Raw genomic sequence first — 144,179 nt, 5'->3', positions numbered from 1 at the left:
AGACCATATTCTAAGTGAAGTAACTCAGGAATGGAAAACCAAACATTTTATGTTCTCACTCATAAGTGGGAGCTAAGCTATGAGGATGCCAAGGCATAAGATGATACAATGGACTTTGGGGACTTGGGGGAAAGTGTGGAGGGGGATGAGGGATAAAAGACTACAAATTGGGTACAGTGTATACTGCTCTGGTGATGGGTGCACCAAAATCTCACAAATCACCGCTAAAGAACTTACTGTTCTTTAGCGACACTCCTGTTCCCCAAATACCTATGGAAAGTTTTTTAAAAAGCAATTTGCTTTATCTGCTTTTTCTTGGGAGATGAAACTTCTGACCAAGCGGTGCTGGATTATCTCACTTAGCTGAGGCTGTTAGGTTTAGTGATGAGCCGGGCAGAGTCTGGGAATGAGTGTGAGCTTTGGACACAGATGGTTTCAAATCCCTGTCTTTTTATTTTGGAGCTCTGTTAAGCTTGGCCACACATTTCCTCACCTATGAAATAAGGAATATAGAGCTCACTTATAGAGCATTACTAAAGATTTGATGTTAATGGGTCAAGTCCTTGATGCTCAACAAATATTAGTTATTTTCCTTAAATGTTGATTTAAAAACTGAAATGGACTGAATTTTCAGGATAGTGTGAGGATATAATTACTTGTAATTACTTCTAAATTCCTATAAGTTCTTTTTCTGTTTTTCGTTTTTGTTTTTGTTTTAATGGAATCTCGCTCTGTCATCCAGGCTGGAGTGCAGTGGCGCAATCTCGGCCCACTGCAAGCTCCACCTACCGGGTTCATGCCATTCTCCTGCCTCAGCCACCCCATCAGCTAGGACTACAGGCCCCCACCACCATGCCCAGCTAAATTTTTTGTAATTTTAGTAGAGAGGGGTTTCACCATGTTAGCCAGGATGGTTTCGATCTCCTAACCTCGTGATCCACCACCATCGGCCTCCCAAAGTGCTGGAATTACAGACGTGAGCCACCATGCCTGGCCTTGTTTTTTTTTTAAGGATGTATATTCCCTTGCTCCAGGTCTATTTTTTACAGTAACTCCTAATTGTAAGGATGATGGAAAGCTGGTTGTAAGGCAGATTAGCAGGACTGCCTCACCACAGAGTGTGGGACCTAAGTGAGGGACTAGGGAAGACCAGACAGGAAGGAGGGCTCTGCTAAAAATAAAACAAAAAGACTCTTGTGGCTCTTCCTTCCTTTCGATGGGTATTATTAGATTAACCCATAGAGCACAGAGAGAAAGAAAGAAAGGGACTGGTCATTTCTCTAAACTCAGGGTGTGAGCTCCACAGTCCTTTCTGCAGAAGGGGAAGCCCCTGAGACCGTTCCTCTGCCAGGCCACCTTGCCCATTAGCAGATGTGCACAGTTACGTTACCCCAGTGTCAACAAAGCACACCTTCCAGTCTGTGCATAAAGGTGGGACAGGCCCAGAGCTTAGTAGAAGGTGGAGGATGTGAGGAAGGTTATGGGCTATTTCAAGTTTCTTACAGACTTAGTGTCTCTTACATTGTGCTGTAAACACAGGAGCTAGAATGGACCCCTGCCTGGAGTTCACTTCTGACTAGAAGACCTGTGCTGTCATAGACCTTGGCCAACTTCTGTTTCATTAAACACAATGAAGGCTGCCCCACACCTCTGTCTCTAGAGAGAAGCTAAGTGAGGCAATTCTGCTGGGCCATGAGACTTCCTGTGTGCCTGCTGGTATGCCCAAATGCCACTACACGTGACTTTGGTCTCTTTGGATTAAACGATATAATGAAGAGCTAACATTTTATTCTGTGTTGCCTGTGGACCAGGTAGTAGACTAACATTTTCATATTATTTCTACAATTTGGTCCTCAGAGCAACCTATCCTTGGTGTTTTTATTCTCAGCTTGAGGATCGAAACGCTGATGCTTGGGTTATCTCCTTGCCTAAAATCACAGCACGAGTACGCAGTGAAGTTGGGATTTGAACCTGGATTTTCTTGTGCTTTAGACAGCTATGTGGGGGCCTCATAGTTCTGAGCCCAGATGTTTCAGTAGTTTATTTGGTCTAGGCTTTCTTGATATAGTGAAAAAAATTACAAAACAAAATTTAAGGAAAAGTTATAAAATAAAACAATTGGTCCCAGGAGGCTATAACCCAATTTCACCAAGATATTCTAATTAAAGAAATCATTTAAATTTGCCTCCTTCTTCCTCATTTTATAACCCATGTGGTAAATTATCCCAACTCTTGATGGTTCAGATATCCCAGAAGATATTTTCTCCATGAATTGTTCAGGGTTCAGATTTCCTCATTGCAGATCTCTGTTTATTTTTACTATACGCCAAATGTTTTTATTTTCTGCCAAACTGTTCTTCCCTGGAATGCTGTACTCTGTAACCAGGGAGAGACCCAGGGCAAGGCTGGGAGCGGCCGGGAGACAAAAAGGACAGCAGCTTTACATAATGTCCCCCCTGTCACTTCAAACCTCCTCCACCACAGTTTCCACTGGGACTGGTTCTGCTTGCAGATTCATGCTAGAGATATGAATAATAGAAGCGAACAAATGAAACAGAGGAACTTAAAAACCCATCCCCCTTTACTTAGATAATAGCCACCCTGAAACCCCTTTTTTTTTTTTTTTTTTTTTTTTTTTTTGCTAAAGTGCAGTGGCGCGACCTTGGCTCACCACAACCTCTGCCTCCCGGGTTCAAGCGATTCTCCTGCCTCAGTCTCCTGAGTAGCTGAGATCACAGGCGTACACCACCACACCCAGCTAATTTTTGTATTTTTAGTAGAGACAGGATTTCACCATGTTGGCCAGGCTGGTCTCAAACTCCTGACCTCAAGTAAGCCATCTGCCTTGGCCTCCCAAAGTGCTGGAATTACAGGCATGAGCCACCACACCCAGCCTGAAACCCCATTTTCGAGTATGCACCCACTAAGTCAAGACAGAGGATCCCCTTTAGCATGAGACTGAGACAATGGGGTGAGGCAGAAGCCAAAATGTTCTCCTTCTCTTCCATCACCCAAATCCATTCAATGACCAAGACCATGTCATTCTAACCCATTCCCTCTGCCTCATCCCAGGCCCTCATCATCTCGCATCTGACTATTGCACCTGTCTCCTTACCTGCTCGGCCCATTTCATCCTTCATACCACCACACAGGAGTAGTGGCTTCAAGACTGATCTCATCTAGCACCCGCCTCACCTCACTCCCGTCTCTTCCAATCCTCAATGGCAAACATCAGCTCAATAAAATATCAGTAACGTCACCTGCCTTCTTACGAAGCCCCTCCAGCTAGTGTGGCATTAAGAAGGTTTACTCTCTCCTACTTCCTCCCTCTCCTCCCATTGTGCAGGGAAATACTTGGAGTTTCCCAAACTCCCCACGCCTCCCATTCCTGGGTCACCTTGCTGAGTCCTCTCCAAGTCTCTTGCCCCTTTTTCTCCTCTTTGGGATAGCCCACTTCAGCGTCAATGTCACCATGTCATGGAAGTCCACTCCAGCTGCCGCAGGTAGAGTGAGTTCTTTCCTCAAGGTTCCCACTGCCTTTGGCATTGCCTCCCTATAATTGAGCCAGCCCAGGTGCCTTCCGGATGGGGCAAACCTTATCCACCTTGGGCTCTCACCAGCAGGGTCTCAACAGAAGTTTGCTGGATAAATGAAGAAATGCTGAACCAATAGTAGTAGTTCATTTCTATCAAGTAGCTATTTAGCCAGAAATTTCCAAAATGGCCATACAGGGCATCAGCATGATAGAGAGCAGGCTGGTGATTTAGCTGAACTTGAATTTGGTCCCAGCTGTCCATGGGGGTCTTAAACTTCTAGATGCCAGTTTCGTCCTCTGTAAAATGTGGATAGTAATAGTACCACAGCATAGTGGTGACAGGGAGATTAGAAAAGATAGTTATTAGGCTGAGTGTGGTGGTTCACACCTGTAATCCCAGCACTTTGGGAGGTCGAGGCAGGAGGATTGCTTGAGCCCAGGAGTTTAAAACCAGCCTGGTCAACACAGCAAAACCCTGTATCTACAAAAGAAAAAAAAAATAGCCAGGCCTGGTGGCTCATGCCTCTAGTCCCAGCTACTCAGGAGGCTGAGGCAGGAGGATTGCTTGAGCCCAGGAATTCGATGCTGCAGTGAGCCATGATTGCACTACTGCACTCCAGCCTGGGAGACAGAGTGAGACCTCGTCTCAAAAAACAAAACAAAACAAAATAGTTATTAAAAAATCTTTATCACAGTACCAGGCACAATGAAAGTGCCCCAGAATGCCGACTTTTTTAAAAAGCGCCTGGATCCACTGATCTCTAGGTTTATTATGCTGTTCTTCCTGAATCTCTCACAAATCAAAATCCAATTTCATAAGTGCTTTCTCTCTTCAATGATAAGGAGCCAGATGTCTGCTTCCTCGCTAGAAGGGTACTGGGAGAGAGACTTCACTTGATCTGGTCCAGAGGGGCTGGCAGATGGCAACCACAGTGCGGTGGGCCTGGAATCTGAAGACCTGGAAAACCCATGGTTTACCACGGAAACCATGACAGGACCTCACGTTAACACCCAGCCTTCCCTTTCCTCCCCGGGCCTCCCAAGCCCCCTCGCAGTGAAAGGACAGAGGCCACCACGCTGGCAGCTGGAAGCCCACTCTGTGGTTTGACCTTTATTGTCCTCCCACATACTGCAGAGTGGGCTGCGCTGCTATTACTCACGGGCCGCCTCGCTCACAGCACCGAGGGCTGGGGAAATCACAGGCACTGGCAGCTTCTGACGTCCCAGAGGAGCCTTGATTAACATCAACTGCAGACCAAAGCATTTCCCATCCACACCTTCCCTTCTCTTCTGAACACAGGGATCTCTCCTGTAATTGCTTTTGAGAAGAAAAGGACTTCATGGCAGCCTCTCTTTTCTCCCCAACAACCACACCTTTTAAGAAACTATTGTCGCGATCCTACTTTGAAGGCATTCAAAAAGTTTTCTAATAGCTGCAGACGTGGCAAAGATTTCTTTTTAGCAAAGGCTTTAATACTGCATGTCTGCTGCAGAGTGACACGTGACCAGTTTACAGCATTGGAATCTTATTGATTTACCTCCATCACCTCTTCTGGAAATAAGCTTCTTACACAGCTCTTTGCCTCCCAGGCGCTGCCCCAGAAGGGAGCACTTTTAGAAGTCAGTAGTAGTGGACAGATATGGTGGCTCACGCCTGTAATCCCAACACTTTGGGAGGCCGAGGTAGGTGGATCACTTGAGGCCGGGAGTTCGAGACCAGTTGGCCAACATGGTGAAACCATCTCTCTACCAAAAATACAAAAAAATTAGCCAGGTGTGGTGGTGCACACCTGTAGTCCCAGTTACTCAGGAGGCTGAGGTGGAAAGATCACTTGAACACAGGAGGTGGAGGTTGCAGTGAGCCAAGATCACACCACTGTGCTCCAGCCTGGGTGACAGAGCAAGACTCTGTCTCAAAAATAAGTAAATAAAAAGAAGTCAGTGGTAGTTCCATGGGTGAGACAGGGCCTCATATGACATGAGCAGGATGCACTGACTGCTTAACTTGGTTCACAAAGCAAGAAACAGGTATTACAAATCAATCTTTCAGCATGGGGTGGACATGGAGGTGGCAGGAAAGGATGAAATTTTATTATCAACAAGTCTGTTGAATTGAACTCTGTGTTGGATGCTATGCTACTTTACTGAGGGGCTTTCAATCTCATTGGAAGAAGATGACTCATGCACAGAACACACATAGCCATTTATCCCATTAACTTCTTTGGAACAGCAGTTCAAGTCCCAATAGATGAATTCATTAAGAAAGTCTTGGGCATTAAGACTGGGAAAAGCAATATACCTCATTCCCATTTTAAAGATTCACACAGCACAGCAGCCTTCTGGAGGGTCTGGGAAATCCTGCCAAACAGAAAGTGTTTAATTTTGTACAGCAGTCAGAATAGGATAGGTCATGCTCTAACAAACAACTCAAAAACCTCCATGGCTTAGGACCACAAAAGTTTATTTCTTGCTTGCGCTAACACATCGTGGATCAGCTGCAACTCTGCTCCACGTTACCTTCATCCCAGGACCCCAGCTGATGGAACAGGCTCTGTTGAAGAGAGAAGAGATGTAGTAAAACATTCCCAGGCTCTTAAAGCTTGAATTGCAGGCGATATGTGCCTTATGCCAGGCACAAACAGAGCAGAGAGAGTATTGCACCTGGATGCAAGCAGCCCCACAGGACAGAGCTGGGGTGACAGAGCAGGACTCCCATCACCCAGGAAGGGCCTGGCAACAAGCCCAGACCCAGAGCAGCAGTTCCTTTAGGAAGTGGCAAGTAGGTGCTGTGGGTCAGAAACAAAACAAAACTAAACAAAACAAAAAAATCTACACCCCTTCAAAGTAGACTGGAGAAGGCAGGTGAAATGGATCCAGTTTGAATCTAGAGGCATAGAAAGTTGACTAAGTCAGCGAGGAAGCTGCTGTTTCGTAGAGGGTTTCCAAAAGGTTCTCTGCCTGGGTTTAGGGAGTCCTTAGGCATGGCAGGTAAGAACATTTGGGTGTGTGTCTGCAGGGGCTGGAAGACTCCAATTTCAACCAGGAGTATGGGGTGTGGTTTTGTGCCCATAGCAAGCAATAAATTCTCCCATCTTCTGAGACAGGCCTATACAAACCAAGAGTCTATGACCGCTCTGCACCCCAGGGGGACGTTTTATAGTTTACATATTTATCACAAAGGAAGACAGGAAATCATCATGATACACCAACCCCAAATAAGTCTGACAGAGCAGGGTCTCTGTTTGCAGAAAGCCAAAGAAGTGATTCTATATAAAGGCAGCTTTGTCTTCCCCCAGGCTGGATATCAGCATGCCTGAGATTAATTCACTGACAGCATGACCAGATGGCCCTGGAGAATCGAGGATACCTGGCTCACCTCCACAGGAATCCTATGCGTTTCCATTCAGATGGTGTTAAGGTTATTCTTGTGAACTATAAAGAGGCTGGGATAGCCAGGCCTGCCTTATCAGAAGATTTTATGACTTATTCTCTTCTGATTAAAAAGTAGTTAACAAGCTAAAATTAGAAGAAAACTTCCTTAAATTGACAAAGGATCTCTGACAGAAATCTACTATACTTAATATAGTAGATAATATGCATAATCTGTTTAAATATTTCATACTTAAAAGTGAAACATTAGCATCATTCCTATTAAACAAGAAGAGTGCTCATTAGTTAATGTCATATTAGCAATAACAAAAATAAAATTTAGTTACTGAATTTTCTACTGAAATTCAGTTAATGAAAGAATTAAGAAGCGTGTGTGTTGGGAACCTCCCAATATCCATTTTCCCTTTCTTTCACAGTAACAGAATTCTGAGCCAGGCAAATGACCATCCAGAGTAAGAACCACATTTCCCAGAGTCTCTTGCAGTTAGGCCAGTAGCCATGTGACTGAGCCTGACCAACAGGATGAAAGAGGAAGTATCATGTGACAGGTTCTGGGACTTTCCCGAAGGGTCACTTCTTTCGATGGAAGAAAAGCTTCATTGGCTTTCTTCCATCCTGCTTCCTGGAACTGGATACTGCCATCTCAGATCTAAGGATGAGGCCACACTCTGGATGGGAGAGTGGTGAGTTGGACGGACTATGAGGACTACCCAGAACAGAGTTGCCATACTAGCCTGAGACTGCTCGTCTCTGGGCATTTTGAGACAGAAATAAACATCTATCTTGTTTAGGCCACTATTATCTGGAGGATCTGTTATTCAGAGTTGAAACAAATCCTAACTGATATGAGGAATAAAGATAAGACAATATTTATCACTTATCTAGACCATTTATCTTAAAGGTCAGCAAACTACAGCCCAGAGGACAAATCCCACCAGCCATGTGTTTTTTGTAAGTTTGTTTACACGTTGTCTATGTCCACTTTTGTGCTACAGTGGAAGAGTTCAGAGGTTGTGCAAGCCCAAAATATTTACTATGTAGTCCTTTACAGAAAAAGTTTGTCAACTCCTGATCTAGAAAATATAGAGAATCAACTAAACAAAAAGTTGTCTGAGCAAATACAAGTAATCCTAGTTCTACTGGGTGGACTAGGGGTGGGGGATAAAATTGAGTTGCATAATCTGTTCTGTCCATGCCATCTAAAAGGATAATTGATCTAAATACAGCTCCAATCTCCAAAAATCAATTGAGCCTCTGAATCCCACTCAACGTAAGCTGTGTGTAAGAGATCCTGTAATTATTTAAGTTAAATCTGCAGTCTCTTTTTAGGGCAATGATATCATTTGTGAAAAAGGCAAAGAAGTGATTTGGGAAGAACACTAGATTTGGAGTCAAAAGACCTGGGTCTGTCTGAGCTCTATTGTTTATTAGTTTTTAGATTTTAACAAAGTCCTTCTTGGAGCCTTGGTTTCCTCATGAGAACACCTCCTTGACAGGTTGGGGCTGGAATTCAATAAGACATGTGTAAAACCCCCCTTGCAAACATGATGGACAAATGGATATTCTTTCACAGGGCTTATATATGAAATTGTTCCAAGTTTACATTATGGTGTTTGAAAGCTGCTTTACAGAAAAGCCAGCAGGATTCAAAGCATGTTCATAGACTCAAAAGATTTCAACGTTTACACAATAACATTATGACCAGAAAACAACCAAATGTCAAGCAGACTTAAAGTTCAAGGATGAAATGATAAGAACATAGAAAAGGGGTGAGGTGAGGACGACACAAGAAAGGACGCAAGGGGAAAAAGCAAAGGAGATAGGAAGGAGAAAGCCACTGTTCCTGGGTCTAAGATGGGAATGCTAGAGGGAGCGAGGGACATAGGGGCTGGGGTAGCCAATGGCTTTAATGCGAGAAGGAAATAGTGGTTCCTAGTGGTTCCTCATCCTCATAAGCTCTTTCCCAGCTGAGGTTCTTTACATGTGCTGCTTTTTTCCTTTCTCTGGAAACATTCTTCTTGCCTCAGCCAATCTCTACCCTCACTCCCACCAACACCACCATTCCTCCCCCACATCGTCAGGTTTCAGCCTAATTGTCACCTTTGCCAAGAAGTCTTTCTGCCATCTAAGATCTAACGTCTCTTGAGAAAATGAAGGAGTGAATGGCAGGACGAAGTCACACAAGCAAATGGAGAGGCTAGATATATCTAGAATGCTAAATGTTGGGTATTTTAGCACCTATTACTAGGATCAATCATGCCTTTACTTTTCAACAAGGTGGCAAGTATGCCCATAAATAATGAAGAATTGAAATGTCCTTAGATTTAAATATGTGTAAAGTCTGATACAATATTCTCATCTCCTCAGAGATTTGGTCCTCAATAAGCTCCAATGAAGGCAAAGACTTTGTTGATTCTCTGTCACGTCTTTGACACAGCACAGTGCCTGACACATAGTGGATGCTCATCAAATATTGACAGGACAAAAGGAAGAGGACCAATCTTAGCAAAACTTCATAGCACATTGGCGGCACCCCTGAGGCTTTTGTTACTGCTATAGGAACTTTGCTTGTCAAATCACAGAAGAGATGTTGCCAAAATTGTGTGGCTGGTGATATTGTTAGACCCAGATAGACCCACAGTCAGACACTGTGTTCCCTATCATATTACTTAACTACTATGTTGTGTAAGCAGAGTAAAGCATAGCTCTGCGTCAATACTGAAAATATAACTAACTTTCTACAAATTACTTTGAACCCATCAGAGGATCACAGTGTACTCACAGATTAATTCAAACTGTTCTTAGTACTAAATTTTTGTTTTGCCATATCTGAAATTTAGAGATCATTTTGTTTACATTTTCTTCATTGGATTGCTTTTGTTTTTATTTTCCTGTAAATAGAAGGGAAAAAAAGACAAAAGAAAAACAGAGTGGTATGTATAGTGCTACTCCACATCCAACAACAAAAGCCAAAGTCGCCTTTCAGAAAAACATGAGTCACTTCTAGAGAACATATAAATGCTACTCCACCAGAATATGTCTCATCAAAAAATTGCCCTTACTGTATTTGTTTCCATTTTTACTCTCTGTCTCTCCCTTCCCCTTCCATATCCCTTGGAGATTTTGTCTACTGGATAGTTAACTAGTGATTCTTTGCAAATTGGAACATCTCTAGGAGTGCTGAAGTTTCAAATGTACGTTTCTCCCTCGCAGAACCCTGATTTGGTTCAGGTGTCCACCCTCCCTCTCAGCCTGTTTCTGAGGGGAAGATTGAAACACCCTCAGCTCGATTAGGGTGGACTTGATTGATCTAAGGGTAATTCCCTCCCCCTTACAATCAACTGGCCTGGGAAAAACATGCGACTCCACTCTGGCCAATGAGATGCCAGGAAAGGTTTCCTGGAGGCTTCTGGGAAATATAAACAGCTCTGTAGGAATAGTTCCATATAACAGCAGTATGGGAGACTCCTGTAGAAAATAGCCCTTTTAAAAAAATGAATTCAGACTCTAAATCACATTAGGAAATGGACTACCAACACGGGCAAATAGCAAACACAATAAATGGGAATATTTGCATTTCAGAACTAAAAATAAAATAATCTGGCCAGGCATGGTGGCTCACACCTGTAATCCCAGAACTTCAGGAGTCTGAGGCAGGAGGATCCCTTGAGCCCAAGAGGTGAAGGCTGCAGTAAGCCATAATTTTGCCACTGCACTCCAGCCCAAAAACCAGAGCAGACTCTGTCTCAAAAAATAAAATAAGAAAAATAAAACAATCTGAAAAGATCCTAAATATATCTAAAATATGTAATGTAAAGATGTACATAGCATAAAGAACGAGCATGGGAGAGAAAAAGAGAGATTAACCTCCAAATAAAAAAATATGTATATATACAAAAAGCCTCAATAGGTGGGTTTAATAGTTGAAGAGAAGAATAGTGAATTAGCCTAGAGAACTAGGAAAAATCATCTAGAATGTAGTTCAGAAAGATAAAATGTAACATATGAAAGTTACAAGGGTGGCCAGGCACGGTAACTCACGCCTACAACCCCAGCACTTTGGGAGGCCGAGAGGGGCCGGATCACCAGGTCAGGAGTTAGAGACAAGCCTGGCCAATATGGTGAAACTCCATCTGTACTAAAAATAAAAATAAAATAAAATAAAAAAATTAGCCGGGCATGGTGGCACACGCCTGTAGTCCCAGCTACTCGGGAGGCTGAGGCAGAAGAATCACTTGAACCCAGGAGGCGAAGGTTGCAATAAGCCAAGATTGTGCCACTGCACTCCAGCCTGGGTGACAGAGTGAGACTCCATCTCAGAAAAAAAAAAGAAAGAAAAGAAAAAAGAAAGTTACAAGGGTAGAGTGAGAAAAGTCAACATGTGTCTAATTAGAGTTCTAGAATAAGTGCATAAAATAGAAAGTTAGAAAGGCTATATTCAAGTGATAATATCTGAAAACTTTTCCAGAAGAGAGGAAAAACATCACTTTTCAAATTGTATAAGTAGACTGAAACCAGGACAGTATAAATAAAAGCTCCAAGGCACATGGTAATAAACCTGCAGAATATCAAAAGTAAAGAGAAAAAACCTGGATATTATCTAATAAGAAAACAAAACAGAGAGCTAAAATGAATAATAACTAACCTGACAGTAGATTTCCAAGAAGCCATAACAGATACCAGGAGCCATGAATAATATCTTTTAAATACTCAGGGAAAAACAGTTTTCATCAGAGAAATCTAAATTCCAGCTAAATTATTATTCTAAGTTAAAAGCTAAACAAAGACAATTTCTGACAACGAAAACTGAGGGTTGAATGCCCACAGACTCTTGGTGGGAAAAAAAAAATTATTATTTTGTACCTTGGCAAGAAGGAAGTTGAATCCAAAGGGAAAAATGAGGATCCAAAAAGACAATAGTAACCAAAGAAATCAATCAAATGCACTGATCAGTCTACATAGTTGACTGGTACAGATCATAATTACAGCTAGTTAGAGATTGCTTAAAAATCAGGATGGAGGCCAGATACAGTGGCTCACATCTGTAATGCCAGGATTTTGGGAGACTGAGACGGGTGGATTGCTTGGGGCCAAGAGCTCAAGATCAGCCTTGGCAACATGGCGAAACCCAGTCTCTACAAAAAAATATAAAAATTGGCCAGGCATGGTAGCACGCACCTGTAGTCCCAGCTACTCAAGAAGCTGAGGTGGGAGAATCACTCAAGCCCAGGAGGTCAAGGTGGCAGCAAGTGGTGTCGTGCCACTGCACTCCAGCCTGGGTGACAGAGTGAGATCTGTCTCGAAAAAAAAAAAAAAAATCAGGATAGTGGAACTGATATAACAGACGATATCATAAAAGATGGAAGAGAAGACTTCGGAAGAAAGTAAACCATTCTTGACTTGTTCAAGAAGAGAGTAGAAATATTAACCATCTCTAGATTTTGTTAGAAAAAAAATAAGGTCGAGTAAGCATTAAGAATTAAGAATTAGTGGATGATTTCTAAAATAGTAAAAGTAGAATGTATGGTTTTACCTTCTAAAAGGAGGCAAAAGAAAATTCTGAAAGCAGGTAAAAGAAAATTTGACCAATTCCACATGAGTGAGGAAGAGAGATAAAAAAAGAAGAAAAGTTTAAAAATGCAGACAAGAGGCAGAAACCAAACTGGTTAGTCTGACAGAGAGAATGTAATGCATAGAATTGCTAACTACCTGGAGAAATGAAAAGGCAAAATGGAAACAGTGAGGGATCGTGGATGTAGCAAAGGCGGGAAGCAGCTGTCACACCTCGGCTAGGAGAACAAAGGAAAGAAGTTGGAATTCGTAACAGTTTCGGGGAGAGCCTTGCAGAGCAAAACCCGTGAGAATCAAGTGATGCTCAGCCCAGTTGGGATCCCAGAGATCAGAGCGGGGTCCCTGTGAGGCTGAGTCCCTGACCTCTGAAGAGGGGAGGGATGCTGGGCAACAGGCACTCACGGCCCTAAGAGAGTGTGATGAGACCAGTTCTGAGAATCTTGGAAAAAACTGAAAACTGATCTCAATTCCTGCTACTGGATGGGACTGCCACTGCCAACCTGAAGACACTGACAGGTGTCTGACCGGAACCGAATGAGAAAAAGCAGAACTAGGACAAACCAGGAAGGAGCAAGTCCCTTCCCCCTCCTCCAGCCTGCAGCGGCCCAATCAGCAGAGCCTCACAGGAGCCAGGCAGCAAGGCGGGCCTTGGTTTGCAACGTCCCAGCCCGGCATCTCAGGGTGGAGGATGGCAGGTTTGGGACTGAGAAACCAAAGCTCCATACCCGGCACAGCCTGCCCTGGGCTTTGCTTCCACACACTCCCCTCTGTGAGCTTTGGAACTCCCAAGACATCCGTGTTTCAACTTAACAAGATGGGGGCCTCTTTCATAAGAAATGGAGGCATTCCCATTCTCTCCCTTGAATGAGGAGATACAACGTCCCAGTCATCAGTGCTGCCATCTCCTGAAAACCGGCCACTGTCCATCTCTGGGGTGGGCGCGTTGTTCCTCAAATTCAGTCACAGCCAATTCAAATAACATGTTACCTAAAGACAAAATTGTAAGTTAATCTCCAACAATACTTGCTCAAAGAAATAAAGAGAGGGAGAAGGGAGAAGACAAAATATGTTCATATGTAAGCACACTCATGCACACACTTATGACGAATGTGAGAGAGTACACGGAGTGGCTTTGGTCCCCCTTTCTCTAACTGATCATGAGGCTGTCGTTGATGTGTACAGCTTCTTTCTGCGCTGGCCATTCTGTTTCCTTTGTCCTCAGCCATGGCTTCAGCTTGTGAGGGTTCTCTACACAGTGACTGGAACCTTCATTCCTAAGGGGTCAGTGACCCTGAATTTTTGTTGTTACTATAGTTTTCCCTTACCATTTATTATTAGACATGGAAGAGCTAAGGGACAGCCCAGAGAGTCCCCTGGGCTCCAGAGAATCTTCCCTTGTCCCACAGCATGGCAACAACCACATTGCCTCTTGGTGGTTGCATGTCCACCCCAGCCAGTGGAGTAATGCCCTTCTTTTCTGTGCAGTTCGGTGGTGTGAGGAGCCCCGAATGGTCAGATAGAAGTCTCGACTGGCAATCAGTGGAACCACCGTTGGTGCCCTGCTGGAAGTATTCCTCCATTGCAAAACAAAATGTCCTAGAAGAGCTCAAATTCAGGACAACAGAAGCCAAATTCTAGAAGTGTGCTACTAAGTGGAATAGTGAGATTTCTGACCCATGAACACTGGGTAAAGGAGATGCACATCCATTAACTGGAGAAGTTGACTTCAACTCACTTTTATTTGTTTTTCTCCCCACCCCTGCCATCATCATTTAATCAGCCTCACCTGGTAAAATCTTGCTAAAAATCCAACTTTTAAAATAATAACTCCCCAGTTTGAGGGACTCTCAGCTGTGGCCTCTCCGAATGTATTCACCTCTTCTGAGGCATCAGAGCCAACCAGTTGCCATCTGTTCTCAGCAGCCAGCCCCACACATCTCTACAGGCAGGACAGCCCGTTGCACATCCACTACTCCTTAGAGTAAAAGAACATGTCCCCAGCAGAACAATGTGGTGCTTTCCATAAGCACGGGAAAACCTGCCTCCTGGTGCTCCCAGCTGCTTCACGATGGAAGATCCCACACATCGTATTGAGTCAGCTCCGTATTGTATTGAGTCAGCTCTGCATCGTTTCATCACCATCCCCAGGTGAAACAAGATACCAGCGCTGAGGGCCCATGTGCTTCTGTATGAAGCATGTCACATGGTGCCGTCTCCCACGGAAAGGCCCTGCTTGGTGCTCTTCCCCTGACCTGGCCCATCACATTCCTCCCGTTTGATGCCACGTTTCAATGACCACTTATGAAGTGTGGATCCCGAACAAGGAGACGTTTCCTCCGTGGTTTCTGGCACTCATGTCACTACTTTATAATCATATTTCACAGCTTATGTTTTTGTCTTCTATCTTGGTGACACTCCATCCTATCTCCTAAAAGAGAAAACATTAACAATTTATTCCTTTTCATTTTCCTTCACAAGGACAAAAAAAATGGCATCTTACTGCGTTGAAGTGTCCTTTTGTCCTGCTGTCTACTGGGTTCATAGAAAAGGCAAAAATTCTGTGTTTGGCTTGTAGTCTATACAGCCACCCAAAATAAATGACACAATCTACTTAGTTGACAGTAACACAAAGAAGAATAACACGAATGAGCATGCAACAACCCAGGCTGTTGCATCCCTCGAGAAGATAAAAATCCTTCATGAAGATCAGAAAACACAGAGGGGAGGTATGCGGGGAGAGACAGAGAAGGGCAGGAGAAGGGTGAAGCGAGAACAAGTATTGAACATCAGGGAACATTTTTTTAAATTTTCAAAATTTTGAAGGATGGGGCCGTCTCTGGAGTTTGAGTTAAAGAACACCTGGCCTCACTTACTGCGTTTTGGCAGTGAGGGAGAGGTGTGTCACTTGCAAAATGTACATTGTGCCAAAACACAGCACCGTGGGAAACAGAAATGTGCCAAGGAGAAGGCTGTGAAGACAGTCATCCTAGCAAAGTCTGGGTCCTTGATGGATTCCAGCTCTCACAAAAAGAAGTTTTGCAGGAAGGATTTAGATTTCTATTTGCTTCCAAAGAACAGTCTGTGATTGCACAGTGTGGGTGACATGTTTAAAGAGAATGAAGTTACACAGTAGTATGATCCATTAGAAAAATGCATGTCATCTTCATTGGTGCCTAAGTAGGGGACACCACTGGCCATTTGCCCTTAATCTTGGCAGTCTAAAGAATCTAAAGTGCCCTGGTGGCGATATGAGAGAGGAAAACAAAATGCAACCTCATTTCTTATTTATTATTTCAAGCAGAAAATTGTTGTTAGAAACATATATATTTAGGACTGACAGTTCAGCCTGCCCCACAGAGTAACTGGGCTTTTTCAAGACAGCCAACAGAATCCCTTCTGCTGGTCTTTGGAGAAGGAGAGAACTGCTACGATGCCCTGCCTCAACCCTTCCTCCGCCGTCCACAGCTCCCCCTGCACCTCCCCCACCCCCACCACCAACCACCAGAAGGCCTCTTGAGGCCCTGGTATTGTCCAAGTTCACTGTCATGCGTTAGGATCACCATGTGCTTCTGGGAGGGTTGAGATGTTTTGAAAACATGCTGAGGTTAAATGATATTTATGGGTCTCTTGTTTATTCCATTTCTCCTTTTCAGCTCAGATCTGCTCATGAAAATAAAGCTGCCTTCCCCTCCTAAATCAAGGGACAGTGAGGGCCACCCCCACTCAACTTCTTAATCCCTGCCAAAGCCACAGTTGTTTTCTGTCCACAATTCTCATATTGAATTGAAGCTAGGAGGTTCCTAGGAAAAAGAGCTGGAGGAGAGTCCAGAAGTTAAGAAATATACTCCTTCTAGGGCTTCTCTTCTTCCTGCATGTTCAGAATTTGTCTTTCCCTGACTTAAAATAATTTTGTTGTGGTACCTTGTGGTGGCTGCTAAGACTGGAAGGGAAACTTACAGGTTTGTCCTTGTGAAAAAGGAATGTCTCAACCCCCCTGCATACCCATGAATTTTTATTCAACCTTCAAACTCCTGATACATTCTGAGCTTTTTGTACATTTTTCTTTTCATTATTAAGTGCCTATGATCTGCCTGGCCTTCTGCTTTTCTTTTGATCTGTTAAATTATACATTTTATTTGTACCTACAACAAAGCTGAGAAGGTAGGGGGAGCGGGAATGTCTTTTTGCTGGCTTTTGATGCTTTCAAAACAAAGTCATAGAGAAAATAGTGGCTACCATTTATTGTTACTGTTTTATTATCAAAACACTTGGCCACGACTTGGCTCTTGCCGGTGACGGGGGCTGAGTGGGAGCCATGCTGAGACATCAGCTCTGTGAAGTAAGCCGTGTCACCTAGCTGGCCCACATCTCAACACAGGTTCCTTCTCCCCTTGGAGACAGGACCTGGTAGAAAGCTGAGGTCATGTGTGCCAGGGAACGCTTTGTCACACCAAGGCCACCTAATGGTTCCTTCACAAGCGCCTCACACTTTCAGATCCAGGTACGTTTGTGGTGTGTCTTCCTTTGCAGATGCTGTCTGGAAACTGAAGAGAAGGCTAATCAAGGACTGATCTGGATAGAAAGGGACACACAAGGACCAAGCGTCTAACTGGGGGCTGTCCAGGTCTCACTGGTGCCTGGCTTCCCTTGGAGCATTTCCATTGCAGTTCACAGTCAATCCAAGAATCAGCGAAATTCTCATTTTCTTTTTTCCAGGTCTTCCAAGAGCTACAGATTCGAACAGAAGCTGCATCTGTCTGGCGTGCAGGTTGTCACCTGTGACAGAGAGGAAAGGCAGGACGGGGACAAAGACCAGGATCTCACGATCAGTCGAGGAAATTCTCTGGTCTTCAGGCTGGCCTCTGACCCTTGTGTCGCCCAGTTTCCGTGAGTGCCAGCAGTTTCAATTTCAGGTTTACAAAGCTAAGATCTTCAGGAAGCTGCTGGTCCTTTCACTAACTCATGACTGTTACAACAAACAGAACGTGACAGTGTCTTCTAGACACTCGACCAAGACGTGTCACTTGCAAAGAATACATTATGCCAAAGCACAGCACCCTTGAAAATAGGAATGTGCCAGGGAGAAGGCTCTGAAGATAGTCATCCTAGCAAAGTCTGGGTCCTTGACAGATTCCAGCTCTCACAAAAAGAAGTTTTGCAGGAAGGATTTAGATTTCCATTTACTTCCATTATTGTTACCAGACGGCTTCATAGCCTATTTTTGTTTTTTCTCATATTTCATACAGATTAGTTTTTAAGGAAAGAATTGTGTTGCGTGCAGAGATATGAAGGGAAGAGAAACAGCTGAATTTTAGTAATTCACTACCAATTCCCGGACTCAAGCTAACTATTAGTTTTATTTCCCTCTAAAGATTGTATTACACAAACAATGGCATTTCTTTTCCTTATAGCACATTTGTTACCACGTAACCCAATAAGTCAGTTTATCATGTAGGAAACTGGACACACAAAAGAGAGCTGCTCTGTCTCCATCTTTCATGAGAAGGTTCAGAGCAACTCTAGGCTCCCGCCAAAAACAGAGTTGAAATGGGGTGTTTATTTCTCTATTACACACCCTGCTTCCCCTTCACAGATCGTAGGGTTCTTCTGTGGGCAAAGGGCTGCTGGGATGATGAGGTGTACACAGCATTATGAGAATGACCTCTTCTTTGCTTTGGGAAGGGTTGCCTGGGTCACCTGTGTCAAAAGAACAAAACTTCCAAAAGTTCAGCATGTGTTCCTTCAATATGGAACACGAAGGTCTTGGAAACATAGCTTGAGTTTGCCTTCAATGTTCTTTCCCATTGACGCTCGTGACCCACACACTGCTGTAGATGTGCTCCACCTTCCTCCCTCGCAGACCAGTTCCCTCCAGCCCACAGCCTGCAATCAGCCCAGAGCCTGGCTCCCAGTAACACCCACAAATACCTGTTGCATTGACTCTTCCTGCTCTTCCGGCCTCTTCTTGAAGACTCTTCATCCCCTCTTGCCATCCATACTCACCTGTGCCCTCCGTTGGCTGGTGGTGCCATCTGATCAAGAGACCCACTGGAACAGGGGGCTGTGTGCCCCCCAGGTCAGTACTGAGAGCCTCTGCTGCCCCCCTGTAAACGCACCTTAGCCTAAAACAGAGATTCTGACTGAGGAATTCCAGACATCTCTGGAGAGACCTCATATATGGAACCTTCTCAGTGTATTTCAGAGTCCAGAGTGCTAACCATTACACCATGGAACCCTCCTTCCTTCTCAGTGTATTTCATCAACTGTGTCCTTTCCAGCCTAAATGGTTTCCCTGACTCAGGCACTCCCAAACTGAGAAGCTTCAGGGGATTTGGAAATAGCCTAGAACCTGAAACCAAGAAGACCAACATTGGAATCCTAAATCTGTCTTTTCCTGAGTATTTTACCCAGGCAAATTTCACTCAGTTTCCTCATCCATTAAGGAAGTAGCTTTATCTGTACTACAGAATTTTGAGGAAGAATAAATGAGCTGCTGTCTCACATAGTTTAGAGAACTAAGAATGAGGCAGCTTAAATAGAAATAACTAACACAGAATTTCTCACACTTAGCAGGTGTGTGATGCAAGTGCTGGCTGCTAACTGGTTTTTTTATTTTGGTTGGGGGAAGGAAGATCCAGGCCAGTGAAGATGGTTTTCACAGCCAAGATGATTGATAAGATTAGAATTACCAAGTTTCTGATCTCAGTCCATCTCTGAGGGGTGACTTGGGAACTCTCCCACAACCTCCCTATTTGCTTCAAATTGTTCTGGCAAACTGCTTAATGGCAAAGTGTGGAGAAGGGCTTTCTATTGGAGAGCAGATGTAAACACCTGCAAAAGCAGGGGCCATGAAGAAGGCTCACTCTGCAGCCCTAAAGAGGCCTAAATGATAACAGAGAAGCTTGCAGCCACACGTAAGAACTGAGAGGTTCACTGAGCATCACAATAAAAAACCAGCTCCGCAAAGTTTGTAGCCACAGATGTAGGGCTTTGGCAGGAAATGGTTGGGGTTGTGTCACCTTCTTTTACTTTCTGAAATATTCTAGAAAAATGGCTTCTATTTTATCCTTGCAGTAGATAACTGTGGTCCTATAAACTTCATAGGATCAGCTCATGGTGTACAAGGTAGGAGCCATCATTAATGTTTGTGACACTCTTTCTTGATAGAGAAACTTTAGAACACTACTAATAATAATGGTCCACAGTTACCCAGAACTCACTCCTTGCCCGTCACTCTTCTGAGCACTTGATATACAATAAGTCACCCACTTCCTTTCTGACACACATGCCCTAGTCACATGTGAGGTGAGAGTCTTTCAAACTGGGCGTCACAAATGGATTTTCTCCTTGCAGAATGGCTTCCTCCAAGTTAGAAAAAATTATTTCTCTTACTAATGTGGGAACTTCCACCCTCTCTAATATCAGATGACCATGAGAACCCCTGGCATCTCCACTCACGCTGGCCCGAGCATGGCTATGCCCTTTGAACTGTCCCTCCCGTTGTAGTCTCTGGGATATCATGCAATCCTGTGACTGCTGTTTTTGGTTCATTCAGATGGGTTCATTTACGATGTCAGCACAGGCCAACCAGCATAGATAACACTTCTTTTCATAAAAAGGAACTTCAGATACTGTGTTTTTAAGAGAATTAAATGAGATAATGCAGGTAAACTTCTGAGCATGGCACCTGCCCCCAGGGAAGAGGTTGGATGGTTTGAGAACTACTAGAGTGCTTGCCTGCAAGGGCTGCCATAACAAGAGATCACAGACTGGGTGGGTTAAATGGCAGAAATGTACATCTCCTGGTTCTGGAGGCTGGAAGTCCAAGATCAAGGTGTCAGCAGGGTTGGTTCCTTCTGAGGCTGTGAGAGAAGAGTTTGTTCCAGGACTCTCTCCTCAGCTGGTAGACGGCTGGTTTCTCCCTGCGTCTTCACCTCCTCTTCCCTGTATGCATATTTGTGCTCAAATTTCTAGTTTTTGTGAGTATATCAGTCATCCTGGATTGCCCACCCTAAAGACCTCACTTTAACCTGATTCCTTCTGTAACGATCCTATCTCCAAGTAAGGCCACAATCTGAGGTACTGGGGACTCCAACACATAAATAAGGTTGGGGGCAGGTGGGCATGCAAATCAACCCACTGCCAAGGGGCTGGTATCACTGCACTGCAGTCAGAGAGTTCGCTGCGGGGACGGGGGGCTGGGGGACGGGCCAAGCAAATAGATAAGACAAACTGAGCCTGAAATCTGGCTGGAGACCAAGTCCTCAAGTGCTCTAAGTGCTGATGAGGACAACGGGGGTGTGAAGAGGATAAGCCCCTCACCCAGTGCTGTCTGAAGTCTACCAGGGAGGTTGGGTGAGGACATCCTAAGACTTGAAGCAACAAAGAAGTCTCAGGGCTGAGCCAGAATCGGGCTGACCCAGCCATGGAGGGGAGGGGCTGCCATGGAGGCCAAGGAAGTGCTCCAGCTCCCTCTGAGTCGGTCAAGTCCCTTCAGGGGCATTAACTCATTGGTGCTCCAGCTTCCTCATGCAGTACCATGCAGACGTTACCAGAGTACCAACCCTTCAGGAATCCTCGAGAGAGGTGGCATGAAGGCAGTCAAGCCGGATCCTGCCCTCTGGGGGTTGTGATCTGGTAGAAGGCAAATGTGTGTGTGAAAAAATAAAACATGGTGTCAGAACTGATGGGTCTCAAAAGAAAATCAGATAGAATAATAGGAGGGTTCAGGAAAAGGCAGCGTATTCATTTCCAGGGGTGCTGTAACATATTACCACAAACAGTTCTGAGGCTGGAAGTCCAAAGTCAATGGTTCCACTGGGTGGGTGCTCCTGGGAGTTTCTGAGGGAGAACGTGTCCGGGCCTTCTCCTGTTTTCCAGTGGTCCTGGCATCCCCCGTGCTCCTTGGCTTATAGACGTATCGTTTCAGTCTCTACCTCTGTCCTCACACAGCCTCTCCTCTGTGAATCTTCTCCTTTTTTTTATTTTAAAGACACCCATCATTGGATTTGGGGCCCGCCCTGATCCAGGATGATCTCATCTCAAAATTCTTACCTTAATTACATCAGCAAAAATTCTATTTCCAGATGAGATCACCTGCACACGTACTGTAGGTTAGGACTTAGACATATCTTTCTGAGGGACACAGTTCAAGCCACTGTAGACAATTAACCTCATTGAGAGAAACAGGGGAGGATTTGGGGGTGAGGGGCAGGGGGCATTCTGAGCTGGGCCTTGTGGGGAGAGGCAGGATTGGGCCTTTGGAGAAGAGTGGAAAGGACATTTCAGTAGAGGGACAAAAGAGATGAAGGCCCAGAGATGCAAAGCACCCTTCACCCACAGAAGGCAGCAGGCACAGCAGAGGAGGGCTGAACGGGATTTGGTATCTGCCCGTCCCTTCCTTTCTGCTCCATAAGCTACTCCCATCATCCCCACTATAATGGCCATGACCGACACTGGGTTAAGCAACACAACAGAAAAGTTGAACAAGGAATGCCCGTCCCCTCCATGCCTGCAGAGCAATTCCAGGTTGGCCTAATCCTGAGTTATTTCACTCCAGTTCACTTGCAAACATGTCTGCTCAGTCAAAAGCATCCAAGAGATTAGCATGACCCAGGAGTAAGCATCTCCCTGCACCTCACATTTGGTGATTTGAGAGTGAAAAAGTACTCTTTATTATGAAGACAAACCCTGGTATAGTAAGAAGGAGACTTCGGCAGTGACATGGGATCGTAAGTAAAAAGAGAATAATAATTCCCACTTCTCAGATTTATGGTTAGGCACAAAGAAGATCAATTTGTAAAATGTGTAACAGAGAGTCTGACCTAGGGGAAGACCCCAATAATGGTAGAGAGGGGAAAACAGAGGGCTTGGGAGACTCTCTTAGACTCTCATTTGTCATTGTGTCTCTTCACTAGAAAGATTTTAGGAAGACTGGCCCAAAAAAAGGCACCAGAGGGATACAGGGATGGAAAGGCACAGTGTGACCTCATCATGGAAGGGCTTATACATCAGCCTGAGGAATTTCTACTTGTCTTGTAGCTAATGGGAAGCTGGTGTCACAAAATTCAGTGAACTCAATGTCTTGGGCCAGATTAATATAATGCAAAGAGTTAACAATTACTTGGTGCAGTTGTGCCATGTCAATAACTGATGTATTACGTGCCACTTTTTCTCCTCTTTGCAGAGTACTCTAGAGCCTTGCAGAGTGTAGTATTATTATCTAACTAATTGGAAACACGCATTTCTTTTGCCACCAAAAGATAAGGCTGACATGGTATTTAGAAAAGTTGTGTTTGCAAAATGAACCATCCATCCTGGCTGGCAAGATAATCCTTTTCAACCAGTCATTTTGTTGCTAGTCATTTTGTCGCCCACTTGTGCTCTTACTGTTAAAATTTGTTAATTTCTTTTTTTAAAACCCACATTGAGTCAGACTGAGTTAACTCTGTCGTGGGCATTTCCATCACTTGACACAGAGCTTCTTAGCACCACCAGAGGTGGGACTTTTGGCAAATGCTGTTTACCCACCTTTGAAATTAGACATTCATTGCAAATGAATTTAAAATGAAATTCCTGTAAAAAGCATTTTTTTTTCAGTGATAGTTTTTGCCTTTTTTTTTCACTTGCCCATAACTTTCTGGAAATTTCTACTTTGGGCTGAATTTTCTCATAATTGTTTTCAGTGTAAGTTTGCTTTGTTTTTTATTAATGGAAAGTTTAAGGGGAAAAATCCCTTTGGTAACTTTTGAGTTATGAGATTATTTTTTAAAATACACTTTTTCCAAGTAAAAGAAACCTTTGAACATTTTTTAAAAATCGAAACCTTTGCATTTGAGGACTATAGTGGACTCCAGGCAGTGGTTCCCAGTATTGTCTTCACTTTGGAACCCCTTGACAAACTTTTAAAACACTGATGCCTGAATCAAAGACTCTGAAGCAATTGGACGGGGCCCAACCCAGGCCTTACGATCACTGGGAGCTCCCCAGGTGATTCTCATGTTCCAGATTCACTGAGTAGTATCCCTGGACACAACCACCCCAATATCCAAGCTCTAAAATGGATGCAGAGGTCCTCAAGGGTTCAGAAAGAAAAATCAGTTCTTACTGGGAATAATTTTCTTTCCATTAAGAGAAAAATAGTTGGCCAGGCATGGTGGCTCACGCCGGTAATCCCAGCACTTTGGGAGGCCGAGGCAGGCAGATCACGAGGTCAAGAGATTGAGACCATCCTGGCCAACCTGGTGAAACCCCGTCTCTACTAAACATACAAAAAATTAGCCAGGTGTGGTGGCGCATGCCTGTAGTCCCAGCTATAGGAGGCTAAGGAAGGAGAATCACTTGAACCCGGGAGGCAGAGGTTGTAGTGAGCCAAGATTGTGCCACTGCACTCCAGCCTGGCGACAGAGCGAGACTCCGTCAAAAAAAAAGAAAAAAATAGTTATACTTTTTACTATGTGAAATATACAGCTCTGAGAAAGATATGAAAAAAATTTGACTCAGAAGTCTTTATATAACCCGCACCCAACTAGTCAACTATCACCAGGCCCATCACTTTCTGTTCCTTAGGGAGAGATTCACTTTTCACCACCACTCATAGTGAGGAACCTCCTTCCTGGCTTTGGACAAAGGGTTTCTCTGTATTCTTGTGGCCATCAAAGAAAAAGAGAGAAACCCTGGGGAACCAGCCATTGTCCTGGTTCTGTGGCCACCTTTTCCCATCATTCGGGGTCTTTTCCTGGGCTTTTGTAAAAGTTTTTAAGAAATTCCTCCACCAAAGGCAGCTAGGATAGAGTTCCAAAATGGAAGTATGACTTCCAAAATGGACCACAGAGAAAACCATACTCACTACCACAGAGGAAATACGTCCTCCCTCCCCATCTGTGTAGAGCCTGGTACATAAAGTCCCAGACACCAGAAGGTAACTCTGCCTCCTCCTCCCTTCTGACTCTTGGGGCTCATGGATCCCCTGCCCTTTAATGACATTTCCTCACCATCAGCTGCAGAGCCAGAGCCACACACGCTTCATGCTCAAAGATGGACCCTACCAGAATTCATCCAGTCCATGAGCCTTTACTGAATGCCGACTATATGCAAGTCCTATGGAGAAGATATCAACATTAACAGGACACAGCCCCTGCCCTCATGGAAAAACAGTCAAGCAGACCACCGCAGGGGACACTCTTGTTCAAGGACCAGAGTGTCTGAAAGTCACAGGAAAGTTTTTTTGATCACTATGAAAGTTTAACACGTTCGCTGTAAAATAACTTGGCAATTTTATGCCAAAGCAAATAGTACCATGGAGTAGATTCCAACATAGACAAATGTGAGTTGCAAATTTGTTGTAAATGCGGGAAGAAAATGTAAAACTAAGCAAGTTTTATCTACCAAGTTAAATTGGTCTGTGAATTGGGAAGAGACTGCCATTCTTGTGTTTCGCAGCACAACACTGCAGACCAGCTGAGGGACACCAGGCAGGGCTCCCAGAAAGACATCTGAGGACCCTCTGCTCTTAGACAGTCACACTCATGCCAAGCAGGTCCCTTCATCACCACAGAAGAAACTCAGGCTCCTGTGTGATTGTGTGTCTCAGACACGGCTCCTTTTTCAGGGGAAAAAGTGGTTTCCCTGTTGAGAAAAAGCAGTACAGGAAATGTTTACATATTTTACTAATTTAATGAGCTCTGAGTAAAATATATAAATCTTGGCATCCAGGGACCATTGCAGAAATTCGCGCAAGCTCTTGGAATCTGCCTTCTTTAAAGCTTTCAATCCCATCATGATCAAAACACAACAAACAAACAAAAGTGTGCAGAAAGGCAGACTAACTATAGGGCTGAAAACCTGCAGGAAGCTGTCCCAGTCAGGACTCTCGGGGGACCTAGGCAGCATCCCCCAGTCTCCTCATGTTGACTTCTGCCCATGGGATGCACAGTCTCCAGGATTTGATGTTTTCATCTGGCCATTTTTGCTGACAATTCCACTTTCAGTACTATGATATTAACGTTGTCTCCCTGTTTGTTCCTGGATTAGGCTTTTCATATTTCCTTTTTAAAATCCTGTCTTCTCTCATCCATGGCCATCAGGAGTGCTTCACCTCCTGCTGTGATGACTCCAGCCCTTCTTGGGGAAGGCTGTGGGAAGTCTCCCCTCTGGCTGGCTTCAAAAGCTTCTCCCATAAAAGCTGAGCAAAGGTCTTTGTCAGACTTATTTGGAAAAAGGCTCCTCGGACATAAGTAGTGAGTAAATCCTAGGAAACAATCTGTTGAGTTTGTAAATGAATACATGTTTTTGGACTTAATGCAAACATCCTCAATCCCTATTCTCAGATGTCTTAGTTATCTGCAGAATTCCCCTTCAGTTAGGAAGTAGGTTTTTCATGTCTGTCTGATAACCTGGCTTTTTATTTGAAATGCCTCCAATGAGAGAAAACAGGAACTAAGTGGCTTTCATTTAAGGAAGCAAAACTCCTATCTGCCTATCACAGTCTAGAGAGTTTAAAAATGAGAAGAAGGAAAAGAGCCGCCAAAAAAAATGTAATTTCCTCTTTGACAATTATTTCTGAATAGGAACTTGAGCAATCACACTCAAGAAGGTGAGGTTTTTGTCCCACTTAAGTTGCTCAGAAGTGTGCAAACCGATGCCCCCCTGATGCTGTGGGACTGGCCCACAGCTTTGTGTGGTCCCTGGATGCAAAGATTTGAGTTTCTGTCACTACTGCCAGCTCCAGACTTCCTGGAGCTTTCCTGGTCTCTGCCTTCAGCGATTCTGACTTGAGTCTGACTTGAGTGTCTATTGCTTTCAAAACACCCTCCTGCCCCTTCCCTTTGTCTGTATCTGTCACATCGTAGAGTGGTCCACAAGGCAGAGAACTGATACCAACTCCCTGACAGAGAAACAAAGGCAGGCATACTTCTGGTCAACTTAAAAGTATATATATGTACACCTATATGTGTATTCATATATATATATGTACATTTATAAGCTGAATTGTGTCTCCCCAAAATTCCTGTGTGGAAGCCCTAGCCCTCAGCACCTCCAAATGTGACTGTGTTCGGAGGGAGGCTCTTAAAGAGGTGGTGAAGTTAAAGTGAGGCAGTTAGAGCGTGTCCTACTCCAGTCCAACTGGCGCCCCTATAAGAGGGAATGTGGTCACGAGAGACCCCAGGAATGTGCACACAAAGGGAAGACTAAGGCGGGGTGCAGTGAGGATGGCCATCTGCAAGCTGAGGAGAGAGGCCTCTGAGAAAGCAACCCTGCCCACACCTTGGTCACTCCTAGACCCCAGGACTGGAAGGAACACATTCCTATTGTTTAAGCCATCCAGTCTGTGGTATTTTGTTATGGCAGCCCCAGCAGACGTGTGTGTGCGTTTGTGTGTGTGTGTGTGTAATATGAGGAACTGATAAAAGTTGGAGTGGTGAGTCACGAGGCAAAGCCTCCTCCCTGAATTAGTTCTAGATCGCTGAATCACATGGCTGTTGCCCAGTAGAAGCCCCTTGTCTATACTGTCAAATGAAACGTGCCACCCCTCCTGACTCCATTCTGAACGGTGTGACAGGGCCCTTCCTGGTCACAGCCCAACACATGCTCCACAGCATCCTCCTGGGAACCTTGGCTCCCTCTTTGCACTGAAGAACCATGAACATTTCCGGAAGAGCTAAATGTGAATACCAACTGTTAGGATTGAGAAATGCTTGTTGACAGCAGCTAATAACTTGGAAAACTGAAAGGATGAGATAGGAACGTGAAACACACCTTGAGTTTGGGAGCCATGTCCATTTTCCAACTCAATACCCAGTAAAGCTCCATACACCTTGTGGGGACTCAAAAAGTATTTATTGACTGAGTACAAATAATAATGAAATTAAGTTTCCAGAAGTATCTCAGTTCAACTTTTCGAGTACCCAAAGAATGTCAGTCATTTTTTGGAATTTCTGAAAGTTCTATCCAAAGTTCTGGATACTCCACCCTTTAGTTTTGCATCCTGAAAATTCCCTTGTATGTCATTGTATCCATAAGCACAGATTTTTTTAGCATCCACCACTGATTGATTTTTATTTTACATCTCTCTGGTCTATTTTAAACTTTATTATCTTAAACACACTAAAAAAATGCATCATGGGCTCACTGTGAGAAATACTGTATCAGTAGCTCGCTAAGATGCTATAAATAAAGCTGGATTGCTTCCACCGAGAACGAGGCTAAATCAGTGCTTTTTAAAGGTGCATTTGCGATGCATTGCAATGTTACCCTGGGGGTACATGTGCAAAAGTCATGGTAACAATTTATGGAGTCACTATTTGTTTCAGGCACCTATTGCTGAATAATAACCACCAAAAACTCAGTCTCCTAAAACAGCATCAATTTCTGATTTAGCAGGATTCTATGGGTTGGCTGGGCAGTTCTACTGTTGGTTTCACATGGTCTCACTTAGATGACATTCACGATCGCCCAAGATGGCCTTAAACACACATCTGAGAGTTGGTGTTGGCTGTGGGCTGGGCACCTTGTCTCTCCTCCACGTGGTCTCTCATCCTCCAGGAAGCTTGTATGGCTTCCTCACATGGCTATCTCAGGGCTGCATTCAAGAGGGCAAAGGTGGAAGCTTTGAGGCCATTGGAGCACAGTATCCTTTTTTCTGCATGCTACAAGTCATGAGGGCAGCCTCACATAAAGTGGGGAAGTAGACTCTGTGTCTTGATAGAAGCCACCACAAAGAATTATGGCCACATTTCATTAACCACCAGATTACAGCAGATTCTAAGTCACCTCAGCTCTCTCACTTTGTGGGTGAGAAGGGGTAAGTTAGGGAAGTAGTGCTCCTGAGACGACGCTGCTCAATGGAGGGATGCTGAGGCTCAACTTCCCACCCAGGTGGAGAACGTACCTGCTGCTTCTAAGATTGCCCAGTGCCTGTAGTTACAGTGGAAAAGGATCCCATTATAAAACTGACAGATCAGTTGACCCCAAAAACTGTGGCTGAGATCACTGGTTGAGCTGCATGTTGGAATTCTCTGGAGAATTTTTTTTAATCCTGAAATCCCATCTCCAGAAATTTCCATTTTATTGGTAAAAGATTAGGTGTGGGCATTGATTATTCTTGAAAAGCTTCCCAGGGGATTCTCATGTGCCGCCAAGTTTGAGAAGGACTGATATTTAAACTTTAAACTGCCTTTTCTCAACTGTCAGAGAGACTCAACTAACGCCTTATTTACTCCGTCAACCTGGTCATTTGTGCATGGTAAACATGCATCATGAAAGGATAATGTTACACACACACACACACACACACCGAGTGTTCTTGTAGGTGGTGGTCAAGGAAGCTCACCTTCAAGTGTTTAGGGATCTTCCAGGGGGCATTTGTGGAGAGCTGAGCTCTCTCACAAAAAACAGACACCCTGTGGACATACAGCTGGCTCTTAGGTTCAAGACAAGTTTGTGCAGCTGGTGGTCTATTTGGCTTCCTTAACCCAGGCCATCGAAAGTGAGTTGCCAATAGGGAAATACCACATTTATTTGAAAAAATTAAGTAAAATTAGCAAAGCCTCTGTTGAGTTAGATCTCGGGGTTCTAAGTGAGCCAAGCGGTAGATGCCTTATCTCTTCTGTTTAGCCACCTAGTAAAAGGTCTTGGGCTTAGTCTTAACATAAAAGTGTAAACGATTCCTTTGGAGTAGCCCTCAGCTTTTGTCTGGGAAAACAGTGTTGAGCATAGCAATCAGAAGAAGAAATGTGTCCAAATATCCAAAAAAGCAGAAGTACAGCTTCAGGCTGGGCACCTGTTTTACTCATTCTTAAAAATGGATATTTGTGTACTTCATACTGTGCGCCCCAGGCTTGTCTTGGGGTGTAAGAATGAATTTCTTCAATTTAAGGACCTGCAGTCTAATTTCAAGGGGCAAGATAGAATGTGAAAGCTAGCAAAGAATCATGGAATAACCGAGTGATTATAAAAATGCCGTTAAATAAACCACTCCAAAGCCAGGAAGCAGGAATATATTAAATGCATTTTACTTTTTACTCTTTCATGATACAGCAGGCCCTCAAATAACATCATTTTGTTCAATGTCATTTCATTATCACGTGGATGAAGAAAAACAGTTTCTTCCTGGCTAGGGCCACTCTCAGTGTGGAATTTCCATGCTCCCCCAACATCCACATGGGTCTCCTCTGGGTCCTCTGGTTTCCTCCCACATCCCAAAGCTGTGCCGTTAGGTGAACTGGCGTGTCTACGTGGTCCCAGGTTGAGTGAGCTTGGGTGTGTGTGTGAGTGTGCCCTGCGATGGGGTGGCAGCTGAGCCGCCAGGATGGTCTCTTGTCACTCCAGACCCTGAACTGGAATGAGCGGGTAAATAATGAACCTCTTTGTTTTTATTCATCTTTCCTAAATATATGTATAGCTCACACTTATTTCAATGTTTAATATTGGAAGTGTTCTGGGTCTTTATTGAGAAGTTCAGTGATCCTTTTGTGACCAGAAATATGCCACAGGAACTTGACTCTTGTTTACATCATCAGTTAGCCTATGGGAAAATTGTTTTTGTTATATGTTGATTTGCTTAAAGTCACAGTTTCCGAGAACCTATGGATGACATTAAATGAGGTCTTACTGTGCTTCCACAGTCATCCTTCAGAGTGTGGCCCTCAGACCAGCTGCATCAGCGTCACTGGGTACTCATTACAAATGCACATTTTCAGGCCTCTCCCCAGACCTGCCGAATCAGACGCTCCAAGGTGGAGGCCACAGTCTAGGTTTGAATGAACCTCCAGGTAATTCTGATACATGATCAACTTGGAGCAGCACTGCGCTGCACATTTGAGAAATGGTTGCTGTTTGAGATTTACGGAAGATCTCACAAAGGCTGCAACTCAGAGAAAGGGCCTCTAGGCTCAGTTTTCCAGTTAACATATGCAAACTTAGGAAAGATATGGAAATTTTTAAAAATATGTATCATGGCTGGGCTCGGTGGCTCACGCCTGTAATCCCAGCACTTTGGGAGGCCGAGGCAGGTGGATCACGAGGTCAGGAATTCAAGAACAGCCTGGCCAAGATGGTGAAACCTCGTCTCTACTAAAAATACAAAAATTAGCCGGGTGTGGTGGTGGGTGCCTGTAATCTCAGCTACTCGGGAGGCTAAGGCAGAGAATTGCTTGAACCAGGAGGCAGAGGTTGCAGTGAGCCAAGATCACACCACTGCACTCCAGCGTGAGCAACAAAGCGAGACTCCGTCTCAAAAAAAAATTATATATATATTATACATTATATATATAATACACATTATATATTATATATATAACTATATATATATAATGCTTTCTAGTGTGTTATATAATGTTTTATGACCCAAAAGCAGAAGGAGAAATCTTATGATTCTTTTTTCTGTAAGAAGAGCCCAGGAGGCTGCATCAGGTTTGCAAAAATTACGTGGCTTTCCCTTACCCCTCTGCCCAAAGTCTTTTCACACAGAAGATGACACTAGCTTTAAACCCTTCCCCGGGACTGGTCCTAGAGTCTAAATCAGAACCAGTCTGGACTAGTGCATAAGGAAGGCTACAACTGCCAGGAAAATAAAGCACTCAACAGATCCAGCCACAAAGGGTTAGGACTTGCTAAATGGTTGCTAGCTGAACCTGGGCGAAAAGGTGAAAATCAGATGAGAAGCCACCAATGAGCACAGTGCCCTGAGCACTGACAAGCCCGCTTCAGCCAGGTGAGAGTTTGTCTTCAGGTTGGAGACCCCCTTACTGCTTCCCCTGGCAGGAGCTGCATGCCTAGTGGCCACGCTCCCCAACCCCGAGGAGCAGGGGCCGCCTTGGGAGGGCATCACTAAAAGATTTTCTTAGGAGACACCAAATAAGGCACATATTTGAGAAGGGGACCACACACATTCAAAATAACAAATACTTTTCTTTTTTAAAATTTACACAGGGAGGTAAAAGCCCTGGATAATTTTTTTCATATGACAAATGAAAAAAAGTGCTCAGTAAAAAAAACCAAAGTCAACTACAGTAAATATATCTTTAAAAGGCATTTTAAAAGCATGGGGCAAACTAAACATTTTTCCACCATTTCTACTTTTTTGGTTCAGATTTTTACAAATGCCGCACATGAATTTTGTAGACTGCTAACAAAGAACCTCAGCTTTCATAGTTTTCTCTTTGTTTCTTCAAAAAAAACCTACCAAATCATACTGTAGTTAACTGATGTTCAGGGTTGCTGACATGCCTTTTTTGACATCATGTTTTCTTTGTGCAATTTTTCAGGCCAAAATATCAACAGAAAGATTCTTTAGTTTTTTTGTTTTTTTTTTTTTTTGAAACGGAGTCTCGCTCTGTTGCCAGGCTGGAGTGCAGTGGTGCGATCTGGGCTCACTGCAACCTCTGCCTCCCGGGTTCAAGTGATTCACCTGCCTCAGCCTCCTGAGTAGCTGGGACTACAGGCGTGTGTCACCATGCCCAGATCATTTTTTGTATTTTTAGTAGGGACAGCGTTTCACCATGTTGGCCAGAATGGTCTCGAACTCCAGACCTCGTGATCTGCCCGCCCTGGCCTCCCAAAGTGCTGGGATTACAGGCGTGAGCCACCGCGCCCAGCCAGATTCTTTAGTTCTTAAAGTGATAAACACAGCTAAGCTGAAGCCCTACCTGGGTCCCACAGCACTGAAAACGTAGCTAAGATGAAGCCCTGCCTGGGTCCCATAGCAGTGATAACACAGCTAAGGTGAGGCCCTGCCTGGGTCCCATAGCAGTGATAAGTGCAGCTAAACTGAAGCCCTGCCTGGGTCCCATAGCAGTTTGTGGCATCAGCCATTCAGCTTCTAATCACCTAATCTCAGGATGTCTTATTTTTAATTCTTCATCTTGATCTCAATAAGTGGAGAAGCCAGTTTAAAAAGCACATTTTGTTTGAGCCTTTCTTAGTTTTCAAGCCAGCTTTTGAAAACACAGAGTTCTTCAAACATTATTTTATGCTGAGCCTATTTTGTATTCCAACACAAAGATAAATTCATAATTGCAAATATCTGAGGGGGCAAATTTAAAATGTCTGCTTAGACTACTGCAGAAATGCAGGCATTTGTGGAGACAGCAAATTATTTTGCAAGATGCAATGATGCTTGACATTATTTCAGGGATGCCAGGGTCCCAGCAAACCTCTGAAAAGTTCCCTGGAAGGTAGCCCTTCTCCTGCCAGGAAAAAAAATAAAAATAAAAAAATGAACTTAAAGGACTGAACCGTATTTACTATAGCCGAGACTGAGTCCTTGCCTGCATCTGTGAGCCCGGGGCCTGCAGAGAGGTGAGAACGTCTCTTCCAGGCATATCTTCCCCACCCACAGACTTTCCTAGAAGTTTCTTAGAGGAGAGGCAGGCAAGGAGTTTTATTGCTAATTCGCTATAACCAAAGTCACCGCATAAAAGATTCTGCAGGTTGGGTACTTTGCAGATTAGTGAATCCAAGACCTCATTCAAAGTGAGCACCAACTCCCCAGCCCCCGGAGTCCTTTATTCTCAGTCCTCCTCTGCCTCCAGACAGTGAGGAGCATGGCTCTGGGGACATCCACACCTCCCAGAGCACACAGAACTAGGGAGTCTAAGGTGAGAACACTGGTAAGGCTTTGGTCCTTGGAGGGTGGGAAGTGAGAGGCTGGACAGGCGTGGTCGTGTCCTCCTGACAGATTCACTGACAGAAGCTGCCACTCAAGTCCACCTAAGGCGAGGCCTCCTTCCTCACCACAGGGCTAGAGAGTCCATGTGTCTAATCCCACAACATTGGTATTGACGTAAGCCCGCGGTGTGTGCAAGGAGAGGCTGTCTCTAGCTCAACCAAATTCTGCAACGATGGTCACTGTTACAGCATGACAAAGAGGTAGTCTTTCTCCATGAAACAAAACAGTCAAAGAGGCTAAGTGACAAAAAGTCTGAGTAACAAATTGCAATACCAGCAAACGTATGGTGAGATTTAAATGTTTTATTTTATCACACAATTTTAGTAGTAATTAAAGTATAGCAAATGCCTACTGTGTGCAAAATATGAGGCCAGGCACTTGTAAGAATAAATGATGAAAAAAGTAGACTCACAGTCTACTGGGTGTGGCCACTATGCAGGGCCAGGGAAGGAAGTTTAATTCAATCTAGAAAAATCTTTTCTTAGAGGAGATGAGACTTGGGCTAGATTCCGAGGGAAGGGCAGAATTCCAAAAGGCAGATGGGGTGAATGGCATTTCAGGAGGAGGGAACAATTTATCAAAGGCCTGGAGACTCAGAAGCACACTTTTAGGGGATGACAATAGCCTGTGTGGCTAAAACATAGGATAAGTGGGAGACGGGGAGGACGGATAATCAGAGAAAAGGCTGGATTGCCCTTTTTTAAAAAAAAGAAATTGTAACTTGAGCTTTCTAGAAGATCAACCTATTAATCAATCATTGGGTAGCCAGACACTAGGGTGATGGAGAAGTCCTGAAGGAAATTGTGAACTCTTTGGGAAAATAATCTTCAACGCAGGAAACTGTTGACATTAATCTCATTACAGAATGCAGGGCTCTGAATCACTGGGTGGTCCCAGGAAAAGAAAGGGAAAGTGAGTTCAAAATGAAGAGCCGGACTCTGATCCTCCAGTTGGTGTTTCCCAGGCAAGCTGGGTAAACAACGTGGGGAAAATGACTTCCATATTCTGGTTCACAACAGTCCAGACTGAAGTGGTAACTGAGCCTGAAAGTATGGGAAGGAATGATGGTGCTTCCAGTCACCCTCCAAAGCACACATGTACACAGCATAGAAGTCACAGTCCCCAGAACGGAACTCACTGTCCTTAGAGACTCACCACAAAAAAAGCAAAGCCAATTCCTTACAGAAAAATTGATTGTGACCAGGACCCAAGCGATAAAAGTCCCACTGTGAGAAGCATCTTTACAGGTGTGGGTTTCACCGGGGTTTCCTTCAGCCCAACCCAGCAAAAGCCACTGAAGTTCCTTTCCACGTTCTGAAGACTCTTACCATGCAGGACGATGCGAGCTTGCTTTTCAAAGAGATGTGTGGGAGACAAGAACATGGAAAAAAGTGAAACTGACATTTCCACCTTTTTTTCTAACTTTTGGCATGACTGCTTCCAGATTTTACACTGTATTTATAAATGTTTCTCCTAGTGTTCGGAAAACTGCAATCAAAATTACTGTGAGATTTTCAGAGTTGAGGGTGCAGCACCTGCCCTTCACAACTCTTTCTCTTTCCACAGTAGGGGCCATATGTAGGCGGGGCTACAGTCATGAAGGAGAACGTCTCCTCAGTCCCCCACCAGCACCAGCCAACAATGGCAGCTTTCCTTCAGTCACAAAATGTACCTATTCATTAGATGTTGACTGTCAAAATCTCCCAGGGACCCCAAAGGATGGCACCTCCCTCTGGGCTTTCCCACCATCAGTTAGGTCAATAAGAAGAGCCAAAACATATTTCTGCTTCAAAAAATGGAGGGGCCCTAACTTTGTTCTGTTGCCGTATTTGCTACTAACTTTTCATCCTAGATAGTTCCCTGGTTGCTTAACTAGGCATGGTACGTCCCAGAAGAAAAAGAAAAGTCCGTCGATGTAACCATTTCTGCAGGTCATCAAACCATTCATGTTATGTATTTTTAAAAGATGCTGAGGCTGGGCGCAGTGGCTCACACCTGTAATCCCGGCACTTTGGGAGGCCAAGGTGGATGGATCACCTGAGGTCAGGATTTCCAGACCAGCCTGGCCAACATGGCAAAACCCCATCTCTACTAAAAATACAAAAATTAGCCAGGCATGGTGGCGCGTGCCTGTAATTCCAACTACTCAGGAGGTTGAGACAGGAGAATCACTTGAACCTGGGAGGCAGAGGTTGCAGTGAGCCGAGATCACGCCATTGCACTCCAGCCTGGGTGACAAGAGCGAAATTCTGTCTCAAAAAAAAAAAAAAAGAAAGAAAGAACAGTAAGTACATTAAGTTTCTTACAGAAATTCAAAAAGTCCTTTCATCAGGAAAAAAAAAAGTTTAGAAAATACATACTAGCAATGAATATACATCACAATATATATTCTGTGATATATAGAACATTACAGTAATATTCTATTTTGACTATTTTATAAGGAAATGTATATATTCAGAAATTAGTTATTTAGTACCTACTATAGGCCTGGCACTAGGCTGGGCACAGCGTAAATGCCCTTTTTCAATTAAAAAAATCAGTGAGTTCACTTTGGAGGTTTATAAAGGCAGGAGAGGGATGCTGAAAGACTGGTGGCCTCTACAGCTGCCCTGGGAAATGCTGGGTGAACTCTGGCACTGTGGTGGCTTTAAGAGAGGGAGCGCCAAGCTGGAAGCCTGAAAACTAGGATCTGTCCCTAGGTCCCCACTGAGCCGCTGAGTTACAGAGCAAATTTCGACCTCTCTGTGCTTCAGTTTCCCAAAGTCTGCCCCATAATCACCTCCTTTCAGTAAAATGATGAAAGAACTGACAATATGGAAAAGTCTTAAAATTAAAGATGCTGATGATAAATGAAGCCAAGTTATTTTAAAACTTTTTATTGAAAACATAAATAGGGAAGTGTGCACATAAGCCTAGCACCACCCAGATCAAGAATGGACCATCACCAAGCCCCTGCTGGCCCCTGGAAGTCACTACCATCCCCTCTGGGAAACTGCTACTCTTGCTTCCAACAGCACAGACAACTTTTGCTAGTTTTGTGCTTTGCATTAATGGGAGCCGACAGGATATACACTTTCACTTCTGGCTTCTTTTGCTCAACGTCATATTGTGAGATCCAACCATATTGTTGGCTATAGTCATAGGCTGTTCATTGTCAGTGCTATATAACATTCATTCCCTATGTGAATGGATCACAATGTATGCATCCATTCTCGTGTCGAGGCATTTGAGTGGTTTCATATATAGCCCTTGATCTACAGAAAAGATCAGAAATTCTCTTATGCAGAAGGAATGATCCACAAATGAAATTCACCATCTCTTTCCTACTTTAAATTGGTCTGATCAAAGGAATTGTTTGTTTGTTTTCCTTGCATGTCAGAACGACAGCTGCTCTGACTGTAAATTAAGTATCAATACTTTTGACCAGGAGTTACAGAAAGGAGAAGGGGGTTACTATATTGACAACTGATTTGAGGGAGTTTTCTTCCTACTTCCAAAGGAAACTAACCTGGCTTTGGACGGTGATTGTTCCTCAAGGAAGGGACTGTCTTGGGTTTCTTTCTGGTTCTGTAACAGTGTCCTACATCCAGGGGTGCTAATCAACGTGTGGTGCTAGTGGACACAGCAGATGGCATGTGGGAGGGGAAACAGCACCCAAACAGGATGCAAAAAAAGGCACTTGAAATTACCACTTTAGAAAACAAAGTGATGTTTATGCACAGAATAACACAATTTCTTGTTCACACATCCCACCTATGACATTAATCAGAGCCTTCACCTATGGGCTGAATGTCATGTTTTCCACTCCTAGTAGTTTACAGATTTTTTACTTTGAAGTGGAAGAGACAAAAAAAAAAAAAAAAAAAGACATAGCTGCCCTAAAAGGAATGAGGAAGTGAGAGCTCTCCAGTGTCTGGCTGGCTCCGTCCGTGTGACAGCCCATGATGTTCTTTCCGGTCTCTGTAATATTCTGAATTTCCACCTGCCCGCCCCCTCGCTTATAATGCAGAGCATGTGAAGGGAGACCGGCTCAGTCTCTCTCTCTCCCAGTGGACTAGAAGGAGCAGAGTGTTATGCTGTTTCTCCCATTCTTTACAGCTAACCAGATGTAAAAGAACTCTGGCTAGAGACCCTCCAAGGGTAAGTACACTATATATTAACATGCCTAGAAATTACAAGCTGCCTCGCAAGTCACAGGTCACTCAGATCACAGGCAACAGAAAACAGCTATCCTGTGGAATATGCTCTCACTTTATAAAGTCTCAGGACAAAGAAAGCTTTGCTTCAACATGAAGGCTGCACCTTTTTGGTGTACGAATTCTGTAAATGTTATCTTTGTTTCATGTTTACTATTTTAGCACCCTGGGGATATGTTTTGTTTTTTCCTTTGTGGATTAGATGAGAAAATCCATGCAAAGCACCTACCACGATAGCTGGCATATAGTCAGCACTCCCCCAAAAAAGTTAATGTTAATTTAAAATGTTAATGTAATTGATATCCAGATTATCTCTTGATGGAACGGAATAAATTGGTAACAATGTTTAGAGTGGTAAAGATAGTTGGCTTAAATAATTTAGAAATAATTGTGTTCAGATGCTGCTCTTAACAACATACGACATCTGGTAACACAGAACTGATTTTAAATGAAAACTTGTCTATGTAATAGTTTTTTCCAAAGTAAAGGCAAGTGAAAAAATAGCAAAATAGAAAAATAAATAAATAAATAGTTTCAAACTCTGTGCTTTGGCAAAGTGGCGCTGAAAGTGGCCTACTATGTGTGTCCCTCCTAACTCCTTTCCATATGATTCGTTGTAGACACAGCCACAGCCAGACGGGAGTGAAATCCACCCCTGGACAGTCAGCCCCAATACTGATGAAGCTGAGAAGCAGCCACAATGCTGTGAGTGCCCCTCTCACATTTATTCATTCACGTTTCCTAGAGGCAAGGGCCAAGAGATATTTACCTAATTTTATTTTTTCTCTTTTAGTCAAAAACACTAAATGCCAATAATATGGAGACACTAATCGAATGTCAATCAGAGGTAAGAAAGCAATTTTTAAAACTTTTTATCTGTACTGTGAGAAGGTGGAAAACTTTCTGTTTTAATCGAATATTATTTGGGTTGAATATTAATTATCAGAGTAGTAAATTAACATCACACACGTAGTAAATTAAACACATTAATTAGGATCGTATATGATGACAATCAAGACCTTAATATTGCTTCTAGAAGCTAGAAAAAACATCAATGCACTCTACTGACTTCATTTTTAATATGAATAAAATGTTGTATGTGTGTTTTGCGGGGAAAGACTCGATAGGTTTCTTCCGTCACTATATTTAACTGAAATAAAAATGTTTTTAGGGTGATATCAAGGAACATCCCCTGTTGGTAACATGTGAGAGTGAAGACAGTATTTGCCAGCTCATTGGTGAGTTTTAAAAACATACTGATCTTTTATGTAACTGCTAACAACCAGTGTTCTTGGTTTGCAAAACCACAGCGCTTTTACTCTACTAGGAATTTTTTTGTATAAGTTGTTCTGTTAAAGACCGCAGAACATTAACCCTTAAATGGAGGTATGCTCCAACTCACTAGAGCAGGGAGTGCTGGGAGAGGAAAGAGCCTCTCCATAGAGAATCCCCAGTTCTGCCAAGCGTTTTTAATGCGGTTCAATCTCCTAGCCATGTATGTTTCGACGATTAGCATGCACACATTTGAAAAATACACAGTGTCTTTTCCATTTTCTTCCTTCTCTTATGGAGAATGCATCCAAGAGCCTATGAAGCAACTGTTGCTGATCTCAAATCCCAAAGGACCCACCATTCACTCTCAATTTTTTTCATAATGCATTTCATTGTAGTGTAACCCTGACCCAGTTCTCCTGAACCATAAAGACAGGCCACTTCTTTCTCATCATGCTTCCACTTGCCAATCTAAAATGTATAGAAACAGATGCCAATGCGTTTAGAAAATACAGCCTTTATAATTAGTAAAAAAGAGAAGGAAGGAAGGAAAAGAAAAGAAAGAAGGAAATTTTTGAGATTGCAATATCCATTGCACACACATCTTGTGGATTTCAGAAGGACAGAATATCTTGATAACGTTTTGCTGATAATTCCCAGTTGCCAGATCTAGGTTCAAGCCTTCCCGCAGCCATTCGTATTTGCCTCTGTCCTAAAGCAGCAACCTGGAAAACCCAGGTGACCAGTCACCTGGAAGGAAGAATGGTGTTAGCTCCCTCTAGTGGCTGTTGAGTGCCTGCGTGGCTGCAAAGGGTTGGAGCCAGCCCTGCTGTGCCTTCGAAAAGATACTGAGCAAGTCACTTCCTCACCTTTTAAGTTTCGTTTTCTTCGCCAGTTAAAGGAGGAAATCAAAATAATCTATTTCATATCAGAAATTTCCTCTATAGTTATTCAGGCCAGTAGGTTAAGATGGTTGTTTATGATCAGCACAGTTAGGTTTTGCTAATTTTCTGTAGCAAACAGCTGGAAAGAGTGAAAACAGGAAAGGTGGAGGCCTTGAGGAACCCTGGTGTTGCTGTTTAGGGAACTGGTTGCCCTGGTAACAGTGTGGTTGTTTATCGGTTGGTTTTTCTAGATTAAGATTCACGCCCTTTGCTTTCTCAAGTTTTCAAAATTATTTTTCTCACATCGCATACTATAGACTACATTATGTGGCCAACGATACCCATTTTCTTACCTGGATCTTTGCTTATTAACACTGTAGTCTAATTTTTCTCGTTGCCTTGTTTTCTTGGCTGTAGAAGTTAAGAAGAGAAAGAAGGTGCTGTCCTGGCCCTTTCTCATGAGAAGGCTCTCCCCTGCATCAGATTTTTCTGGGGCTTTGGAGACAGACTTGAAAGCATCGCTATTTGATCAGCCCTTGTCAATTATCTGTGGTGACAGTGACACACTCCCCAGACCCATCCAGGTAGGCGTGCATTCTCTCATAAACCTACTTCAGTTTTCAGCTGGACATGCAAAATACTTGGGAAATCTGAATGTCATTCTCCTATTAAGTTTGTAGGGACTGATCTTCCATATTTTCCACTCTTCGACATGGCCCTCCCACATACGCGTGCAGTCAGAAGAATATCTGACTGCTTCCATTCCAGAAATTGAAATTAGTTGTATTTGCCAATGAGCTCAGAGCTATGGTGCCTCCATTTCTCTGACTTCACAGAGTGAAGAATGCTGAAGATTTGTAGCTTCTGAAAACTCAAAAGGGGGAAACAGAATATAGACTTTGTGATCCGAAATCCAATGTTCATATGGAAGTATCTGAAAGGAGAGAGCTCCAAAGTGATTTTAGAAAGTGCAAAATTAGAGCTTTCACAATTTGCCTCCTCTTAGAAAAATAGCAGGGTTGAGGAAGGCCATTGATAGCAACTGGACTGAAAGCAAAATCTGACATCAATATTCCTGTTAAGACTATCTCAGTATACTAGAGAAGAAGGGTAACCCTTTCCTGTTCCTATTGCTGTTTCCTTTAGGACATTCTCACTATTCTATGCCTTAAAGGCCCTTCAACAGAAGGAATATTCAGGAGAGCAGCCAACGAGAAAGCCCGCAAGGAGCTGAAGGAGGAGCTCAACTCTGGGGATGTGGTGGATCTGGAGAGGCTCCCCGTGCACCTCCTCGCTGTGGTCTTTAAGGTGAGTTCAACACACTTGCGCCAAATAACCTGCCAAGGGCCCCTGACACGCTCGTTCTCAGGATGCAAGAAGTAGGCTCTTCTCCCCACACAGCAAGGTACACTGATCTTGGAGTTTAATTTTTTTCATTAAGCCCTTTATTTATTTAGTAAGAAACCTCTGTTTCTGTGACCTCAGATTCCAGCAGAAAGTGATGCATTCTGCTCTCCCAAAACTTTGCCAAGTACGGGCAATTTGATTGTTCCATGGCAGAATCCATACACCAAAATCCCAGTGGCCCCTCAGAACACACCCACCTGGGGATGGTGCCTCTGACTCTGCCTGATGTTAGAAAGTTGCAGAGAGGCCAAGGGTGTTGGAGAGAGGGTTCCCTGGATTCATCAAATGCAGGAATGAAGGGGCACAATCTATGATGGGCTAAGCATAGAGCACCCTGCGATGGAACGAAAACCAGGTGAAAACGAGGACATGGGACATCATACAGTACCAATAGGCCAACAGCCCGCTCTCATCCCCCAGGACTTCCTCAGAAGTATCCCCCGGAAGCTACTTTCAAGCGACCTCTTTGAGGAGTGGATGGGTGCTCTGGAGATGCAGGACGAGGAGGACAGAATCGAGGCCCTGAAACAGTAAGTCATCAAAGTCATCAGTGATTGCCAGGCCACATCGCCTCCATCTTTTGATTCTTTATGCAGCTTTCTAAATGCTTCATGATCCCTGTTCCATGAGAATTGTGATGTTTAGGGAATCCGAGTGGAATTGCTCATCCACTCCCAGAATAAAAACCAGAGGGTGCCCTGGACTTTTGAATTTTAATTTTAGCCAAATGAAATATTTCTTCAAAAAGTAGAAAGTGAACTTCAATCCTCACAAATCCCAGGAGGTAGGGAAGTCTAAAAATGTAAGATGTTCAAAAAGGTATGAGATAAAATCAGACCTGAGAACTTTAACACAGGCTCACCAGCAAAGTGTAGGAATTTGGGGTTATCTTTAAGCTACATTGACTGGTGTCATGCAAGGCAACAGTTCTCCCATAAAACATCCCTCAGGATGCAGCCAGACAGTGTGGTAGGGGTCAGTTGTTTTGTTCATAAAACTTCATAGCATATTTCATCTTCTTATAATTAACCCAAATGAAAACTGTATAATAACAAATTCCAGTGACAGTAAAAATAATAACATATGCAATGGAAAGTGTGATCTGTTAGTGACTAGAGAATTCTAAAACCCAAGCTTTGAAATGTCAGCATGGTTGTCACATCCTATGAAAGTTTATCTAAATGTTATAATTGTCCCACATGGCTAAATACTTTCAATGACATATGTATAGAATTGAAGACATTAAAATGTCTGTCCCAAAATGAAAATTCTAAGATTATCACAATGAGTTTCTACCTAGACATAAAGCATTTTTATAACAATTCCTTCTGAGAAATGAAAATAATCACCATTTCATTTTTGAAAAAGTGAGACTTTAAATTATCTAATGATAATTTCTTATCATTAGAAACAATGTTGCAATTTAAGTGCTGCCTTATTATGAATATGCCCTTAGAAACTGATTTAGTCTTCATAAAGATTTCTCAGAATGTTGTAAAAATGTGTCATCTTCATTTGGTAATTATAGTTTTGCTTCTGTCTTTGTTTTAAGGCAAGAAAACCAGTCTAGCCGTGTTAGAAACAGAAAGAAATTCTACATGGCTAAATGATTACTTAACAAAACTATTTCCTAAACATAAAGGCAAACTATGGTGTTTAATGCAGATTGGCTTCATAATTTAAGCTCTGTATAAATAATAAAGGGCTGTGTTATTGGTGCCCCAATTACAAAGGCCAGTTTCTTAGCTCCTCAAGACCTTGTGGTTAACCAGTCTCACTCTGTGTCAGTTGCCACTGGAAGCGTCTGAATGAGCATTTCACAATATTACTTGTGAAAATGCACCTTCCTCATTTTAAAGGAAGTCTGGTTTTGGCAGAAACTCTCAGCTTGCTACACTGAAGACCATTAGCCTTTTTGAAAACTAACATCCCTTCACTTTATTCCAGGGTTGCAGATAAGCTCCCCCGGCCCAACCTCCTGCTACTCAAGCACTTGGTCTATGTGCTGCACCTCATTAGCAAGAACTCTGAGGTGAACAGGATGGACTCCAGCAATCTGGCCATCTGCATTGGACCCAACATGCTCACCCTGGAGAATGACCAGAGTCTGTCATTTGAAGCCCAGAAGGACCTGAACAACAAGGTTTGTTCTGCTTACTGATGAGAAATCTCCAACTTATGATCTCACCATCTGTTTGCCAAGTCCAGGCAATAAAATGCTTCTGAATGTCTCCAACTGACTCCGAATCACAGTGAAAATATAAAATGCAAAATGCTTTTGTCATAGTTCCACTCTCTCAGATACATGTATCTAATGAAACTGAATAAATCTGTGTTTTCGGTCATCTGTGAGACAGACGAGTACTGCGAGTGTTTACATCACTCTCTCCCAATATAAAAAAGCCCTTTTGTTTTTGTGTTTTGTACATCACAGTCTATCAGTCTATCAATCTGGGAAACTACTTACTTAAATGAAAATTTTATTAATACTTTAAATTTTTTTAAGTTCTTAAATTTAAAATGCACGTCTCAAAACACCAAGGAGTATCTAACTTTAATGTATATGACTGTTGGCACGGTGGCTCACGTCTGAAATCTCAGCACTTTGGGAGGCCAAGGCAGGCGAATTGCCTGAGCTCAGGAGTTTGAGACCAGCCTGGGCAACATGACAAAACCCCGTCTCCACTAAAAATAGAAAAAATTAGCCAGGCGTGGTGGCGGGCGCCCGTAATCCCAGCTACTCGGAAGCCTGAGGCAGGAGAATCGCTTGAGCCCGGGAGGCAGAGGTTGCACTGAGCTGAGATCGGGCTACTGCGCTCCAGCCTGGTGACAGAGTGAGAGCCTGTCTCAAAAAAAAAGTATCTGATTGTTACCAAATTTCTGTATGCTCTTCTCAGACACATAAAGATCTCAGATTCTCATTTTGGCACCTGACTCCAGTGTCCCCATTCTTCCTCACCTCCCCAAAAAAAAAAAAAAAAAAAAAAGTCTTCAAGCTGACAAATTGCTTACTTTTCCTCACAGGTGAAGACATTGGTGGAATTCCTCATTGATAACTGCTTTGAAATATTTGGGGAGAACATTCCACTGCATTCCAGTATCACTTCTGATGACTCCCTGGAGCACACTGACGGTTCAGGTATGGAATGTGCTATCATTTGATTACGATTGTAGGGAAAAGTTCATGCCAGTCTGCCAGTCATGTAAAGCATCTCTGATATTTGAGGCAGAAGTTACCTTCACAAATCACCGAGTCAGACTAGACTCCAGTCCATTAGGAAGTCATTAAACATGAAAACCCTGCTCTGGGCTTTTCCTGCAGCGCCTCCTCAGACCACAGATAGCCTTTCCCCCTTCCCAGTGTACATCGCAAATCACTGCTGATTTCACTAAGCTATCTTTAGCTCTAGAGTTGGAGTGAGAAACTTTTGTTTCCACTTCATGGGATATGACTCCGTCACAATGAAAATGGGTCCAGTAAAAGGAGCAGTTTTAAGAATTAAGGTCAATACATTTTCAGTGAAATGCTGTTCTCTCTTTTCTTATTCTCCCCTCTCTTTCTCTCCTTCCTCCCTCCTTTACTCATTTCCTTTCCCTATTTTTCTTCTGATGTCAAAATAAATTCAGAAAGAAACAAACTTTTCATGTGATATATTTCTTGTCATATCAAGCCCCTAAGTAGTTCTGCTAATAAATCACCTAGTGCCCTGATTGGTAGGAGCAGGGCAAACTGTAGCAACGTTCATTTCTAAAAGAACCTGAATGGCCATGCATGGTGGCTCACACCTGTAATCCTAGCACTTTGGGAGGCCAAGGCAGGCAGATCACCTGAGATCAGGAGTTCGAAACCAGCCTAGCCAACATGGTGAAACCCTGTCTCTACTAAAAATAGAAAAAAAAGCCAGGCATGGTGGCAGGCGCCTGTAGTCCCAGCTACTAAGGAGGCTGAGGCAGGAGAATCGCTTGAACTCGGGAGGCAGAGGTTGCAGTGAGCCAAGATCACATCACTGCACTCCAGCCTGGGCGACAAAGCGAGACTCCATCTCAAAAATATAAAATAAAAATATAAATGAATAAATAAATAAATAAATAAACCCAAACAAATGTTCAACTGCTGCTTGACTTCCCCCAGATGTGTCGACCCTGCAGAATGACTCAGCCTACGACAGCAACGACCCTGATGTGGAATCCAACAGCAGCAGTGGCATCAGCTCTCCCAGCAGGCAGCCCCAGGTGCCCACGGCCACAGCTGCTGGCTTGGATAGCGAGGGCCCACAGGATGCCCAAGAGGTCAGCCCAGAGCCCATTGTGAGCACCGTGGCCAGGCTGAAAAGCTCCCTCGCACAGCCAGATAGGAGGTACTCAGAGCCCAGCATGCCGTCCTCCCAGGAGTGCCTCGAGAGCCGGGTGACAAACCAAACACTAACAAAGAGTGAAGGGGACTTCCCCGTGCCCCGGGTAGGCTCTCATTTGGAAAGTGAGGAGGCTGAAGACCCATTTCCAGAGGAGGTCTTCCCTGCAGTGCAAGGCAAAACCAAGAGGCCGGTGGACCTGAAGATCAAGAACCTGGCCCCGGGTTCGGTGCTCCCGCGGGCACTGGTTCTCAAAGCGTTCTCCAGCAGCTCGCTGGACGCGTCCTCTGACAGCTCGCCCGTGGCTTCTCCTTCCAGTCCCAAAAGAAATTTCTTCAGCAGACATCAGTCTTTCACCACAAAGACGGAAAAAGGCAAGCCCAGCCGAGAAATTAAAAAGCACTCCATGTCTTTCTCCTTTGCCCCTCACAAAAAAGTGCTGACCAAAAACCTCAGCGCAGGCTCTGGGAAATCGCAAGACTTTACCAGGGACCACGTCCCGAGGGGTGTTAGAAAGGAAAGCCAGCTTGCCGGCCGAATCGTGCAGGAAAATGGGTCTGAAACCCACAACCAAACAGCCCGCGGCTTCTGCCTGAGACCCCACGCCCTCTCGGTGGATGATGTGTTCCAAGGAGCTGACTGGGAGAGGCCTGGAAGCCCACCCTCTTATGAAGAGGCCATGCAGGGCCCGGCAGCCAGACTAGCGGCCTACGGGAGCCAGACCGTGGGGAGCATGACCGTGGGGAGCATGAGGGCGAGGATGCTGCAGGCGGACTGCCTCCTACCCCCTCTTCCACCTGCTCACCACGTAGAGGACTCAAGACACAGGGGCAGCAAAGAGCCACTCCCTGGCCACGGACTCTCTCCCCTGCCTGAGCGATGGAAACAGAGCAGAACTGTCCACACTTCTGGGGACTCTCTGGGGCACGTGTCTGGCCCAGGGAGACCTGAGCTCCCCCCGCTGAGGACCGTCTCCGAGTCCGTGCAGAGGAGTAAGCGGGACTGTCTCGTGCGACGATGTAGCCAGCCGGTCTTTGAGGCTGACCAATTCCAATATGCCAAAGAATCGTATATTTAGGAGGGAGGCCATACGCCATGCCATAGCTTGTGCTAGCTGTAAATATGAGACTTGTAAAGAACTGCCTGTAGATTGTTTTTAAAAGGTCTTGAATAAGCTCCTTTAGAAAGTTGTGGAAAGCCCTCCTCAGTGAGGATAGCTACACCGTGGCCACGGCGCATCAGATGGTCTGTGTACCTGGATTTGTGCAATATGTAAAAATGTATCAAATGTATTATAGATAAGGTGTTAGGTGCGAAGAATGTCTAATGATCCCTGCACACGTTTGTGAACTTGCAGTGAGGTACACTGCTGTTCCTTGCTTCCTGGGGCACTTTTCTCTTGGTTAGTGTTTAAAAATTATCTTTGCTTTTTTAATGTGGCCTCAAATGTCATGCCAATTTTCACATTTTCCACAAACTCCATTTAGGGAGAAATGTTTAAATCTCTGGTATAAGTTTACTCCATACCAGAGTAAACTATATATTACTCTATATAAGCAGCCTTGCAATAACTAATCACCACCATAGAAGAAAGAAACAGACTGCAAGGAACAGAGTTGAGTGTCTGGAGTCATCAAAGGCATTAAAAACTCCAGTAAAAGCAGGGGCCATAGCAAAAATCATGAAAAACACTTCAACATGTCCTTTCAATCATCCAATTAAATTTGGGTAGATTAATGAAAATGTATTACATCAATATTAACTCATCTATAGCACTTTGAGTTTCTTTGTAGTTCATGATATCCTATCCTATAATGTGGAGGTAAATGATTTTATATGCATTGGGGGTCATATATAAAACTTCGATGTAATTTCACTACAATAAATTGCCTTCCTTATTTGAAAGTAAAAACGTTCATTTTTTATTGACATGTTAACCCCTTTCCCTCAATTAATAGAAATCCACTAAGAAAATCATTCACATATTGGTTCACTCAACAAGCATTTATTGAATATATTCTAGACTAATTCACTATTCTAGACTAATAGCAAGACCGGGGATCTTGTTTAGGAAGAAGCAGTCCCTGTTCTCCAGAATTTGCAAAACCATAAAAAAAGCACTTACTTTAAACCATTTTTTTTTTCAGCAAGCAGTCATTCTGCCAGAAAAATTTAGTACACAAATACAGGATAATGTAACAAATGTAAAATTTCTCATTTCTAGTGAATTAAACTTTCCAGTAATTTTACATCTCATCTCATTCTTATGATGCTCAATTTGCTTAATTATTGGCAAACATAATGGTAAAATGTTTGTACTGTATTAGAACTTTACTGCTCAATTATTAAGATATTTATCCAGTATCTTAGAGATGCTCGACTTCAATTTTCCTTATTTTATCTTTTTAAAATAAAATATCATGCATGCTTCTGATTTGTTATAGAAATATTTTCTGTTGGGTCTTTTCAGAGATGATTTATCAATAATGTGCAAAGTTAATAATGTTGTAAAATAGACTGCTCAAGGCCGCACACTCAGACCTAATATTAAAAATACTTTAATGATGGGCCAGGTGTGGTGGCTCACACCTGTAATCTCAGCACTTTGGGAGGCCAAGGTGGGCAGATCATTTGAGATCGGGAGCTTGAGACCAGCCTGGCCAACATGGTGAAACCCCATCTCTACTAAAAATACAAAACATAGCCAGGTGTGGTGATGGGTGCCTGTAGTCCCAGCTACTTGGGAGGCTGAGGCAGGAGAACCACTTGAATCTGGAAGGCAGAGGTTGCAGTGAGCCGAGATCGTGCCACTGTACTCCATCCAGCCAGGGTGACAGAGTGAGACTCAGTCTCAAAAAATTAAAATAATAAATAAATAAAATAAATAATAAAAATACTTTATTAAGCCCCAATAATATATAAATTTCATGGGGCAGAGCTTACCTGACTGCTAACTTAAGAAAAGCAGTCCTTTTCCAGAGTTGGTCACTACTAGCAATAGTTACAATTTTAGCATCTACCATGTGCCAGGCACTGTGCTAAGTATTTCAGTACTGAAAAAAAATCCTCTGCCTCTAACAATAGCCACTTCTTATTGAGAATCAGAGGATTCCCATCAATAGACCACTAAGACTACAAACCAGGAAGCTACAAATGTATTCCCACTTTACCACTCACCTATCTCCGTGTGACCCTACTCGGGTCACGAAAACCCTACCCAAATTTCCTTATTTTAAAAAAGTGGAATGAAACTGGAAGTCCTCTACACAAACGAATAGCACACTTTGCTGACGAACGTTTAGGAGCTCCCTGCCCAAGCAAATGTCATTGTTAGTCTTTGAACAGTGCAGACAGTAACAGTTGACTATTTCAAATATTGCATGGTGTGGTAACCCCACTCCTATCTACGGAGTCCATCTGCCTTTCAAATAGGTTTTCCCAACCTGGCTCCCAAGTGTATTAGTTTTTGAGAGCTGCTGTAAAAGGTACCATAGATCGGGCAGCTCAGACCACAGAAATGTATTCTCACAGTTCTGAAATCCAGAGGTCCAAGGTCAAGGTTTCAGCGGGGTTGGTTCCTTCTGGGGCTGTGAGGGAGAATAGGTTCCAGGGCTCTCTCCTTAGCACAGATGGCCTCCTCCCTGTGTCTCTTCACATTATCTTCCCTCTACATGAGTCTGTCTCCAAATTTCCCCTTCTTCTAAGGACACCAGTTATACTGGATTAGGACCCAACCTAATGACCTCATTTTACCTCTGTAAAGACCCTCTCTCCAAATATAGTCACATTCTGAGATGTTGGGGATTAAGACTTCAACATATGAATTTGGATGAGGCAAGACACAATTCAACCCTAACACCAAGTTTTTCAAAATACTACTTAATGATACCTTGAATATGCCAATAATGTGAATATTTCACCATAACCAGAGAGCTAGGGCTTATAATGAGATTTAGATGACATTAAAATGATGCTTTAGTCAAGGATCCAGGAACACCAGAGTTCTGTCCTCTATTGACTTCCTAAGGGCCCACACTAATGACAAATGGGATAATCACAGATGTACCTGACACAAAGTGTATAGTAAAACCGGGTTGAAAGCCTAATTAGGAGGTTAAACTTAAATTCAGGTCTGATTCCCTGGGAGATGCTCTCTCCTCCGGTAAAGAGGGGGAGAGGTGGATGACCCATGATACACGGATTATCTGTGCTGACACACTGAGCACCGTGCCCCCCACCCACACACCAGCACTACTGAGGACTGAAAGAAATTAAAACTTGTTCCAGAAATGTTGACTTGTGGGAGTTAACCAAAGTTAGGTGCTTTTGCAGGAGCTTAGCAAAACTAAGATTGCACCAGAACTTGAACGCAACAAATACAACACCTGTGCTACACTGGGGTCCCTTGGAAGCTGAAGTCACAGCTATGGTTTTTAGCGCTAACAAAGCAAATAACAGTTAATAGCCATAGCGCATCCTATGGCCATAGATAGAATGTGCAAAGAGCTACAAACACTGTTTATCCTTAGGTTTATCCTAAATTAAAAGAATACACTGATAGATAAATTCTTCTGATTATGATCTCATTGGAAAAATCGCCAATACATTCTTCTCTCTTGAAAGGTCAAACAGACAGAAACTCACATCAGATGCGATCTTACATGTTTCCAGTTTCTTTTTTAATTAAATTATGTAATCTTAACTCTTCCTCTGCAAAAAGAGAATTACTGAGGAATCAGAGATATAAACACTTTGCTAGAATTGGAAGTGAATCACTTTTTAGCAATATTTTAAATGTGGACTGAACTTCTGCATTATGTTCACTCCAGAGTAAAAATCAAATGTAAATGAGGAAAAAGGAATGGGATGAAGTGCTTCCTCCTACTACAGGCTACAAAGAGGGGGGCATTGTGAAACAAGCAAACTTGCAGAATGCAAAATCTGGCCAGAAACAGGAAATGCAGAATGTTAACATCTCCGTGGAAAAAGACAACGTGTTGACACAGAATGAATATACAACCCAAATTCACAGAACCTGAGTCTGTGAATACCCCAGAATCTGCTCCCATGCACAGGGCACTAAACCCGTCTGAGCTCCGGTTTCTCCATCTATCAGATGAGGGTAATGATAACCTGCATCAGTTACGGAACGCATGTAACAGAAAACCCAGACAACAGACGCTTAAACAAGAAGGAGGTTTGTGCGCTCTCTGAAAAGAACATACCAGCAGTCCAGGGCTGGGATGAAGCCTCATGGCCTCCTCCGGCCCCGGGTTCCTTCACACTCAGAGCCAGTTTCATAGGGCTATGACCTGTGGACCCAATGCTAGGGTAATTCTCTGCTATTGGCATTTTTGGAGTATTAATAACTGAGAACAGGAGCCCTGCATTTCCACTTTGCACTGGGCCCTGCAAATTATGTAGCCAGTCTTGTGCACAACTTCGAGCTTTCTAGTCTACCATCCTTTCTGGGAACATGATCCTCTTCCCCCAACCTTTCCCTCCAGATCCCAAGCAGGAACTTTCTGCTCAATAACCTCTACCTCCATCCCAGAGGCCAGAACTTAGTAAGTGGCTTCTCTTCTTTTTTTTTTGAGACGGAGTCTCGCTCTGTCGCCCAAGCTGGAGTGCAGTGGTGCGATCTCGGCTCACTGCAACCTCTGCCTCCTGGGTTCAAGCAATTCTCCTGCCTCAGCCTCCCAAGTAGTTGGGAGCACAGGCGCATGCCACCACATCTGGCTCATTTTTTTGTATTTTAGTAGAGACGGGGTTTCACCATGTTGCCCAGGCTGGTCACCAACTCCTGAGCTCAGGCAATCCGCCCGCCTCAGCCTCCCAAAGAGCTGGGATTACAGGCGTGAGCCACCGCACCCGGCCAGTATGTGGCTACTCTTACCAGCAGAGGAACCTAAGAATACAGTTTTTATAGCCAATTGCCTCTCCCAGCAAAATCAGTAAGAAATTAGGAGATGGATACTGCAAGGCCTTGACACAAAAGTCAAATAAAAGAGATCGTAGGTACAATGAAACACATCCAAATTTAGTTGCTCTAATAATTAAAAAGGCAGGATAAAGTAGACTATCTACTTAATATAATGAGACCATTGAAAATGTTCCATATGATTAGGAATAATAAAAAGATAAGGCAGATAACAATCTCAAGAGTATTTCAATTATTTGTATGCTCACTGTGAGAATTTTATAATTATACAACAGTAGTTTTAAGTAAAATAAATTAGTAACAAATATTGGCCTCCTACAATATAAAAATATTGCATTTGTATAAGGAATTTACAATCTGGTAGAGAATAAGACACTTTTGACAGCAAAGGTAAGTTCCAAGTGAGTGATAATAACACAAAATACATAGTAGAAATGAATGGCTGCTTCATGGTCTCATTACTTTAGGATATACTTCACATTTAAAGGAACCTTAAAGATTTCAAACAAGTGTAAGTACAACATTCAAAACAATTGTGGAAGGTTCCAGCTGGATATTCACTCACAGGATTTGGAAATATCTTTGAGAAGTAAATAGTTAGATGTCATTTTTCCATCTTCGCTGAAAAGGGCATTTCCAAAATTTGTTTTGAAAAACACAAAGCAGTAGACAAGGTAACTGCTGATATACGGGCTGTTCATCTTTCCAAACAAGACATATCTTTTTAGTTTCCTAACCGAGGATTTTCAATGTCTTCTTAACACAATTTTTATTGAGTCTAAAGTCCTCTGCCTACCGTCTATCATTCAAGGCCCTTCTTAATTTAGGCCCATCCTAAGTAAGCAAATTCACTTATTTTCGTAACTCTCTAGTGGCTTTCTACCATAAATCGTAATTATGACAACAGCTAATTATATATATTAACACTAAGAATCTGAGATGTAGCTACAGTGGTGTTCAGATGAAAATTCACATCCTCATATGATTATATTAATAAACAAAAGTAAAAATGAATGAATTCAGCATACCACTTATAGAGTTAGAAAAGGAAATAATAAAAATAAAGTTGAAATTAATAATTTAGAAAACAGAAAAAGAATAAAACTGATAAATACAATCAAAGCTGGCTCTCTGAAAAAATAAATAAAACAAACTTCTGCTTAATCTAAGCAAGGAAAAGGGAGAAATTAAAAACATACAACATGAGAAACGCTCATGGGACAATAACTACAGAAAATCAGAAGAATCAAAAAACTACTTTGCAAATACATTTGAATATTCCATGCAAATATATTTGAAGTACTATATATTATAATATATATTATATTATACATTATATTAATATATATTATATTATATATTGTATGAATATATTTGAATATGCTATGCAACTATATTTGAAATATGAATGAGGTTATCATTTTTCTAGGAAGACATCATTTACCAACCTGATTACAAAAAAAGAGAAAAATCTTAAGCAGATTTATTTCATAGATGAAACAAAGAAACTAGCCAACCACTCTCCCTAATTCCCTAAGTTCAGTTGGTTTCACAAGGATTTCTCCCAAATCTTTAAAAAACAGATCATTCTAGTGCTATTTAAACTACCTAGAATATGAAAAAGAAAAAAAAAACTTTTAAATTATCTTGATAAAGCAACTATAACACTGCTACCAAAACACAGTAACAATTTCACATCACAAAAAGGAAAATTACAGATCAGTCTTACAAATATTGATGTAAAAATTATAAAATATTATCCAATAGAATATATGATGACCAAGTGACGTTTATTCTAAAATGCAAATATTACTTGATGTAGGAATTATTAATATATCATATTAATAAGTTAGAGGGAAAGTAATATGATTAGATCCATAGATAGTAAGACAAGCCGTATCAAAATTTAATCTCCATTATGAGGTTTTAATTTATTTATTATGTTTTTAAAAATAATACAGATAGGGTCCCACTATGTTGACCAGGCTGGTCTTGAACTCCTGGCCTCAAGCAGTCCTCCCATCTCAGCCTCCCAAAGTGCTGAGATTGCAGGTGTGAGCCACTGCACCTGGCTTTTTGAGGTTTTTTAAAAATATATGCAATAAAACAAAAATGAATGAACACAATTTTTTAAAAAATATGTCTATCTCAGACCAAAAGGCAATATCAGACTTAATAAGGAAACACTAGAAGCTCCCTTGAAGTCAGAAAAAAGTCTGATTGGCACTATTTCCCTTTATTATCCAACACACTCTGGAGGTACTATCTAAAGCAACCAGACAAGAGAAAGAAATCAGAGAAACAAAAATTGTAGGAGAGGAGGTAAGGCTATGACTATTTATAAATTATATAATTGGATATCTGGAAAATTCATGAGAATCAACTAAAAACAAAAATTACTAGAAATAAAACACATCGAGCAAGCAAGGTATAAAATAAATACACAGAAATCAAAAGCCTCTGTACATAATAATAGCTAGAAAATATAACAAAAGAAAAGGCCCCATGTATGTTTACAAAAAAACAGATAGGAACAAAGTTAGCAAAACCAGTCTTTAATAAGATAGAAATCAATGAACATAATTTTTTTAAATATGTCTATCTCAGACCAAAAGACAGTATCAGACTTGATAAGGAAACAAAATATTCCTGCAGGACAGAGAAGTAGAGTTGAATAAATAGAACCACTTACTATATTTTTGGAGAGTAACATAAAAATCATAAAATATGTCAAGTTATCCTAAGTTAATTTTTAAACTTAAGGTGATCTTGATAAAAAAAAGAAAAAAAGAAAGAAAGAAAAACAGGAAAAGGTTTTTTGATTTTTTTTTCTTGGTTGTTTTTGTTGCTCACTAGAACTAAATAAAACTGAATCCACAAATCATATTTAAAAATCAATAAGCCCTAATAGGACAGAGGACTCTAGAAAAGAGCAATGATGGAAAACTAGAAACCAGCCCTTCTAGATTTTAAGCGACACTCAACACTTTTGGGAACTGGAGCTTGAATAGACCTACCGAACAGAACGGAGGCAAATGCATACAGGACTTTGGTATGTAAAGCTGGCATTTCAAATCAGTGGGGACTATAAAGACGATTCAATAAATGGTGTTGGCATAAATGAGTGGCCATTTGGGAAAAAAAAAGAAACGTTGGGACCGTATCAATTTATGCTAGGGGAAATTCTGGATAGGTGGAAGGTTAAATGTGGGAAGTGAAGGAATCAAAGTTCTAAGAGAAATGAGGAAAAATTCATTTATAGTATCAGAGTGGGAAAGCCTTGATAACATGACTTAAAATCCAGAAGACATGAAAGAAAATAATGACAAGTTAAAAACATAAAAATAAAAAACATCTGCATGAGTGAAACACCATAAACAAAGTCAAAAGACAAAGGACAAACTTGGGAAAATATATGCATCTCATCTAACAGAAACAGAGCTAATTTGGTTTTATTTATTTTAATAGCGTTAGGAGTACAGGTGGGTTTTGGTTACATGGATGAATTGTACAGTGGTTAAATCTGGGATTTTAGTGGACCCACCATCACCCAAGTAGTGTACATTGTACCCAATAGGTACTTTTTCATCCCTTACCTCCCTCCTAGCCTCCTCTATTCTGAGTCTCCAATGTCCACAGTACCACTCTGTATGCCTTTGTGAATCCATAGTTTAGCTCCCACTTGTCAGTGAAAACATGCATTATTTGGCTTTCTGTTCCTGCGTTAATTCACTTAGGATAAAGGCCTCTAGCTCCATCCATGTTTTGGCAAAGGACACAATTTCATTCTTGGGGCTAACTTTTATAACATATAAAGTTCCTGTAAAAAGATAAGGGAAAGAACAAAACTCAGTAAGAAATGTGCAAGGGATACGAACAGCCAATACATAGAAAAAGAAAAGCAAATGGAACTGGGCATGGTGGCCCATGCCTGTCATCCCAGCACTTTAGAAGGCTGAGGTGGGCAGATAGCTTGAGCCCAGAAGTTAAGAGACCAGCCTGAGCAACATAGTGAGACCCCCATCTATATTTTAAAATGTTAAAAAAAAAAAAAGCAAATGGCTCTTTAACTTTTGAAAAGATACACAAGTTCACTCATTTTTTAAAAAAAACTAAACTACACGAAGACACTATTTCTCCCATGAAATAAGCAAAAATCTAAAAGTTTAATAATACACTATGCTGATGTGTACATCTGTTATGTGTAACAGGTGTACATCTAAATGTGTACATCTAAATGTAGATATACACCTGTGTATGTCTGTTATTAAATGTACTACTATTTTATTTTTGAACCTATTATAAATGAAATTGTTTTTCAATTCATTTTCCAGTGGTTTGCTGCTAAAATATAAGAATAGAATTGGCCAGGCACAGTGGCTCATGTCTGAAATCTCATCCTTTGTGAGGCCAAGGCGGGAGGATCACTTGAAGCCAGGAGTTCGAGACCAGCCTGGTCAACAGAGTGAGACCATCTTGACAAAAATAAAAAACAAGCCAGGTGTGGTGGCACATGCCTGTAGTCCCAGATACTTAGGAGGCTGAGGTGGTTAGGATTGCTCGAGCCAAGGAATTTGAGGCTGCAGTGAGCTATAATTGTGCCACTGCGCTCCAGCCTAGGTAAACAGAGCAAGACCCTGTCTGTAAAATTTAAAAAAGAAAACAGAATTGATTTTTGTATTTTAATTTTATATACTTTGCCGTATTTACTTACTACTTGATGTGGTTTGGCTCTGTGTCCCCACCCAAATCTCATGTTGAATTGTGACCCTGAGTGTTGGAGGTGGGGCCTGCAGGGAGGTGATTGGATCATGGGGGTGGTTTCTAATGGTTTAGCACCATCTCCCCACTGCTATCTCATGATGGAATTCTCATGAGATCTGCTTCTTTTAAAAGTGTGTAGCACCTCCCCTTTCACTCTTTCTTACCTGCCATCACGTGAAGATGTGCTGGCTTCCCCTTCACCTTCTGCCATGATTGTAAGTTTTCTGAGGCCTCCCAGCCATGCCTCCTGTACAGCCTACAGAACTGTGAGTCAATTAAACCTCTTTTCTTCATAGATTACCCAGTCTCAGATAGTTCTTTATAGCAGTGTGAGAATGGACTAATACAGGAAATTGGTATCAGAGAAGTGGGGCATTGCTACAAAAGATACCTGAAAATTGCTACAAAAAGATACCTGGAAGCAGCTTTGGATGGGCAGATGTTGGAACAGTTTGGAAGGCTCAGAAGAAGACAAGAAGATGAGGGAAAGTTTGGAACTTCCTAGAGACTTGGTGAATGGCTTTGACCAAAATACTGATAGTGAGATATGGACAATGAAGTCCAGGCTAAGGAGGTCTTAGATGGAGATGAGGAACTTATTGGGAACTGGAGTAAAGGTCATTCTTGCTATGCTTCAGCAAAGAGACTGGTGGCATTGTGCCCCTGCTCTAGGGATCTGTGAAACTTTGAACTTGAGAGAGATTATTTAGAGTATCTGGTGGAAGAAATTTCAAAGCAGCAAAGCATTCAAGAAGTGACCTGGCTGCTTCTAACAGTATATGCTCATATGCATTTGCAAAGAGGTGGTCTGATATTGGAACTTATATTTAAAAGGAAAGCAGAGTATAAAAGCTTGGAAAATTTTCAACCTGCCATGTAGTAGAAAAGAAAAACCTATTTTCTGGGAAGTAATTTTAGCCAGCTGCAGAAATTTACATAAGTAAAAAGAAGCCAAATGTTAATAGCCAAGACAATGGGGAAAATCCCTCTAAGACATTTCAGAGACCTTCATAGCAGCCCCTCCTATTACAGGCCCAGAGGCCTAGGAGGGAGAAATGGTTTCATGGGCCAGGTCCAGGGCCTTACTGCTCTGTGCAGCCTTGGGACATGGTGCCCTGCATCCCAGCTGCTCCTGTTTCAGTCATGGCTAAAAGGGGCCACAGTACAGCTCAGGTCATTGCTTCAGAGGGTGTAAGCCCCAAGTCTTGATGGCTTCCCTATGGTGTTGGGCCTGTGGGTACACAAAGGGCAAGAGTTGAGACTTGGAAGCCTCTGCCTAGATTTCAGAGGATGTATGGAAACACCTGGATGTCCAGGCAGAAGTCTGCTGCAGGACTGGATCCCTCATGGAGAACCTCTACAAGGGCAGCGTGAAGGTGAAATGTGGGGTTGGAGTTCCCACCAAGTTTCCACTGGGGCACTGCCTAATGGAGCTGTGAGAAGAAAGCCACCATCCTCCAGACCCCAGGATGATAGATCCACTGACAGCATGCACTGTTCACCTGAAAAAGCTGCAGGCACTCAATCCCAGCCCATGAAAGCAGCTGTGGGGATTGTACCCTGCAAAGCCACAGAGGCAGAGCTGCCCAAGGCCTTGGGAGCCCACCCCTTGCATCAGTGTTCCTTTGATGTGAGACATGGAGTCAAAGGAGAGTATTTTGGAGCTTGGAGATTTAATGACTGCCTTCCTGGGTTTTGCTTGCAAGAGGCCTATAGCCCCTTTGTTTTGGCCAATTTCTCCCTTTTGGAATGGCAGCATTTACTCAATGCCTGTACCCACATTGTATCTTGGAAGTAACTAACTTGTTTCTTTATTTTATAGGCTCATATGCAGAGGAGTAGTACTTGCCTTGTCTCAGATGAGACTTTGGACTGGGACTTTTGAGTTAATTCTGGAATGAGTTAAGAATTTGGAGGATTGTTGGGAAGGCATAATTGTTTTTTGAAACATGAAAAGAACACGACATTTGGTAAAGGCCAGGCACAAAATGATATGGTTTGGTCCTGTGTCCTTACCCAAATCTCATGTTGAATTGTGATACTGAGTGTTGGAGGTGGGGCCTGGTGAAGGGTGATTGAATCATAAGGGTGGTTTCTAATGGTTTAGCACCATCCTTCTAGTGCTGTCTTGTGATGGAATTCTCATGAGATCTGCTTCTTTTAAAAGTGTGTATCACCTCCTCCTTCGTTCTCTCACCTGCCACCATGTGAAGACGTGCTGGCATCCCTGTCACCTTCTGCCATGATTTTAAGTTTCCTGAGGGCTCCCCAGCCATGCCTCCTGTACAGCCTGTGGAACTGTGAGTCAATTAAGACTCTTTTCTTCAAAGATGACCCAGTTTCAGGTAGTTCTTTATAGCGGTGTAAGAATGGAATAATACACTACTTCTAATTATTTTGTAGATCCTTAGGATGTACAAAACAATCATATGTAAACAATCATATTGCCTGCAAATAAGGATGATTTTACTTCCTTCTTTCCAATCTTTATCATTTTATCATTCTTTATTGCAGTGGCTAGAAGCTCCAATTCAATATTGAGTAGAAGTGGTAAAAAAAAAAATGAGCACATTTGCCTTTTTTCTGAGTTTGGTAGAATATCATTTAATATTTCACCATTAAGTATAATGCTCACTGTAGGTTTTTCATAGATGCTTTTTATGAAGTTGTAAGAAGTCCTTCATAGTCAGTTTGGTGAGAATTTTTCTTATAAATGGATATCAAATTTTGTCATATTTTTTATCTACATATGAAAATGATCAGATGGTTTTTCTCCTTTATTCTGTTAATATGGTGAGTTATATTGATTTTCTAACATTAAACAAACCTTGAATTCCTGGGATAAAACTAATTGATTTTGCTGTATTATTTTATTATTTGCTTTATGTTTGTCTCCTCTGCTGTTAGTCCCTCTTGTTCTCTCTTTCCTATATTCTTTTGGATTAAGTGAATATTTTTATAATTTCATTTTAACTTACCTATTGGTCTTTTAGTCTTTTGCATGATTTCTTAGAAGCTCCTCTAGAGACTATAATATAATCCCTTAACTTCTCAGTCTACTGGCAATTTTATTGGTCCATTTACCCTCCCCGGCCACACCACCAACACTGCCACCATCTTTTATGCCATAGCTGCCGTATAATCTATCCACATGTGATATAAACCTTAAGTCAATATTATAATATGTCCTTTATACAGTTGTGCATATATGAAAGAAATTAAGAGAAAAATTGGTCTTTGATGTTTACTCCAATATTTATAATTTTTTATGCTTTTTATTCCTTTTCTCATATCATTTCCCTTCAGGCTCTACAACTTTCTTTAGCTTCTGGAAGTGCAGGTCTTCTGGTGATGAATTCTCTTAGTTTTCTGATATCTGAAGATGTCTTCATTTTGCTTTCATTCTTGAAGGGTATTTTTGCTAGACAGAGATTTCTAAGCTGACGGTTTTTTCTTTAAGTACTTCAACAATTTCATTCGACTGTCCCTGACTTCTATAATTTCTGCTGAGAAGTCCACAGCCATTGAAATAATTATTCTCCTATATATAATGTGTCATTTTTATTTACTGCTTTTAAGATTCCTCTTTGTTTTTTTTTTTTGTTTGTTTGTTTTCAGTAGTTTGACTATGATGTGTCTAGTTTGTTTTTCTTTGTATTTATGCCGTTTGGGATTCACAAAGCTTATCCAATCAGAAAATGTAAACATCTTATTAAATTTAGGATGTTTTCAGCCACTATTTTTTTCAAATATTTGCCATCTCATTCTTTTTCTCCTCTCTTCCTGATTTCCTGACACTTTAACTATCCATAATGTTAGCTTTTTTTATATTGTGCCACACATTCCTGAAGCTATGTTTCTCACTCCCTTCCCCCGCCCCCCTCCTCCTCTCCTCCTCCTTTAGATGGGACAATTTCTATTGCTCTGTCTTCAAATTCACTGGTTCTTTCCTCTCTATCTCCATTATGCTATTAGAGCCCATCCAGCAAATTTTTTTCATGTATTGTATTTGTCAGTTCTAAAATTTCCACTTTTTATATATTTTCCATTTCTTTCCTAAAATTTCCTATCTTCTCATTCATTAGGAGCATTTTTTTCACTCTATTGAGCACAATAGCTGCTTTAAATTCCTTGACTAATAGTTTCAACATTTCAGTCATCTGAAATTGACCTCTTTTTATTATCTTCTTTGTTGCCAATACATCACATTTTCCTGGTCCTTCATATTTTCAGTAGTTTTGGACATTGTGGATGTTTCATAAGTCAAGACTCTAAATTCTGTTGTATTCATTCCAAGGCTGTTGATACTTTGTTTTAACAAGCAATTGACTTGGTTACACTGAAGGTTGTAAACTCCATGTCTCTCATGGTGAGTGGCCATTCAAATCTCAATTCAGTACTCCAAACCTTAGCTGCAAGTGGCTTTGAATCTGATTTGTGCACATGTGGTTCACAGGTCAGCTAGAGACTTGGGCAGAGTTCAGATACAGAATTTGGGTCCCCCCTTCTCTGGCTCTGTCCTCTCTGGGATTTTTCCCTCACTCTCGTGGCCATGATTGCCCCAGGCTCCAGCCCCAGGTTCCTTAGACCAGAAACATGGCAGTCTTTCTATGAGAGTTTTAGCCACCCCCAGACACTCTGTGACCATGGCCCATCTTTTGGACAAGGCTGAAAAACAGGAAACTCACACTCTCCTCCAAGATTCAACTCCCCTCTGCCTGCATTTGTTCACTTCCCAGGTCTCTTAGGTAGTTATTTTTGGTAGTTTGTCCAGTTTATAGTTGCTATATTTGCGGGAGGGTTGGTCTGTTAGGAGTCTACTCCACCATACCACAGGGTGTGTGTCTCCTTCACCACTGTATCTGCACCATTGAGTTCAGCATCCTCACCACAATGAGCTGGTGTTCATGGCTCCCAATAGGCTCATTTCAAGGATAAAATTGATCATATCTAAGAAAAGTACTTTAGCATGTTAAATGTACTGTCAAATGTAAGGAGGCATTTAGAAATGTGTAGAAACTGGTCAGCTTCCAAAAATGCAAATACAGCCCAAATAAATGTTAAGAACAATATATTAAAGTCTTAAGAAACCAGAAACATGTCAGCTGAGCGTGGTGGCTCACGCCTGTAATCCCAGCACTTTGGGAGGCCAAGGCGGGTGGATCACGAGGTCAGGAGATCGAGACTATCCTGGCTAACACAGTGAAAACAAGTCTCTTCTAAAAATACAAAAAATTTAGCCGGGCGTGGTGGCGGGCGCCTATAGTCCCAGCTACTAGGGAGGCTAAGGCAGGAGAATGGCGTGAACCCGGGAGGCGGAGCTTGCAGTGAGCCGAGATTGCGCCACTGCACTCTAGCCTGGGTGACAAAGCATGACTCTGTCTCGAAAAAAAAAAAAAAAAAAGAAACCAGAAACATTTCAAGCGGGGGCACCTTCACTGTTAGGTGATAGGGCAACCATCTGGTCATTTCATTCGTGATTCCAGTTATTTTCATCTGCAGCAAAAAGTTACAGGATTTTCATTGTTACTAGAAATGAGAAAAAGTATATATATATATATATATGTGTGTGTGTGTGATTTCTGGCAAATGTATAGGTGGTATTACACTTGAATTATATCCATATCGTTCCTAAGAATAATTTTATATGCCAAGAGTTAAGATGCCTAAATTCTTTAAAAAGAACAGCAAACATCCAAAGGCCTTGGAGCACATTGAGATGCATACAATCTAAATGTATTCCTTTCAGGATTTTGATTATAAAAAAATTCAACAGCTCCCTCAAAGATAGAGATTATTTATTCAACAAACATTATGGCAGATTCAAGTAGCAAAACAATCTGTAAATTTGGGCATGTAGACCCAGAAAAGATCCTCTCTCAAACTGCTAACCTGGTGTTGCTAAATGAAACAGTTCTTGCCGAAGAATTTTCACAGGTGTTCATTTGCATCCATGAAATTCCTCTCATTACATCAGTTTTTAAACAGGTTGTTTGCATCAAGTTTCAAGAGTAATTTGTGAACATTGTTGTCTGACTATCCATCCCCATAGCAGAGATAGTAACTTCTTAAAATTTCCAGTTATTCCTAGGGATTAAAGAGTTGGAAAATAAAAAAGTAAAATTTAAATTACAATCTACTGGTCTAAGCCTATATCTTCAAATGGCCAGGCTTATAAAATGTCTTCTTATTTAATATCCTTGTCTCAGCTGTCTTTCCCATGCAATTTTTTTTAAACAGTCTCAATCTGGCACCTACTGCAGCCTCAACCTCCCAGGCTCAGGTAATTCTCCAACCGCAGCCTGCTGAGTAGCTGGGACTACAGGAGTCCACTACCACGCCCGGCTACTTTTTTTGTATTTTTTATACAGACAGGGTTTCGCCATGTTGCCTAGGCTGGTCTTGAACTCCTGGGCCCAAAGTGCTAGGATTACAGGCATGCGCCACCTCCTCATGCAATTTGAGCAGTATATACAATTGGAAGCCTCACATTCCAAACCCCACCTTCAACATGTTTCCCAAAATTTTCAAATCCCACCCTTTCACCTGGTCTTTCAGACCTTCCCCTAGAGCAGTAGTACCCAGTACCCAGTCCGTGGCCCAGGCATCGGGGACCCCTGCCCTAGGGTACATCTATTTGTTCTTGGAGTCACTGCCACAGCCACTATCATTATTCCCTGACGTGGCCCCTCACGGGCTTGCGCTGATGCATGCAAGCCAGCCCTCCATCACTGACCCCACACGCTGTTACCCAGGAGCAGCTCCCACACACATGCAAAGCTGATGTACCCCTGGGACTTCGTTCATTCCAGTTCCCTACCTAGAATGTCTACACAGTCCACACACCCTGCCACCGGACCTTCGCCGCCATGCAGACACCTCAGCTCAAGAATTACCTCTGACACCTAAAGAACTCACAGACCCCACCTTCCTCCCTTTCTCTTTTGTACCCCACATTTTAATATCTTCCATTTTTTCTTGTTTCTCTCCTCCCAGTAGACTGTAACTTCCTTAAGGGTGAGAAATGGGTCTCCATTCTCTTTGTATTCTCCAGAACTAAAAAAAATTCCTGGCACATGTTAAACATTTCACTACGTGTTTGTTGAATTAATAAAAGAATAAAGAAATAAATGAACTTATACTCTTTAATTCAACCAAGAAAATATAACAGTGGTCCCCTACATGTAATTTATCACTTACTCCTCAGCTTTATATAAAACTTTCTCCAAACTAGAATCACTCAACTTCTTTCCACCACTTCCTTCGAAATTCACCAACTTCAAAGGCTCCATAATTTAACCCTTCCCCTTTGATCCTTCTTTTCTGCCATCTTCCAGATTCCACATTCCTCAGGAGCAGGCTTAAGGCCTTATCTTTCTCGTATTTTAAGTGTTTGCTTAGTTCCTTTTTGTGCCAGGTCCTATAACTAGATGGGAAAAGGTTTTTTTGGTTGTTTTCTTGTTTTTAATTTATCATGTAATTTTCACAACTTCACAAGATGAATATTAATACCCATGATTTAATAGATGAGAAGATTAAGTAACTTGCCCAAGGTCACACAGCTAATGAAAGATGGAGTTGACATTTTAACATAAGGCTACTGTATTCTGAAGACATGCTCTTTTCTTTCTCTCCATCCCAGCATAGGGGAAAGGGGACAAATATTCTAGGCTGGATACTTACTTTATGTTCTTTCTGTAACAGATCAGTTATATTTTACAACAGGAAATATTTTTAAAACCACAGAATAGGTTCAGCAAAATAAGTGAAGCTTATCTTTGATCAGAAATAAAGGCAAAGAAACCCCTGGCTTCAAATTAAAACCCCATATATGCAAATGTAATTTTATGACCCAAGACTATTTTTTCCTGAGTTTTTTAACTTTAAAACACCAAAGCACAGTGGCTACAGAAGGAAGGTAGTCAAGGAGCTGCACCAAGGAATGAAATCGTATTATCACAGGCCTTAATACAACAAGCCAAATTCATTTTGAAAAAATGTATTCAAGTCTTAGACCCTGTGAAAAAACAACTCTTATTTTCAAGAATAGAAACAGCTAGGGGTTTTTTACAACTTCTTACAAGAAATTTCCATCCATTGGCTTTAAATTTTACTTTTCATTCAAAAGCACAGCATGTTTTTATATTGAAAACTTCCTAGGAAAATGAGAGCCATTTTCTCACACTCTGAATCATGGTTTTGCTCTGACTAGGTAAACAGTATGCACCCTCAAACTCTTGCTAGAGAGAGTCACTGAAACCTTTTAGGTTAAAAGGAAATGATTGGTAAATAGCTTTTCTCAATCTGAGTTCTTCTGTAGGAAATGGAAAAACAGAGAACCTACAATTCTAAATAGTAGCATCAGACTCAAATAACAACTTTGTGGGAAAACAAGGATCGATTTGAAAGCTAGGCTCCTTCAAGTCAGACTCAGATTTTGAGGGGCCCTGTGTTTTTATAATTTTGGAAGCTCTCTACAAGAAAAAGAAGGCAAATTTACAAATACAAATTTAATCATAAACACAAATATGTATCTAGAACAAAAAAACATAAAGCATAAATTTAATAATGCTGACAAATACAGCAAACAAAATTTTTCACCAAAATATGAAATAACATTTTTACTAACTGCCTGGGACATTTCGGTAGTGCTCCCTTTCCTATCTTTTTTAGCTGCATGCTCTTTCAAAACACTTTTTTCCTAAAAAATAAAGATTTAAAATTATTTTCTATAGTGAGAATAAAAGTTGTTTTTCCTTTAATTTGGCTAAAATTTGGAGTTCTTTCCAACATTAATAGCTTAGAATAATTTATTTCAGCTTCTCAACTCATTATTGATAATGTCATGTAAATTTTTAGAATTATTGACAAATTTGGAGAAATCTCTGTCAAGTGTTTTTCATATAGGAGCTATAAAACCTGGAAAAATACCTGCAGACTGCTGGTTCTATATATTTCAAATGTTCCTCTACTACCTACATACTGCCAATGTTAGGCTCTGCAAAAAGTGTTCTTCTCATAGTACACGTCACAAGCCTAGTGAGTAGGCACAGTGGCCAGTAGAACTATCTTCGAAAGCCCCTCCCACCCCAGGATAGTTATGAATAACTTACCTACTCAAGGAAGTGACTGCAAAGCACATAAGTAAATCCCATTGCTATGGCCTGAATGTTTGGGTTCCCTCAAGATTCCTAGGTTGAAATCCTAACTCCTAAGGTGATGCTACTAAGAGGTGGCACATTTGGGGGGGTGATGAGGTCATGAGGATGGGGCCCTCATGAGTGGGATTAGTGCCCTATGGAAGAGGCCTGAGAAAGACCCCTCACCTCTTCCACCACATGAGGACATAGAGAGAAAGTGCCATTTGTAACCAGGAAAGGGGCCTTCATCAGACACCAAATCTGCTGGTGCTATGATCTTGGACTTCCCAGCCTCCAGAACTGTGAGAAATAAATTTCTATTGTTATAAGCCACCCAGTTTATGGGATTTTGCTATAGCAGCTGAAATGGACTAAGACATTCACTGAAATCAAACTAAATATATCCATAAGTCAGCTTTCCCTTAGCCTAGTCCTAAAATCCCCATGGCCACTCCAGGGCCATTCAACGAGGTAAGTCAGCAAGAAAAGAGACATGATTGTGGCTGAAATATTTTTTGCAGCCAGGTACGGTGGCTCATGCCTGTAACACTAGCACTTCAGGAGGCCAAAGTAGGAGGATTACTTGAGCCCAGGAGTTTGAGGACAGCCTGGGCAACATAAGGGAGATGCTTTCTCTACAAAATAAATAAATAAATAAATTAGCCAGGCATGGTGGTATGCTCCTGTGGCCCCAGATACTCAGGAGGCTGAGGTGGGAGGATTGCATGAGCCCATGGAGTTTACAGCTGCAATTAACTATGATCACACCACTGCACTCCAGCCTGGGTGACAGAGCAAGACTCTGTCTCTGTCTCTCTCTCTCTCTCTCTCATATAGATGGATAGATAGATAATATATATGTATATATAATACTCTATATCCATATATATTATCTATATACAGGTGATGTATAATCTATATATTATAGATATAATATATATCTATATATAGATATCTTTAAAAATATATATATATATATCTTAAAGTACTGACATCTTCTACCACCACTCGTAATCACAGCCACAGGCTGTAAACCACACTGTGGAGAAAGGAGGCAAAGTGCGGCTCACCAGGCCCCAGCGCCAGACACTGGATTCTGGGGTTCTGTGTGTGTCTGCATAGATGCATGCATTTGCTTCTACCAGCACTGAGGAAGATTACCCCTGTTACACACTGGGAACTGGACTCAGAGCTACTCCCCAGCGGAGTGGGACCCAGGGCGGTGCTCTTTCCACTTCCCACGGCGGCTTTTCCAGCCTTCTTTTCCTCACCATAATAAGGGTGACACATACTCATTAGAGAAAACATTTTCAGCAGACGGGATTTTTTAAATTACCTGTAGTCACATTACCTAGACACAACCATGGAAAGATTTTGGCATATTTTCATGTTTTATGGAACAAAGAAATTGAAAACATTAAATTAAATCAAATCTATTTCTCTCATTATTAAAGAAATATATGTTCCCTGTCGAAAGTATGAAAAGTAAAAAAAAACTTAAAAGCATCTGTATTTGTTGGCGAGGGCTGTCGTAACAAAGTGCCACAGACTGCATGGTTTAACAACAGACATTTTTTGTCTCACAGTTCTGAAGGCCAGAAGTGCAAGAACAAGGTGTTGGCAGAGCTGGTTGGTTCCTTCTGAGGGCTGTGAGGAAAGGATCTGTTCCACACCTCCCCGCTAGCTTCTGGTGTTTTACTGGCAATCTCTGGCATTCCTTGGTTGATAGAACATTACACTGACCTCTCCCTTCTTCTTCACATGGTGTCCTCCCAGTGTGCAAATCTGTATCCAAATTTCCCCTTCTTATAAGGACACTGGTTATATTGGATTTGAGGCCCATCCCACTCCAGTATGACCTCATTCTAACTTCAGTAATTAACACATGATTTCCAAATAGTCACATTCTGAGGTAGTGGGGGTTAGAACTTCAACATACAAATTTGGAAGGGGGTTGGGGGACACAGTTCAACACAGAACACCATCCCAAATCCTATGAGCCAAAGAAAACCGATGTTAACAAGTTATTACTAGGTCGTTTTGGAAAGTATGGCCAGAAATTCTTTTGCTACTCTGCTCATTGAAGTTGGGGTCTGTGTCCCCCTTTCTCTGAATCTGGGTAAGCTGGGGACTGCTCTGCTCAGTAATCCTAGTATTCAAGTCATGACAACCCAGGCACGAGGCAGGGGAATGAAAGAGCTTCCAGATGTTTCCAGCCCCCAGCTACCAAGTCATTCCCAGCTTGAGTCTTACTGAGCTGAGGTCTCAGACACCAGGGAATAAAGACAAACCCTCCCTCCTGTGCCCTGTTGAAATTCCAGATCCACAGAACCCTTGAGCACAATAAATGGATGTTGTTTGTGATGGTTAATTTTATGTCTAGACCACAAGATGCCTAAATACTTAGATAAACCTCATTCTGGGTATGTCTGTAAAGGTGTTTGGATGAGATTAACACTGGAATCATAGACTGAGTAAAGCATACTGCTTTCCCCAGTGTTCCTTCCCCAGTCCATTGCAGGCCAGAACAAAAGGCCTGGAAAGGTAGAACTTGCTCCCTCTGCCGGACTACTTGAGCTGGGACATCAGTCTTCTGCCCTCAAACTGGGGCTTATACCATCAGTGCCCCTGGTTCTCAGGCCATTCGACTCAGCCTGGAACTACACCACCAGCTTTCCCGGGTCTCCAGCTTGCAGATGGCAGACTATGGGACTTCTCATCTTCCACAATCCATGAGCCAATTCCTCATAATAAATTGCCTATAATAAAGGTCTTATAATATATGTATTTATATACTATTGGCTTTGTTTCTGAAGGTTCCAAATACATTGTTTAAGTCAGTAATTTCAGAGGTGGGCGGAGGGCTAATTACCCAGCAATAATTATATTGTAATATTTCTAGTCAGAAATATTTTCTTACATTATTATAATTCTTAGTCTTTTTTCTGTGCCTTTAAAAATATTTCTCTTAATAAAGTGAGTCACTAACTTCTTAGATCAAAAGGAAATGATAATTTCTCTGATTCTGAGATTTACTTTAAAAAAATATAAAAAAACAGGTCAGCCTCACTTCTAAATATTTGCATTATATGAACATAATGAATATACTGAGTCCAGCCATAGGTAACACAGGGACATTCACAAGTCCCAGGTGGAGGACAGTATGAACTGAAGCTTTCTGACGCAGTGGCTGCTTAGAACTTTTACTATTCTTTCCTAGTTAAAAGTCAGAGAAATCAGGTAAACATTGAAGTCTTAAAGATGCAGACAACAGCTGGGCACAGTGGCTCATGCCTGTAATCCCAGCACTTTGGGAGACTAAGGCGGAAGGATTACTTGAGTCCAGGATTTCAAGAGCAGACCTGGGGCAACAAAGCCAGACTGTCTCTTTAGAAAAAAAAAAAAAAAAAAAAGACATAGAAAACATGTGAGGCTCTTGGTGATGCTAATGATGAATACAATGCACTACACCGCTCTGGTTTTGAGAAAGGGGAAGTGTTTGGTTCTTCTTGGCATTGGCTATCAACCATGTAAATAGTTTAACCAATATTAACAGACCCTGGAGCCAAATCAGCTTCATGTGGTCATCAATCATGACATTTCTTCTGAAACATGAGGTAAAGCACGTGGTGCAAGAAATCCACTTTCCGGGAAATGACGGAAACCTTAAGAGGAGCAGCTCAAGGAGGTTGTTGCGGGCCAAACCGCAGCCCGTGGCCACAGAGCTGACCAGACCACATGGAGGCCAATCAAACACCTGTGTGTGGGTCCAGCATGAACAACGCTGGTCTTAAAGTCCCTGTGGATCATGATCTCCTCATTACTGAGATGTTCATTTTGAATGCTCTTTCGGGTAGTAGATCTTTGAGATGTGTTAATGAAGGGATGGTAAGGTCAATGGTACCAGGCCTTGCAAATCTGAAAGTATATGCTGTTGCCTTGAAAGACAACAGACTTAGTTGGGCATGAGACTTAGTTGGGCATGAGGTCGTTCCCAACATTTCCCCCTGAAAACTCTACTACATGTGGTTTTATTGTCTTCTGATCTTGGGTGTTGCAAAAAAAAAAAAAAAAAGCCTATGGCCAGAGAGATTTTTGTTCCTGCATAGGAAACATACTTTTTTCTATCTGAATGCTCATATGGTCTATTTCTTATATCTTTGTAATGTGAAAATGCTGTCACTCTTTTTTCTTGGAATGTGGTGGATTCTTTTTTTTTTTTTTTTTTGAGATGGAGTCTCACTCTGTTACCCAGGCTGGAGTGCAGTGGTGCAATCTTGGCTCACTGCAACCTCCACCTCCTAGGTTCGAGCAATTCTCTCCTGCCTCAGCCTCCCACACAGCTGGGATTACAGGCGTCCGCCACCATGCCTGGCTAATTTTTGTATTTTTAGTAGAGACAGGGTTTTGCCATGTTGGCCAGGCTGGTCTCGAACTCCTGACCTCAAGCAATCTGCCTGCCTCGGCCTCCCAAAGTGTTGGGATTACAGGCGTCAGCCCCTGCGCCCAGCCCTATGGTGGATTCTTTTGATCTTCATCTTCAAGTTCTTTTCAGCACAAGAAACACTTGTTTAATTAGGTCTTTGGTTGTTGCTTCTATTTTCCCATAGGACTACCTAAGATTCTTGCATTGAATCATTCTTCCCTCCCCTAGATAGCTCTCATCTCCCACACTGGGCCAATATTTTTAATCCTTTTCTCTGCATTCTTGGAACATACCTTAGGTGGTTCTTCACATCCCTCATTTGACATTCAACAGCATTCTCTCTAATGTGGATGTGAATGCTATTATTCATCTTTAATTGCTTTTTAATCACTTATCTCTTGATATTCCCTGCCTCATACTCTGATTCAGACACATTGAACTTCTCTCAATTCCTCAACATTCTAGGGTTTTGTTTTTGTATTTGTATTTGTTTTTGGAGACAGGGTCTCCCTCTGTCACCCAGGCTGGAGTGCAGCGACATGATCACAGCACACTGCAGCCTCTACCTCTCAAGTTCAATTGATCCTCTGGCCTCAGCCTCCTAAGTAGCTGGGACTACAGGCGCGTGTCACCACACCCAGCTAATTTTTGTATTTTTTTGTAAAGATGGTGTTTCACCATTTTGCCCAGTCTGGTCTCAAACTTCTGGGCTCAAGCAGTTCTCCTACCTTGGCCTCCCAATGTGCTGGGATTACAGGCATGAGCCACTGTGCCTGAACAACGTCTTGGGCTTTTTCTTACCTCTAGGGCTTCACACATGGCATTCTTTGGTCATAAACACTCTCCACCACCATGTCATTTCATTTGGCAAACTCCTACATCTTCATAGGCGCTGAGCTCCAGCTTTCATGCAGGAAGCTTGCCATGGCCGCCAAGGATGGCTCGGAGTCCTTGTGCTTCTACTGTGCCCTGCCAACCCTATTATCACGCATTTCACACTGAATTGGAAATGCCAGTTCCCTTGTCTGGTACCTCACTAGATTCCGAGAGGACAAGAACCATGGCAATTTTATTCATCATTATATCCTCAGCCCCGAGCACCATTGCTGGCATGTGGTAAGCATTAAAAAATATTTTTGCCTATAATATCAGTCTTTTTCAATCACATCTATCTTTTTGCATCTTAAGAATTCTCTGCACAGCTTTATCCAAAGGTGGTACCAAACAGCATCTTTAGGGATACCAATGAGTTTCATTTTTAGAGCTCTGTCTTCCTCTGATTATTCAAATGTGTGTTCCCTTCCTCCTACTTGACAGCATTTTTTCGCAGATTTTATGTTTCTCCTCACCTCCTCCTCCAATGAATAGAATAGATCCAGACCTGGTGCCCACCAACAGACACACATCATATTGTCCTTGGCCTCACTTTCTGTCTACCTGGGTGCCTGTCAATCTCCTCTTCAAGCTAAAAAACAGACTGCAATGTCCAGCTCCCAGCCCCCTCCCATTTCCATCTACTGTGCTCCTCTAGACAGAAATGGGACATGCCCTGTCCCACTGCCATGGGTATTTAGTTAGAATTGGAAGAAATTCCAACTTCAGTCAATGCCACTTTAAACCAGGAGTCCCCAGCCCTGTCATTTTAAATGAATCCCAGGGACAATGACATAATTTTGACAATTTTGGCAGGTGTTCTTAGAACACACTTCAGAAGTCTTATTTATGTCCTATATATTAGAGTTTCATCTTAAACCAGCCTTGTACAGAAAATTTTGTAATCCTGTTAATGTCTTTGTTTTCTGCCTCTATAATTAAGAACTTACCTTTGACGTTTGGAGCACTGACCCTGTTCCTCTGGAGTCTTTTCCTCCTGAATGGGCCACTCCCAGCTTTTTCTTGAATAAACTTTTTTTTTTTTTTGAGACAGAGTCTCGCTCTGTCGCCCAGGCTGGAGTGCAATGGCGAGATCTGAGCTCACTGCAAAAGCTCTGCCTCCCGGGTGCATGCCATTCTCCTGCCTCAGCCTCCTGAGTAGCTGGGACTACAGGCACCTGCCACCATGCCTGGCTAATTTTTTAACTATTTAAAGCTGGAAAACAAATTAAAATAGAAAAATTAGCTGGGCATAGTGGCAACTACCTGTAGTCTCAGCTATTCTGGAGGCTGAGGCCAGAGGATGGCTTGATCCCAGGAGGTTAAGACTGCAGTGAGTCATGATTTTGCATCACTACACTCCAGCCTGGGTGACAGAGTGAGACCCTGTCAGGAAGGGAAGGGAAGAAGAAGGGAAGGGAAGAAGGGAAGGGAAAAAGAAAGAGAGAGAGAAAAGAAAGAAAACAAAAGAAAGAAAGAGCGAGAGAGAGGGAGGGAGGGAAGGAAGGAAGGAAGGAAGAAAGGAAGGCAGGCAGGCAGGCAGGCGGGCAAAGACATGCAGACTCAAGGATATTAAACTGTTTCAGAGCATGTGAGTTTTATTTTTCAAAACTGGAAGGTTAGCATTAACTGACAATGGCTTTCATAAATTCAAAATTCTTATTCTCTTCATCAAAATCAAGGTAATTCTACATCTACTTCTCCAGTCCCAGCTTCTCACCTTCTCAAGCTATAGGATGTTGTCGTGCAGGTGCCCTACAATCATAATATCAAAATGCTCCCCACAAGGTAGAGGAAGTAAGTTTGGGCCAAAGAGAATAAAGGCATCAGATAGAAGCAAAGGGGAATGAAGGGTATACATGCTGCCGTCATTCCAATCTCTGATTCCAGCAATGCCTAAAGCCCACCCACAATGCTGCCATTCCTGCAGGCACAGGAACCACCCCATAAACTTCAAAACATGCCCTTTTGCCAAGCAAATTCAAACTGGTTTTCTCCCTTATGCAACCGGGGGTTCTCACTAATACAACTGCTTTACGTAATACCTATATTGCTGTAAAGTTCAGTATAGATAATTTTTATAAAATTTTTTAAATCTTGTAATTACATAGCACTTCACAATTTTGTAAATTGTTACACACATTATCTCTCTTGGTATGCAAAAATAATTGCTTGAGATGGCTAGAACAGCATTTACTATCTATCGTTTTAAAATAACAACAACAAAATAAGACAAAGAATAATTTAAATTTTGCATGAGGTCACATAGCTAGTGAGAACAAAACAGGAGATGAACTCAAAGTTTCTGACTCCAAATCCAATACTCTACACCCAGAACTCTGGTCTTCTGATTGGTAGTCCAGTACTCCATGCACCACTTGACAGCTATGCACGTTTGTTAAACATACTAGAGACTGTCTTTTGAAAGGAAACCTCTCCACCATGTAAGTAACTGCCTTCTAGTTAGCCTACTTTGTTTCACTTTTGTTTTTGTTTTTGTTCTGAGACTGGGTCTCTTTCTGTCTGTCGCCCAGGCTGGAGTGCAATGGCGCAATCTTGGCTCACTGCAACCTCTGCCTCCCGGGTTCAAGGAATTCTACCACCTCAGCCTCCCGAATAGCTGGGATTACGGGTGCCTGCCACCATGTCTGGCTAATTTTTGTAGAGATGGGGTTTCACCATGTTGGCCGGACTGGTCTTGAACTCCTGACCTCAGGTGATCCGCCTGCCTCAGCCTTCCAAAGTGCTAGGATTACAGGCATAAGCCACCGTGCCGGGCCAAGTTGGCCTACTTTGTAACTGTGATTTTTAAAAATAATATTTCCCTAATACAAGGTATACCTGGGCTGCAATTATTTCGCTTACTAGAAGCTAATGAAGAATTGGTGACACCTTGTGGCAAAAGCTTATTAATTCATGTTCTACTGCTACCCACTTTCAGAGATGTCCAAAGGCTTCATGCACTTCACTAAGAAGTTAAGACAAGAGCAAAACTTTTGGAAAGAATAACCTAGGGTTGCAACTCTGCCTCTGTAACTAGATTCTCTCCTCAATAACTCTACATGGGCTTCAGTCCCTCCTCTTCAAAGCACCTGTGTGACTGTCAAGTTCACAGATGACTTCCAGGTTGGCAAACCCAATGATTACTTCTCAAGTCTCATCTTTCTCAACCTCTCAGTGATATCTGACCAGGTTGAACACACTGTTCCTGAAACCCTTGGATGTGACAAAATCAGTTTCCCTTCTCATTTAAAATTTTTTAAAGCCATCTAAGTGCTCATGAGTACCAAATTTATATCTCTAGTTCCACTGAACTTCAGACTCATATCTCTAACCTGCCAATGTGACGTATGTATTTGGATGTCCAATAGCATCTGTCCAAAACAAAACTCTTGGTTTCCTACTCTTTCCAATAATTGACTGCATCGCAGTAAATAACATGCTCATCCTGTCAGTTTAGTAAAGCCAAAATCTTAGCAGTCATTCTGTAGTCCTCCACTACTTACTATTAGTAAGTGGCAGTGAGGAGTAGAGGAATAAAGGGACTTAGTTCATTCTCCGAAAGCTCCCAGATGCACCTCTTCTCTCCATTTTCCCTACTATCACCCTAATTCAAGCCAGAGCCTCTCATTAACCTACTCAGCACCTTCCTAACTAGTAACTTAATCTTCACCTCTTACAATCCATTCTTCACATAGCAATCAGTGATCTTTTTAAAATATAACTCAGATGATATCCTTTCTTAAAACCCTTGAACGGCTCCCCATAATCCCAACTCCTCCTCCATTCTACAAAGCCCTCCAATTTGCCCCCACCTTCCTCAAAATGCTCTAAAAGCTCACGTCTAACCACTCTTCCCCAGCATTCCATGTTCTATCCACGCTGGCCTTCCTTTTGCTCCTTAAACATACAAGCTTGTTCCTTCCTTAGGAACAGTGCACTAGCCACCACCCTCTGCCTGGGCAGCTCCCGCAGAACTTCATGTGGTTCGCTGCTTCTTATGTCACAAGGTCTCTAGTTAGATGTTACCTTCTCAGGCCTTTTCTGCTACTTAACGGAAGGCAGCCACTCATGCCCCCCACCACCACCACAAAGTTTTTGTTTTGTTTTCACCGAACCTTTTATCATTCCATGAAATTTTCTTTTTTTCTTTTTTATTTGCCTATTATCTACTTCCCTACAGTAGGACAAAAGCTTCATCTATCCCAAGCTCTTATAATACTGCTCAGTACAAGGCAGGTGCTTAGTGTCTGTCGAATCATGAACTATCGTAAGTTCTCCCTTGCATTCTCTTACTGATGTGGTTTGGATCTGTGTCCCCACCCAAATCTCATGCCAAAGTGTAATTCCCAATGTTGGATGTGGACCTGGTGGGAGGTGCTTGGATCATGGAGGTGTTTTTCATGAATGGTTTAGTGCCATCTACTTGATACTGTCCTCAGGATAGTGAATGAGTTCTTGCGAGATCTGGGTTTTTTTATTTTGTTTTGTTTTGTTTTCTTTGAAGCAGAGCCTCACTCTGTCGCCCAGGCTGGAGTGCAGTGGCATGATCTCGGTTCACTGCAACCTCTGCCTCCCAGGTTCAAGTGATTCTCCTGCTTCAGCCTCCCGAGTACCTGGGATTACAGGCACACACCATGCCCGGCTAATTTTTGTATTTTTAGTAGAGACAGGGTTTTACCATGTTGGCCAGGCTGGTTTCAAACTCCTGACCTCAGAGGATCTTCCCGCCTTGGCCTCCCAAAGTGCTGGGATTACAGGTGTGAGCCACTGCGCCCAGCCAAGATCTGATTGTTCAAAGGCATGGAGCACCTCCCCTTCTCCCTCTTGCTCCTGCTGCTGCCATGTAAGACACCTCACTTCTCCTTTGCCTTCCACTATGACTGGCAGCTTCCTGAGGCCTCTCCAGAAACAGATGCCGCCATACTTCCTGTACAGCCTGCAGAACCATGAGCCAATTAAACAGCTTTTCTTTATAAATTACCCAGCCTCAGGTATTTCTTTATAGCAATGTGATAACAGACTAATACATTTACCTGTACTTAAAAACATTTCTGAAACCATAGTCTTTCACTCACTTTTTGCACACTTAAATGGAAAATATGCTGCTGCTTCTTTTCTTGGATAAATTGTATACCCCTGCTATTCACTCATTCAAAAAACTATTATAACCAAACATTAAGTAATATCGTAGGACGACAAATACAAATGGAACATGATCCCTACCCTCAAGGAACTCATGGCCTAGTGGAAGCAAACATGTTAGCAAATCATTATAAAAGCCATGTGGCAAGTAAAAGATGGCGTTGTGGCTGCAGACTATATGAACCCAAGTTAGAGGCATCAGAAATGGCCTCCTGACCAGGCGCTGTGGCTCACACCTGTAATCTCAGCACTTTGGGAGGCCAAGGGGGGTGGATCACCTGAGGTCGGGAGTTCGAGATCAGCCTGACCAACACGGGGAAATCCTGTCTCTACTAAAAATACAAAATTAGCCAGGTGTGGTGGTGCATGCCCATAATCCCAGCTACTTGGGAGGCTGAGACAGGAGAATCGCTTGAACCTGGGAGGCAGAGGTTGCAGTGAGCCGAGATAGCACCATTGCACTCCAGCCTGGGCAACAAGAAGTGAAACTCTGTCTCAGAAAAAAAAGAAATGCCTTCCTGGAGAAAACAGCAGGAACTGAGGTTTAAAAGAGAAGTAGAAAAAAAATCCAGGAAAAGAGAAAAGGAAAAATCATAAAGCACAAACACAGTGTGGAAACATGATAGTTCATGCAGTGGGACTGCAAGTGCTCAGCTCTACTGAGAAAAAAGTACAAGACAGAAATCAGTGAGATGTGAAATTCGAAAAATACGCAGTAACTGGGTAGTGGCAGGCTTGTAGCATAGTTTAAGAAACTTGAACTCATTAGGCAGTGGGTTATGGAGCAAGCATGATCAAGGATGCCTTTCTGTTCGATTATTGTTTGGTTCCATAGACGATTTAATTTAGACTACATGAGGTCAGAATGATGAGGTCAAAGGCTGGTAGGAATAGGAAGGATACAAAAAAGAGGATCCAGAAGCAAGAAACACTGAGGAATTAAAATGGACAGGACTTGGTGATTACTGGGATATGGAGAATGAGGGGAGGGGAAACAAGCAAAAGGGGCAAGAAATGGGGGATCTGGGAGTGGGAGGACAATGAACATCATAAGCTGATGCTTTCTTGCATTAAGTTCTAGAGTCCAGCAGTCAAGGGCTTAAGTCTTGGTCCTGTCACTTGCTTGCTATATGACTTTGGTAAGTTATTTTAACTTCTCTAAATTTCAGTTCCTTGCAAATTAAATGGGAATAATATCAGAATCTACCTCATTGTTAGACTGGGATTGTTATAATAACTAAATGAAATCAGGTATGTAAAGTGCTTAGCTTAGTGCCTGCTACACATCAGAAACACCTATTGATTAAAGAATTTTAAAATGATTATCTATGTCTGCAGTCATAGATCTACCTTTTCTCTTCTTACTATAGACAAATTGTCCATGTTTCTAGGCAAGGCCAATCCCTCAACTTATGCACAAAAGCCTATTCCTTTTTGCCAACATCATTCCACCAATTCTTCCCTCCATCCCACACCATCCATTCCACCCTCTCTCCTGAATCACTTCTAGAAACATAGACACATACGCTCAATTCTACCATTAAAAAATATTGAACCTTTTCTTGACTCAATTTCCCTTTAACTACCAGCCCATTTGTTTTTTCTTTCCTTGAGTCATAAATCGCTCTTCTGCCACTCTCTTCAGGATCCATTATAACTGAACTTTCTCTTCTACAACTTCATGAAAGTTGCCTTTTTTCAGATCACCAGAGACCTCTATGTTGCTAGATCCAATGTTCTTATCTTGATTAGCATATGTATAGTATTAGATACAGCTGATTACTCCCTTCTCCTTGAAACACTTTCATTACTTAACTCCCAGGTGACCAGGCTTTCTGCATTTTCTACCATTTTGTTGGCCCTTTTTTGCAGTCTCCTTTGCTGATTATTCCTCATCTTTCCAAACTCTAAATATTGGAACGCTCAAGGCCTTATCTCTCTACACTCCCTTGGTAATCTTATCAAGTCTCATGGCTGTTGATTCAAAAATCCATTTCTGTAACCCAGACCAATCTCCTGAAACTCTAGACTCCCATGTCCAACTGTCTACTCAACATCTCCACTTGGATGACTAACATGCCTTCCAAGCTTGATGTGCCCCAGACCAAGCTGCTAATGCTCACTCCAATAATGGATCCTCCCCAGCGTTCCCTATATCACTAAATGGCAACTCCATTCTTCTAGATACTCTAGTCAACAACCTTATCATGGCCTCTAGCTATAACTGAATAGTTTAAATTAAATCAGTCCTCTCATGGGAATAAGCATAAAAGGTGAACATTTAAAAAAGCACACATAACAAAAACTACATAGGCTGTTTGAAGACACTGGAGAGCAACAAAGATGGTCAAGACATGAGAGACTGGGATCCCAGGAAGAGAGATGCATAAAGTGATACAGAATTTCTCCATTGCTTTTTCTTATTGGGTCATTTGCTGAGTTTTGTGCAGGGCATTTATGGCGAGCAGAAAGCAGTGACCTGGAGGTATCAGGGAACTTTCAGATATGGGGAGATAAAACAATGGAGTTGAAAACTGCTGACAGGACTTGAAGGGACAAGATCCCAAAGAAAGGAGGATCATAGAGAAGCCAGTCTGACATTTAGTCTGGCTTTTATCCTTGAAGCATTTGCTGAATTCTAAGCTGTAAGGGCCCTGGAAATCAAGAAACCAAACAGTTGCTAAATAGCTAAAATGCTAAGTGTGCATTTCAACAGTCTTAGAGAGCTGGGAGTACAAAAATTGGAGTTCAAGGTCACCCAAAGATGGGGACCTGTTAAATACCACAGATGTTCATGTTGAGAAAGAATAGAAAGGCCTAGCTCTGGTATAAGGCCAAACCAGAAAATGATCAGCCCTCACAAAGTCTGAATCCCTGATTAAAGGTCATCTGAGGCTGGGCGCAGGGGCTCACGCCTGTAATCCCAGTACTTTAGGAGGCGGACGCAGGTGGATCACTTGAGGTCAGGAATTCAAGACCAGCCTGATCAACATGGTGAAACCCAGTCTCTACTAAAAAAATACAAAATTGGCAGGGCGTGGTGGTGCACACCTGTAATCCCAGCTACTTGGGAGGCTGAGACAGGAGAATTGCTTGAACCCGCGAGGTGGAGGCTGCAGTGAGCCAAGCCGGTGCCATTGTACTCCAGCCTGGGCAACAAGAGTGAAACTCCGCCTCAAAAAAAAAAAAAAAAAAAAAAAGTCATCTGTTCCTACTCTAATTGCTTGCCAGAATAAAATTAAATCCTTTCTGGAGAAAGACAACATCAGCTACAGTCTCTATGCAATTTATTTATTATTTATTTATTTATTTATTTTTGCCAAAGCCTCTATGTGATTTTTTTCCTATACAATGTCTAACATTTAATCAGAAACCTTAGGTTCATCTCTTATGCCTTTCTTTCTCTTGTGCACCACGTCACGTCTGATCTGTTCTACCTTCAAAATTGAGCTGGGATCTTCCCACCACTTTGGGCCCAGATCCAGAACCAAGCTCCACCAAAAGCAAGGCAGTCTGCCCCCGGACATGGCCTCGGCACTGACTGACCGCACCTCTCGGGCCCGAGCACCACACCCACACCAGATCCAAGCCACCCTCTCACCAGCCTTATTGGGAGCAGCTTCCTATCTGGTCTCTCTGCTTCTGCCTTTGCCCCACTTCAGTCTATTCTCAACCAAACATCTAGAAAAAACAAATTTTTTTAATCAAACTATGTCAAGCTTCTACTCAAAACCCTTTAGGGACTTTTAACCCTAGAGTAAAACCTAAAGTCCTTTCACTGACCTACAACAAGGCGCACGGCCCGGCCTCTGACTTCATCTCCGAATGCTCCTCCTTGTGCTCACTCTGCTCCACTCACTCTTACTCCCATCCCCAACACCGCTTCCTGCCTTAGAACTAGGAATTGGCTGCTTCCTTGACCTGGAATGCTGTGACAATTAGTCTCAAGTTTCATTTCTTCACCTCCTTCATGTTTTTACTCAAACGTCACCTTCTCAATGAAGCCTTCTCTGACCACTATAAAATTGCTAGGTCTCCCATGCCCCTAGCACCTAGCCTTATTTCCTGCTTTATTTCGAATTAGCTATTATAATTATGTAACACACATAATGTACTCACTTTTTTTGTTTGTATGACTCCTCCACTAGAATATAAATTCTGTCAAGGCAGGAGTTTTAATGTGCTGTTTGGTTTTGTTTTTCACTGCTATATCCCCACTAACACCAGGGGAGTGGGGGTGAGGGACAAGAAAACAACAATGCTTGGCACATACTAGATACGCATAACTATTTGTGGAATGAATCATTCAGTTTCAGATCATCCAAGAGTTGTCCACAAAATAGTCAGATATCCAGCACTGTCACCTGAGGGAGAAGTCTAGGTTAGAGATACATCCTTTGCTGCCCTGAGTATATAGGTGGTACTAGAAATTACAGACGTGAAATGGGACTGCCCTGGGAGAAAGTACAAGAAGAGAAACAGGCTGTGGATAAAAACTTGTACAGGCCAGGCACAGTGGCTCACGCCTGTAATCCCAACACTTTGGGAGGCTGAGGAGGGCGGATCACGAGGTCAAGAGAACAAGACCATCCTGGCCAACATGGTGAAACCCCGCGTCTACTAAAAATACAAAAATTAGCTGGACGGGGTGGCACACGCCTGTAGTCCCAGCTACTCAGGAGGCTGAGGCAGGAGAATCACTTGAACCGGGGAGGCGGAGGTTGCCATGAGCCAAGATTGCACCACTGCACTCCAGCCTGGCCACAGAGTGAGACTCCATCTAAAAAAAAAAAACAACAAAAAAAAAAAAACAAAAAAAACAACTTGTACAAGAACCTATGGTAGCTATCAATTTCTTTATAAAGCCCACTGTGGCTGGTATAGCACTATTGGTTACCCACTTAATACCCATTCAATCCTGCCCCAACATCCTCCTAACAGAATTTGTTCTCCTCCTCCCTGGCCAAGTGTTTCTTGGAGGCCTAGAAAGACTGATTACCTGGTCTAATCCAAATATGGTGGTCTTATATAGATCCTAAGCTTAAACCAATATGATGTAATTCTGGTCAGTTGGGAGTTTACGAGGGGGTTTTGCTCTTCCAATAAAGACAAAAGAGAAAATACTTCTATTACTACTTTGTTGAAACCAACAACCCAGGTGACAGAGTGGAAAGGTAGGGGAAAAAACGTGTTGTTGATAATGTGCTGAGCCCCCAAGTTAACCTCCAGGTTAACCAACCTGGGGAGTGTAAAATAATGAATTCCTTATTATTTCAGCCACTTGGAATTGGTTTTTTGTTACTTGAGGGAAAAAATATTCTAATTAATATGCTAGTGTTTACTGTTTCCACGATGTGGTATCAGCCTTTCTGTCTATAGATATTTCTACAACTCATCAACACAAACCTTGCTTACAGTTTTCCAAATACACCTTGGGCTTTTTGAGCCTTTGATCAAGCCATTCCGAATGCACTTCCCCCAAGAGGCTGGCCAGTTAAAATACTATCATTCATCAAACACAATTTAAATGTCACTTTCTCCTCTAGCCCTTTCAGAAATTACCTCAAAATTAAATGATCAGACCTAAAATATTTTGGGAGTGTTTTCGCCTCTAGAACTTACCATACACCTTTATGTTAGTGTTACTTATAGAATGCCTACATCTGCTTTAGGTCATACACTTCAAAGCGCAGAACGGGTCCAGATCTTAATATAAATGCTTGCCATTTACCAGGCACAGCTCTAAGTATTAACGGTTTTAATCCTCAAGACAAAACCTAAAGAGATAAATTCTTCTATTGCCACTTTGTGGATTAGGAAAATGAAGCACAAAAACATTTAACTTGCCTGAGGTTTCGGAGCTAGTACATTCTAGAACCTGGATTCAAATCAAGACAGCAATTAGCTGAATGAAGGTATAACTGCAAATGCAAATAACTGATCACAAGGGATACACATTCACTCATACAAGATACAAGATTTTTAACGTTGCTGGTACTAAAACCAAAGCGTCTTGCGTTTTTAAGCGCAACCCCACCCCGCGATACTAGATATATTCTTTAGAGCTGGAAGCCTGATAGATTAGGGGGAACTATGCCTTTGTATTTTTTAAGACTCAGTAAATTGCTCACTTCTTTCCCAAAATGAGGTGTCTGTGGGGGAGGCCCCTGTCGCTCCGTGTGCCAAGGGTCCTCCGATTGCTAGCACACAGCGGTGAGCAGAGGAGGCAGGTGAGGAACTGCACGGACTCAGCTGCAGAAGGCGGTGGCAGCCCGCCCCTGGGGCGGGAGAAGGGCAGGTGCCGGGAGACACCAGGAAGCTCTTCCCCGCCCGGGCACGTAACAGAGCTGGGAGCCTGGCTGCCAGGGGCGTGTCATCGCGGGGGCAGCCTGGGAGCGCTGCTGCGCCGCGGCAGGAGAAACAGCCGAGGACACCCTGGAAGAGCAGGAGCACGTGGGCCTGCGAGAATGGCGCCAACACCAGCCCTGCAAAGCCACATTCCAAAGCCGGGCCGAGGACAGCCACCGTTGCCCCGCAGGCCGCAAGGATAACGGTCAAGCCAGCCAAGGCCGCCTCCCTAGCCAAGAACCTCGCAAAGCGCAGGCGCACCTACCCAGGTGGCGCAGCTGGGCGGAGTCAAGAGCCGGAAGTCCTTTGTGCGGCAGTCCTTCCCGGGAAACCCGCGGACCGGAACTCCCCGGAGTTCCCGCCCCCAGGCAGAACCCTGGGTTGCTGGGCAACCGATGCGGCCGCTGCAGCTGGTCTCTGTGGTGCTGGGAGCGAGCCCAGTGTAGCTCCCACCTCCTGCGCTGGTAACCTCCCGTCCCGCCCGCCTCCCTTGTTGTCGCCTCTCCTCGCGTCGCGGAATCCTTGCCCTTGGCACTACTTACATCTCTCCGGGTCCCACAACACCTTAGCGCCCACCTGCTTCAAAGCCAAGCTCCACCGAAAGCGAGGCCGTCAGTCCCCGGACATGGCCTCGGCGCTGACTGATCGCACCTCTCGGGCCCCGAGCACCTACACCTACACCAGCCGGCCCCGAGCACTGCCCTGCCAGCGCAGCCGTTACCGGGACAGCCTGACGCAGCCGTGAGTGACCAAGCCAGCCCCTGTGTGGTCCATACTTGCACCCCATCCCCAGGCCGGGGTCTGGCCTCTTCGCCCTGGCAAAAAAGCTGCTCATGCTGTCTTCCCTTGGCCGCATTCTGCCGAAATAAAAGTTCTGCCCTAAGGAATCTCCCGTGGTGTAGAGGAGTGAAGCAGGAAGGGGCATGGGTTGGCTATCAGTTAACTTTCAGTGATATGAGTTGCTGCCGTGTTCCTTAACATGTACACGAATTGGCTCATTTCACAAAGTTTGAATTGTACCGGTGTGTACTGAGGGCCAGCCACGTGCTGAGCACCTTACTGGGGGCATTCCAATACGTTTTCTTAGTTAATCCACAGTGCTGTGAAGTTGGTTTTATAACTCCATTATGCAGATGAGGAGACCGCAGTGCAAAGATATCCAACAGTAGCATATCCAAAATGGAGGCCGAGTAAGTCTCTTCGGCAGGCTTTGAGCAGGAGTAAGATTATTCTTCCATGCAGGACCACAGATTGGTTTTTTGTGGTGGTGGTGGTGGTGGTTGCTGTTGTTGTTTTGAGACGGAGTTTCGCTCTTGTCGCCCAGGCTGGACTGCAATGACGCGATCTCCGCTCACTGCAACCTCCACCCCGCTCCCCGCCCCCGCCTCCTCCCCGATCAAACGATTCTCCTGCCTCAGCCTCCCAAGTAGCTGGGACTACAGGCGCCCTCCACCACGCCCGGCTAATCTTTGTATTTTTAGTAGAGACAGGGTTTTGCCACGTTGGCCAGGCTGGTCTCAAACTCTTGGCCTCAAGTGATCCGCCCGCCTCGGCCTCCCAAAGTGCTGAGATTACAAGCGTGAGCCACCGTGCTCGGACGGCAGATTGTGTTTTTACATCGATGAACAGTTGCAAATATTCAAACATACATAGGAAAGGAAACGAAACAAAACATAAGCTCTTTTTTTTTTTTTTTTTGAGATGGAGTCTCGCTCTGTCGCCCAGGCTGGAGTGCAGTGGCACGATCTCGGCTCACTACAAGCTCCACCTCCCGGGTTCACGCCATTCTCCTGCCTCAGCCTCCCAAGTAGCTGGGACTACAGGCGCCCGCCACCACGCCCGGCTCATTTTTTTTTTTTTTTTTTGTATTTTTTTAGTAGAGACGGGGTTTCACCGTTTAGCCAGGATAGTCTCGATTTCCTGACTTCATGATCCGCCCGCCTCGGCCTCCCAAAATGCTGGGATTACAGGCCTGGGCCACCACACCCGGCAAAAAAAAATAACCTCTTAAAGTTCTCTTAAAGTTAAACGGTTCCCTAAATTTCTTTCCATAAGCCTCAAATGTTGAATTCAGCAGAACCTTACAGGAATGCAAGCTCCATGGATGCAGGAACTTTTGCACCTTTTGTTCACCTAGTACAATGCCTGGTACATAGTAAGCACTTAATACGAATTGTCGAATTGATGATTGAACATCAACAATGTAATTATTGATGCTTATTTCAAACGCTCTTTCTAAATTCATAATTATCTTGTTCTAACAAATTCTTTTTTTATAAGAGATGTCTATCACTGTAAGAAAACTAAAATAGAAAATTTAAATTTGAAGAGTGATCATTTATGTTAGAAAAGGATTCAATTTTAAAATTTCCTAATCCTTCCAAAAACACTTTCTGATGCCTTTGAGTGGTTGCTTACAAATCATTACTATCCAATCAGACCAACAGATTAGAAACAAGAATCAATGGTGGTTCATTAGGAACAACTTTTTTGATAGTTGATTAGTATATTGAAGTAATCTGTTGATTAGTTGATTAGTATATCTGAGTAATGAACAAGACAGAAAAATCTCAATTTTGAGGAAGTAGTATCTTACAAATCATAATCATTGATATCCTAATTGATAAAAAACTGATATTTTATCCATAATTTGCTTATGGGTAAGGATAATATTCTCCTCTGATATCCTTATGAATAAAATATTTTTTAAGTGTTCAGGAGAGTAGCCGGGCATAGTGGCATGTGCCTGTAATCCCAGGTACTTGGGAGGCTGAAGCAGGAGGATCGCTTAAACCCTGAAGGCGGAGGTTGCAGTGAGCCAAGATCACGCCACTGCACTCCAGCCTGGGCAACAAAGCGAAACTCCATCTCAAAAAAAAAAAAAAAAAAAGTGTTCATGAGAGTACTTGTCTTAATCCATTTTATGTTGCTCTAACAGAGTATCTGAAACTGGATAGTCTATAAAGAGATGTATTTAGCTCACAGCTCTGCAGACTGAGAAGTACAAGAGCATGGTGCTGGCATCTGCTTGCCTTCTAGTGAAGGCTTTTCTTGTTGTTTCATAACATGATGGAGAAGGTCAAAGGGGAAGCAGATCCGTGGGAAGTGGCCAAACAGGAGGAAGTACCTCATTTTGTAACAACTTGCTGTCTCTGGAACTAGTCCTGTGAGAACTTAATCCAGTCTCTTGAGAGTAAGAGTTCCCTCACTACTGTGAGAACTGGTGCCAAGCCATTCATGAGGGATCCACCCATGTTCCAAACACCTCCTACTAGGCCCCACTTCCCAACACTGCCATATTGGAAATTAAATTTCCATGTGAGTTTTAGTGGGGATGACAAACCACATCCAAACCACAGCAGTACTTTTAGTACTTGCTGGTGAGTAACTAAATGACTATATCCAAAAAGAGTATGCTTTTGTGTCAATCTGTCTCTATCCTAGAATGTCGTTTAGTTCTTTCCTGTTCAAAATTTTATGTTGAACTGGATAAATCTTCAGTTTTTCAGATGACACATGGCTGGAATGGATAACTAACTTATGATTGAAGGGAGTCAAGGTTCCAAATTATCTTGATTAGGTATATATAACTGGGCTGAAACCAAAAAATGAAACTTAATTGGAAAGCTGTGAAGTTTGGGAATGAGAAGTCAGCTACACAAATACAGAAATGGGAGTATCTGATTTTTCCTTTGAAAGGGTCTAGAAATTTAACACAAGTCTAATGTGAATCAAGAACTTCCACCTTTTCATAGGATTATAAAGCTGAAAGAGAACATTTGAATACTAGTCTTCTCATTTACAAACAAGAGAATGTAATACATCTTTTATGTATTTCTTGGTAGTTGGGTGATCATAAACGCCATTAAATTCACCTTTAGGCATGTGTCAAAAGACAATTGTGATAATGACATCCTCATTTTACAAATCCTTTGGTAAAGGATATATAACCCTTCTAATAAAATAACATTTTTAATGCAAATGAATTAAAACCTTAGAACATACCTTTTTTTTATTTTTATTTTTACTCAGATCAAATAAGGTTTAAAATCACTGTAGTGGGCAGAATAATGATTCCCCAAAGATGTCCTCTTCCTAGTCCCCAGAACCTGTGAACATGTTATGTGGTAAAAGGGACTTTGAGATGTGATTACATTAAGGATCCTGAGATGGGAGATCTTGAGATGGGAAATTAGCCTGGCTTATCCAGGTGGGCCCAGTAGAATCACAGTGGGGCCTTAAAAGTGAAAGAAGAATGGGCGCGGTGGCTCACGCCTGTAATCCCAGCACTTTGGGAGGCCAAGGTGGGCGGATCACGAGGTCAGGAGATAGAGACCATCCTGGCTAACACGGTGAAACCCCGTCTCTACCAAAAAAATACAAAAAAAAAAAATGAGCGGGGCGTGGTGGCAGGCGCCTGTAGTCCCAGCTACTCGAGTGGCTGAGGCAGGAGAATGACGTGAACCCGGGAGGCGGAGCTTGCAGTGAGGCAAGATTGCGCCTCTGCAGTGCAGCCTGGGCGACAGAGCAAGACTCTGTCTCAAAAAAAATAAAAATAATAAAAAAGTGAAAGAAGAAGGCACAGGAGTCTGAGTCATAGAAGGAGATGTGTCATTAGAAGCAAAGGTCAGAATCACACAAATGCTGACTGGAAGGTGACCACAAGCCAGGGAACGAGGGCAGTCTCTAGAGGCTGGAAAAGGCAAAGAAACATTCTCCCCAGGACCTCCAGGAGGAGTGCAGCCCTGTTGACACCCATTTTGGACATCTAAACTGCAGAATTCTGAGAATAAATGTGTTATTTTAAGCCAACTACGTGGTTAGTAGTACCATTTAATGAAACAGGAAACACTGAAGAAGTAATGAGCTGGAATGGGAGAGTGATAATTAGTTCAATTTTGAGGTTGCCTTCCAGATAACATAGTGAGATGTCATTGGGCAACTGGATATGCCTAGAGTTGAGAAGAGTTCTCAGCTAAAAATAAAAATTAAGAGTTTTAGGTATATGGATTATAACTGAAGTCTTGAAAATGGATGAGGTCAACTAAGGACAAGAGAAGGCTGAGCCCAGAGGAAATCCTCCAGTATGGGAGGAACTGCAAACAAAGGCTAAGAAAAAGGTGTTAGAGAAGTAGTAGAAAAACAATCAGAAGATTATGGTGGTAACACAGAGGCCTAGGAAAGAGAATGCTTCAGTGAAGGAGTGGCCAGCTGGGCTTAACACTGCCCAGAGATCAATTAATACAAGCAATGAAACATGTTAGAATGTTCAATAGTGGCTTCAATATATGATAAAAAAGCAACTTATACCCTACTCAGAATCATTTCCCATAGAGTACTGTTATTGGTGTAGGGCAATGTTAATGTCTTAGCTATAAGCAATATATAATTGAAATAACTTTGAATGAAAGTATCAACTGGGTTTTTGTATTTTTTACTAGCAATCATTCTGATCCCTGAAATTAATATATATGTATATATATGTATATATGTGTATATATGTATATATATGTGTATATATATGTGTGTGTATATATATATGTTTTTTTTTTTTTTTTTTGAGACAAACTCTCTCTGTCTCCTAGGCTGGAGTTCAGTGGCCCAATCTCAGCTCACAGCAACCTCTGCCTCCTGGGCTGAAACCATTATCATGCCTCAGGCTCCGGAGCAGCTGGGATTACAGGTGCGGGCCACCAGGCCTGGCTAATCTTGTATTTTTAGTAGAGACAGCATTTCACCATGTTGGCCAGGCTGGAAAATTTTATTAACATTTTAAACAATTACTTTAAAAAATATATTTGTGTTTAAAGAACAATGAGAAAATTGACTTAATTTTTAAGCCTCATTTTTTTATTAGTGTAACTTTTCAATCTTTGAATCAAACTTTTTTCAGTACTTTAAAGAAGGCCCCTTTTCAAATGGGCCATTTTCATATTTACTAAAGTCATACAGATTTACAACCTAAATCTAGCCCTGCCACTTACTAGCAAGGTGACCTTGGGCAGATTCCTGAGTCTGTTTCCCCTTCTGAAAAAGGAATCATAGTTCCCAACTCGCAGCTTATTGTGAATAATAAATAAAATAATGTACGTGAAGGACCTGGCATATAGGAAGCATTACACAAATTTATCCATTTACCTCCTTATTTTATGGACCACACTAAAACAGAAATTTATTTTCTTAAAATATATTGATTTTAGTCTAAATCCTATTGAAAATGAGCTACTTCATAGATACCAATACTCTATTAAAGTGGTTATACAGAATTATCTGTTTTACAGAGATGAAGAACCTATGCGTTATGGAAACATAATGTATGACAGAAGGGTAATTCGAGGCAACACTTATGCACTCCAGACAGGGCCACTGGTAAGTTCAGTTTGAATAGTCTAACACCGTGTTCTCACATTATCTATGGGGAAGGATCAGTTTCTTTGTGTTAATTTCTAATCCATTGCAGACTAAAACATTCATAAAATAAAGATGAATTACTATAAAAATGAAATTTTTAAAAAGACATACAAATAGAAGCGCAGTGACAGTTTCCAGGAGCTGGGGGATGAGGGGGCCAGGGAGGGAGTTATTGTTTAATAAGTGTAGAGTTTCAGTTTTGCAAGGTGAAAAGAGTTCGGGAGATAGAGGATGGTGACAGTGATAGAACAATGTGAATTTAATTAATACCACCGAATTTTATACTTAAAAATGGTTAAGGTGATAAATTTTACATTATGTGTATTTTACCACAAAAAAGGAATTAGCTAAAAAAAAAAGCCCCAATTGGCCGGGCACGGTGGCTCATGCCTGTAATCCCAGCACTTTGGGAGGCCGAGGCGGGTGGATCACGAGGTCAGGAGATCGAGACCATTCTGGCCAACATGGTGAAACCCCGTCTCTACTAAAAGTACAAAAATTAGCTGGGCGTAGTGGCACTTGCCTGTAGTCCCAGCTACTTGGGAGGCTGAGGCAGGAGAATTGCTTGAACCCGAGAGGCGGAAGTTGCAGTGAGCCGAGATCGCGCCACTGCACTCCAGCCTGGCGACAGAGCGAGACTCCATCTCAAAAAAACAAAAAAAAGCCCCAATTTTTCATTAGATTCAACAGAACTCTGCCATTCTAAACATTTCTAAACTTTTACTCTCAATTTCTGTACTTAAATTGTTACAGACCAGTTAAAATAGTTTATAGACACTAGCCAGAGGCCCACATTTTGAGTAGCGCTTGTCTATTGCATCTAGATTTGTTTAGATTATCTCATAATCTAATACAATTATCATTATTTAATCAAAAAGTCTGAATTCTGCTTCTTTAATTCACTCAACAAATATTTATTGAGTTTTAGGCCCTGTTCTGGGTACCTAGGATACGGAGATGAGTAAGACATGGTGTGATATTAAGGGTGGTGAGTTCTTGGCACAGAAATGAAATACAAGTGAATGTATAAACAGTATATGACATTTAAGTGCCTAATACAAGATGGTGATAGAGATACTTCTCTACTTACGATGAGGTTATGTCCTAATAAACCCACTGAACATTGAAAATGGATTTAAAACACCAAACCTGCCAAACACCGTAGCGTAGCGTAGCCTACCTTAAATATGCTCAGAGGCCAGGCGTGGTGGCTCATGCCTGTAATCCTAGCAGTTTGGGAGGCCAAGGTGGGCAGATCACTTGAGCCCAGGCACTTGAGACCAGCCTGGGCAATGTGGCAAAACCCTGTCTCTACAAAAAAAAAAAAAAAAACCCACAAAAATTAGCTGAGCATGGTGGCACGCCCCTGTAGTCCCAGCTACTTGGGAGGCTGAGGCAGAAGGATTGACTGAGCCCAGGAGGACAAGGCTGCAGTGAGCTCTGATCACACCACTGCACTCCAGCCTGGGTGACAGAGGGAAACCCTGTCTCAAAAAACAAAAACAAAAACAAAAATACAACCTAGAATGTTAAGGAATTGAGGGAAGCTCAGTGTGCCTGAATTGGAGTCTGAGGCAGAGAGTATCAAGAAATATGTGATTAAAAAGAAGTTAAAAATGAATAATAGCATTCAAATCCACATTAGAGAGAATGTTGTTGAATGTCAAATGAGGGATGTGAAGAACCCACCTAAGGTATGTTCCCAGAATCGCCTCTTGGCCTTTTGGCTAAGATCAAGTGTAGGTATGTTCCCAGAACGAGACCCTGTCTCCAAAAAAAAAAAAAAAAAAAGTGCTCAGAACACTTACAGTTGGGAAAAATCATCTAACACAAAGCCTATTTTATAATAAAGTACTGAATGTCTCATATAATTTATGAAATATTAAAGTGAAAAATAGAATGGTTGTATGAGTATTCAAAGTACATTTTCTGTGGATACTTCTGTATCATCATAAAGCTGAAAAATCATAAACCACATAAGTTGGGGAACATCTATTAGTCTGAAGCAATGGTTAACTTATTAAACATATATATATGTATGTATGTATGTATGTATATACGCTTCAACCCTATCCTGGAGCTCCTGCATTAGAACCTCCAGGGGTTCCCTGCTTCTCCCACTGAGGTGGTATCAACATGGATGGAGCAGGAAGCTAAACTTTCACCTTCACCCAGTACCAATGAGGTAGTAGGAGATGGCACAAGTCAGTGCCCCACTCTTTCTGGGGTGGTGCCAGCAAACCCAGTGGGTAGCTGAATTGCAGTCCTATCTGGCAATAACAAGGTGGTATGAGGCAGTGCTAGTCAATGCTGCACTCCCCCGACACCACCACCAGTGTCAACAGAGCCTAGAAAGGAGCTGAACTACCACCCCCACCTGGCACCAATGTGTTGGTACAAGTTGACCCTCTGCTTTTGTTGAGGTGGTGTCAGTGGGGCCCAGCAGGAAGTTGAACTTCCAACCCCACTCAGGCTTGTGCACTGAAACAAAAAGGGTGACTTCCTACTGAAAAATTAAATAGGATCCAAAGTCTTAAAATATAATACCCAAAATAGCCAGGATACAAACAAAAATCATTCATCATACAAGAATCAGGACAGTCACAATTTGCATGAGAAACGACAATCAAGAAATGACAAAACCAAGATGACTTAGATGTGGGAATTACCTGACAAGGATTTTAAAGCAACAATCAAAAATGTTTCAATGAAAAGTGAACAATTATAGACAGTCTTGAAACAAATAAAAAAAATCTTAGCAAAGAAATACAAGATACAAAAGTGAACCAAATGGAAACTTATAGAACTGAAAAATACAATAACTAAAATAAAAAACTCACTGGATGGACTCAGTAGTACATTGGAAATGACATAGGAAACAATCAGTGAACTTGAAGAAAAATCAATGAAGAATGGAAGTTATCCAGCTGAACAGAGAGAAAATAGACAAAAAAAAAAAAAAAAAAAAAAAAAAAGCCTGAGAGAGCTGAAGAACAATCACAAAGATTTACATTCATGTTGTTGGAATCCTAGAAGGAGAGGAGGAAAACTATGAGATAGAAAAATATTTGAAGAAATCATGATTGAAAATTCCACAAATTTGGCAAAAGGCCTACAGATCCAAGAAGCCAAGTGACCCCCGCATGCAGATAAACCCAAAGAAATCTACCCGAGACAAATCAGGATCAAACTTTTGAAAATTAAAAACAAAACATTTTTAAATCAGCCAGAAAGAAATTACACGTTAGCTAAAGGAGAACAATGATTTAAATGGCAGTGGATTTCTTACCTAAAATGTGGAGACAAGAAAGTGGCACAATATTTTTCAAGTCCTTAAAGGAAAGAACTATCAAGCTTTAATTCTAATCCAGTGAAAATATTTTTCAGGAGTTCCAAAATGGCAGCATAGAAGCAGGCTGGCTTCACTCCCCCTGCAAAAGAAAATCAAGAACAAATGTACAGTGCCAAGATTACCACCAGCAATATTCTAGAGCTCAGGTAGAAGGAGGAAGCAGTTCCCAGGGCTACGGAAAAGTGAAAAAGCTTCAAGGAGATGGTAGGAGAATCAGTCGTTCATGTCTACAGTATCTCTCCTTCTAGTCTGCCTGGCACTAAGGATGTGGAAGATTGATTTAGGGTTCTCTAGAGGGACAGAACTAATGGAATAGATATATATATAAAGGAGAGTTTATTAAGTATTAAGTCACACAATCACAAGGTCCCACAATAGGCCATCTGCAGGCTGAGGAGCAAGGAGAGCCAGTCCAGTTTCCAAAACTGAAGAACTTGGAGTTCAATGTTCAAGGGCAGGAAGCATCCAGCACAGGAGGAGGATGTAGGCAGGGAGGCTAGGCCAGTCTCTCTTTTCATATTTTTCTGCCTGCTTATATTCTAGCCACTCTGGCAGCTGATTAGATTGTGCCCACCCAGATTAAGGGTGGGTCTGCCCTTCCCAGCCTACTGACTCAGATGATAGTCTCTTTTGGCAACACCCTGAGACACACCCAGGATCAGTACTTGGTATCCTTCAATCCAGTCAAAATGACACTCAGTATTAACCATCACAAGGATTTATCTCTGACTTGTGATTTCTGCACTGGAAAAAGATCAAGGTGGACAACTAGTTTCCCTACCATGTTGGGTTTCCTGGCAGGAAATTCAACCCACAAGAAGCATCATGAGTTCCTGAAGAGAGAAATATGTCTGAGTACAGCCAAAGACAAAATGGGGAGGTGAGACTACCATCCCCAGCCCTGGACACTCTGCTGTATAACTCAACCAAAAGAAACACCAAATCAGAGTGGCTGTTCAGCAGCACCACACTGTAGGAGATAACACTGTACCGGTCCCCTGGGCACAAACACCTAGCCAGTCACACTACCAGTGTATCCCCTTTGGGACCTCCCCCATTCAGGATGGGCAGTGCTCTGATCATTTACTAGAGCCAGGTGAACCTGGCCTTAAGGCACCACGTAAATCCAAAAAGGAGGCAGTAATCTGGTGATAAAGGATCTTTGGCGGGGCGCAGTGTCTCATACCTGTAATCCCAGCACTTTGGGAGGCCGAGGCAGACAGATCGCTTGAGGTCATTAGTTTGAGACCAGCCTGACCAATATGATGAAACCCCATGGCTACTAAAAATACAAAAATTAGCCAGCTGTGGTGGTAGGCACCTGTAATCCCAGCTACTTGAGAGGCTGAGTCAGGAGAATTGCTTGAACCCAGGAGGCAGAGGTTGCAGTGAGCCAAGATCACACCACTGCACTCCAGCCAGGGTGACAGAGTGGGACTCTGTCTCAAAAAAAAGGAAAAAAAAAAAAAAGAAAGATCTCTAAGAAAATATATCCAATAAAAAGCAAAACAAGCCAAACAGATTAGACTGGACTAAATAATCATTCAGTGCAGAGACATAGACATACATCCACATGAAACAACAGCAAACAGGGAACCATGACCTACCTAAAGGGACAAAGCAAGGAATCAGTAACTGGCCCTAATGAGATGGCAGGATGTGAGCTCTCTGACCAAAAATTCAAAATAGCAGTCTTAAGGACATTCAGTGATGTCTAAGATAACACAGAAAGCAATTTTGGAATTTGTTAGAGAAACTTAACAAAGAGATTGAAATAATTTTTAAAAATCAAGCAGAAATCTTGGAGCTGAGTAATATATTTGTTGAACTGAAAAATTTATTAGAGGCTTTCAACAACAGAATGAATCAAGCAGAGGAAAGAATCAGTGAACATGAAGACAAAGACAGACTATTTGAAAATACACAGTCTGAGGAGAAAAAAGAATGAGAAGAAACAAAGACTGCTTACAAGATACAGAAAATTACCCCAAAGGATCAAAGCTAAGAATTACTTGTGTTCAAGAGGGAATTGAGCAAGAGCAAGGAGTGGGAAGCTTGTTTTAAGAAATACTAACAGAAAACTTTCCAAAACTTGAGAAAGAAATAGATATCCAGGTACAGGAAGGTCAGAGAATACCAAACAGATTCACCCCAAATAATACCCCATAGAATAATCAAGCTCTCAAAGGTCAAGGAGAAAAAAAGAATCCCAAAAGCAGCAAGAGAAAAGAAGCAAATAACATACACGAAGGAGCTCCAATCCATCTGGCAGCAGACTTCTCGATGGAAACTGTACAGGCCAAGAGGGAGTGAGATAACCAGGAGGGACTGGGGTGACAGTCTCAAAGTGCTGAAAGAAAAAAAATCATCTAAGAATATTGTATCCACAAAGTTATCCCTCAGATATGAAGGAGAGATAGTCTTTCCTAGACAAATAAAAGCTGAGCAAATTCAGCACCACCACGTCCATCTTACAAGAAATGTTGAAGGGAATTCTTCAGCCTGAACAACAACAACAAAAAACACTAATGTGCCAAAATAAAACATTTGAAGGTATGACACTTACTGGTTAAATTAAGTACATAGACAAACCTAGAATACTCTCATACGATAACTGTGGTATGCAATCCACTCATAATTCTACTGAGGCCCAAAAGACAACTATCAAAAACAGTAATAGCTGCAGCAACCTGTTAAGAGTTAGGTAATATAAAAATATGTGCAATGAGACAACTAAAAGTATGTGGGGGGATGGAGTTAAAGTGTAGAATTTTTTTTCTTTTTTTCTTTGCTTCTGTTCTTTGTGATCTAAGATAAGTTGTCATCTCTGCAAACAACTTGTTATATCTGTTTTTTGTAAGCCTCATGGTAACCACAATGCAAAAATCTGTAAAAGATTCACCAAAAATTAAAAGCAACAAACTAAAATATACTACCAGATAAAGTCACTTAACACAAAGAAAGACAATAAAGAAGGAAGGAGATACAAAACAACAAGAAAATAAGCAACAGAATGGTAGTAGTAAGTCCTTGCTTTATCAGTAATAACACTGAATGTAAGAGGACTCGGTTCTCCAATTAAAAGGCATAGAATAGCTGATTGGATAAAGAAATGAGACCCAACTACATGCTCCTACAAGAAACCCACTTCACCTACAGAGACACACATAGACTGAAAGTAAATGGATGGAAAAAGATTTTCCATGCAACTAGAAACCAAAAAAGAGCATGAGTATACTTACATCAGATAAACTACAAATCAAAGACTGTAAAAAGAAACATGGTCACTCTGTAATAATAAAGTGATCAGTTCAGCCAGAGGATGTAACAATGATAAATATTCATGCACCCAACACCAGAGCTCCCAACTATATAAAGCAAACATGAATAGATCTAAAGGGAGAGATAGACCGCAATAATATTAGGAGACTTTAATAACCCATTCTCAGTAATGAATAGATAATCCAAACAGAAAATCAGGAAAAAAAGAAAAAGAAAGAAAAGAAAATTAGTGTTAAACTTCACACTAGACCTATTAGGACTAACTGATATTTATAGAACATTTTATCCATCTTATGCAGAGTACACATATTTTTTTCTTCAGCACATGGATCATTCATCAGAATAGTCCATATCTTAGGCCACAAAACATGTCTGAACAAATTCAAAAAAGTAGAAATCATACCGAATATCTTTGCTGACCACAATGAAGTAAAACTAGAAATCAATAATAAGAGGAATCTTGGAAGCTACAAAAATACATAGAAATTAAACAGCATGCTCCTGAATGATCAGCAGGTCAATGAATAAATTAAAAAGGAAATGTTTTTATTATTTTTGTAAATATATAGATAGGATTGTGCACCCATATATTCCAGTTAACAGCCATACTTTGAAGTTACTTTTATGCTTTGTCAAACATCTTTGTAATTATCTGACAAAGTACCAATACACTTTTAATGAAGTTACTGATAATCAGGAAACATTATGACAAATGCCTTTATACTACTCAGGAATTGCTTTTGGAGTGTGGCAGTTCCTGTATGCTTTAATAAATATTTTCTAAATTCTAGAAGTATTTTCTATCACTGTTAGCTCGGACAGCCTGATTCTGTAGAGCTCCAGAGACAACGGGAGGCTAGGAAGAGGGCTCTTGCCAGAAAACAAGCCCAAGAGCAGCTCAGACCACAAACACCTGAACCTGTGGAAGGCAGAAAGCATGTCGATGTGCAAACAGGTGTGTGACTGTGCCCTTGGCATTGTGTCCTCTTGGTTTACTCAGTTGTCTATGTCAGTTCATTTTTATTTGGTCTTTGTATTATTTATGCCTCTCCTGTGCTGATACTTCCCCGATCACATGATAGGGAAGTTCCTTCATTAAAGAAATACATAGACTAGGCTGGATGTGCTGGCTCACGCCTGTAATCTCAGCACTTGGGGAGGCCGAGGTGGGCAGATCGCCTGAGGTCAGGAGTTCAAGACCAGCCTGGCCAATGTGGTGAAATACCCTGTCTCCACTAAAAATACAAAAATTAGCTGGGCATGGTGGTGGTCACCTGTAATCCCAGCTACTCGGGAGGCTGAGGCAGGAGAATCGCTTGAATCCGGGAGGCGGATGTTGCAGTAAGCCGAGATCGCACCATTGCACTCCAGCCTGGGCAACAAGAGCAAAAGTCCATCTCAAAAAAAAAAAAAAGAGAGAGAGAGAGAGAAAGAAATACATAGACTATATACTATCATCATAGTGGATATGGCTGGAAGTGTGGGATGGGGTTTAAAAAAAAAAAAAGAATTTTGGCCAAGCACAGTGGCTCACATCCATAATCCCACCACTTTGGGAGGCAAGGCAGGAGGATCACTTGAGCCCAGGAGTTGGAGACGAAAGACCACATCTCTACAAAAAAGTTTAAAATTGGTTGAGCATGGTGGTGCACACCTGTAATTCCAACTACTCAGTAGGCTAAGGCAGAAGGATCATATGTGCCCAGGATTTCAAGGCTGCAGTAAGCTATGATCACACCACTGCACTCAGCCTGGGCAACAAATAAACAAATAATTTTGTGACCAAATTCTCTCTTAGACCTTTTCACATATTCTGTTCTTAAACTGGGATTCTTTCTCATAGCCCAACATGAATCACTGTTCTTTTCATTAGGACTTACAGGAAAGGAGAGCAATATGGTTCTATTTTGTCATTTTGTTTGTCTTTTGAGAGGAATAAACCCACTCCCATCTGAGTCATCTGCCTCTCACACCAGCCTCTTCTGTCCTCTGGTTCTGTCGCTGTGCACATTCCCCAGGGCCACACAGGCACCCCTGAGACAGGTGCCAGGATTTGCATACTTGTCTCGCTGTGCTCAGCTGTAGAGGCTTACCTGGTCCTATAGGGTCTAGCTGTGTTGTTGACAGCATCTTGGTCATCAGACAGTGCTTGGTGTTTTCCTTGGACCACTGTCACTACTTAAGGTTCACTTTGTACCCTTCCAAGATGGTGAGTGGATCCATCAGGATTATTTCTGCATGGTAAAGGCAAAAGGGACCATTCCATGCTTTAACCCCTGCCTTTAGGCCAAGTCTGGAATGAGTGTATGGCTGTCATTAGCCAAAGAGCTAAGTTTTCATGTTTCTTTATACCATCAGAATATTAAGTGATATAATAGCAGCCAGCTTTTTTTGGATATTTCCTCAGAGACTGAACCAGGTCCTTTATCTGTGTATTTCCTTCCTTATTACAAAGATTCTGTGTGACAGGTAGTTATAGCCCATTTTCCAGATGAAGAAACTGAGGCCCAGAGAGGACATGACTTGGCCAAGTCCTATGCCCAACATCTGACTCTAGTGCTCATGTTCTTTGCTTGATACCACATTACCCCTGCCTCATATAAATTACTCCTAACATGAAATTTGTTTTCATACATCTGTTTATAATCTGTAGTGCAGAGGGAACATCAAATAACCTGGTGGCTTGGAACATGATTTTTTTAAATATACAGGAATTTTCAAATCTTTGTATGTTTACTATCTTAGGACTCAAATATATATATATATAAAATTGACTTTTTATCCGCTGTTGTACTCTGCATCTTATACACATCTACAGTCTCATGTTCTTCTTTAGTTCCAATACAAAGCTCAGTGCTTTCTAGACATTCAGTAAATGTTCTAGCCTAACTCTATCTATGGTCTTCCAAATATTTAAAAACTCTTAGTTCAGTAGGTGAGGTAAGCCCTACATTTGAGCACTTTTATTCTAATACTTATTTTCTGATTCATTTAAATATGCTTTGAAGGAGCTAAAATTTCAAATACACATATATGCTTGAAATAGACCAGAATTTTTTTTCTTTGAGACAGTCTCACTGTGTTGCCCAAGCTATAGTACAGTGACACGATCTTGGCTCACTGCAACCTCCACCTCCCAGGTTCAAGCAGTTCTCCCACCTCAGCCTCCCGAGTGGCTGGGACCACAGGCACGCACCACCACGCCCAGCTAATTTTTGTATTTTTTGTAGAGATGGGGTTTTGCCATGTTGGCCAGGCTGGTCTCAAACTCCTGACCTCAAGTAATGCACCCTCCTCGGCCTCCCAAAGTGCTGGGATTATGGGCATGAACTACCATGCCCGGCCTTAGACCAGAATTTTAAACTCAATATATATGATATTCTTCTTAGAATTATACCTTGAAGAAATTGCTGATCGCATAATAGAAGTTGATATGGAATGCCAAACAGATGCATTTTTGGACAGACCACCAACACCACTCTTTATTCCTGCCAAAACTGGCAAAGATGTGGCCACCCAAATACTAGAAGGAGAGGTACAGTACATCCTGTGGGCTTCCCTCTATAATCTTTATAAGTGAGGTAAAGTTAGGTGTAGATAATGCTTAATATGAGCAAGAACCACTTCACAATCAGATTCTACTTCTTGGATTTCTTTCCAGATATTATCTATAATGGTTTTATCATATAGTACTCAGAAATGTTTTAAAATTCCATGTTATGATTTCTTTGCTGATTAAAAACAAAATCATTTGAAATGTTTTTAGAATATTTCCACATTTGATTTTTGTTTGTTTATATGCTCGCTTAATGTGTATATTTAAGATAGATTTGTACTAAATCAGGAAAAATAATATCCCTGGTATAAAAGATTCCACAATTAGTTGCTTGTGGATTATATAACTTTTGTAAAGATACCCTCTCATTTTAAAAAAATTTTTTTAATAATTACATTTTTCTATCAGTGTGGAATGCATAAATAGGCCTGTTTATGAAATTGAAGAAGAGAAGGCAATGATTATGTTCATAATGACCTAAGTGAGTTTTAATACTTGTGGGAACTTGAAAGAACTGTCATTGAAATTGGGAAATAAAATAAATCTTCAGAAGCTACCTGAAAGTTATATTTGCCTATAAATCCTAGCAATGAATCACCAAAATATCTCTCATTCTTGTTCCTTCATTCATCAAACTGTTATTTAAAAATAAGTAAAAATCAAACAGAAAAGGCAAAGAATAAGACAGACAAGGATATTTCTCTTCAGTGTCAGGGTTCATTTTGATGAATGCATAGATTTTTTTCATAACTTTGACTTAACAGATTTTTGCCTGTAAACAAAATATTGTTCATTTTGAGGATTAGAAACCATGAATAAAGCACCAGCACAGTGTCTGGCACACAGGAGACACTTAATAAATAATATCTTGTTATTGCTAAGAATATTATATTTTTGTTGAGCATTCGATTCATAATTAAAATTTTAAGTTTGCTTTATTTTGTATGTTTAAGCTCTTTGACTTTGATCTTGAAGTTAAACCAGTGTTAGAAGTTTTGGTGGGGAAGACAATTGAGCAGTCTCTTCTGGAAGTAATGGAAGAAGAAGAGCTGGCTAACCTGCGGGCCAGTCAGCGTGAGTATGAAGAACTACGGAATAGTGAACGTGCTGAAGTTCAACGACTTGAAGAGCAAGAGAGGCGACACCGAGAAGAAAAAGTATATATAATTATATTTTTGTTTCTTAGGCCGTCTTTTGGCTAGTTAGCATATTATGTTCAAAATTACATGTGATGATATATCATAAAACTAAAGATCTTTGGGAATATATTAGAAAAAGATCTATAATATTTTTGCTCAGGTTTCTCTTATAGATCATAGATCTTTCATGGACTGAATTACATCTTTTAAACTCCAGCTTACATAAATATACCTAAATTGAGTTTCCAAAAGTTTCTAAATGAAGTGAAAATTCCTAAGTTACATGTGTCCCAGTTGGAAGACTCTCTTAAATATCAGGAGTCCTAAAGAAAGAAAGACGTATGTTGGTTTGCCATAAGTCGGAGGCAGAAAGATGGAAGGAAGGAAAAAGTGAGTGTATTGGAGAGAGACTGTGGGTAAGAAGCAGGGGATCTAGATAGAATTCTGATTCTTTTTCTCAGTGACCAGGCCCTTCATTATATCCTTAGTGACACACCAGAGCTATCTGGTTTCTCATAGAATATTTTTCAGATTCTAGATTTTTAGAATCTTCAATAAGGAAAGGTTTACAATCCAGTTTTTTTTTAATGTGCCAGTAGTCTACAGTTAGGAAGCACTAGAAAAGATAGTCTTTCTGGTTCTGGCAATAACTGTCAGCCTTTGTTGTATACTGATGAACGAATTATAAAGTAGCGTCTTAATACCTGAAACAGTTAAGAAGAAATTCCCAAGGGGCCTAACTTACTATGCTATGAAAAATAGTGTAATCGTTGGGAAATCCTACTCAGTATCTATCAAATGGACTTTAATTCCAAGATGAATGCTTACTTGTGTAAAGAGCATAGGGCTTACAATAAGGATTGTGCAAAAGTAAGACTTTATTTATAAATATAAAAAAACTGTGGCAAAATAAACTGTTGAAATTAGTTGTGAAATCTTTATCAAAAAATATTTGTTATCGCTTCTCGGCCTTTTGGCTAAGATCAAGTGTAAAAAATATTTGTTTATTTACTGTTTGGAAATATATTATGGAAAACTGGATACAAGAATCACCTAGATTTATATTTGTTTAAAGTTTGAAAATAGATTTAATTCGAAAATATATTAATGCTCCCACTTCCACATGAGAGTAGAGAACAGGATTCATCTGCTTTATAAATATTACATGGTCTAAAGGAAGCAACAACAAAAAATAAGAGGCTTTCATAATCTTCAGAACCATTCAGCTTTACAAATTCGGGGAATTATTACAAATGAACTCATTCATTGTCCCACTGGCTTACCAGTAATATTTCATGATAATATTAATTTAAAATACATATAGTGGTGATTATCTTTTTGCTACCATCTATACTGTTAAGCATGTATGTCTTGAAATTATTTTACTTGAAATGAATAGTGAGATGTTTTACCTTAAATTCCATCTTTTATAACTTCCTGAATTCAGTACCCACTAGCTGTTGAAATTCATTAAACTTTTGATAAAAAATATGAACCTTTAATAGACACCCTCTGTCCATTTTTTGATAAGTCTGGATTCTTCTACTTATTAACTTCACTAGATTCAGTACTTGGGGAGGGCATAAGAGCTAAATAACCACCTGTGTCGTTCTTGGCAGGAACGGCGTAAGAAACAGCAGTGGGAAATAGTGCACAAGCACAACGAGACATCACAAAAAATCGCCGCCCGAGCATTTGCACAGCGTTACCTGGCTGACCTTCTCCCGTCTGTTTTTGGCAGCCTCAGGGATAGTGGCTACTTTTATGATCCCATTGAAAGAGGTTTGTAGATATTTTTGTTAGATTAAGTCTGTTGTAATAAGCATCCTCTTAATGGTTCAAATTTATCTTATGTCCATTTTTATTTTGAATTGGAATCTTTCTGACACAAAGTCAATTTTAGTTGTTTAAAGTAAGTACAGTTGTTAATGAGATGTGTATTTTAAAGATCTTGATTTAAGGATATTAGTGTTTATTGCAAAGCAACATTTGTGTAGTAGAAAGAAATATGGACTTGGTATTGAAAACTTCAGTTTGGGTTGCAGCTTTATCATTAGCTAGCTTGATGACCTCCAGTTTCTTCATGTGTGAAATGAGGATTTTTTTTTTTGTTCTGAGACAGAGTCTCTTTCTTTTGCCCAGGCTGGAGTGCACTGGCACGATCTTGGCTCACTGCAACCTCTGCCTCCCGGGTTCAAGCAATTCTCCCTGCCTCAGCCTTCCGAGTAGCTGGGATTACAGGCACCTGCTACCACGCCCAGCTAATTTTTGTATTTTTTAGTAGAGACGGGGTTTCGCCATGTTGGCCAGGCTGGTCCTGACCTCAAGTGATCCGCCTGCCTTGGCCTCCCAAAGGGCTGAGATTACAGGCGTGAGCCACCGTGCCCAGCCTGAAATAAGGATTATTTAGGAGTTAAGTCATAAAATATATGAAACTGTGTAAACTGTAAAGTCCTATGTATGCATAAGTAGTTGTTATTAACTTTTTCTCAGCTGACTTATTCAAATAAAAAACCCTTTGAGGGCAGCTATCAAGGTCATTTATTCATTTAGTTAGGCCCTTACCCTGTTCCAGACAACGTTTGGTATTGGAGAAAAAGAAGGATCCCTGATCTCTGCCATTAGGGAGCCCATAGCCTGATAGCTGTCTGTCTGTATCCCCTCAAAGCCCACGTTCCTAGCTGCTCAGCCAGTGGAAAGGAAGAGTTGCATGTCCTCACCACCACCTACCTTCCTCAGGGTGAAAAGCACTTACATCCACCATGCTTGGTGTATAGGTCCTATTTTGTTGGCCAGTAGTATCTTGGGACACATCTTAGTAATGTTAATTTTCACTGATTACATATTCAATTCAATACAAAGAGGTCAGATCACAAACAAATATTATTAATATACATAGTATTTTTCATAGGTGATATGATTTGATACTCCCAATAACCCTGTAGGATAGACAGGTCAGATAGAATTCCCATTTTTTCAGAAATAGAAACTGAAGCTCAGGGAAGTTAAATGCCTTGCTCCCAAATCCTCAGGCAGTGGAAATATTAGGCCTCAAACTGACTTGGAACTCAGATTCCAAGTCCAGTGTTCATTCTCGGCTATCATCCTGCTGTCCTGCGCTCTAGCTTGTCCTCTAACTGTTAGCCAGAGAGACCGGTAGCCTTTTTTCTATCACAGATTACCAAAAAAGTAAGTTATAGATCATTTAAAAGCTTGCAAATGAAATTCATACCTGAGATAAAAATTATTTATAGTAGTGAATAAAATATTCTATCACACTCTCCATTTCATCCTATTGAAAAATAAAATTAGATGCCTGCCCCAAAAAATGCTATTTTGAAACTTTAAAATGTATATTGTAATAGACCATATTTTTAAAATGCTTACACAGTAGATTTCAGTTTGAACAAACTTAATACTGATGGAAACAGCTAGTTTCTGACCTATTTCTAGATGACTGCCTCCTCAAATGCCCTCTCACCTGCATTCTCTGAGTCTGATCAGCCTCCTTCCATTAGGCCCTGGGCTTCAGGTGGGGGCTTTATTTTCCTGGCATTGCTCAATCCCAGATTTGCATTGCATTTGGATTGGAGTTCTCCCAAACCCGCATCCTCCCCCTGCCTCCCTGATCCATCTCAGATTGCACCTATGAAAGAAACTCCAAATGCCTTGACTCCAAGGAAGGCCTCATAGTTCTTAAAATATTGGGCCAGGCGCGGTGGCTCACACCTGTAATCCCAGCACTTTGGGAGGCCGAGGCGGGTGAATCACGATGTCAGGAGTTTGAGACCAGCCTGGCCAACATGGTGAAACCCCATCTCTACTAAAAACACAAAAATTAGCCAGGTGTGATGGCGTGCACCTGTCGTCCCAGCTACTCAGAAGGCTGAGGCAGGAGAATCATTTGAACCTGGGAAGCGGAGGTTGAAGTGAGCAGAGATCGCGCCACTGCACTCCAGCCTGGGCGACAGAGTGAGACTCTGTCTCAAAAAAAAAAAAAAAAAAAATCACTTATGCAACAGAAAGGAAACTGACCAGAACATATATAAGGAATATGGCAAAAGTTATGCTGTATGAATCTACTTAACATTTTATATTAAGAAACCAATGTTGATGAGTCTATTACATGAAGAGAAAAGCACATTATTCCTCTGATAATACATGAAAATCAATGAATTCTTTTATTACAGATATTGAGGTAGGATTTCTTCCATGGCTAATGAATGAAGTTGAAAAAACCATGGACTGTAGCATGGTGGGAAGAACAGTGCTTGACAGTAAGTTATTTTATCCAAAAATTCATCTCTAAAATTTTTAGTAGAAATAATAAGTTGAATAATTGAAAGAAAGATTAATTTTACAGTTCTAATACTTAAACTTTTAGTATATCAATTGTATTAATAAAAGTGCAAATTTTTACCCTCAATATTATTTTTGGCTCTTCTATAATTTGCTATCTATTAATATCTTGTCATTACTTTATAAATGATACTCTGTTAAAACAGAATATATTTTATATTTAATGCATTAAGTGTGAAGTATGCTGACTTCCAAAAAAGGTTATGACATAGGAAAGAGATGAGGCTTCCTGAAGGTTTTGTAATTATCTATAAGTCAGCATTGTAACTCCTGAAATATACCATAATGTGAAAATCGTAGTGATGTCTGGACATTTAACTTTTCAGTGTTGATCCGTGAGGTGGTTGAAAAGAGACTGTATATGTATGAGCATGGGGAAGACACACATCAGTCTCCAGAACCCGAGGATGAGCCTGGTGGTCCTGGAGCAATGACAGAGTCACTGGAGGCCTCTGAATTCCCGGAGCAGAGCATGTCACAGACACAGGAGCTGCTTTTAGACAGAGAGTACCTACAAAGAACAACATATGACAAAAGGTCATCCCAAGAAAGGAAGTTTATGGAAGAGAGAGAGCTCTTAGGGCAGGATGAAGAAACAGCAATGAGGAAGTCCTTAGGGGAGGAAGAATTGTCATAGGAGGGAAGCTTCAAAGTCATGAAACCAATCAACAGCCAAGTCAGCAAGCAATCAGGTAATGATGTGCAAGTCCCCTCAGGTTATAGAAATTATGTTGTATTTAGTCAGTATGTCTTTTTGTGTAATGGACTGGGCCAATCAAATGTGATAAAGTAAAACTAATTTGAAAATGAAACTTAAATTGAATTCATTTATTTAATAGACTATTCAAAGGCTATATTGTAATTCTAATGAGAATTATATTTAATTACTAGCTTTCTATTATCATTATATGTAACCAGCAAATATATTTTTCCTTAGTCCTTCTAATTTTGCGGGTTAGTTTTTTTTAGTAAGTATGATGTTTAATGTTCAATATCAGTGCTGTCAGCCATTTAGCTTTTCTTCTCTATAGGAAAACTGTTTCACCTACTATAAGAGTGAATGCCTAGCAATGCATGGTGGCTCACACCTGTAATCCCAGCACTTTGGGAGGCTGAGGCTGGCAGATCACCTGAGGTCGGGAGTTTGAGACCAGCCTGACCAACAAGGAGAAACCCCATCTCTGCTAAAAATACAAAATTAGCCAGGCGTGGTGGCACATGCCTGTAATCCTAGCTACTTGGGAAGCTGAGGCAAGAGAATTACTTGAACCTGGGGCAGAGGTTGCGGTGAGCCAAGTTTGTACCATTGCACTCCAGCCTGGGCAACAAGAGCGAAACTCCGTCTCAAAAAAACAAAAGAAAAAAAAAGAGAGAATACCTAAACGTTGTGCTACTGAAAGCCACAGTGCTCCCTTCCTGCAAGGACCATCTTCAATATTTAAGTAAGGCTTAAGGAATTCAGTGGATTAGTAATATGCTGTCATCTATTTTTTCACATTCCTACTATGAAAAAATTTCAGGCAATGCCAATAAAGCAAAAGTCCCTGTTTGCCCTCATACAGTCTCACTCCCCTCCTCAAAGGTAGATCACTGTTATCAGATAGGTATGAGCCATCTAGGCCTTTTTTGAGGTATTTCTATACAAATGTATTTGAAAATCTAGAAATGTATAGCTTGATTTTCTTTATATAAATATAAACATTATTTGCATATTTTATTTTTCACTTAAGAGAATATCTTAGATCTTTCAAGGTTAGTGGCATCAATCTCTTATCTTTTTAAAATATGATTAAGGTATTACATATTATGACTGTGCTGTAGCATAGGGAATTAACATCTGACTTTTTAATCTGAATGTGTTAGAGAATTTACCTGCAGTATTAAAATCACAGATTATTTTCTCTCCAAAGCCTTGCTAATCGTAAGTAATAACTGAAGTCTTCAGAGCCTTTAGATAGATAGAGCCTATTTTTCTTTTTACTTATTTTTATTTTTATTTTTTTGAGACAAGGTCTCACTCTGACACTCAGGCTGGAGTGCAGGAGCACCATCACAGCTCACTGCAGCCTTGACCTCCCAGGCTCAGGTGATCTTCTCACCTCAGCCTTCCAAGTAGCTGGGACTACAGGTGTACACCACCACGTCTGGCTAGTTACTGTATTTTTTGTAGAGATGGGCTCTTGCTGTGTTGCCCAGGCTGGTCTCCAACTCCTGGGCTCAAGTGATCTGCCCACCTTGGCCTCCCAAAATGCTAGGACTACAGGCATGAGCCACCGCACCTGGCTGAGTCTGTTTTTCTCAAAATACTTATACATATATAAACGTAGTGATTTAAAATAACTTATAATTATTAACCCATTTACCTTAATTTCTTTTAAGTTAGGTACCAAGAATGTATCCACATTTAAAAAATTTTAAAAGAATGCACCCATTTTCCCATATAGTGTTTCACTATAACACTTAGGCCTCATGGCAACCTTCTGAAGCATGCATGACAATATTTGTATTTTTTAGTTTCTAATCCTTAATTCAGTCAGCCAGCAAACATTAGCTGAGTGCTTGCTCTGCCTTGGGAATGAGGCTGCAGATACAGTGGTGAACAGTCACGAATACTACATGTTTTTTACAGCCTAGCAGTGGAGCTAAATGAAGTAAATGATGTAAATAAACCAAAGCTCAGGGATTTAAAGTGATTTGCAATAGGTGACAAGCCTAGTAGGGAATAGGACTGAAGCTGGAATCCAAATCTCCTTACTTCTAATCTGGTATACTTTCTTCTAATAACTTGCTGTTTTTGTGAGGTACAAAGAATAATTTAAAATAAATTTTTGCACTGATAGCATTTAAAAAATTAGAATCACACCTGTTATCCATCACGGGGCTGGTTCTATCTTGTTAAACAGTCTTTATGATCACCCTAACATTTATAAGGTTTAATTTTGGCAAGAAGACCCAAAAAGTTTTAATTGGGGCTATTGCTGATGATTATTGTTATTACCAATTTTAAAATATCTACAACTAGTTTTTAGAAACCTTAAAATTGGGCCAGGCATGGTGGCTTGCACCTGTAATCCCAGTACTTTGGGAGGCCGAGGCAGGCGGATCACAAGGTCAAGAGATCGAGGCCATCCTGGCCAACATGGTGAAACCCTGTCTCTACTAAAAATACAAAAATTAGCTGGGTATGGTGACGCGTGCCTATAATCCCAGCTACTCGGGAGGCTGAGGCATGAGAATCACTTGAACCCAGGAGGTCGCGCCACTGCACTCCAGCCCGGTGACAGAGCAAGACTCCGTCTCAAAAAAAGAAAAAAAAGAAAGAAAAAAAGAAATTGTCATTCTTGACATAAATTCCCATATCACTAAAATAGATCGGAGAGGTAGAATGTAATTTTCTCTAGCACAGGCATCATTACATTTAAGCCATCTGAGGGCTATGAGCGTGGCCTGCAAAGTCACTCTGACCAACACAAGGTAGAGTTTGAAAGCAGATTCAAAGCCAGACCACTGGGCTTGAGTCCTCACATGCAAGCATGTAGTCTTCACCATGGAGAAGGGTGTTTGCCTTTCTCAAAGCTTTTTTTCTTTTAAATTAGGAAAAAGAACTGATTTATCAGTCTAGTGTTTCATTTTAAAAACATATGAAGGGGTGGGAAACTTGCAGAAGAAAGTATTTGGAGCTTATAATTCCATTAAAAGTTATAATGGCAGTCATAGTTGGGGAAGCAGCATTTTGCATATTATATCAAAATGTTATGGTACCACAACCATCCAAATGTTAATGGTACCAATTTCTTCTATCCTAGAAACATTTCATTTTATGTTGTTAAAACATAACAACTATATCAGCTAGATTTTTTTCCTACGCTTTACCTGCTATGGAAAATTTGACACATTCTGCTTTACTCTTTTGTTTATAGGTGAATCACAGAAGGTATTTTTATGTATTCTGTAGTTCAATAGCCATGGCTGTTTACTTCATTTAATTAATTTAGCATAAAGGCATTATGAAAAGGCCTAAACATGAGCTTCACTTCCCCACTAACTAATTAGCATCTGTTACTTCTTAACCGTAATGCCTAGGTCTAACCTGAACCAACCTTCCCCAATCTTGTTCACAGTCAGAGACCCAAAAAAGAGTGTTATAAGTGGGGTGTCACTATTGTGAAAGTAGTGCTAATGGTGTTGAATTGGTACCTATGATTCTTCTTTTGAACTAGATTGTGTGTTTCATGATCTCAACTTACATTACTAAAATTTAATAAACTGATCATTTAGATGATGTTCTTCTGTTTTTCATAAACAAGAGAAAAACATAACTGAAAGACATGAGTTAAAAGATAAGCTAATAGCATTATAGGCTTGCTTATAATCAAGTGTTAAAGAGTTTGAAATTTTAGGATAAAAATATTTCAGATATAAGATGTCATTTAAGCAATTTTAACTTCTTTTTGAAAAGAGAGTTCAAAATGAATTTTTATCACTATATTCATTTATGATTTTTATAAATACGAACATTTTTGTGATAATTATGTTGTCTTTTGACATTTTAGATTATAACCACTAGGTGTCAGTAAAACCCTAAGGTAAGGTTGACTTGCTGCCAACTACATACATAATTTCATGACCATAAAAGACCTTGGTGAGCACAGTTCAAAAATATATTGTATTCCTTGGAATCTTCTAGACTCTCAATGAATATTTCATCTTGCCCTAAAGTTCTCTGCCAGCTCTGTAGGGGTGCCAGACTCTTAAAATGTTCATTTTAGAGTGGACTTTAGTTGTCACATACTTCAGTATCTAATTCAGGATCCTTAACAGATGGTCAGTTAGTCTTTGTTTCTTCACTTTAAGGATGAGGTTTTCACTTTATGAGCTGCTCTAGATAGCAATTCTGTCTTATTTGGTTTTGTCTCCACAGGCCTGGGCTATGGTAGATGCTTAGCCAATAACATTGTTGGACAGTTCTCATTATTAGAAATTTCTTTATACTGATTCAAAACCTGCCTGTTATAACCTTTGCTTATTGGTCATAATCATGGGGGCATGATTATGGTAGAGGGAGACAAAATAATTTTATTGCCATATCAGCCTTATTATGTACCCCAATAAATTTTTCTTTATCCCCCCCCCAAGTTTTTTTTCTCCCAATGAGATTCACCACTCTTCCCAATTATTCCTCATATGGCATAGTTTCAGAACTTCCCCACTCACCATCCTGGTTACTATTACTTTGAAATGGCTATTTGGTCAAAGTTTCTCTTAAAACATGTTTCCCAGAATTAGGTAGACAACTATAGGTGTAATCTGACTCGGCAATCACCCATCACCAAATCACTTTCTCTAAACTCAAATGCCTAGAAATCATATCATCCAGGACATCGGAGAGAAAAAGCCAAAATGAGTTTTGAGCAGCTGCAATGTCACGAAGTCAACATACTTTGCAGTGGACCCTCCAAGCCTATCCTAACATGTTGCTAACCAACTAGGCTATTTCATTATTGACACTGCAACATGTTAGAAGTAACATTAACCAGGGAAGAGGGACTGCTGTGGGAAAACTCATAGCACTAACATAAGAGAAATGTCAGGAAAAAATAGGTAACTCAAAAAGTATAGCAGTCTGGAGCAAAAACTGAATATTCTTCATCATGTCCTGACTACACGTTTATATTAAAGTACAATACAGAAATTAATGTGTATGGACAAAGCACCTCTGGAATGGTGGAATAAGGATCTCTGAAAATCTGTTCCTCCATAAAAGCAATATGAATGCAGGCCAGAATTGCCAAAATCAGTATTTTCAGAACTCCAGAAATTAACCAAAGGCTTGCAACAATGAGAAACATTTATTAAAGAAAAATGATGGAATCTTAGTAAGAACAGTAAGCTTCATGGCATTTTAACTTGACCTGTTTCCATCCCGCTCTTCCCAGCTCCACAGTAGCCTTGAAAGCCAGTAACCAAGAAACAGAAGCTTAGGAGCTATTGAAAGGCGCAGAAAGGCTTGGTGCCTCCCCACCTCCACAATAAAACCGCATCTCCAGACAGTTGTCACTACCTGGCATCTGTGGCAGCTCTCTGGAAAAGCCCATTTACAGGGCATGTCTTTATTTAACCTGACTCAGAGCTTTCTCAGTGACAAAAGTCCTGATATCAAGGCATTAAGAACAAAAAGCAGCAGCAGTTGTTTAACATCACAGCTGCCTGAGGTAGAGCAAATAAGAGACTGGCAAAAAAAAATTGAAAATCTTGAGAGTGCAGTGTTGATAAGGAGCTTTGAAAAGCTTTGACATTTGACTGGGCGCAGTTTCTCACGCCTGTAATCCCAGCACTTTGGCAGGCCAAGGCGGGTGAATCACGAGGTCAGGAGTTCAAGACCAGCCTGGCCAACATGATGAAACCCCATCTCTACTAAAAATAAAAAATAAATAAATTAGCAAGGCATCGTGGTGGGTGCCTGTAATCCCAGCTACTCAGGAGGCTGAGGCAGGAGAATCACTTGAACCCAGGAGGCGGAGGCTGCAGTGAGCCAAGATCATGCCACTGCACTCCAGCCTAGGTGACAGAGTGAGACTCCATCTCAAAAAAAAAGAAAAAAAAGCTTTGACATTCTTGGGAAACCACATATAGGGTACATGTGTAGGGCTGCATGCATGCCCAGAAAAGAGCTAAGAAGGCCTGAATCACTCACTTCTGACTGACCTTAAGGATCTGCACAACCAGGAATTGAAAGCTAAGACAGAGTTATAAACTGCCAAAATAGTAAAGGCATGCCCAACACATATAGAGCCACTCAACAAAGGATGGAAAACTTACTGGTTCAGGGCATTTAAGGAAATCTCTAATCATTAGCTGATTGCTAAGCTAACTAAGCAGAGACTTCAGTGGCCACACGCAACAAAGAATACAAATTTTACAAAATTTTTCCAGAGAAGTCATTAAACAAAGAATAACAAACAGCAACAAAAAACCCAGGTTGGACGGGTGGTACAAGAATATAACTTTCAAAGTTACTACATTATAATTATTTAAAGTGTTTAATTTTCAGCAAAAAAAAAAAAAAAAAGTACAAGGCAGGCAAAAAATAGGAACATATGGCAGTCAGAAAAAGCAGTCAATAGAAACTGTTCCCAAGGAAGTCCAGATTTTTAACTTACTAGACAAAGACTTTAATTGGCTGTTATATATTCAAAGAACTAAAGAAAACCATGTCTAAAGAATTAAAGTAAGTATGAGAAAGATGTCTCACCAAATGTGAATATCAGTTAAGAGAGAGAAAACATTTTTTGAGAACCAAATAGAAATTCTGGCATTGAAAAGTGCAATAATTGAAATGATAAATTTTCTTCAGGGCCTCAATAGCAGATTTGATCTGGCAGAAGAAAATATCCATGAAATTGAAGTTAAGTCCATTGAGATAATCCACTCTGAGGAACAGAAAAATGAATGAAGAAAAATGAGCAAAGCCTCAGAGACCTGTGGGACACCGTCAAGCATATCAACATACATATCCCCAGAAGGAGAGGAGAGAAGAGAGAAAGGGGCAGAATATCTGAAGAGATCATGGCTTGAAAACTTACTAAATTTGATGAAAAATGTTGATCTTCACATTCACGATGTTCAGTGAACTCCATATAGGAGAAATTCAAGAGATCCACAATTAGACATATGCTACTCAAACTGTCAAGAGACAGAGACAAATAGAATCTTGAAAGTAGCAAGACAAAAATTACTTTTCATGTACATGGGCTCCTCAATAACATTAACAGGTGACTTCTCATCACACATTGTGAAGGCCAAAAGGCAATGGGAACATATATTCAAAGTGCTAAAAGAAAAAACTTCCATTCAAGAATTCTGTATCCAGCAAAACTATCCTTTAAAATGAGGAGAAATTAAGACATTCCCATATAATCAAAAACTGAGAGAACTTGTCATTAGCACACCTGCCCTACAAGAAATACTAAAAGGAGTCCTTCATACTGAAATGAAAGGATACTAGACAGCAATTCAAATCCACATTAAGAAATAAGGAGCACCAATAAAGACTGTATATATGTATATAAATGATAGTATAAATTTACTTTTCTTTGTAATTCTGTCATTTAAAAGACAGTTACATCATAAAACAATCATTATAAAACTGTATTAATGGGCTTCTAATGTATAAAGATGTAATTTGTAGGGTGGATCACAAGATCATGAGATTGAGACCATCCTAGCCAACATGGTGAAACCCTGTCTCTACTAAAGTACAAAAATTAGCTGGGTGTGGTGGTGCACACCTGTAGTCCCAGCTACTCAGGAGGCTAAGGCAGGAGAATTGTTTGAATCCAGGAGATGGAGGTTGCAGTGAGCCGAGATCACACCACTGCACTTCAGCCTGGTAACAGAGCAAGACTCTGTTTCGCAATAAATAAATAAATAAATAAATAAATAAATAAATAATAATACTACTACAAAGGAAGAAGAAGGAACAGAATAATACTAGAGAAAACTTTTTGTATACTCTTGAAATTAGATTACTATTAATCTGAAGTAGATTGTCTTAAATTAAGATGTTAATTGTAATCCCCAGAGCAGCCACTAAGACAGTATCTTTTTACAAAATAGTAAAAGTAGCCAGGTGTGGTGGCTCACACCTGTAATCCCAACACTTTGGGAGACTGAGGTGGGCAGATCACTTGAGGTCAGGAGTTCAAGACCAGCCTGGCCAACATGGTGAAACCCCATCTCTACTAAAAAATACACAAAACTAGCCAGGTATGGTGGCACATGCCTGTAATCCCAGCTATTCAGGAGGCTGAGGCAGGAGAATCGCTTGAACCCAGACGGTGGAGGTTGCAGTGAGCTGAAGTCGTGCCACTGCACTCCAGCCTGGGCAACAGAGTGAGACTCCATCTCAAAAAAATAAAAAATAAAAAACAGTAAAAGAAACAAGAGTATTAAAAGCTTTTCCTGGAAGATACCCATTGAATGCAAAAGAGAGCAATAATGGAGGAATAAAGGTACAAAAAATACATAAGACATATAAAAATCCAAATAGCAAAATGGTAAATTAAAATCCTAGGTTATCAGTAATTTAATCAAAAGTAAATGGCTTAAACACCCTAACCAGAAGGCAAAGATTGCCAGAATGAGGGTTTTTTTAAAAAATAACCCAACGATACTATTAGAGACACACTTTAGATTCAAAGACACAAATTGGTTGAAAATAAAAGGATGGACAAAGATATGGCATGCAAACAGTAACCAAAAAAGAACTGGAGTATCTATATTAATATCAGACAAAATGGACTTTAAGATAAAAATAGTTACAAGAGGTGAAGAAATGCATTTTATGATAAAAAGGTCAATCTTCAGAAAGACAAAATTATAAACACATATGCACCTAACAACAGGGCTCCAAAATACATGAAGCAAAAAGTGATAGAATTAAAGGGAGTATTAGACAACTCAAAACAATAGATATTTCAAAACCCCACTTTCAATAATGGATAGAATAAGGAGAAAATCAGCAAAGAAAAAGAAGATGTGAAATATATTATAAACTAATTAACCTTAGACATCTATAGAAATACTTAACAACAGAATACACATTCTTCTCAAGTGCACATGGAACATTCTCCATAATCATGTTAGACAAAAAATAAGCCTTAGTAAATTTTTAAATAGTGAAAATTGCACAATGTATGTTCTCCAATCACAATACATTTAAGTTAGAAGTCAATAATAAAAATAAGTTTGGGAAATTCACAAATGTGTGGAAATTAAACAATATACCCCTAAATAATAAATGGTTCAAAGGAGAAATCATAGAAAAATTAGAAAGTAATTTGAGGTGACTAGAAACAGAAATAGGCAAGATGCAGTGGCTCGTGCCTGTAATCCCAACCAAGGTGAGTGGATTGCTTGAGCCCAGGAGTTCAAGACCAGCCTGGGCAACCTGGCAAAACCCTGTTTCTACAAAAAAAATACAAAAATTAGCCAGGCATGGTGGTACATGCATGTAGTACCAACTACTTGAGAGGCTAAGATAGGAGAATCATCTGAGCCCAGGGAATTCAAGGCTACAGTGATGCATGATCATACCACTGCACTCCAGCCTGTCAACAGAGTGAGACCATGTCTTTAAAAAAAAAAATGAATAAAACATGCCAAAACTTATGGATGCATCTAAAGCAATGCTTAGACAGAAATTTATAACTCTGAAAGTCTATATTTAAAACAGAAGAAACATCCTAAATCAATAACCTAAACTCCCACCTTAAAAAACTGAAAGAAGAGGCAAATAAACGCAAAGCCAGTGAAGAAAGAAAATAATAAAGATTAGAGCAGAAATAAATTAAATAGAGAATAGAAAAACAATTGAGAAAATCACTGAAACCACAAATTTGGTGATTTTTTGCAAAGATTAACAAAATTGACAAACCCGAAACGGACCAAGAAAAAATAAGAACACTCAAATTATTAAATTAGGAATGAAGGAAATGATATTTTACCAGCCCTACATTAATAAAGATTATTATGGGAATATTATGAACAACTGTAGGCCGCCAAATTAAATAACTTAGATGACATTGACAAATTCATAGAAAGATTAAATTTACCAAAACTGACTCAAAAAGAAATTGAAAACCTGAATAGATCTGTAACAAAGAGATTGGATTATTAATTTTTGAAACTTCCCACAAAGGAAACCCCAGACTCAGACAGCTTCACTGATGAATTCTAATAAACATCTAACGAAAAATTAAGGTCAAACTTTCACAAACTATGAAAAAGACAGAAGAGGGGAACAGTTCCCAACTCATTCTACGAGACCAGTTTACCCTAATACCAGAATCAGACAAAGACATCACAAGAAAACTGTAGACCAATATCCTTTAAATATATAAATGCAAGAATCCTCAGTGAAATACTAGCAAACTGAATTTAGCAACATACAAAAAGGATGACCAAGTGGGATTTATCCAAGGAATACAAGGTTGTGAAGTCCAAAAGTCAATCAATATAATATGTTATATTCATTACACAAGTTTGACATGTGTCAAATATAACAAATCTGCAAATGTACCCTGAACCTAAAATAAGAGTTTAAAAAATAAAATTAAAAGAAAAGAATATATGCCATATTAATATAATAACAGAAACCACATGATCATCTCAATAGATGCAGAAACAGCATTTAACAAAATTCAACACACTTTCATATTAAAAACAGTCAACAAAATTAACAATAGACAGAAACTTCCTCAATCCTGTACAAGGCATCTAGGAAAATTCCACAACATAATATTTAACAGTGAAAGATTGAATGTTTTCCTTATAAGATCAGGAATTAGACAAAGACATCTTATCTTGCCACTTTATTCAACATTGTACTGGAAGTTCTGGTCATGGCATTTAAGCAAGAAAAAGAAAAGTCATCCAGATTGGAAAGGAAAAATTAAAATGTCTTTAGTTGAAGAATTTTAAGCAATCTATGAAAACACTATTAGAAGTAATACATGAGTTCAGCAAGTTTGCAGACCACAAAATCAATAGTTTATGAAAATTGCATTTTTATACATTGGCAATGAACAATCTGAAAGGAAATTAAGAAAACAATCTCATTTACAAAAGCATCGAAAAGGATTAAATACTTAAGAATAAATTTAACCAAAGAGATGCAAGACTTATACAGTGCACTGAAAACTACTTAAGACTCATGAAGGAAATTAAAGAAGACCTAAATAAATGGAAAGACATTGCATATTCATATTGGGACACTTAATGGTGTAAAGGATGGCAGGACTCCCCAGAGTGATCTCCAGATTCGATGCAATACCAATCAAAATCCCAACAGACTTTTTTTACGGAAATGGAAAAGCCAGTCCTAAAACCCATATTGAATTACAGGGGAACCTTAGTAGCCAAACAATCTTGAAAAAGAACAAAACTGTAGGATTCACACTTCCCAACTTCAAAGCTACGGTATTCAAAACTGTGTGGTAAGGGATAAGGATAGAAATATAGATCAATCGAATACTACAGAGTCTAGAAATAAATCCATACATCTATGGTCAATTAATTTTTGACATGTGTTCAAGATCATTCAATAAGAGAAGAATGATCTTTTCAATAAATGGTAATGGAACAACTAGATATCCACATGCAAAAGAATTAAGTCAAATACCACTTCACACCATTTACAAAAATTTACTCCAAATAGATTATAGACCTAAATGTAAGAGCTAGAACTCAAGACAACATAACAGTAAAACACTGTGACTGTGGATTAGACAATGGTTTCTTATATATGACATCAAAAGCACAAATGGTAAAAGAAAAAAAAGATAAATTGGATTTCATCAAAATTTAAAACTTGTGCTTCAAAGGACACCATCAAGAAAGTGAATAGATAACTCAGAGAATGGATGAAAATGTTATCAAAGCATATATCTAACAAAGAATTTATTATCCAGAATATACAAAGAACTACAACTCAACAATAAAATGACAACCTACTTTAAAAATGAGTAAAGGGTTTAAAGAGACATTTCTCCAAAGAATTTAAACAAATAGCCAATAAACACATGGAAAATGTTCAATAACATTAGTCATTAAGGAATTGCAAATCAAAACTACTTCATATCCATTAAGGTGGCTAAAATTTAAAAAGACAGACAATAGCTAGTTATTAAGGATGAAGAGAAATTGGAACACTCATTCAAGCAAATAAAGTTAATGATTTATGACGTGACACTGGTCACATCTGGATTCCAGGTCCTAAAAATGAGTTGAAGACCATACAATCACAATACAGAAAAAGACTTGAGAACCCATCTAATCCCATTGATCCTTAGATTTGATTCAGTCCACAAAAACTATCAATCCATGGCAAAAACTGAAAAATAAAGACAATACTATAAGTTTTTCCCAATTAAAGAACTGTCATTTATCCTGAGATTATATTAGAGGAAAGGGTGGTGTGAGAAATTAAAGATAATAAAGAGTAGTTGTTCAGAATTTTCCCCCTAATTGTCCATTCTTAAAATTGTTTTTGAAAAGTTATTGGTCTGTGGAACCCAAAAGTCTTGGAACATTTGTCCATACCTCCCTCATTGTTTGAATAGGGTACATATATTAATGATTCCTGATAACTAGCAAAAGTTATTTTTATCAGGGGTAAGAGGAGAGGTAGAAAATTTACTTTCTGGTATATCACTTTTGGGATCTATGGCTGTTAAAAATTGTTTTCATTGTTATTTATTCCATTTTATTTTATTGAGGCTATTTGGAAGTTACTAGAAATTATGGTATAATTCCAGCACTTTGGGAGGCCAAGGCAAGAGGATTGCTTGAGCCCAAGAGTTTGAGACCAGCCTGGACAACAGAGCGAGACCCTGTCTCTACAAAAGAATTTTGTAAATTAGCCTGGCTTGGTGGCATATGCCTGTAGTCCCACCTGCTTGGGAGGCTGAAGTGGGAAGATTGCTTGAGCCTGGGAAGTCAAGGCTGTAGTGAGTCGTTGAGCCATGATTGTACCATTGCCCTGCAGCCTAGGTGACATTGTGAAACCCTATCAAAAGAAAGAAAAGAAAAAAGAAAAGGGAAAAAGAAAGAAGGGAGGGAGGGAGGGAAGGAGAAAGAAAGACAGAAATAGGGAAAGAGAAAGAGACTGGGAAGGGAAGGGAGGGGAAGGGAGGGGAGGGGAAGGGAAGGGAAGGGGGAAAGAGGGGGGAGGGAGGGAGGAAGAAAGGAAGGAAGACTGAAACCCTATCTGAAAGAAAGAAATGAAAGGATAGAAGGAAGGAAGAAAGGAAGGAAGGAGAAGGAAGGAAGGAAGGAAGGAGAGAGAGGAAGGAGGGAGGAAGAGAGGAAGGAGAGAAATTATGAAAAAGAAAAAAGATCTCTCCTAATTTCACCACCAAAATTGAGTAAGAATTATCACTTATAATATTGCCTTTCAGTCTTTTTATGTATATGTTTATAATTCCATAAAATTGGGATGATTAATATAATTTTATTTTCTGTTTTTATCATTAAATATATTTTGTGTTTTCCCATATTATTCAGTGTTCCTTACAAATAGCACCTAAAGTGCAATTATTGATTTAATGATGTCCTACTGCTGGTCATTGAAGCTTTCCTAATTTTTTACTCTTCTAAAATTATAAACATTTTCAATCATAAATGTGTCTTTAAATCTTTCCTTGGCAGATTCCTACAAGTGAGATTACTAGGTCAAATAATGAACATTTTTAGGCTCTTGATATATATTGATGATAATTGCTTTCCAGAAAGATTGTGCCAACTTTTTACACTCCCATCAATGTCAGTGGAATCTGAGTAAGTTGGATTTTGCCTTCTTTAATAACACATCTTTTATGCTAAAAGATAAATAGTAGGAATTTTCACCTCATCTCCAGTAATGACAGAACAAGACCCAACTGGAGGAGTCCCAACAGAAAATATCTATAAACACTGGACATAATACCAAAAGCAACTACATCAGTGAATTAGAGAGTGGACAGAGCAGACGAAATCGGGTGGAGGAGACAAGCTCAGAGAAAAAGAGGATGGGAGCTGTACGAATTAAGTTCTCTGTTTTTATCGCTTCTGTTCTGGGGTTAAATATAGTCTATTTGGGAGTGTATGGTCTTGGAGGAGACACTAATTGAAAACAGCAGTCTTTTTGACCAGGGAAATTTAAAAAAAAAAAAAAAAACGAGCTAGGGAATGATGGACACTGAAAAAAGTGGAAGAATCTTGGAAGCAAAAGAGCAAGAGAAGGTATCAGCAAACATGTCTGCCCACATTTCCGAGTGACCCTTGAACCATGTATGTATGGACCAAATTCAAAGCAGCTCATCTAGAGAAAAAATAAGTGAACTGAGACTGAAGCTGCCACCCCAAAAAATAGAGATTGCAACTCAAACACAGACGATTGCCTGCTTAAACAAAAGAAATCATAATCATGAGAGAAAATTAACTGAATCCAGAATTTCTACAACTTAATATTGATAAGGTCCAGTATACAATAAGAAAAACTACCTATCATATAAAGAACCAAGAAAATGAAACATATTCTCAAAATCAACTGAATCCAATGCCAAGATGTGCCAGATACTGGAATTAGCAGCCAATGATTTTTAAACAGCTATTAGAACTCTCCTCAATGAAGTAAAACAAAATATGCTTTCAATGAGTTGAAAAATATGAATTCTCAAGAGAGAGGTGATTAAAGAAAGAAATCATTTCTCAAGAGAGAAATGATTAAAGAAAGAACCAAATGATATCTGATATACCCACCTGCTGTTCCCATCCCTTCCACCTCCACAACACACACACAAACCATTTGCCTACCTAGCAAATTTCTCATCCTTAAGTACTCAGCTTAAGAATCCCCACTTTAAGAAGCCTTTCTCAGGGCTCCAGTGTCCTTGCAGCACACACCAGGCCTAAACTTACCAAGACAAGAACAATTGCAAGTGCAGAGTTTCCCATTGCCCCCAAAGTTGGGTGGCTCACGTTGACTGAGAAGAGCTGGATATTAGACTCCAGGAAAGGAACTTCAGCCCTGTAGTCTTACATAAATGTGATCAGCTACATGACAGGGGAAGTACCAGGCCTTCCCGTGGCATGGTCAGAGTCTGGGAGCCAAGTCTTATAGTTTTAGCTATGTAACCTGGTAGATCAGTAGTTTCCAACTCTGATCTGCCACTCAGCGTTCTACCATGATTAACTTCACTGCCTTAGGTACTCAATTCTAGCTAGTCTCTGTGGCGCATATTTCAGAACCCAGTGGTCCTATTCCATGGGAGGCCAGCTCCATCCCTGGAAGACCAATCTGCAGAGAACGAATCCTAGTCAAGTTGATCCTAAATTCTCAGTTTACCCCCTAAATTCAAAAGGTGCCTCATTTTCTGTTCCATCAGTATCTCATACTGTTTCAGCCATGAGTACTAAGAGGCCAGTGACTGACATAGCTCTAAGAAGGCATTGCTGAACAGACCAGGGGTTATAGGAACTCTTATATTAAGCTCAATTCATCTAGTAGTTTTCCAAATTTTTCTAACTCCTTGATTTGCAGATACCCAGGTTTATCATTCATCTCGTAAGTTGCATTTTTGTTTACAAACAATGGTTGCCCAAATGACCAACATTTAGTTTGCTTTTTTCATACAGCTAGTAATATTTTTGTGTTAACCTGACTCTCATGCCTTTCCCATGCGCTATAGTTTGAATGTTTGTTCCCTCAACTCATGTGGAAACTTAATCCCCAGTGTGGCAGTTTTGAGAGGCAGGACCTTTAAGAGGTGGTGGGTCATGAGAGCTCTGCCCTCATGTATGGGTTCATCCACACATGGATCAATGGATTAATAAGTTAAGTGATTAATGGGTTATCACAAGAGTGGCACTGGTGGCTTCATAAGAAGAGCAAGACAGACCTGAACTAGCACACTCAGCCCGCTTGCCATGTGATGCCCTGCACCACCTTGGGACCCTGCAAAGAGTCCCCACCAGCAAGAAGGCCCTCACAATCTTTCTGAAAAGCAATTATCATCAATATATATAAATTTCTTTTCTTTACAAATTATCCAGTTTCAGGTATTCTGTTATAAGCAATAGAAAATGGACTAAGAAAATTGGTATCAGAAGTGGGGCTGTTGCTAATAATGAATACCTGAAAACGTGAAAGTAAGGGCAGAGGCCGGAAGCATTTGGAGGAGCAGGCCAAGGCCAGAAAAAGCCTCCAATTCATTCTGGTAAAGGCTTAGAAGACAAGAAGACTAAGGAAAGTTTGGAACTCATTAGAGATTGTTTAAGTGATCATGACCGGAATACTGATAGAAATTTGGACAATGAAGGCCATTCTGACAAGGTCTCAAATAGAACTCTCTTGGAACCTAGAGTAAAGGCTATCCTTTTTATAAATTAGAGAAGAAAAAAAAAAAAAAAAAAAAAAAAACCAACTTGGTTGAACTGTGTCCATGTCTGAGGGCTTTGTGGAAGAGCAAACTTGAAAGTGATGAACTAGGGTATCTGTGGAAGAAATATCCAAGCAGAAAATCATTCAGGCTGCTGCATGGCTACTTTTAATTGCTAACATTAAGCTGTGAGAGGGAAAAAAATGACTTGGAGACAGGATTTATAACCAAAAGAAAAGCAAAGCAGAAAGATTTGGAAAATTCTCAGCCTGGCCATATAAAGAGTGAAAAATGGCTGGGCACAGTGGCTCATGCCTGTAATCCCAGCACTTTGGCAGGCTGAGGCGGGCAGATCACTTGAGCCCAAGAGTTTGAGACCAGACTGCACAACATGGCAAAACCCCACCTCTACAAAAAAATTGAAAAAAATAGCTGGGTGTGGTGGTGCACAGCTACTGGTAGTCCCAGCTACTCAGGAGGCTGAGGTGGTAGGATCACCAGAGCCTAGGGGACTGCAGTGAGCCATGATCACACCACTGCATTCCTGGGCAACAGAGTGAGACCCTTCCTCAAAAAAAGTGAAAAAGCATGTTTAGAAGAGGAAATCAAGGATGTAGCACAGTGACCTCTTGCCAAAGAGATTAGCACAGCTAGAAGGAAGCCAGGTGCTTCTCCTCAAAACAATGAAAGAAAGACCGCAAAGCCATTTCAAAGACCTTTGAGGCTTCGCTGTTACAGGCCCAGAGGCCTATGAGGGCAGGGATGAGCCCAAGACACCTTCCACAGACTCCCTCCCCAGGGCCACCTCAGGACCCTGCTCATCAAATTCTGGTGAGGTGCTTCTCAGCTGCCCCAGCTGTGGCTCAAGTAGTCCCAGGTGTGGATCAACCCGCTGCTCAAGAAGATACAAGCTGTAGCCTTGATGGTGTCTCATGATGCTAATTCTGCAGGCTTGCAGAAAGCAATAGCTGTGGAGGATTGGCAGCCTCTACCTAGATTTCAGAGGATGTGGCTGAAAGCCTAGAAGCCAGGTAGAGACATGTTCAGGGATGGCGTCACTGCAGAGAGCCCTCATTAGAGTAATGCTAGCAGAAATGTGGAGTCAGAGCTGCTGCAGGGAGTCCCCACCAGGGCTGCTAGTGGATCCATGGGAGTGGGACCACCACCAGGACCCCAGGGCAGTGGAGTCCCCAGCAGCATGCAGCACCTGCATGGCAAAGCTTCAGGCACTTTGCCACACGGACTGCACCCAGCAAAGCCAGGGGGTGGGGGCAGCTGCCTGAAGCCTTAGGGCCCCAACCTCTGCCCCAGTGTGTACAGCAAGTGGCACGTGGAGTCAAAAGAGACTATTCTCCAGCTTTAAGATTTGATGTCTTCTTTGCTGGGTCTTGGACTCGCTTGGGGCCTATTACTCCTCTCTTTTTGCCTATTTCTCCCTTTTGAAATAGGAATGTCTGTCTAATGCCTGTACCACCACTGTATCTTGGAAGAAGATAGCTTGTTTTGGTTTCACAGGCTCACAGGTGAGGCTCTGGACTTTGAACTGGAATTTTGTGCTGGAATTAGTTCAGACTTTGGGACTACGGGAGTGGAATGAATGTGAGAAGGAAATGAGTTTTGGGGGACCAGGGATGGAATGCTACCATTTGACTGTCCCCTCTAAAACTCAGTCCTCAATGTGGCAGTATTAAAAGGTGGGGGCTCTCTAAGGGGTGATTGGGTCATGAGGGCTCTGCCCTCATGAATAGATTAACCCACGCAAGGATTCATGGGTTGATTGATTAATGGGATGTCACAAGAGTGGGACTGGTGGCTTTCTAAGCAGGGGAAAGAGACCTGAGCCAGCACATCATGTGATGCCCTGTCACCTCAGGACTGCACAGTTCCCACCAGGAAGAAGGCCCTCACCAGATGCAGCCCCTCAACCTTGAGCTTCTCAGCCTCCAGAGCTGCCATAAATAAATTCCTCTTTTTAATAAATCATCCAGTTTCAGGTCATCTGTTATAAGTAACAGAAAACAGACTAAGACATCATGACTTTGGTTTTGCTTGAATTTCAGTATTGAGTCACTTGTTGTTATAAGATGGGTTAATAAGATACATTATTTCAGATATTATTATTAAAATTATGGCCAGACGCAGTGGCTCACGCCTGTAATCCCAACACTTCGGGAGACTGTGGCAGGTGGATCACCTGAGGTCAGGAGTTTGAGACCAACGTGGCCAACATGGTGAAACCCCATCTTTACTAAAATACAAAACTTAGCCAGGTGTGGTGGCATGCACCTGTAGTCCTAACTACTCAAGAGGCTGAGGCAGGCGGATCACTTGAACCCTGGGAGGTGGAGGTTGCAGTGAGTCGAGATCACAACAGTGCACCCCAGCCTGGCCGACAGAGTGAGACTTTATCTCAAATAATAATAAATAAATAAATAAATAAATTACCTAAAAATTTTTTTTCAGAGGTATTTTTATCAAGTAAGTTCACTAGTGCCTCATTTTTAAACTGCTACTTGTTTTAGTTTTCTTTGTTCTCTGTAATATAGTCAGGTAACTGGACTTTTTCTTTTTTTTTTTTGAGACAGTCACTCTGTCACCGAGCCTGGAGTGCAGTGGTGCAGTCTCAGCTCACTGCAACTTCCATCCCCCGAGTTCAAGCGATTCTCCTGCCTCAGCCTCCCAAGTAGCTGGGATTACAGGTGCACGCCACCACAGCCAGCTAATTTTTGTATTTTTAGTAGAGACAGAGTTTTGCCATGTTGGCTAGGCTGGTCTCAAACTCCTGACCTCAAGTGATCCACCCATCTCAGCCTCCCAAAGTGCTGGGATTACAGGCGTGAGCCACTGTGCCCAGCAGGATGTTTAAACGGGATTACCTTCTCAGGGGAAGCCAAGGCCCTAGAGGCTGAGAACCATGCAGTAGCACCTGGAACTGCTACATCCTAAGAAAGGCACCAACTGCAAGGCCCTGCAGAGAGATAGCAGGCTGTGAGCACTAGGCCCCACCCAGCATGACGCTGTAGACGGGTAGTGCAGGGAGACCAGGGGTGGCGCTTGTTCTGGAGATACTGGTGTACCACGCAGTGTCTGGGCAGGAAAGAAGCTTCAAGGGGAGAGCTCAGGAGTTTGACCTGTGTTCCTTGGAGCTGGAGTTAATTGCTACTGCAAAATGTAATGTACCACCAAACAACAACTAGTGGATGCATACACCACGTAGTAAAAGACAAGCCACGGTAGCAGGAGCATTTGGACTCCCTCAGGTCAGTCTACAGCAGAACTGCTCAGCCTTCACCTCCCACACAACCAGCCTGCCATTGCTCATGTTTCCCACTAACATGAGCCTTTGGGCATCCACAGGCGAAAGTGCCAGACATGGCATGGCTGCCCGGTGCACCAAGGGCCAGCAGCAGTACAGCATCAGATACTTCTCACACCAGCTCTAAGACCCGAAAGGACTTGCTGTCCCTGACCACCAATGTCAGGGCACACTTCTTTTGATCAGTGCATGGCTTCAGAAGAACTACAGCCAGCTCCCTCACGGGTTCTTTGAGGAACCCTCAAAAGTTCTCTTTGAGAGGAAGAACCAAGATTTGATACCCACCATCTAGAGGACCCTGAGAGTAGATCACGGGTGCACCACTTCTGCAGATTCTTGCTCTCCCTGGGCCCAACACCTTCTAACAGGGGTCAGAAACAACAAGCACCTGCAACAAGTTGAGAGCAATTTGGAGAAAAGAGGAAAAGCCAGGTATACCAGCGCCAGCCCTCTGCAACTCCACCACAGATCGTCTAATCTGAAGCTGGCTGGATGCGGGAGGGAGAGGTTTCCAACTGGTGGAGTGTCCAGAGTTTTGACTATTGCACTGTATTAGACTCGGTTATTTAACTAGAGGTTCTAGTACCTTAAACATGACCAGAAACAGGCAACAAAAGTAAAAATACACAAATTGGATTACATCAAAATTTAAGACTTCTGTGTACCAAAGTACACATTCAACAGAGTGAAAGGGCAACCTATGGAATAGAAGAAGATATTTGCCAGTCATGTATCTGAAAAGAGGTTAATACCCAGAATACATAAAGAATTCCTACAACTCAACAATAATGACAAGAGCAAAGTAACCCAAATTTAAAATGGACAAAAGAATTAAATAGACATTTCTCCAAAGATGATATACAGATGACCAACAAGCATATGAAAAGATATGCAACATCACCAATCATTAGAAAAATGCAAATCAAAACTGCAATGAGATATCACCATATACCATTTAGGATGGCTACTACCCAAAACACAATACAAAATAAGTGTTCATGAGAACGTGGGACAATTGGAACCCTTGTACACTGTCATTGGAATGCAGGATGGTGCAGCCACTATGGAAAATGGCATGATGGTTCCTCAAAAAATTCAAAGTAGAATTACCATATGATCCAACAATCTCATTTCTGGGTATATATCCAAAATAATTGAAAGCACGATCTTGAAGAGATATTTGTATACCTATGTTCATAGCAACACTATTCACAATTGCCAAGAGGTGGAAGCAACCCAGGTATCCATGCATGAATGAACGGATAAACAAAATATGGTATATGCACACCATGGAATATTATTCAGCCTTAAAAATGAAGGAAATTCTGACAAATGCTACAATATGGATAAAACTTGAAGGCATCATGTTAAGTGAAATAAGCCACTCACCAAAAAGATAACTGCTCTGTGATAACACTTATATGAGATATCTGGAGTAGTCAAATTCATAGAGACAGAAAGTAGAACGGTGATTGCTGGGGCTGGAAGGGAGGAGAAACAGGAAGTTGTTACTTAATGTGTTTAGAGTTTCAGTTTTGCAAGATGAAAAAATTCTAGAGATTGGTGGCACAATAATATGAATATATTTAACACTACTGAATTGTACACTTAGAAATTGTTAAGATGGTTAAATTTTACATTATGCATTTCACAGTGTTTCTAAAAAGTAACCAGAAAAGCTGTGGAATGTGCCCAATATTTCATCCAAGAGGCAAAGAAACAAGTCCAAATTGGGCTTAAAGAGTCAGTGGAAGGAAAAATAAGGTTGTGTCCTGCCTGCCTCCTCTCAAGTCCAGTTTGTTCAATAATCTGGTTATGTAGGAGTAAAATGTATTAAGTAAATGCTATGAAGGTGAAATTTTCATACATTGCTACTCTGTTTACTTTCTTCCATTCTTTGTTTCATAATCACTTATCTTCTCATACATTGCTACCCTTTTTAATTTCTTTTGTTCTTTATTTCACAATCATTTCTCTTTATCTAAACATAGCAGGAAAGGAGTGCCATCTATAGAGCATTGAGTTTCTAAATAGATAGTATAAGCGGGTTGCCACCTTGCTGTGGTAAACTTGGCAGCCAGCAGCATCTCAGTGGGTCCCTGAATTATAACTGAAGCTACTGATAGAAAATATAAAGTAATAATTTCACATCTTTTATACTGATTTCATTTAGGAAGGGTCTTGAGAAATTTAAACACCTCCCCCAAATGACAGGAATGCGTAGCATTTTGCACAACACTATATTGAATTAATTTAGTTGAAAGAGTTTTCACCCATAATTTATCTTCATAGAGTTACATCTGGTTATCTTGTTTTTAAAAATCTCACAAAAAACAAGAATGGGATTTTATAAATATAAAGTTGTGGTAGCTAAAAGATTCTCCCAGAAAAAAAATGATACTATAAAATGTAAGCTCCTTGACAGCTGAACATAAGAGAATTACATTAAATACATTCATGAGTTCAAATGAGATATAGGAAAGCCATCACCATGCTGGGTTTGGCAGTAGCATCATTTAGCATCAAGCCTGGGCAACACGGCGAAACTTCGTCTCTACAAAAAATTAGCCAGTTGTGGCAGCACACATCTGTGGTCCCAGCTACTGGGGAGGCTGAGGAGGGAGGATTGCTTGAGCCTGGGAGTTCCAGGCTGCAGTGAGCTCTGATCATGCCACTGCACTCCAGCCTGGGCGACACAGTGAGACCCTGTCTCAAAGAAAAGAAAAAAAGAATTTAGCATCAGTGTGCTGACATTACATCGAGCAGTGTTATGACTCTGGCCTACTGTTATCCTCCTGTAGGACTTGTTTAACTTCAGACAATGAAGTAATAAAACATTAAGAGTTTTATTTCCACGACATCCAGGAATTGAGGCAGCATTATCTGTAGACTGGCTCCGCCTGATGGTTTAACCAAGGCTATTCTAGTGCATCGTGTGTGTTTCACGAATGTGAATTTTTAATATGAGAGCAATACTAATAAGCAGTATTGCCTTTAGCTAGCTAGACACATCAGCCCTAAGTATATCTTATGGATAGCTGTATTAACTATTACTATAATACCTCTACCCACATAAAATGAATGCCATTTGAAGCTTGTGTCTTTCAAATTATACAGAAAAATACTTGTCACTTTCTTTTTTTTTTTTTTTTTTTTTTGAGATGGAGTTTCATTCTTGTTGCCCAGGCTGGAGTGCAATGACACAATCTCGGCTCACTGCAACCTCCACCTCCCGGGTTCAAGCGATTCTCCTGCCTCAGCCTCCCAAGTAGCTGGGATTACAGGCATGTGCCACCACGGCCGGCCAATTTTGTATTTTTAGTAGAGACAGGGTTTCACCATGTTGGTCAGGCTGGTCTCGAACTCCCAACCTCAGGTGATCCACCCACCTCGGCCTCCCAAAGTGCTGAGATTATAGGAATGAGACACCGCGCCCGGCCAATACGTGTTAGTTTCAAAAGATGCTGAAACCATACTCCCTGCACTATGAAGGCTAATTGAAAATTTCTTGTACCAAATTATTTTTTCATTACTCTTCAGTCTGGATTATAGAAATTGTTTTATTCTAGTTTCTGTATTACCATGTCTGGGAAAAGATGAAATCTTCTGGGAGGTCAGGGAAACTATTGTAGTTTTTAAGAAGAATGACATCAAATTTGTATTTTTTGAAGGTAATTCTGGTAGAAGTATAAAATAGAATTTTGTTAAGAATGGAAATAGGGCCAGGCATGGTAGCTCATGCTTGTAATCCCAAGACGGGTGGATTGCTTGAGCCCAGGAGTTCGAGACCAGCCTGGGCAACATAGTGAGACCCCTGTCTCTGCAAAAAAATACAAGAATCAAGGCATAGTGGCATGAGCCTGTGGTCCCACCTACACGGGAGGCTGAGACAGGAGGATCACTTAAGCCTGGGAGGCAGAGGTTGCAGTGCACCGAGATCATGCCACTGTACTCCAACCTGGGTGACAAAGCAAGACCCTGTCTCAAAAAAAAAAAAAAGAAAGAAAGAAAAAGGAAATAGGAGGTTAATTAGTACAATATTCCAATTGTTAGGCAAGAGAGAGTAAGCCACTGAGAGAGTGGGAGTTGAAAGCAGGGGACAGTCACATGAGACAAAGCCAATAGGAGATTCTAGATGAAGCAAAGTCTGTAAGAAGTTAAGAGAAGATGAAACCAAATTCAGGTGAAGAAATTAGACTCATTACTTGCCCATTGAGTCTCAGTTTAACATTTCTAAAGTGGAAATTTAACAATATGTTCCCTCTGCCTCATCATAAGGTTTTTGTAAGAAATAAAGCAGATAAGTATCAAATGCAGAAAACAGTGATCCACAAATATTGGTTATTATTTTCTTTTTTCTTTTTTTTAATTATACTTAAGTTCTGGGATACATATGCAGAATGTACAGGTTTGTCACATAGGTATACATGTGCCATTGTGGTTTGCTGCACCCATCAACCCATCATCTACATTAGTTATTTCTCCTAACGTTATCCCTCCCCTTGCCTCTACCCACCGACAGGCCCCAGTGTATGATGTTCCCCACCCCGTGCCCATATGTTCTCATTGTTCAACTCCCACTTATGAGTGAGAACATGTAGTGTTTGGTTTTCTGTTCCTGTGTTAGTTTGCTGAGAATTATGGTTTCCACCTTCATCCATATCCCTGCAAAGGATATGAACTCATTCTTTTTTATGGCTGCATAGTATTCCATGGTGTATATGTGGCATATTTTCTTTATCCAGTCTATCATTGACAGGCATTTGGCTTGTTTCCAAGTCTTTGCTATTGTGAATAGTGCTGCAATAAACATACATGTGCATGTATCTTTATATTAGAATAAGTTATAATCCTTTGGATATATAACCAGTAATGGGATTGCTGGGTCAAATGGTATTTCTAGTTCTAGATCCTTGAAGAATTGCCACACTGTCTTCCACAATGTTTGAACTAATTTACACTCCCACCAACAGTGTAAAAGTGTTCCTGTTTCTCCACATCCTCTCCAGCATCTGTTGTTTCCTGACTTTTTAATGATTGCCATTCTAACTGGCATGAGATGGTATCTCATTGTGGTTTTGATTTGCATTTCTCTAATGACCAGTGATGATGAGCTTTTTTTAATGTTTGTTGGCTGCATAAATGTCTTCTTTTGAAAAGTGGTCTGTTCCTATCCTTCGCCCAGTTTTTGATGGGGTTGTTTTTTTCTTGTAAATTTGTTTAAGTTCCCTGTAGATTTTGGATATTAGCCCTTTGTCAAATGGATAGATTACAAAAATGTTCTCCCATTCTGTAGGTTGCCTGTTCACTCTGATGATAGTTTCTTTTGCTGTGCAGAAGCTCTTTAGTTTAATTAGATCCTATTTGTCTATTTTGGCTTTTGTTGCCATTGCTTTTGGTGTTTTAGCCATGAAGTCTTTGCCCATGCCTATGTCCTGAATGGTATTGCCTAGGTTTTCTTCTAGGGTTTTTATGGTTTTAGGCCTCACATTTAAATCTTTAGTCCATCTTGAGTTAATTTTTGTATAAGGTGTAAGGAAGAGGTCCAGTTTCAGTTTTCTGCATATGGCTAGCCAGTTTTTCCAGCACCATTTATTAAATAGGGAATCCTTTCCCCATTGCTTGTTTTTGTCAGGTTTGTCAAAGATCAGATAGTTGTAGATGTGTGGTGTTATTTCTGAGGCCTCTGTTCTGTTCCATTGGTCTATATATCTGTTTTGGTACCAGTACCAAGCTGTTTTTTTACTGCAGCCTTGTAGTATAGTTTTAAGTCAGGTGGCATGATGCCGCCAGCTTTGTTCTTTTTGCTTGGCTATATGGGCTCTTTTTTGGTTCCACATTAAATTTAACATAGTTTTTTCTAATTCTGTGAAGAAAGTCAATTGTAGCTTGATGGAAATAGCATCGAATCTATAAATTACTTTGGGCAGTATGGTCATTTTTACGATATTGATTCTTCCTATCCATGAGCATGGAATTTTTTTCCATTTGTTTGTGTCCTCTCTTATTTCCTTGAGCAATGGTTTGTAGTTTTCCTTGAAGAGGTCCTTCACATCACTTTAAGTTTTATTCCTAAGTATTTTATTCCCTTTGTAGCAATCGTAAATGGGAGTTCACTCATGATTTGGCTCTCTATTATTGGTGTATAGGAATGCTTGTGATTTTTGCACATTTATTTTGTATCCTGAGACTTTGCTGAAATTGTTTATCAGCTTGAGTTTTTGGGCTGAGACAATGGGGTTTTCTAAATATACAATCGTGTCATCTGCAAACAGAGATAATCTGACTTCCTCTCTTCCTATTTGAATACGCTTTATTTATTTATCTTGCCTGATTGCCCTGGCCAGAACTTCCAACACTATGTTGAATAGGAGTGGTGAGAGAGGGCATCCTTGTCTTGTGCCAGTTTTCAAAGGGAACGCTTCCAGCTTTTGCCCATTCAGTATGATATTGGCTGTGTATTTGTCATAAATAGCTCTTATTATTTTGAGATACGTTCCATCAGTACCTGGTTTATTGAGCGTTTTTAGCATGAAGGGGTGTTAAATTTTATCAAAGGCTTTCTCTGCATCTATTGAGATAATTTTCTACTTTAATATATTTTTAAAATCCATGTGACAAAGCAAAGGTATGTGGTATGTCATGAATAGATGGAGCTGTTCATGTCATTTGTACAAAAATTCACACTGCATGTTTGTTCCATGCTGGCACTACTGCTCTAGACCCTGGGCTGACAGCATTGATCACAACAGACCTGAGCCTTGCCCGCGTGAAGCTCACACTCTAGTACAGAACAATGCAGGAACAGCCCTTGAGGGCCTCCCTGCTTAGGAGTAGAGCCTGTGGGAGACTGAAGAATATCGATGCTTGTGATAGGAACAGGGAAGAGAGAGGAGCAGCCAGTTAGCAGGGTGGGAGTGTGGTGACTGTGATCTGGAACCTGGTCAGCTCCAGCCGTGGAGAATCAGCTTCTGGGGATGTAGATATAAGCTGTCGGGGTGGCAAAGAAGAGTCAGGGCCTGAGAAACTGGATGGGTTTTGGGACATCATCTGAGAACTGAACACTAAAAAATGAATGAGACCTCAGAAATTGAAAGAGTAGAGAAATTCTCAAGTCAATAAGAATGCAGTTGAAGGAGAAGGAAGGAAGAGGAGACATGGGAGGAAACGGATGACATGGTCAAAAAAATTGGAGGAAAACTGAAGAAATAGATGGTAGGATAGAAGGGAGGATTTACTTTTTTAAAAAATCACTGTAGGGGCAGGCACAGTGGCTCACGCCTATAATCCCAGCACTTTGGGAGGCCAAGGCAGGAAGCAGGATCACTTGAGCCCAGGAGTTCAAGGCCAGCCTAGGCAAGATGGTGAGACCCTGGCTTTGAAAAAAATACAAATAAAAAATGTTTTTCTTTTATTAGCCAGGCATGGTGGCACACCCCTGTAGTCTCAGTTACTTGGGAGGCTGAGGCAGGAGGTTCTCTTGAGCCCAGGAGCTTGAGGCTGTAGTGAGCTATGATACCACCACTGCACTCCAGCCTGAGTGACAGAGCAAGACCTTGTCTCAAAAAAAAAAAAAGTAAAATAAGAAGTGACTGGCCAGGCACAGTGGCTCATGCCTGTAATCCCAGCACTTTGGGAGGCCGAGGCGGGCAGATCACGAGGTCAGGAGTTCAAGACTAGCCTGGCTAACATGGTGAAACCCCATCTCTACTAAAAATACAAAAAAATTAGCCGGGCATGGTGGCGGGCACCTGTAGTCCCAGTTACTCAGGAGGCTGAGGCAGGAGAATGGTGTGAACCCGGGAGTTGGAGCTTGCAGGGAGCCGAGATCGTGCCACTGCACTCCAGCCTGGGTGACAGAGCAAGACTCCATCTCAAAAAAAATAAAATAAAATAAAAGTGACTACATTCACACGTTTCACACAAGATTTAATTAGTTATAGAGCTACTTCCACATAAGTAAATAAAATGGAGTAATAGTTTACATGATACTAGAATGTCATAGTCTTCCCAGAATGTTGCAAGAGAACACTCTCTATGTATGTGATTCTTTTGTTTTTTCAGCAGTAGTAGTAGCCAAAAAGTTGTATGCTTGGATTTTTCCTAATCCAAGTCCCTAATACTAAAGAAAATTTATCATTTCAAACTTAAAATTTCAGGTCCTATTTTTCAATTAGTATAGGCGATAAAATATCCCTGAAATGGCTCATCTACTTCTGATTTTATATACACACACACATCTGTACCAGACACTTAAGTGTGCCAAGTGCTAAGTGCTAAGGAAATTTTGCGTGTGTGTGTTTATAATTTCCTCTATTTGGGAAAAAAATTTAATAGTCAATGAAAGCTATCTATATAGTACCTTAAAGGAAAACTACACAAAGCACTCATGAATACACAAATTTTTTATTTCTAATGCTTTTCATTTCTTGTGAAGTAACTGCTAAAATTATTTCTAACAAAATTACAGATGAGTAAAATATGTATGTATGATGTAACATTGTAAATTATAACGTAATTTTAGCAAATCCTTATATTACAGCATGGAATCACTTCAGTATCATTCATGGATAAAGTATTAGCCATTACTTTAATAATGTTCATGTAAGTTCTTAAAGCATCATACGTTTCTTTCTATTGGAATATGTCAGTTAACATAGTCCCATTGAACTCCCTCAGCCGGGTCATTCTTCCGTTTCTGAAAGTTGGGACCGTGGAAGATCACACTTGTGGTCAGTGTCATAGCTGTCTTCAGTGCCCTATGAGATTTTTATAGATTGTGTGTCTGTATCCCAGGACATTGATTTTATCCAAGACCAGTCTTCATCCCTTGCATCAGGAAGATTTTGACCACAACATTTTGATTTCTGGATGAGAAGAAAGGGTAAATGAAAATGGTTTATTTTGCGGTTAATTTATTTACTCAAAACATAGATTATTCAGTAAAATCTCTTAACGTTATTTTAACATAACATAAAATCTCATTTTCATTTATTAATCAGAAAATAATACATGAAACATCATCTACTCTTTCCATAATAAACATCAAGAAATAAAATAGCATTCAATAAGAAAAGACTTAAGACATCGCCTGTCAGACAGATGCCAGTTTGCGAGTGGAATGGCTAGAGAGAAATCTGCTGCACATTTGAAGAGAGAACCTAGAGTGCATATCCCTACCATGAGGAGAAAACACAGCTTAGTCTTTACACTTTGTCATTTATTTATTCAACAGATATTTATTTAGACTTATTATGCACCAGGACCTGTTCTGTGACTAAAAACACAACAATGAACTAACAGGGAAGGTTGCTGCCCGACTTCCGTGTCTTGAAAATGAAGGAAGTCCTGCCTCCCTGCATGGGCAAACTTCCTCAGCCCCCATAAGAGTACTGCAAGATACTCCTAAAACCACGCTTGTAAACAATACTTTTTGCAATGAATGCAAACTGTGATTCAGCTGCTCTGGGGCGGAGTCCAGGCATCACTGTTTTAAAGCTGCCCAAGTTAGTGGAAAGTACAGCCAGAGTTGAAAACTTGAAAACCACTGTGCACTGTTTATTCTCTGGGTTCTTTCATAAACATTAGTTTCTTGTTCTCATTTGACCCACAATATAGTCCCTCGTATTAAAGAAAAATGGAAATTGGACCCAGTGAATTAGGTGATGCTACCAGACCCTAGTAATCCCTGCCAATCTCTAAACCCCCAAAGAACACAGACTAGGGACTAGCTCGTGTGATTCTCAGGGGAACATAGTTGTAGCTAACCCCATCCATGTTCTCTAGCCATCTGCTGCACTAAGTGCTCAGTTAGAAGAACGGAAGAGAGTCCATGTAGATTGGAAGGAAAATGCCCAAAAAGTGTCTTCTTATAATTAAAATAAATATAGTCGAAATGTATCTTATTTACTTTGGTGAATGTTTTTACAAAAAGTATAAAATTCTATAAAAAGCAAAAGTCTATCCCTTTTTATTCAGAAATTTAGGACATATCTAGGTTTTAAGAATATAGCCATGAGTTTACTTTCAGGCAGTATTGGCCAAAGCAAATATTACAATGTTATTACAATGTTAAAATAGTATTATATAATAAAATTACTGAAGTATTAAAGTTCAAGTTTAAATAGGAGTTTTCTGTTTTAATTGATCAGTTTTCTAGTGTGATAAAAAATCACAAAATATATAAATATATAAAAATATATATAAATATATGTTTGTATATAAATATATAAATATATAAGTATATATTTATATGTATTTATATAAATACATATATAAGTATATATTTATGTATTTATATAAATATATAAGTATATATTTTTATGTATTTATATACATATATAAGTATATATTTATGTATTTATATAAATATATAAATATATAAGTATATATTTTTATGTATTTATATAAATATATAAATATATAAGTATATATTTTTATGTATTTATATAAATATAAATATATATACATATATTTACATGTAAATATATATTTATATGTATTTATATATAAATATATATTTATATAAATATATACAAACATAAATACATATGTATATATAAATATATACATATATAACATACAAATATATGTATATATGCACACATAATTATATCTTATATTAATATAATATATTATATTAATTATTAATATAATATATTAATATATAATTAATATATTAATATAATATATAATTAAATATGTGCCTATATACATATATTTGTATATTTTATGTATATATGTACATATATAATATACATATATAATTATATATTTACATATAATATATACATATATAACATATATGTACATATATACAATTATATATGTATATATGTACATATATATAATTCCTACAGTGCTTTTTATTTCCAATAACTTGCTTTGGTTGAAAATGTAATTTTAACAAAAGGTAGTTTATGAGTTTCTAAATCAATAATGTACAATAAATGTAATGAACCTGATAGGGTGAAAAAGTCTCACAGCATGTATATAGTATGGTCTGACCAACCCTGACATTAAACTTATTGACTTGAAAGTTCCTATTCATGCTTTTAAAACATTATTTCTGGCCAGGTGTGGTGGCTTATACCTGTAATCCTAGCACTTTGGGAGGCCGAGGTGAGCAAATCACTTGAGCCCAAGAGTTCAAGACCAGCCTGGGCAACATAGCAAGACCCCATTTCCACAAAAAATACAAAAATTAGCCAGGCGAGGTGCACACACTTGTGGTCCCAGCTACTAGGGAGGTTGAGGTGGGAGAATTGCTTGTGCCTGGGAGGTCAAGGATGCAGTGAGCCGTGATTGCACCACTGCACTGCAGCCTGGGTAACAGAGAAAGACCCTGTCTCAAAAAAAAAAAAATATTATTTTGTAAGTGCCAAGTAATACTCAATACAGAATATGGTACTTTTAAAGATAGAATTTCTATTCTCCACCTGTTTCCAAATTAAGCAAATATGAGTACATATTTTAAATTACAGTCTGGGAGAAGAAAGGGGAGAATATAAGTTTTAATAAAAATCATTTGTGCCTCTCTAATCTGTTTGGAATTTGTCAAAAATACTAATAAATTCCTTTACTCATTTACTCCTTCATTAAATAGTTATTGAGCTCCTGAGCTTTAGCTACAGGGATGAACATGACAAGGATGAACAAGCCCTGTCTTTCTACAGTTTAGACTTCTGGAACTTAACTTCGGTTTATTTTCCTGCAGAACAAAATATGCCTAGGGTATGCATAAACACCATCATCAGAAGCACAGATGGGGATTTAGCCAATATCCAGCATTGAAAACCGAACTAACAATTACAGAGTTTTCATTTGGTAGCAATCTTAAAGTATGTCCATCTGGAGGCAAAAAAAAAAAGGAAAGTCTTTTTGTAAAATCCAGATCACATTATTTAAATGTCTCAAACTAGCATTTACAAATAACTGCACTTAGGAAGGATGATTAGTTCTTCGAGGCATAGTACTCTTTAGTATGTAAGCTGTCTAGGAGCATGTTCTTTAAGATGTTAGAATATTGTGGATGTTGAAAGCATTACCCACAAACCTGATTCTCCCCAGAGCCTAGCATGAGGAGGCATTGTATTTCACTAGTGTTCTTTTGTCAGCTTCAGTGAGTTTACTGATTGAAGAATCAATGTTAAGAGACAGCGTAAACCACCTGCTAAAATATTCTGATACTCACTTAAGACTGCACCAAACACTCCCTCGGAATAGCGGACTTAAGTCAACACATTAATTCTTTCAGACCAAGAAGGCACTAATCAGGTCAATGCAGCAGCATCTAGAAGCAGAGCAGTTAGGCTGACCCTGGAAGCAACTCAACCCTGAACCCCTGTCAGAGCCTCTGAGATTCTGGGAAAGAGGCCACAGACGGCTCAGTCCATTGAATTCCATTTCATCTGCAGAACAAGGCTAACAAAAGAACAAGTATACGTTACCTGCTTCATCACAGAGAACACAGACATAGGACTTAGGATGTTAGCCAAAGGGCCCCAGTACATTGAAATAGAGGGAGCATGGATAACAGAGCATGCTGCTGCTACAATTTAAATCTTCTAGGCCCAAAATTTCTGAAATTACATAACAATGCTTTGATAAATACTTGAGTTTCTGCAGATTGGAAAACAAAAGAGGCCAGGCATGGTGGCTCACACCTGTAATCCCAGCACTTTGGGAGGCTGAGGTGGGCGGATCACCTGAGGTGAGGAGTTTGAAACCAGCCTGGCCAACATGGTGAAACCCCATCTCTACTAAAAATACAAAATTATCTGGGTGTGATGGTGCGTGCCTGTAATCCCAGCTACTCAGGAGGCCGAGGCAGGAGAATCGCTTGAACTCAGGAGGTGGAGGTTGCTGTGAGCCAAGATTGCGCCACTGCACTGCAGCCTGGGCAACAGAGCAAGATTCTGTCTCAAATAAATAAACAAAAGAATTCATTTTACTGATTGACCAACAAGACAGTCTAATCCAGAACTTCATTTTATAATGATTTTATAAATGTACTATTAAAAAATTACAATATACAAATTACAGACATGTACAAATATGCATGTAATACATATATTGTAATTTTTACAATATACATAAGTTTGAGTTCTGGCCAGGCACAGTAGCTCATGCCTGTAATCCCAGCTCTTTGGGAGGCCAAAGCAGGAGGATCACTTGAGGCCAGGGGTTCGAGACCAACCTGAGCAACATAGAGAGATTCTATCTCTACTTGAAAGAAAGAGAGAGGGAAGAAAGAAAGGGAAGGGGAGGGGAGGGGAGGGGAAGGGAGCGGAGGGAAGGGGAGGGGAAGGGAAGGGAAGGAGACGGAAGAGAAGGGAAGGGAAGGGGGAGGGGAGAGAAAAAAGGAGAAAGATAGCAACAACAAAGGACATTAATGGGAAATTTGAATATAGACTATATTTTAGATATGAATATCATTATGAGTGTTAAATTTTCTGAGTTTGATAATTCTACTATATTTATGTAAGATAATGTCTTTGTTCTTAAAACACATACACTGAAGTACTTAAAGGTAAGTCATCATGTCAGTAACATATTCTCAAATCTAATAATGTGGAAGAAATAAAAATACTAACAAGAATATGGAAAGAGAGAGGGGAAAGGAGAACTGGTAAAATCTTAATAGCAAAATTAGGTGAAGGGTTTATGGGTATTCTCTGTGTTATTCTTGCAACTTTCCTGTAGACTTCAAATTTTTCAGCATAAAAGTTTAAAAGTATGTACACTAACTTAGTGCAAATGAAATAACAGTTTTAAATAACCTGGGGATCTAAGGATAAATGTCAAGAGAACTGAGAAAATATCTTGAACTGAATGAAAATGAAAACACAACTTATTAAAATGTGTCTGCTAAAGTTTATAGGAACATTTATAGCTTTAAACACTTGTAATAAAAAAGAAAGGTGTAAGATAAATTATCTAAGGCCCTCCCTAAGAAACTAGAAAAACAGGAGCAAATTAAAGTTAAGAAAAGGAAGTAATAAAGATCAAAGCAGAAATTAACAAAAATGAAAGTATAATAACAACAGAAGACAGGATAACAATCAGTGAAACCAAAAGTTATTTCAGGGGAAAAATAAAATTGAAAATTCTTTAGCTAGACTTATCAAGAAAAAAGAAGATACAATATCGGGGGAAAAAAAGAGGGGGCATTTCTACAGATCCTACAGACACTAAAAGGATGAGCAAAGTACTACTAATGAACAACTTCAAAGTATAATAGAATATTATAAACAATTTACGTCAACAAGTTTAACAAATTAGACAGAAAGAACAAATTCCTGGAAAGATACAACTTACAATGCAAGAAGAAAATTTAAAAATCTGTATAAATTTATAGCAATGAAAGCATTTGGCATTCAAAGAATAGCAAGGCCAGTGTGACTGGAACAGAGTGAATGAGCAGAAAAGTAGTAAAAGAAGAGATCGATATGGAATACAACACAGCCATAAAAAAAGAACAAGATCATGTCCTTTGCAGCCATGGGAGGTCATTACCCTAAGCAAATTAATGCAGGAACAGAAAACCCAATACCGCATGCTCTCATTTATAAGTGGGAGCTAAACATTGAGTACACATGGATACAAAGAAGGGAATAATAGACACCAGGGCCTACTTGAGGGTGGAGGATGGGAGGAGGATGAGAATCAAAACACTACCTCTCAGGTAGTATGCTTATTACCTGGGTGACAAAATAATCTGTACACCAAACCCCTGTGATATGCAATTTACCCATATAACAAACCTGCACATGTACCCCTTGAACCAAAATAAAAGTTGGAAAGAAAACAAAAATTTTTTTTTAATAAAGAAGAGCTCAAAGAGGTGATAGAACCTAATCATGTTGAGCATTGAGGATTATTTCAAGGACTCCATTGGCTTTCCTCTGGGTGCAATGCAGAGTTATTCCAAGATTTTTAGCAGAGGAATGACCCAATTTTTTTTTAATGGTATGTCAGTATTACCAACTCCTTAATAAATAATATTGTCAGCCAGGCACGGTGGCTCACGCCTGTAACCCCAGCGCTTTGGGAGGCTGAGGCGGGTGGATCACGAGGTCAGGAGATCAAGACCATCCTGGCTAACACAGTGAAACCCTGTCTCAACTAAAAATACAAAAAAAAATTAGCCGGGCATGGTGGCGGGCACCGGTAGTCCTACTTACTCGGGAGGCTGAGGCAGGAGAATAGCGTGAGCCCGGAGGCAGGGCTTGCAGTGACTGCACTCCAGCCTGGGGCACAAAGCGAGACTCCGTCTCAAAAAAATAAATAAATAAAATAAATAATACTGTCCACAGGACAAAATTCCTACCAAATATCAAAGCAGAAAATAAAAACTGGTTATAGAAGCTGAGAGTTTGGGTCAACATGCTCTTCTTCCCGCCCTACTTGGGGGATTTTGAGCAGGAAGCAGAGATGGAGATCAGATTGCTCTCCTCTGAGTTAGTTATCAGTTGATACACACATCCCGGAGGCTTTACAGGAAGGCAGCAGGCCTGCCATGGAAATTGCCACTGAGGCTGGTCCTGGGACCAACCTTGCTCAGCCCTGTCCTCCTCCCATCTGGTCCTTCCAGTCTGCACATAGCCTTCCAGTGTCCTGACCTAATCTCTGACCAGGGAAACTCATCTTTATCTGGGGATCCTGAACAATTCTGTAGACTTTCTTTTTTTCTTGAGACAGAGTCTCATTCTGTCACCCAGGCCGAAATGCAGTGGTGTGATCTCAACTCACTGCAACCTCCACCTCCCGAGTTCAAGTAATTCTCCTGCCTCAGCCTCCTGAGTAGCTGGGATTACAGGCATGCACCACCACGCCTGGCTATTTTTTGCATTTTTTAGTAGAGATGGGGTTTCTCCATATTGGCCAGGCTAATCTCGAACTCCTGACCTCAGGTGATCCTCCCGCCTCGGCCTCCCAAAGTGCTGGGATTACAAGTGTGAGCCACCACACCCAGCCAATTCTGTAACTTTTAATCATCTTAATTCAAATCATAGAAATCCAAGATTTCTAAATCCATTATTTCAGAAAGAGACATTTGTTACATTTGCCCAAATGTAAGGTGATATTTTTCTGTCCAAATATGAAACCCAAGACAAAAATGCATATTTGTGACACAAAATCTTATATTTGTGACCTTATAAAACCCCTCATACAATAAAGATCAAATATGTGTCTTTTCAATTTGAATCAAAAGACAGAAACACTCTTGGGGATGTTCTCTTTAGGAAAATGCAGTTCCCCTTGTATATGAGACACATGCTATCCACCTCATCCAGTTATCTTTCTTGGTTTATCAGTACCATGGGAAGCTTTGCCTTTAAAAATATGTGTTATTAGCCGGGCCCGGTGGCTCACGCCTATAATCCCAGCACTTTGGGAGGCTGAGGCGAGTGGATCACCTGAGGTCAGGAGTTTGAGACCAGTCTGACCAACATGGAGAAACCCCGTCTCTACTAAAAATACAAAATTAGCCAGGCCTGGTGGCCATGTCTGCAATCCCAGCTACTCGGGAGGTTGAGGCAGGAGAATCGCTTGAACCCGGGAGGCGGAGGTTGCCGTGAGCGGACATCGCCCAAGATAGTGCCATTGCACTCCAGCCTGGGCAACAAGAGCGAAACTCTGTCTAAAAAAATATATATATATGTGTGTGTATATATATATATATATGATTATTAGAATGATTATTCTCCCTAACAAGAGAGTTAATCTTGAATTTCCCTTTTGTGATTTTCCCAGTGTGTGCTTTCTAACAGGAAACTAGTCTCATTTATTTTCTCATAATGACAACTTCATGATAAAGGCCTTGCCCAACAGAATTCAGATGTTACTTGTTACAGGTGTTACTTCAGGTGACACCTGATTGCCTTTGTCACCATTAGCAATTGGAGCACTAGTCAGGGAGACACTGATTTTATTCATTGCCGCTTAAATTTAAGACACAAAAAGAGCTAGCACTATCTGATGAATTGTCAAAGGCAGGGAACTCGTGGAAATGATGACGGAGGCCTTAGTCCCACGCCCGAGCGTTCGAGGTCTCACTGCAGGGAAGGAGAAGGAACTGTTCGAGCAGGAGGGCGATGGGAATGGTGTAGCGATCTGTGACCCAACTGAAAGAGGAAGGCAGCGGGCAGAAAGCGCGCTGGCGGCGCTGCAGCAGCCGGGAGGCTGACCCAGGTGGGAGTGCTGGGGCTGCATTTAAGGAGGGTTTGCCCGCCCCTGCGCGGACGTTCCCCGCCCGTGTTCACTGCGTACTGGGTGCGAGGTCAGCAACACATTTTATGAGGGACCGACGGCCTGCTGGCTGCGGGGGGCTGGTAGGGAACAGTAAGTAGAGCAGTCAGGGGACCTCCTGAAAGGGGGCGGGAGCCATGCAGAGACCCCCGCAAGAGTTTCCCAGGCAGAGGGGACTGTCGAGCCCCGGAGGTAGGGACAGATGCGTCCAAGGCAACACAGATTGCCACACCGCCAGAGAACAGGAGAAAGGGCCTCGGGACAGCAAGCCACGGGACAGAGGGCCTCGGGACAGCGGGCCCTAGGAAGGACGTAGGGCAGAGGAGCACAGAGCTTGTCCCAGACACTGAGCCAGGCAAGGGGGACACAGAGAGGAAGCTCAACTCCTGGTGGACACCAGGAAGCCCAGGAGAAAAGCAGGACGTGCACGGTGGTGGAGGGTGGGCGGGACACCAAGGGATAGCCGGGGGCGCAGGTCTAGGAGGGAGCCCTGGACTACGATGGAGGATGAGGGAGCCTTCCAGAGGAGGCGGCAGGAGAAGGCCGAGGAGCGAAAGGGAGTGGGTTGGGTTCCTGGGAGCTGAGGCCCAGAGTGGGAGCCACAGCCAGGGGCCCCCAAGGGTGAGGCCCAGGAAAGGGAGATGCAAGGAGACTCCAGGGCTCTTTGACAGCGAGTGGGGCGTGTCCCCAAGGCGGCGGAGGAAGCTGCAGTGTGGTCCAGGAATCGGAGTTTAGGAGGTGTGGCACAGTCGTGGATTTGGTATAGTCACACCCATCAAAGCAGACCACAGGCACAGGAGGAAATGAAAGACAGTGCCAAGTACCTATGGTGTCTTTGAGTTTGAAGGCTGACTGTGATTTCGCCCTCTAAGGGGTTCCTTTGCTGTCAGATTTTCTACAACGATTATGTACTTAGAGTGGAAAAAGAATGCTTTAAAATAATCAAACTCTGATTATGCACAAGCACTCAAATAGGAGCTGGAATCAGAGAAGAGAGCGACAGAAATGAAGCCGGTCTCAGAACAGAAAATTGACTACTTGTGCGGAATCCTGTCCGCGGAGAACGTTGAACTTGGTTTCCAGTGCGGACTAAATGTGAGGGGCATTAGTTTCTGCGCCTGCTGCTCACCCTACCTTCCTCCCTCCTTTTCACCTGCCGACTCCCGCTGGCCACAGTCTCAGCTGGCACTTCACTGCCCCTGAAGCCTGCAGGAGCTGCTCCCCATTACGTGGCTCTGATCCTCTACTACTGTGCTGACCTGGGCCCCCACCTGCCCTCCCAGCTTCCTCTGGGCCACCTCCCAACAGGTGCCCTGTCTGTGGTGGGCTCATCTGCAAGGGCCTCTGCTCAGAGAGTCCTTCCACCTCTCCTCAGGTCTAACTCAAACGGCCCCAGCAAGAACCAGTACCTCCTCTGTCTGACTTGCCTGTCTGCGCCACTAGAGCATAGTAGGGACATTTTATCCACTTTGATATCCTCAGTAACCACCATACAGCAGATGTGCACTGTGGCTGAGGCAAGGGAGGGATGCGGGGGGAAACTGAGTCTGGATCAAGTGGAACATCCGGATAGAAACGCAAAGCCGGGAGTCAAAGGCGAGGGTTTCAAACTCGGAAGGAAGGCAATGGCTAGAAATGAAGTGTTTGTTTGTTTGTTTGCTTGTTTGGTTGTTTTTGAGACAGGATCTGGCTCTGTCACCCAGGATGGAGTGCAGCAGCGTGATCACGGCGCACTGCAGCCTCAACCTCCCCAGGCTCAGGTGATTCTCCTACCTCAGCCTCCCTAGCTGGGACTACAGGCCTATACCACCATGCTTGGTTAAATTTTGTATTTTTCGTAGAGACGGGGTTTCACCATGTTTCCTGGGCTGGTCTTGAACTCCTGGGCTCAAGCAATCTGCCCGCCTTGGCCTCGCAAAGTGCTGCAATTACAGGCATGAGCCACCACACCCAACCAGAATAAAAATTTGAATGTGAGTTAAATGAAGGGAAAGCAGAAACTATGAGTGTGACTAGTGTCCAGGGAGAGAATGAAGAGGATGAACCCATAACTTCCCCGCCCCAGTCAACAGGCACGTTGCAGCCATGAAATCCTGTGCCCCTAGGGCTGACAGGTCCGCAAGAGAACAAGGGACCCAAGGTAAATAAGTCACGTTCCCTCACAGAGGAAGCTGGGATTTTGAAGACAGAAAGAAAGAAACAGACTGGCAATTGTTGGTACAAGTCACATTAACAGCAGCACACTAAAGAAAAGACCCACAATTGTCCAGGTTTCTAGTGCCTTCCTGGCTCCTGCCCTTTTCAAAGTACAGTTGTTCAAATGCCTTGAAATGCTTGGGCCAACTTCCAGTAAATTCCCTTTTCATTCGAAATAATTACAGAGTTGGTTTCTGATACCTGAAACCCAGACAACCTTAGCAATTACAACCAGATTACTCTGAAGATAAAAAACACGAAATGCAATGAATGCAGAAATCTACGGGGAGAGAGTGACATCATGGTTGGTTGTAATAAGAGCTTCAATAGTCATTTAATGATCGTCTCACTACCTCCTGCTATTATCTTCCCAGACAGAAATGGTTTAGTGATTCCCTTTGGAGAGTTGAAAGAATACTATGGCTATAGCTCAAATGTGATTTCCCATTCTGGTCAGATTTGGTTGACCAGAATGAAATCGGAT

The 144,179-nt window shown here is 41.2% G+C and overlaps 2 protein-coding genes and 3 long non-coding RNA genes across 7 annotated transcripts; 3 read left to right on the top strand and 2 right to left on the bottom strand.

Annotated features, from left to right (window-relative positions):
* The first annotated feature begins 7,454 nt into the window (after window positions 1-7,454).
* On the top strand, window positions 7,455-26,403 carry LOC134761579 (uncharacterized). Its single transcript, XR_010140392.1, has 2 exons — window positions 7,455-7,608; window positions 17,213-26,403. It is a non-coding gene; the product is annotated as an uncharacterized LOC134761579 (long non-coding RNA).
* An 8,929-nt stretch (window positions 26,404-35,332) lies between these two features.
* Window positions 35,333-47,724, top strand: TAGAP (T cell activation RhoGTPase activating protein). Of its 2 annotated transcripts, XM_063725076.1 has the most exons (10): window positions 35,333-37,304; window positions 37,981-38,065; window positions 38,154-38,207; window positions 38,532-38,598; window positions 39,934-40,100; window positions 40,663-40,824; window positions 41,344-41,453; window positions 42,871-43,066; window positions 43,948-44,062; window positions 45,056-47,724. In XM_063725076.1, exons 2-10 carry the CDS (start codon window positions 38,039-38,041, stop codon window positions 46,351-46,353), a joined length of 2,196 nt encoding a protein of 731 aa, XP_063581146.1. In that variant the 5' UTR covers window positions 35,333-37,304; window positions 37,981-38,038; the 3' UTR covers window positions 46,354-47,724. The 2 variants fall into 2 exon arrangements, with proteins under 2 accessions (XP_063581146.1, XP_002817578.3); XM_002817532.5 differs by lacking the exon at window positions 35,333-37,304 and having other exon boundaries at window positions 37,760-38,065; window positions 45,056-47,187.
* On the bottom strand, window positions 39,134-39,939 carry LOC134761580 (uncharacterized). Its single transcript, XR_010140393.1, has 2 exons — window positions 39,502-39,939; window positions 39,134-39,382 (listed from the first exon to the last, which is right to left on the bottom strand). It is a non-coding gene; the product is annotated as an uncharacterized LOC134761580 (long non-coding RNA).
* A 14,037-nt stretch (window positions 47,725-61,761) lies between the features above and the next one.
* On the bottom strand, window positions 61,762-78,889 carry LOC129060120 (uncharacterized). Its single transcript, XR_008526543.2, has 2 exons — window positions 71,370-78,889; window positions 61,762-62,067 (listed from the first exon to the last, which is right to left on the bottom strand). It is a non-coding gene; the product is annotated as an uncharacterized LOC129060120 (long non-coding RNA).
* RSPH3 (radial spoke head 3) lies at window positions 78,889-104,823 on the top strand. 2 transcript variants are annotated; one of them, XM_063725077.1, is made up of 9 exons: window positions 82,541-82,653; window positions 87,498-87,595; window positions 88,194-88,281; window positions 95,771-95,912; window positions 98,347-98,492; window positions 99,467-99,670; window positions 101,272-101,434; window positions 103,843-103,929; window positions 104,338-104,823. In XM_063725077.1, the coding sequence occupies exons 3-9, from the start codon at window positions 88,207-88,209 to the stop codon at window positions 104,646-104,648; spliced, it is 1,128 nt and encodes a 375-aa protein (XP_063581147.1). In that variant the 5' UTR covers window positions 82,541-82,653; window positions 87,498-87,595; window positions 88,194-88,206; the 3' UTR covers window positions 104,649-104,823. The 2 variants fall into 2 exon arrangements, with proteins under 2 accessions (XP_024104398.3, XP_063581147.1); XM_024248630.3 differs by lacking the exon at window positions 87,498-87,595 and having other exon boundaries at window positions 78,889-82,653.
* Window positions 104,824-144,179: the final 39,356 nt, after the last annotated feature.

Source organism: Pongo abelii, chromosome 5, assembly GCF_028885655.2.
Source record: "Pongo abelii isolate AG06213 chromosome 5, NHGRI_mPonAbe1-v2.0_pri, whole genome shotgun sequence".
NCBI lineage: Eukaryota > Metazoa > Chordata > Mammalia > Primates > Hominidae > Pongo > Pongo abelii.
Note: the sequence above shows the minus strand (reverse complement) of the source record. Positions and strands in the feature narration are given on the sequence as shown.

Excerpts from the sequence above, each read along its gene's own strand:
- RSPH3 (XM_024248630.3), top strand. The coding sequence starts at position 82,538 with ATGGCCTCGGCGCTGACTGATCGCACCTCTCGGGCCCCGAGCACCTAC. Across the intron at positions 82,654-88,193 it reads CGGGACAGCCTGACGCAGCC|AGATGAAGAACCTATGCGTT; the intron begins GTGAGTGACCAA and ends TCTGTTTTACAG. Across the intron at positions 99,671-101,271 it reads GGCGACACCGAGAAGAAAAA|GAACGGCGTAAGAAACAGCA; the intron begins GTATATATAATT and ends CGTTCTTGGCAG.
- TAGAP (XM_002817532.5), top strand. The coding sequence starts at position 37,967 with ATGATTCGTTGTAGACACAGCCACAGCCAGACGGGAGTGAAATCCACC. Across the intron at positions 38,066-38,153 it reads TGAGAAGCAGCCACAATGCT|TCAAAAACACTAAATGCCAA; the intron begins GTGAGTGCCCCT and ends TTTCTCTTTTAG. Across the intron at positions 38,599-39,933 it reads CAGTATTTGCCAGCTCATTG|AAGTTAAGAAGAGAAAGAAG; the intron begins GTGAGTTTTAAA and ends TCTTGGCTGTAG.